This window comes from Sciurus vulgaris (genome assembly GCF_902686455.1).
Source record: "Sciurus vulgaris genome assembly, chromosome: 5".
NCBI lineage: Eukaryota > Metazoa > Chordata > Mammalia > Rodentia > Sciuridae > Sciurus > Sciurus vulgaris.
This window is the reverse complement of record NC_136465.1, coordinates 227,617-371,795: the sequence shown is the minus strand read 5'-3', so window position 1 is coordinate 371,795 and position 144,179 is coordinate 227,617. Positions and strand designations below refer to the sequence as shown.

Below are 144,179 nucleotides of genomic sequence, written 5' to 3'. Positions count from 1 at the left end.
GGAAAATTCTCCCACAGTTAGTCTTGGAAGAGGAAATGATACCATGGAACCCCATCTAAGAGGCCACTTATATGCCCTTTCTTCCCAGCATTCTCAGCTCCTTCTGGACAGCTGCACAGCCTGAGCAGTTAGCCAGAAGGTCACGTGGCTTCCCACGCCAACCTGAGCACAAAGCATCACTGAAAATAGGGAATCTGCTTGTTGTTTGAATACAACCAACTCCTCAAAGATGAACTTCCTCAGTAGACTGCAAATACTGACCAGGTATTTGACCAGGTGCTGACCCCATCCACCTGCTAATTCTCACACGCCTCCATGACAACCTATTTCTCCCAAGGTGTGGAAGCCTGGCCCGGGTTTCCAATGTTCCCTTAAATACTTCTCCCCAAGCTCCCAAAGCTCCCAGGTTTCTGGCTTTCTAGTTCCCTTAACCAGTGCGCTTCACACTATTTGTAGTCAAATACCCTCCCTGTGGAAGAATTCTGAATAACCAGTAAGACACTGCAGATGACTTGATTCCCAGTATGGCATGCTCACTGACATCCTAACTGAAGACTCTACTCTGTTCTTTCGAACGCATCCACTGGGCTCTGAATGGTCTCCACCTGATGGCTGTCCCACAAGTCTGCATGGACAAAGACCCTGGGACTAGGCAAGGTGGCAACTCTGGTCACCTCGATATAAAATCACGGACTAAGCTGTTAGGAATTCTATGCTCTTCTCCTTTGTGTTTTAATCCCACTCCATTTACCCCAAAGAATGTCATCCCAAACAAAACATTACATGCTTAAAAGTTCTTACTGTTGATCATTTTATTCTTCTCTGCAACAAAGATAGATAGGTGAACCAAATTTATATGTTGAGACAACCTGAGACCATTCCTAGTGTTTCACACACACATTCCATGTTTGTGCTAACGACCTGATGTCAGAACACAGACTCTGCCACCTGAGAGGACAGACTGCTGTTCTCCTGTGTCCTGGGCTAATATCGCTTCCTATTGAACTAAACCATGGCCCAGCACAACTTACAGGGCCACACGGTAGTTGCTAGATGCAAGCATAAAGCACTTTTCACACCCTGGGGATGAACGGAGTTCTGTTACAGTGGTCTGCTCAGGCCCCCAACTCCCTCCCAGTTGTGGGAAAACTCACGGAGCTTCATCATTGTAGATACCACCAACAGTTCATCCAGTGACCGTTTGCTTAGTTCCTTCTTCGGTTTAGTTGAAAACGAAGAACAGAGAGTATGTGCCCAGTCCTGGGGCCTCTACTCTCCCACGCAGCACCAGCATTCAATTCCAGTGGGCAGCTCCTTCCAGGTGTCCACGGCCGGACAGGGCAGTGCCCTCATGTCCACGGCCGGGCAGGGCGGTGCCCTCCTGTCCACGGCCGGCAGGGCCGTGCCCTCGTGTCCACGGCCGGGCAGGGCCGTGCCCTCCTGCTCACGGCCAGGCAGGGCGGTGCCATCAGATGCAAGGCAGGAGGAAGGCTCACCTCAGACACTCCTCAAGCATGAAATTATGGAAAAGAGGAGACCTGTGCCCGGTACGGGTTTCCCTTGGGCCTGTCCTCTATAATGCAGTCCTCAAACACCTGACGTGGGAATAATTCTCCCTCTACTGTGGCTACAGATGTGTCTGCTCTCAACTGTCAGTAAAACAAAATGCTCAAAAGATAAGCAAACACACAACGTGCCTATGCCCATGCCAGCTGAAATCATTATACACTGATTTTTCAGTGTTTCTTTGTCCACTGGTGCAATATTAAAACTCTTTAGTTTTTTTTGAGAGGGTAGGGGGAGTTAATACCAGGTAGAGACAGAAAAGACTATAATCTTATAAAATGTGTGGTTGTGATCATCTGGATAATGTTAAAAAATTATACTTCAAACTAAAAGTCACAATACAATAAAACTATACCTCATATTGAAGGTAGTTATGTCCATGTGCATTTACCTTCTCTTCTTTCTCAGACCCCATTAAGTGAAAGTCGAATAAGTTAAAGAGAAAGACATCCATGAAGATGAAAGGATTAGCTGGGGACCAATAAGTTCAACCAATTCACAGGAAATGCAAAATGGATGGACAAGAGGCAACCAAAGGTCACAAGAAAGAAGTGACCACGTTAAGCACCAGGACACCTGGCTGGGCCACTCCAGGTGGAGACACAGACTCAGGATGCAGGTGGAGAGCCCGAACTAAAGGAAACAATGTGCACGGTCAGATCTGGGCCAGTCAGCACTCACTAGGCCTCAGTTAGTGCCCTGTCAGTCCTCACGGCCGCCAAGGAAGTGCCTGGCTAGGCAGTGCCACCCTTCCAGAGCATTGCTGCGGAGGTTCCAGCATTCAGGTCCCCCAGAGACCTGAATTCTGGAGCGTATGAGTCTCCAGCAACACAGCCGCCATCTGTCCGTCTCACCACCTCAAGAAGCCCACGTGACAACATGGTACCACAGCCTAAGGAGCCAACAGGCCACCCAAGACAAAAGGACATTACGGGGATAAGAAGGGTTCTTGATTTAAAAAATACAAAAAGTGAATTGTCTGCACAGAAAAAAATCAGAGAAAATATCATAGCCTCTAAAAGATACTGCGAGGATAATAGGAACAGAACAAAATAGAGCTATTGGAAATTAAAAATAAAGCAGGTGAGATAGATTTTTAATAGAAGTGTTGGAAGATAATCTTGAGAAATTTTCCCCAAAGTATAACAAAATATAAAAGAACTCAAAGTATAAAACAGAAAGGCACATGGCTAAGAATCAATGTAGGAGAAAGTCCTACATCAGAATTAAAATTCAAGAAAGAAAAGAAACAGACAATAATAATAATAATAATAATAATAATAATAATAATGGTGAGAGTTTGCCACAGTGGAAAGCTGTGCACACAGTTACAAATGGAAGCCCCCACCAACCCCATGCTGTGACTGAGGGACTTCATGCCACGCACAAGCTCCTGAGTGTTCAGCACACAGAGATGAAGAAAGGCCAGAAGTGTCCAGAGAGGAGAAGAGGACTAGTGAGACTCACCAGCAACAGCACTGAGATAAAACATCTTAGAACTGGATACCCAGCCAGACTTTCTCACACACGAAGGGAGTTTCTGATAGGTGAGATCAGGAACGTAGCCTTTCACTCCCAATTCCCTAGGGAATACTAGAAAGCATCCATCCATAGCGTGAGGGAGAAATCAAGACAGAAAAATACCTGAGAAGCTGGGGTTCTGACCAGGAAAAAAACGGGGCCCAAAGAGAGCAGTGGTCCCAAGGAGACCTCCCGAGATCCGTCCACCTGGCAGGGAGGGAAAAAAACCAAGGGGTCTCATCTGATAAACACACATGATGCCCAGGGCCTGTGAAGCAACAGCAATAGGCAATGAAGAAACATGACAAAGCACCACTAGAAACTCCATGAAGAACAAGAAGCTACTTAAGAAATAAAACAAAGCACACCATCCATGCCATGAAGGATGTAAACATGCATCCACATTTCCAAGTTCCAGCCTACAGCAAAAGCACCAAAATCAGCTACGATTGCAAACAGAATCTAAATGGCATCAACCTTGACAAAGGGTGGGTGGCAGAAGTGAAATGAGAAGCTGAGCAAGTTCAGAGGTGCAAACATCTCTACTGCAAAACAGGCCATCCAAGGACCCTGTCCAGAGTTGATGGAACAAGGAATCAAAGGTGGAATTCGCTCGCTAAAGCCAATGAGCTAGCTTGAACTAAATGCAGAGTTCAGTTCTACAGAGGGAAGCGAAGACGTGGTCAGTGCCTGACATCTAAAGTAAATCCATCGGGAGACCACAGCTGCCTGCGAAGACCTCACATGGAAGCAGCTGCAGGGAGCCAGGCTGTGGAGCCACCTGAACCAGCCTGCAATGGTGGATACTGGTCCCTCTTTGTCCAGCTCCAGAGCAAACTCTCACATGAGCTGCAGACTCTGGGTGTGATGGCGTGTCACTGTGACCCATCCACTGTGAACACAGACCCTCTGGGGGACGCTGACATGGGAGAGGCTGTTTCAGCAGGGGGCATAGGGGAACTCTCTGTAGTTTCTGCTCACTTTTGCTGAGAGCCTAAAATTGCTTTTAAAGATAAAGTGTTCTGAAAAGTGTGACCCACCTTCCCTGAGGCAGGACAGGCAGAACAAGACACCATTGGTTGTGCTGTGGTTCCTTCTGCGCCGCTGGACCTTTTTTTTCCTTTTTTTAACCATGTACAAACAGTTAAAGCTCTATAACCATGTGTATTAATAATAAATCATTTTAAATTTTTATAGAAAACAAAAATGCAAAGGAATAAGAGGAAAATAAGAGCTGAGCTGTATCCTACACCCAGAGAAGAATGGTCATTATTACTGTCTCAGTGTTTGTGCAGAAAGTACAAATGGGGTTCAGCTGAGTGTTCTGAAGGGAACGGGCCCAAGGCACAGCAAGGACCCCGAGGCGGCACCCCTCCTCGGGTGGTTCCCAGCAGAGGAGCAGAGCACCTGAGCCCCATAACTCAGAACCCTCTGCCTGGGGCTTTGGGGCCTCATCTGTGAACCAGGTGGATAGAGAGCATTTCTGACAGTGCCAGGAACCGGAGAGGCCATCTAGGCAGCGTTTAGCAATATGCCTATACTCTCTCGGTGAGTGACACAGCATTTACAGGGAAGTCTGAAGATAACTCGTCACAGGGTAAGTAAACCAGAGACAATTTTTCTGAACAATTAAGACCAAAGAAATACCAAAGAAGAGAAGCCGATGTTCAGAACGGAATAACTACAGACACCATCTAATCCGATTCTGTCCGCTGGGAGCCAGAGCCCAGAAATGAGGCTGATTTTCACATGACCACAGCTCTATAGGGGAAGAGGTCATCTAAAAAGGAAATAGGAGTGTCAGTGTGTAAATTCAATCAGCCATCTGCAAAGTAATTGATGGGTGTGTGTTAGTAAAACAATCTCCACTTGGAAAACACAAGGTAACAACAATTGGGAGAAAAGCTGAGTGACTTTCAGACCTGGGAAGGACACTGAAGGACGTTCCTGAAGCTCAGAGGGACGTCGACGGAAGGGCCACACTGACATGTGACAGAACACAGGGCTGAAACGGTAAGATCTGGCTGAGGGCATGCTGGGAAGAGAGGGGTGCCAGGAAAACAGGCATGGAGAGACCACGCCAGCCTGCGGCCGCTGAGCCAGAAGAGCTGAGCCGCCTGGTCTGCAGTCCCTGAACTGGCAAAGTTCATGCACAGCATTTGGGAGTCCTGTCGTAAGGCAGAGGTGTCAAGACAAAAAACAAGTGAATCATGCAAGCGCACATCTTGTGAAATTCCTAAGAAAACCTGCATATAGGTTGAGCATCCCTAAGTTGAAAACACCTGACCTCATACAAAAAGTCCACACTAAAAACACTGAATAGATTATCTGTGAGCCAAGTGAGGAATAAGTGAAGCATAAATGAATTTTGTGTTTAGACATGGGTCCCATCCCCAAGATACCTCTTTATGTATATGCAAATATCTCAAGATCTTAGGGAAAAAAATCTGAAATTCAAAACCCTTCTCTCTCCAGCATTTCAGAACAGGGTGCACAGCTTGTAGTAATATTTCATACATGTCAGATAGGAAGATTCTTGGCTATTTCTGATTTCTAATAACAAGAATACTTAAGAATCAACAAAATAAAAGAGTCTGTGTGTCACAGAACTTGCTAAGAAAAATTAGAAAGTGAATGAACCTTGCTTTGTGGTGCACAAGGGATCTGTAAGATCACCTTATAAACAGTTCTTCTAGCTTGCAAAGCTTTCACCAAGTGTCTGCAAATCAGACTCACAAAGAAGTCAGTGCTGAGGAACAGAGTGGACCTTAGACGAGTGCAGCCCCTGCAGTAGGAGACCCATGCATCCTGGCCTCCCTGGCTCCCTACTGGTCAGTCTCCCTAGGCCTCAGGAAGCTCCATTTCATGTTAATCTTTGTAACAAACACATAGAAAGCTAGTGAAAGGACCATTGTTCCCATTTCACAGATGGAATACCTGAGGCCCAGAGGCCCTCAATGGCATAGCAAGTCTACCCACCTGCACTGGCCGAGTGGCCATGCACAAAACTGAGGGTGGCAAGGAAGCCTCCCTGGAAGCAGCAGGTCTCTCTCTGCACACTCTGTGAACGCACCGAGGACAGCTCAGCCTTTGACTGCTCAGCACCTTCACTGCAGAGCACCAGGATCTGGATACGGCTTCTGAACAACTCCACCACCACCCAAATTCTGCTAGAATCATGAACCCAAAATAGGAAAATGAAAGACACAACCTTTAAGTCGGAGCCATCTGAGCCTGGATATGGAACTGTGTGGCTCCGAACCGCCTCCCTGCCTGTGGACTGCCTGGCAGTGACTCAGCACCACTTCCCAACTGCCGGAAGAGCCACAGCACAGAGAGAGAACACTCATGGGTCCCTAGGAAAGGACCAGAGGTGGCAAGCTGCCATTCCCAGGAGTCGAGTATCCTACAGTCACTTAGACAGGGGTGTAGCCCAGACTCCAGCACAGCACCCCTAAAACAAGGTGGAAGAAATCCAATCTCATGTAACCGCATTGTTGCCAACACATGATGGGAAGTATTGTCCAAAGAAATCTCAGTGACACGTTTCTTAGTATGTTTTCATATGTCTAGTTAACCATTATACAAGAGGATTCCTCACCTAAGATAGTTCATATGAGCTGTAATAAGCTGCATACCTAATTGCTAAAGGGAACCAAAAGGTAAAGGAATTGTTAGAGTTGGAGGGAGGAAAGAATTTATAGAATAATTTCAGGGGAGAAAAGGGCTCCAAGTTAGACAGGAAAGGGACATAGGTCAGCAAAGAAACACAGCACACAGCGTGGGTTGACACAGAAGATCCCAGGGTTGGCACAGTCCATGCAAAGGCCCAGGAGCAGGAATAGTAAAACAGGCCCAGAGAACTACACAGAGCATCTCTTTACAGCAAACATCCCATAAAGGCTCCTAATGAAACCCAGCAAAGAGGACATTTGCAGAAAGCCTTGAGAGCCAGAAATGAGAAATCTGGATGTGACAAAAGGCAACAGAAAACAGCATGCAGAGAAGTGACATGATAAAAATGGCTTCGGAAAGATGATCCCAGCAGCTGTGTGTAGGATGGTTTCAAGCCGAGAGAGACTGGAGGCGGGGAGATCTGCTAAAAGAATGTTCTCCTAATTCAAGCCCAGTGTGGGGAGGCGTGGTTGCACAGAACCCTGGGGGGAGGAACAAGGAATTCTGGGGCCCATCCTCAGTTTCCCCACCTGTAACATATGAGGCTTGACCAGACAGTAGTTCAGCTCCACAACTTACGAGTCAACAGACTTCTTTCTGCTCTGAGATTCTGGTAAGCTGGAAGCAAATCCAAGTCAGAGAAAATAAAAGTGAACCCATATTCCACACCAAACAAGTCCTGCTTTGGCAAATGAAAGTCCATGCACTTCTGTTACATCTTAAATCTTCTTAAATATCTGATTGCAGCCACAGTCACTAAAAACAGATCGGAGAACATTCCCAAGTCACAGGCCAACGGTGTCCCACCTAGTAGCCTAGCAACCGCGCCCCTCCCCGGGCTTGGGCCAGAGCCGTGGAGCAACCGCTGCTCCTCCTCCCCATCTGAGTGTGCCACGTCTGGTCCACTTCCGGAGAGCATGAGTGCGTCACCGGTTCCCACCTCTTACCCACCAGCACCACCCACTGCAGACACGGGCTCCTTCAGGGGCCCTGGATGCCCTCAACCATCAGTCTTTGCACACCCATGAGCATGACAATCCAAACACACCATCAGGGTTTGCATGAAAGGCATCAGCACACAGAGGAAGACAGATGACACCTGCAAAGACCAGGCTCCAAGACTGTGCTCTGGGTGCATCCCCACTCACCCACCTGGTACCACGTTAAAACATCATTAGCAGGACCTCAAGCCTCCCTGGTCTGGTACCTGTCTATCCTAGCCAAATAACGACTAAAGCACAGTAATGAACCTGATGTCCCCAAGCCTAGCGGGAGCACACATGCATGAACTCCAGCACGCCACCCACGTGGGGCAGATGCCCAGTCGCCTCACCGTCCTACCACCTCCTCATTCCCCACAGTCTGCAGTAGGTGCAAGGGGCAGGCCTGGGTGGGTGGTGCCTCCTACCATCCACTCACAGATCCAGAACCATGACTCCCCATAGGAAGCTCTCCCATAACCAGCAAGGTAAGATGTCTGAACAGACAGCTGTCAAGCATCCTACCAGAGTTACACACACACACAGAATCCTGCCACCTGCTCCTGTCACATGGCTGCCTCGAGGTTCCTCAGATTCCCCAAGACTCGGCATCTTATGACCCAAGCCGAATGTCTCCACTGTCCTTAGGCCTGAGACATCTCCCAATCACCTGATCCCAATTCTTGTCTATCTGTTTTATCTCACTGCAACTTGCTTCTCCTGATGCTCCTGGCTACTTGCACAATCCTCCCTGTAGCCAAACTTGCTTCAAAGCTGTCTCAGAGCTGAGTCATTTTGCCTATGAAAAAAAGCATTTTTAGCAATTTAATTGTATACTTATTATTTATCTCTCTATATAAACTCCCAACACAGGAATAAAGTGCCTTTCTTTCTTACCAAAATATACCCAAAGTCAAGCACGCTGTTCAGCACTTTGGAAAGTCATAAATACATATTTTGGAGGAATGAATGACAAATTCTGAATGTATGTCCTCTTCGGCATCCACAAAAACACGAAAAAAGTGTCTTCTAAAGGACCAAGTCATCAGCATGTTTTCAGAGATTCACCAGACGTCGTCCACACCTCTATAGGTTGTCAGGACGATTTCCCACGTGGACTGAAAATGCAGATGCTGGACACAGCAGCCACCTTCTCACCCCCTCTGTGGCCCTGGACACCTGACTAATAGCCACTGCTTTCGGAGGGGACAGAGAGGTTGATACTGCAAACACTGTTTCTAACCGAAGTTCAATCCACCTTGTGCAGAGCCGCCAGTGCGGAGGGAGGTAGTGGCACCTGCACAGTCCAGGCTCCGAGCTCTTCAGGGTGCGCCTCCCACTTGCCTGCAGCAACATCCCGCTCCACAGCCTAGGGCCACACTGGGCATCTCAGTGCAGCCACACAGGCCACAAGCCCAGACAGGATGCTGGGCCTGGCCTAGAGCAGGCTGCAATCATGCCCTGCTCTCTCTACAGATTTTTTAAAACTTTGTCAAGCAAAATGAAGATTATTTATCTCATTTTATTATCCTGGCTTATCTTAGTGAAGGCCACAGAGTGCTCAGAGACTAGACGGTGCTCCAACTGGTACACTGGCATGCCTTCCATACCGATGGCCTACGAACAAATGAATCTTAAAAACGCAGAGAAATGTCTAGGCTGGTCCGCTGGCTGTTTGCTCCCCCTGGTTTGTCTTCTCACCTCATTCCCCTTTCCTGGCTCCCGATTCCTTCGGGACCCACACTGCCTTACCTGCAACATCCCATTTCTCATGGGACTGTCCAAAGTTTCATGACCTCCAGCCAACCTCCTTCTGTTCTTTTATACAAGCAAATGTCCACCAGGCACAGTTACTTAAACAGCCTTTATTCCTCCCAGTGATCAAAGGCCCCACTTCCCTATAGAAACTTAAGTACAGGAACCGTGGCCACATTAGCCAGAAACACCGCAAAGGAATGGGACTTACCAACTTCTCCTGAACTTGGTATTTCTCTAAAGATAGTTTTAAAGTTCATGTTCTAAGATACAGAGTTGCAAATCCTCAGAAAATAAGCACTGAACTTTCCCCTGCAGAAATAACTATCTACACTACATTGTTTCACCTAATGGAATCTTGGGGTTTATGTCCACCCAGGAAGGTGACCTAATTTTTCAATGCTTCTGTCTTCATGTTTGCAGAAGAGAGATGGTAATACTTGATCTAAATATGCCAAGTTAAAAGACATTCTCGTCTCCTTCTGGATCACCATGCGAGCTGCTTCCCTCCACAACCTTTTTCTGCCATGATGTTCAGCCTCACCTCGAGCCCTGAGGGATGGAGTTGACCTTCTATGGACTAAGACCTCTGAAACTGTGAGCCCTCAAACTCTTCCTCCTCTACGGTTGTACTGGTCAGATTCTTTTAGTCATAGCAGCAAAAAAGCTGACTAAAACACTTAACACAACCAATCTTACCCTACTGATGAAAGACAAAGCCAAGATTGATTTTCTGATCTCAAAGCCGGAGGATTTCTACTGTCCCACTAGAAACTTCTCTATTCGTGTTGCCTTGATTTTCTGCCTGTGCCTCTTCTGTCCCTGAACTTGATTATCAAGGTCTGCTGTAGATCTCACCGCCAGCACTCACAGCTACCAGCACGAATCCCCCTATTTCACTTACAAGTTCCTTAGGAACAGAACATTTGACCCATCTTTGTCACCAGCACCTGGCCTAGTGCCCACCAGCGTGGCAGATGCTAAATAAATGCTAACGGGAGGCACTTTGAAGATACGGTTTTCTGGTCTGGTAAAGATGGCCTCTGACTCTGACGGGATTACTTACACCCCATTAAACCCATTATATGTTGAAAGAATCACCTAAGTCCAAAATGCATCTACTCCCGTGCACCTGATCGGCCGAGCATCACAGCCCAGCACCATGCAGGCCGCAGAGCACCAGCCGTTCATCCTGACCATGAGTGGCCTGCGGCACAGGCGGCTGGACCAAGAGAAGACCGGAATTCCGAGAGGTTTCTGTTGGCGGTCTTGACTTTGCAACAGGACGCAGCTTCGAGTGCCGTCGGGACTGTGCGTTTGTGCTGAGAAGTCAGTGCTGGGTCAGGAGGGCTGCTGCCCTGCATGGCTCCCCTCTGCCTCTTCTCCAGCCTGACTGCGTGCCTCTGCTTTGCGGAGGGGTCACCGTGATGTAGACGGATGAGGCTTTCGTGGCATTGCTCTGCTTGGGCTTCGAGGTGCTTCTGATGGAGCCTGTGGAGCAGCTGCTGAGTTCGGGCCGCAGCTGCCTCGCCCTCTGCTCTCCTGAGGTGCTGCCACACACACTCTGTCTTTGCTCTGCTGTGCCTCGCACGCCCCTCACTGTAGCTGCTGTGCTCCTTCCTCTCAGCACTGGTGTCTGGTTGTTTCCTGCGGTCTGAGCTCCAGTTCACTGGTCTCTTCAGAACTCTCTAACCTGCTGTTAAGCCCTGCTAGAGTTTGTCTGGAACATCCACCAAAGGCCAGGCTGCTGAGTCTTGTCCCTAGTGAGATGCGACTGGGTGGTGGTGGACCCTTGGGGAGGGGGTGCTCGTGGGAGGTTTGGGTAACTGGTGGTGTGCTGTGGGCCCAGCCCCTTCCTCTCCTCTTCCTCTCCTTCACACCCCAGCCTGGGAACTCGGTTCCACTGAGTTCCCCACCAGGGGTCCAAAAGCAATGAGTCCAACTGGCTGTGGACAGACACCTCCAAAACAGTGGCCTGAAACGACCCTCTTGTCTTCATAAGTTGATCATCTCAGGTGTTTGTAACAGTAACAGAAAGTGGATCCACACAAACCCCATTATTAAGTTCTTAATTCTGGTTATACTTTTCATTTCTAGAATTTCCATTTCCATTCTGCTGAATTTTATTCAGGATTTCTTCAGAGTGTTTTCTATAACACATCAATCAGCATTATTTTCAATACCATTATAATGGGAAAATAAAAAAAAAGTCATTCTCTTTGCTTATAATTCCCCTGTTCTTCTAAAGAAGTATAAGCGAATCATAGTACAGTGACCATGATTTTTGCCATGTTTCTAAAAGTAACAAATGGGAATCTACTTAGTTGATGGAAGAATAATAAGACATTTAAAAAGAAAGCTTTACTGACACTGGAGAGGTGCATCCTCTCTTGGGAGGACTGAGAACTCAGAGGCCCCACTTCTCCAGTCTCTGTGTACAGCAGGAGATTCACCATCTGCCTGACCATGTAGCATCCAGCTGCGAGTGATCCTTTGTGAGCACAAGCCTGAGCTTCAAATTGTCCCATTTCAACACTTACTGGCCACCACTTGTATCTCCCCATCTATAAATTCCAAGAGATCCAGACCTCCTCCTTGGCAGCACCCTTCGCATTTAGCACAAAGCCAGGAGGACAAGCTCCTCTGTGCTGCCGTCCCACACAGGAACGCCCAGCCCATGCCCACCTTCCTGAGCACACGTGCTCCCACAGGTGGCTCTGGGCTTTGGCTCCTGCCACCCTCCACTTAGTGTGTACCACTTAATCATCCATGTTGGTGTTTCCCACTTGGCATGAAACCTGCAGGACACAGACCAAGTCTGATCAGCTCTTTTAAGCACTCATATGACCCAGAGATGAGTATAAAGTGAAGGTGCTCACTGCCCAGTAGTCCATGAACTGCAATGAGGAGTCGGAAATGACCTGAGGCTCGGCTCTTCCTCTTTGCTCTACAATAGAGCAACCACACAGAGATCTGTCCATGCGGACCTCAGAATTTCCATGTGACAGAAGTGAACAGTGATGGAGTAGGGTGATTCATGCTGGGAGGAAAGAATGGGAGTCCCATATGCACCCACCTCCAAGCAACAGGGAAATAAAAACTGGTGAGCAAGCACCTGGGATTTACCCCAGCACCATGTATGAATATCTAGAAGTTATCCTTCTATGCTAATAGTAGATGACTATTTCTTTAAAAAATAATAATAATAAGCCTGCAAAAAAGTATTGACAGTGCAGAAATCTTAAAACTCACTGTAAAGACCAAAAAACAGACAGGAACTAAGAGGGGACTTACCCTGTATAACCTCACAACACACCTTCTGTAATGTCCCAAGAGAAGGGCCCATGAGGTCTGGTACAGAGAGTCAGGAGATGGCCACAGCTAGCATGGCAAACCACATGGGAACATGTTTTCAGCTGGCAGGGGCTGCATGAGATCAGTGTGTCTACTGACACCTCCGTGACAACAGAGAGACCAGAAGAAACTTCCAGCCCACGACCACTCAGCCAGGGCACCTTCCTGCTGCAAAGAGCTGGCCCCGGCACAGACATTCCAGTGAGATCTATTTCTGGACTGGACATTTTTCAGACACTAAATTTAGCCAGCTTGAATTCTTTTTTAAAAAAATGCTATCCACTAAGCATTTTGAAATAGGAAGTCTACATTTCATTATACGGAGGGAACGCAGTGTTCTCTGATCAGCTGGAAACACGGGAGGAGGGGCCCCCTGGGTACCTACTCCCGCATGGCAGATGGGCTGGCTGGAGTGAAGGGGACAGCTGCAGGCAAGAAAGTGGCCTCGAGCTCCAGTCACCCTGAAAATCAAGCACCAGAAGTGTGTGGCCATTCATTATTTTAAAATAATAACCCCCTTGACAGTTTTTTTAAAAGTAATGTTCCAATTTGCCCCTTCATTACCATTTCTTAGTGATGTGGACCATACTTAAATGCTTATTGATCAAAATACTGGCTGTGTCATGACGTGTCTGCTTACATCTTTACTCCTCCTTATGAACACGTGAAACACATTCATACTTTGAGGATCCTAACCCTTCTTTTAAGGGCAGGAGTGGCTGCTCCCAGGCTGGCCATGCCTTGCAGGTTCATCGAGGCGGGTTCAGAAAATGCTCGAGCTCCTCGACAGCTCTCTGGCTCCCTTCTTCTGTTGCCCTTCACTTCCGTTTCCTTGCACTTTTACAAATCCTTCCTTGTGCCACACCCAGCTCATGCTTGCCTTCTACTGTGACTGGTGCAGCAACAGAGAACGAGCGCTCACCTGGTGCGGGTGGAACCTCCAGGCTAAAGCAGCTGGGCAGACATTTCAGGTTCTTAAAAATGTCCACTGGCATAGACACAGTGGTCCCAAGAGGAGCCCACATCTGATTCCTGTGACCTGTAAACGTGGCCTTATCTGGAAAGGGTTTCATGGATGTGACACACTAAGGACCTTCAGATGAGGAGATGGTCCTGCAGTTCCAAGGAGGGCCCTACATGTTATCTCAAGTGTCCCTGGGAGGCAGTCTTAAACGGTGGAAGAGGGCAGACCCCGTGAGAAGCCATGCAATGCCCAGAGCACCAGCAGTGGTAAAGCAGAAGGATCTCCCAGGGGCCTCTGGAGAGAGTGGAGCTCTGAGACACCTTGATCTTGAACATTCGACCACTAGATCTGTGAGGTGATATGTTTCTGTCCTTTTAAGCTTCTTTACTGTAGTAATTCATCATAGCAACCCTAATAAACTAAACATACACATTAACCAATAATACTGCTCCTAGGAATTTACTGGAGAAAAATAGTCCATATTTTTAGGAAATATCAGAGTAATAGCTGAAATTTTTAAAAGCAACTTCAACATTGATCAGTAGGGAAATAGTTGACTCATTGCTTATAAAAATATTAAATATCAATTAAAAACAAATTAGAATAATTTGAATATATGAGTAAATTCTTAGTAAAGAATATAAAAAAAAAAAACAGCATAGCTCCCAATTTTGGTTTTAAAAACAAGAAGGTCACAGTACAGTGTCCACACCTGTGACCCCAGGTGTTCTGGAGGTTAAGGGGAGGATTGGACATCCTGGGCAAGTTACTGAGATCCTGTCTCACAGTGAAATTTTAGAAAGGACTGGGGATGCGAGTTGATATAAAGCACTCTAAGTTCAACCCTCAGTTCTAAACAAACAAACAAAAAGAAAAAGGATACTGGAAGGAAGTATACCCCCCAAAAATAAAAGATTTATTTGGGTCATGGAATTTTCGATGCCTGTTAATATCTTAATTTATGCTTCTCTATAATTTTTAAATACTGGGCTGATTACATGGCAAAGGAGAAGAAAGTGGAGGAGGAGATGATTTACAAAAGTAGCTCAACTGGTCTCCAATTTCACCTCCAGATAAGGGAGAGGACAGAGTACATCACGGGAAAGAAGAGTTTAAAAATGCTGGGGATATATCTCAGTTGGTAGAGCAAGCACAAAGCCCTGGGTTCAATCTTCAGCACCACAAAAAAAGAAGAGTTAAAATAAAGATGAATAGCATAACGAAAGTTAATAGGAAGAAAAGATCTGGTAGCAAGGAAATGCATTATCAAGCTGTACAATAAAATATTGGCCTCTGGGTTTTGCCTTTCTTGTTCCCAGAGAAAACTGAATGAATTTCAAAGAACCACCTATACGTATTACAGAAGCATGAAGAAACAGAGCCAAGACTCACAGGCAGAACCAAAAGAATGAACTGTGCATGCTGCAGATAATTAATATTTTGAATAGTAAATAGTGATGCTGTTAACGAATTTGTAACACCAAAGATCTGGATTTTATCCACTACGGATGCAAGTATTTTCTCTTTAAAAAATACTAGAATATATTATAAGATGATACAAAGTAGGCTATCTCTCACCTCTATGGCTTGGACTACAGTGCTTTGCTAGGAGGAAGAGAAGACAGGAAAGAGACTTCTCCACCCCAGTACAGGACTCACGTAACTGCATTGCCATTGTGTTGACTGACCCACACCCTCCCTCTGCCTGCATGCCTGGTACTTCTCAACTGAAATAGAGCAGCTGGCTGAGCGATGGAACTCCACGGAGTGGCCTCATGGAAGGAACGAGGCAGACACGGAGTGGCTGCAGCCCTTTCACCCTGCTGTTGAGCTGCCAGGGTTGCAACCTTCCTGTATCTGTTCTTCAGCTTCTCCCTTGGTTCTGTGCACTAGCTCCAGTCCTTCCAAAGTGTTCACCTCACCTACATTAGCCAGTGACACAGCTGCTGAATCCGACCAAAAGTGAGCACACAAATGACTGACGAGTCAAGAATTTTTCCAACAAGTTTGATGGATTTTCAGAGGAGATTTCTGCTTCCTGTTTACAATATTTTTGCAATCCTTTTATTGGATGAACATTCAAAGAAATCTTGTAAGACTTCATTAAGTTACAAAAGTACCACATGCCCTAGGTAATCCAGAACATGAGAACAGCAACAGAGATATTGCTTGTGAACAAGCAGCTAGACCACTCCTCCTCTCCGACAGAGTGGTCAGCTGTTCTCCAGTTTTAACTCTGTTGCATGGCCATAGGGGACAGCTCAGTCCAGAAGACATATTAAGATTAACCTAATCCCCACACGTTGGTTACCCCACTCGTCAGTAGCTGGTGCACACATGCCAAGATGTGAGGCAAAGTCTTCCAGAGGACTTCTAAAGTCCCTTCATTATGAAGATCAGCTGATAGCCAAATCTTCTTCCTCCTCTTCCTGGGCCTGTGAGGGTCCACACCACCGCAGGTAGGTATGCGTCACACTGACAGAGGCAGATACAGTATGAGCAGAAGACTGAGTCTACAAACCTTCCACACATCACCTCCATGCTCCCTTCTGCTGGTTGAGGATGCACAGAGTGACCACAGAACCCTCCCCTGACAATGGCAGAACCACCAACCACGAGGGTCTGGGGACAGAACAACCATGCTGGGGAAAGCCACCACAAGCCAAGGAAAACCACTCTGGAGTTGTACAAGCCAGAAGCCCACTCATATCAGGTTCCACACAGATACATTTTGGAGGCTGATAAACCCTGCTGAGGGAACAAGTCTCCTCTGATGACTGCTGCCACACCTTCCAGAGGGGGTGTCGAAGGAGTGACAACCACAGAGCAGAGAGGTAGGGAACCTGGCCCAGACACCATCCTGCAGAGACCCTCTACTACTGGAGCTAACAGATATTCCTGTTTAAGTCATGTCTGTGGGACTTCCTACATGTGAGACCAAAGACATTCTGAAACAAACAGGAAAATACAAATCACTATGGCTCAGCATCCGAGGCTCGGGAAACACGGACTGGATGCCTACCGCCCAGCACGTCTCAGGGCTTGAGATAAAGCAGTGACCAAAACGGACAAACACCTCTGCCCTCGTAAAGCTTCTGTCTCCACCAGCAACATTCACAGTGGTGATCACAAATTCCAGCTCAAAAGCAGCACACCACGTGGAGGTCTGCAGCTCTGGTCAGACCACATCACTGACTTCAGACCCCCGACCTCACTCCTCCCTCAGTCTTTTGTGCAACAAGCAGAACAGCAGTCCTGATCTCACAGAGCTGTGAGAGAGTAAGTCAACATGGGTACCTTGATTAACAGTTAGCAAAGTGCCTGACACACAGAAGCACCAGGCAGTGCTACTCATTAGTAGGCAAATATTAAGAATAAACAAGTAAATCACACAGTGCACAAGAAGGTAGCAAGGGAAATGACCCAGAGCATGAAGGTCACCTGCCTCCCTGAGAAGCACCACACGGGACAGAGGTAGAGGGAGTTGAAGGAGGAGGGAGCCGTGATTCACAGACTCCTCCAGGCTGTGGCAGCCTGTGCAAAGGCTCTGACTTGGGACACAGTGAGCAGCACAGGGAACAGGACGCTGAAGGGACACAGTGGAGCATCAGGGAGAAAGGAGCTGATGGCTGGCCAGGTCAGGCCATGCAAGGCAGCACAGACCACCGTGTGCAGCTGTCCTGACCAGTGAAGACAGGCTGGGACTGGGCTGATGGGGCCTCTCACACTAGGCACTGAGGACCCTTCAGTCTTCCCTCTGCCTCCAAATTCAGGGGCCCCGTGGGCATGGAAGGATGCTGTGCATGCTGTCTTGCAATCACTTCCCAGGACAGGAACACCCTGTAGCATTAATATTTAATGTTCATCTTTTTAATGGATGTGTTTTTTACAGTATGGATATATCATAATAAATCTATCCAATCTCCTGTTGTTACCATTTTCTAATCGTATGCTATGAAACAAAGTTAGAGTGAACACTGCTTGGCTAACTTTCCATAAATTCATAGTTATTTCCTTAGGATAAGCTCCCAGACATGAACATGCTAGGACTAGTTACATGCAAAGAAAGTCTTATTTATTTTTCACTTTATTATTTATTTATATTTGTTTTGCTACGCAAGGGAACAAACCAAGTGCTATGACACTAAGCCACATCCCCAGCCCCAAAAGAAAATTATAATTCACAAACGTCCTTTCATGTTATAGGAATTAAAATAAATTTCTTTGTGTTATTTATGAAAAAAAAGATGTATGCCTTTATTTTTAACTCCAAAATTCATGAGATTCACCTGAACAAATAGAGCCCTGTTTTGAACTAGTGTGGATTCAAAGGCTAGACCAGGTGACTGCAATCTTTATGACGCTGATCTAAGTTTTCATGTGGAAATTTTTTGAAAATTTTATTAGCCCATTATAATCATACATAATATTGGGATCATACACATACAAGGAATAAGTTTTCTTTTGAGTTCTGTGGTGCTCAGGAAAACATCACTTGAGAAGCAGGCAAATAGATTAATTGAATACTAAGAAACACTGTTTGACTACTTTAAAGAGCTATATGGTTTCTCTTTCACAACAAAAATAAAGCTTGGAATCTAATTCTATTGATAACCTAGAACACTTCGTTTTAGACCCAGAAATGTCATATACTGAAATGGCCACAACAAAAGTTTGAAACTACAACTTTCCACTACTTATGCAAATTTCCTTATTATCTATAATGCAGATTCTATGCTAAGTGTTTGACAGTCAGAAAACAGATGTTCATATTTGGAAAATATCATAAAACGAAATTTTTTTAAAGAACCAAAGGTTTCATATTAAGAGCAAATAGAAAAACATGCAGACCCATCAATGTGTTTTCAGTTTCCTGTCTTGATCATACACACACCCAACTGAGATGCAACGGATAAGACACACAGATGAGGAACTGGGTACTGTGAGAAGGTCTTCTGTGGTTATAGATTTAGTCATCCACCTGGATGTTTACTGAGCAATATGGTCCACAGCACTACTACAGGTGTGGGGACAGGACACCAGTCTTGGCCCCTTCCCTGCCACCTCTACCGCACTGAGGACAGTGCCAGACCCTGCCCTGCCTCAGGAACCCAGCACAACTTCCACAGACCGTGCTCTCCAAGAGTGCAGGGAAGGGCTGAGAGGATGACCTCATCTGGCACCAGGCCTGGGAGACACGCCACGAAGAAGGAGCCGTCAGCAAGGTCTGGAGGAACAAACGTGAAGGGAAGACAGACGAGAAGAAGCAGCTAACTGGGGGTGAAGGCGCAGAGCCTCCTGGTGTGCAGCCCCGTCAGAGCAGAGGGAGCAGCGTGACAGGGCAGAGTGCAGGGCACTGGAACACCACGAGGGAGGGGCAGAGCGACACGCCTGGAAAGAGGATACCAGCCAGGGCAGGGGAGACCCTGACGGGGGCCCAGGAGACGCAGCTCCTCCACTCTGCTCACGCCCTGACCCACTCAGGACGGGAACGGACCTCTTGAACCAGGAGCTGAGCACAATCAGGACAAGAGGAAGCTGCCCTTCAAAGGGGAGCTGGAAGAGAAGGCAGCAGAGGTGTCCTCTATGGCAGCTGCAGAGACTGACCCAGTCCAGTCCTGTGGGGTCCAAGGAGGTTTGCTGAAATGGCTTCTAAGTTCTCCCTGAGCAAAGGGGGACTTGTGGAATGGGAGAGAAAAGAAGACGGGGAAGTGATAATGGGCCAGAGACAATGCAGAGTCCCTGATTTACAATGCTTTGAAAGTAAACCCACCCAACCAACCCATTTTTCTCTTTTCGTACAGCATTCAATGATTACATGAAATCTTCAACCCTGCGTTATAAAATCACGGACAAGGCAGGCGGGGTGGGGCTGTGACGTTCAGCAGGAGAGATGTATGAAGCACGTACGTGCCTTAGGTACTTTCACTTAATGATGAGTTTTCAGGAGGTCAGTCCAGCAGATCTTGGAGTTATGGGGGACTCCCTCCACGTGCTGTCACCTTCAAAAGGTTTAGCCTTCGGCTAAAACAGGTTTGCTGGGCATTTACAGACTGAGACGTTTGGGAAGATACAGAAAATTCAAGAAATTTGAGTGGTCTGCAAGATTTGCAGCATGAACTCATGTGTCTTCAACAATAACTACAACAGATCATGGATGGTACAAAGACACAGAGACTGGGCTCCTGGACTCACAGGTTGCCACCTGGTCACAGAGGTAATGTGTAAATACTGTAAAAAGATTGCCATACCTCCTGCAGGTTATGTATGTGTTTGACTTTTGGTTTCCTTCAAAGTCTACCAAAAGATACAATCATGAAAACGACTTCTCTGTGCTACATGTTACATAAGGTCAACTCTTGTATATCAGATCTACTATGAAAAAGTATTTTATGATCTAGGAGTAGGAAAAATTTTCCTTCACCAAAAATGAGTCTGCAATGTCCACCCTGATAAGGTAATCAAGTGAGAGTGTGTGTGTGTGTGTGTGTGTGTGTGTGTGTGTTTGTTTTGTTTTGCTTTGTTGTTGTTGTTGACTTGACTCCCAAGGAGCTGAGCTCAAAGTCAAATGTGATGCCCAAAGAATGTGTTTACCTTCATGGTCATTACACTTGCTGGCTCTATTTCTATTTCATTAACATTTCTGCCCATGTTCTTTGTGGTCGAGCTCAGTCAAAAAACTCAAGGAAAAGGAACAGCCAAACAATATGTAAAAGCCAACTAAACATAATAATCACTAAAGCTGTATGGGAACTTAGCGGCTTGATAACATCCAACAAATGTGTCTCAAACTGAGACCTGGCTTTACTGCTGCATGTTTAAATTAGTCCAGTAATGAGTATCTACACCATCCTCAAGGTCTATGGTCATACTTCACTCAAGGCACACAGCCACCTAGCAAGTCAACATTGCACACGTCCCACCGTGTGTGCAGAGGAAACTGAAGTACATTTAAGGGCAAAGGGGTTCTCAGTGCCACTCAGTAGCCCAGGGAGGTTGATAGAAGAACCTGCCTCTTAGTCACTGCCTTGTGCAGATAAGACAGAAAGCTGCTCACCAGCATTGTCGAAATAGCTAGACAAATGTTCACTAAACACAATAGGATTTTTTTTTTTTAATTGCCTGGCTTAACATATGTACTTTATGGGTCTGAGGGGGTAATTCCCACTTTTTCCTTTATAACTGATTCTGGAACCTGTTATCTAGCCTCCCTCTTGTGTGCAGAGTATGGGATATTTTTGTTGTTCTTCTTGTTGTTTTTGTTACCAGGGGGTAACAAAACCTCTGAGACACATCCTCAGCCCAATTTTATATTTTATTTAGAGACAGGGTCTCATTGAGTTGCTTAGGGTCTTGCAGAGTTGCTGAGGCTAGACTTGAATTTATGATCCTCCTGCCTCAGTCTCCTGAGCCACTGGATTTACAGGTGTGGGCCACTGCACCTGGCTTGGGATATAATTTTTAAAGCAATGACCAATTACTTTCACAAGGTTACTTTTTAAAAAATGTTTTTTAGATGTCAATAGGCCTTTATTACTTTATTTATATGTGGTGCTAAGAAACTAACCCAGTGCCTCACACATGTGAGGCAAGTGCTCTACCACTGAGCATAGGGTGGTGATGGTTCTGGGTGTAATTTGGCTTGGGGTTGCCAAGACTGCCATCAGGGCCAGGTTGCCACCACCACTTGTGGACATAGTCCATTTCTCTTAAAGACAAGTGATGGCCCAGTGTTGGTTGTGTTATGGCAAGTGAAAGTGCGTGCTGATCACGGTATCTCCAGGTCTCCCATCTTTTCAGCCCTGTTTCCTGACATTTTTCTTTCCTTAAAAGACACATAAAATTCTAAACTTGAGTGGAGTGTCCTGTTCTCTGATGATCTAATTACTCAAAAGAGGGACTGAGACTGCAAGAGGTTGGCATGCCAGAGCCACACCCTGAGTTGGGGGTCCTGGGATAAATTCATACTGCACAAATACACCAAACTCATTGTAATTGGCCAGTAAACCTAACTCTGGAACACCAGGAAAGAAAGACACAATATTCAAGAACTGTTACCTAATACCAGTATAAAAAACCATCAGTGGCACCCCAATGGGAGTGGACCCTTTGTGGAGGATGGAGGACAGCCAAAGGAAGCCGCAATTGTTCTCTTGGAGCTAAGAGGAAGGATGGTGAGAGGAAACCCGGGGCTGCTGGTGGGAGAAGCCTTCTCATGGGCAGATGAAGTCAAACTACAGAACAATGCCAGGAAAAAAGAAAACCAGTGGTTCACATATGAATGCCAGCTACCTTTGCAAAGGAGGTTTACATGGAATCCAAATCTGCTGTCTGTCTCTGCTCTGAACACCTAGAGGAGGAGCTGACCACAAGAAGCTGCAGATCTACACTGGAGTCTGCACAGCTATAACTCCATGCTCAGTTGGGTCAGATGCTTGACCTCCTGAAAACCAGTCTTTTGTCATGAGACATGTGAATTACCATGCTCAGCTTTATACACACAAACACCTAGAAACAAGATATATTAAATTGGTGATGAGCCAGGAATGCTTACATGATGAATAACAACTACTAGGTAAACTGTGGTTAAGAATACTTTTAACTGCATAGAATATTTTGCTCTTAACTTCCTGTGTGGTAGGCTGTAATTCTTTTATAGCAACATACTGTGATGCTTTGAATATGACTCCCATCTGGCCAAATGATGAATCATGGTGATTTTATTGTGGCCAATGAATGACCATGGCAATATCCATTCCAAGGGTCCATAGATAATATACTTAATTAACTTCCTGATAAAATCTATAATCAAAGTGCACCTCATTCTACTCTCTGGGTAACTGAGAAGTTTTCCTCAAATATAATTGTAAAAGAATTATGCCATTTCTTTTATTTCAACATTATGGGAGATAATGTGTTAAAAGAGGAAATAAATTCTCTAACACTTAAAAATAGATTCCTTTTGAGTTTCAGAATTGATCAAGTTTCAGGTACACAGAATTCAATGTTATTTAGATTTTGTGAAGTACATTATTTGTCTTTAATATTCAATTTGGAATTTCTGCCAATTTCAAAAATGAAGTGGACAAAAATTGGAAAAGCAGGGAATTGCCATAGAAGGACATACATGTCATGGGGGAGAAATAACATAATGAAATCTGAAATACATAAAAACAAAAATATTATTATTAACCCATCCAAATCACAGGTAACCTGAGGTAAACCAAAACAAAAGTAAATAAATGTGCTTCTTTCTACCTGAAGCAGCACCACTTTGGATAACTGAATAGTAAATGCAAAGTTCTTCAAAAGGAAAGGGAACAATGCTTAGTAATGTGAAGTAGACCTAAAATATGCTTCTTTGATGGGAAAAAAATTCTTGCTTTGAGAAAAATTAATTTCATCGATTTGGATTATTCAACATGGTACTCTGCTTACTAAGCTTACCCTTTAACCTAAAATGCAACATACAGATTCACATGATGCCTCAAGAACAGAAGTTACTGCACCTGTCCTGACTTCTTAACCAAGAACCCAGGAGGCAGCTGATGCAGGAGACCCAAAGGCGCAGGGAGGGAGGGTTCACAGACACAAGGTGCCAATGCCGTGACAGGTTATCTTCCAGAACAGATCCCACATTTCTGGGGAAATACCTTGAAGTAGTGATATGGTTAGGGCGAGGACTACTCCTATTTTCTCCCATTAGGCCCACCATTCTCCCAGTCCCATGTGCTTGAGCAGAGCTTTCCCTATGGCCTCCCAGCGGTGTAGCCAGATGTAGGGTGTAAAACATTCTAATTTGTTCTCTTCCAAGTAATGAAAAGTCACACCATGTAAAAGGAAACAGTACATGCACTCTACAATTACCATGGGAGCCAACTCTGTGAGTCACCCAGCTGCCTGCACAAGATGATTTGGCTACTGGAAAATCCTGATTAATGACATTTTTTTTATATAACACCAAAGTAACAATTTGACCTGCCAAAATTTACCATCTTTTCATCATTTCAACTTTTTCCCCCCTATGCTCTATTACCTTCCACAGAGAACAGGAAGGGAATAAGAACAGAATGATGTTGAAGTGCTTTCCAGGTGGGGGTCTGCGAGGTCTACCTAGTGACCTGTGAAGAATCCTCCTGAAAGGGTACCCGAACTCCCCCGGGCCACCTGGAGACACTGGGTTGGCTTCTAATTACAAATGTGATTGATTCACCTTCTGCAAAGAGTCTTCAGTAAAGCACAGATCACTGGGTTCGTGGCTCCAGTCAGGAGGTTACAGGACGTGCGCTGGTCGCCTGGAGCGAGCCCGAGGCCCCACGCCGTCGGAGCACCCTCCGGTCTCAGAGCCCCAGACACCAGGGGAGCAGCTGCGCGGTGTGCCTCGCCACCCACAGCCCGCACCCACAGCCCGGGCCGGCGGAGTCAGCCAACTCGCAGGAGGGATTTGTTGCCCATCGCTTTATTTTTAATCAATACAAGACCGCCGCTAGTGATAAGTCATGCAATTCGGATTCCAACCTTGGCCAGAATCGCCATTCGTTTTAGAGAAGCGACACGCGGATGGCGGGCACAATGTTTGCTAAGAAGTGCGGAAGAGCAAGGCAGGAGACGCTTCGAGTTTCGGTTGCGAAGCACCCAACAGCCGCCGCACTGGGTTCTGCCTCTGCGACCCTCAGCCCTAGCGAAGGCGCTCCGCCTGCGGCCCCTCCCCACCTCTTGTACCCTCCCCGAGAGCCCCCGCTCAGGTCCCGGTCCCGCTCGCTCCAAGGACTCACAGCACAGTCGCGCAAGGAGGACGGCGAGGAGGGAGGGCGGCCCCCACCCCGCCGGGCCCCACCTGGCCAGTGCCAGGCAGAAGAGCGGTGCCTGCCGCCCCCCACCCCCTCGCCGCGCAGGCTGTAATAATTACATCCTCATTATTTCTGCTGCGAACGTTAGCAAAGAAGCCCGAGAACAGCAACAGCCGCTGCCGGGGGAGGCTTAGTTACAAAACCCTGCGCTGGGTAGCGCCTCGCTTAGCAACCGCCCCTAAAAAAGCCCCCGTGCTCCTGCTCGCACTTGGAGAGCAGGCGGCGGCCACCCCCTCCCGGCGAGCAGCCCCTGGTCGCGCTCTTCGCGGCAGCCGCTGCAACCCGCTCAAGTAGCCCCTCCCAGCCTCCGCGACCACCGCGCGCCACCCAGCTGCCCAACACCTTTCATTCATTCCCAGCCTGGGGTGGCGTTCCCACCTGGGCTTGGGGGAGGGTGGATGCAAGCCGCTGGCTGCTGGCCCCGTTCCCCCACAGCTGTCCCCAGAGCCCGGCGTGCAGCCCCTTGCCCGCAGGCGCTCTCAGGTTGCGTTCCTCCCGGCGGGTACGCCGGAAATTTCACGAATTTCACACCTCCGCCGCACCCGGCTCCTCGCTGGCTCCAGCGACACCGGCCAAGGCCGCGACGCCGAAGCCCAGCGAGGAGCTCAGCGGAGAATCCCCGAACACAGGTTGCCCCTGGTGTCCCCCGCGTTCGGGCAGCTTGTCCCCTAGCCGCCCCCGCCCCCATCTAGCCATTCTCAGAGGGCTCCCGCAGGTTGGTCGCAACGCACCGCCCCTACTTGCCCTGACGGGTCTCGCTGTCCTGCGCCGGCGTCCCGATTCCCACCTCCCCAGGCCCCAGGCGATTCGCACCTTCCTCAGCGCGGACATCCTCAGGCACTCCTAGTTCAGCAGGTGCGGGGCGACATGACTAGGTGGCCACCCCTCAAGCCAGGCGGCTCGTGCGGCACCGCCGCCGGCTCCTAGGCTCTTAGGTCTGTGGGTCCGCCGTCGGTCCGTGGTCCTCCAGTCCTTCGCCTTCGCCACCGCAGCCGCCGCGCGCTCCGACCGCGCTCCAGCCCCGCGCACTGTCGGTCCTCAAGGCCGGCGCCTGCGCACTCGGAGCCCGGGGAGGCACCGGCGCACTGGGGGGCGGCCGGCGCGCGGCTCCATCTGGGGAAGGGCCGGGCGCCCGCGCGCCTCGGGGGAGCGCCCAGGCCGCGGCGCGGCGGCTACCCTGCAGCCTAGTCTCCTGGCGCGCATGGCCCGGGAGCGCGCGCACAGCTCGACTGCAAGGGTGGCTGCACCGCCGGACCCAACTGTTGCGCCGGGAGCGGCGGGTCACCCGGGGACGATGAGGGCGCGGGGCGCGCACTCAGGGCGCTTGAAAGTAAGCCTGGGAACCTACCTACACACGTCCCTCGATACCTGGGAAGGTTCAGCCAGTTCTTGACCGAGATTAGGGACCCGCCTGCGCGGTCGTAAGAACTGGTATGCAGTGTGAAGTCTTCACCACCACCACAGGGCTCCTTGGCTGAGAGAGCCAGTGCAGGACAAGACACGTCCTCTAGTGTTTTCAAGGTACTCACCTGCGAGAGCATGCCGTGGCTGTGGTCACTGTGAAACGGAACTTCCCACTATCCGCCGGCCACTGTGCCCGGTCAGTGTTCCTAGGAAAGAGGGATCCACCCCTGGCGCACCAGAACCGCACGAACAGCGCTCCTTTATTAATAAACGTGGTCCAGGAGCGATAAGCGTCATCACTTCGCCTGCTGTGCTTGATAAGGCTGAAGACAGATGGCAGGATTCGGGGGGAAAGAATTCATCCCCTTGGAAGTTGTGCTGACGACCCGCAGCAGCCTGGCAAATTCAGCAACCGCGACCACATAGGGATAGACTCTGGTTAGATGCATGAGATGCCCTTTCGAATGTTTGCACAGAACAGAAAAAGAGACACTCACTAACCACCTGGATCTTCCAGTCTAGGTATGGAGTCCTGTTAAAAGTCACAGGAGTAATGTGTAATCATGAATACAACTGATAATCTGGAGGAAAGATAAAGATTGTTGCTAGTGAATGAAAAGTGCGGTTAATAGTTTGTGATGTCAGGGAAGAACTCTTAGAGCAAGTAATAAGTTAAATCTTCCTCTAGGTTCTCCCCCAAGGAGGTCTTAGGACAAGGACTTGAGTACAGGTACTATATTTGAGAGATGGATCCCCAGAAACTAGGCAGAAAGTAGAGACAGGGAAGAAAAGAAAGCTAATGGAAGATGCATTAGCAGGTTGGTCATTTCTACAGACAACTAGGCTAAATCCCGCCAGGAATTCTTTAAGGCACAGCGTGGAATGTACCTCAGAATGGGAAGGTGGGATATGTTTTCAGATGAGTTCCATCCTCCAACGATTAAAGGTTACTCTCTCCACCCCCCACAGCCCCATAGCATCAAAGAAAACTACCAGCAAGGTTCTAAGTAAAAGCAAGTAGATGGGGTGAAGCCAGAAATTGGCACCTGTCAGAACTTTAAGGAAGGGATTTAGGCAAGAAAAGAGTGGGTGTGAAAGGGTTCCTGCAGAAGAGTAGGCCTGAAGACCCAGGGAGACAGGATTTGGTGCTTTTTCTTCTAAATGACCAGTTAGAATAACCAGAACTAAGTGAGTAGGGAAAGAGTAGCATTTTTATAGGACATTCTAAGGTCTTAGAATTGTGTCATATACACAGTGAGATTTAATGTAGGATTTTGAGCAGAGCAATTTTGCAGAAAAAAAGAATTTTATTTCTCTTTCCAATTTGTATACCTTTTATTTCCTTTTCTTGTCTTATTATATTAGCTAGACTTTCTAGTATGGTATTAAAAAGCAGTGGTGAGAGGGAACATTCTAGTTCTTGATCTTAGTGGTAAACCTTCTAGTCTTTTATTACACTGTAAAGTTTTTATAGATGTTCTTTATCCAGTTGAAGAAGCTACTTTCTCTTTGCTGTTAGTGTTTTTGTTTTTGTCTTAATCATGAACAGGCATTACAGTATTTCAAAATTTTTCTCTATACCTGTTAAGATTGTGGGATTTTTCTTTTGTGCCCTGTTGCCATGTGGATTACAGTGCACTTCTGAATGGCAGTGGAATTTTTAAAAGATCTTTTGGCTGCAGTGGGTAAAGAAAGTGATGGGGTGGGAATGAGAAAACAAGAGTAAGACCAGGGAGATGGATTTTTAAATGCCTGCAGAAATCCCAGTGAGAGATGATGAAAACACAAACAGGGCAGTGGAAGTGGAGGAATGTTCAAGGATAACGTTTGAGATTTTTCTGGATGGGTCATGTGGGAAGAGAGAAGTGAGGAAGCAATGATGTCTTCTGAAGCTGGTGGCAGCTGGGTTGATGGTGCTTCTGGGAACAGTGTTACAGGACGACCAATAAGTGTGTACTGGAATTGGTGACATGGAGGTCCTTGGGGACTGCAGCTGGAGCAGGTTCAGTGAGGGGATGAGGGAAAAGATGGGCTGGGCCACAAAGTCAATCGAAGAGGTCAAAGGACCCTGGCTCTGTGGTCAAGTCTTTCAAGAAGTCTGGGTATGAAAGAGATTGAAGAAGCAGAGCTGGAGGACACTACATGGTTCCTGGGAAGATCTCGCTGAAACGCAGGAAGTCCAGAAGAGGCTGAATGCTGGTGAGAATGACTGGAGTGAGGAACAAGAATCCGAGGGTGACCTGAGGAGGGGCACCATCCCAGCAGTATTCCATCTCCCCTCAGCACTCATTTTCAGTATCAACCTGATCGGGCCAAACTGGCGCACAAACTTTGGGTTAAAAACCCCTCTAGCCACCAACCACTTTCCTGGCCCTGCTAGAGGGTAGTCTGCATCCCGCGTCTTCAATGTTTCCCCCACAGTTCTCTTTATGAAGATCCATCAAGTTTTTGCCTCTACCGTTCTGATAAATCACTGCAGTCAGTCATCAATGGCTTGCCCTTGACAAATCCAACTGTACACGGCCAGGTCTCATCTTGACCTATCGGCATCATTTGGGGAAAATGGGTTCTTCTTTGACTTGACTTTGTGATAACTCCCTGTTCTTCCCTCTCCTCTGCTCACCCCCTCTTTGGGGCTGCAGCTAGGACCTCCTCATCTCCCCACTTTCCAAAGGTTTGGGCCTGGGGGCTGTCTGCCGCGGTGCTGCTCGTGACCACGAGGGTGTAGGCATCCTGCGCGCATCTGGAATTTCACCTGTCTGAAGCTGCACACCATCACCCAACAAAGATCCCCCAAGGGTTTCACCTCATCTGGGCAACTCCAGCTTTCCAGCTTCCAGGAGGAAAATTTCGGGGTCATTCTAGACTTCTCTTTTTCTGTCACAGCCCACCTGATCGGTCAGGAAACCTCCTTTATTTTGCATCAAACACATCCACAACCCACCTCTTCCCACAACCTCCAAGGACCACTCGGAAGCAAGCCAATGGCCTCTTTCTTACTGCATTTAACTCGAAGTAGCCTCCGAACGCCTCCCACAGAAACCCACTCTCAGCAGCGCTAACCGCCTCCAGACCCTACACTGCCCACTTCTCTCGGCCGTCGCTCCCTGGAAAGCCCAAGGCTGACTCGAGCCGCCCGCGGCTCCGGGGCAGCCGAGCTCGTGGCGACTCGCCGCGCGGCTTTCACCTTCCCTATCAAGGCGCCTCCTCCGGCCTTGCTTTCCCCGGAGCACTCGTGGCGGGGCAGCGCAGGGTCCCGGCCGCGGTCCGAGGGAGTCCGCCCGCCATGCAGAACGTGCGGTCCACACTCGAGAATCTGTCGAGCAGGTGTCGACGAAGAACCGGGTCGTCGCTCGAGTGCAGAGCAGCCGGGAAGGGCTGGCGGACTCTGCAGAGGCGGCGCTGCAGCGGAGCGCGGGTCGGGCGACCCGGGCCCGGCTCCCGCAGGCCTGGGAGGCTGACCCTCCAGCCCACACCTCCCGGCGCTCGCGCCCCGAGCGGCGCCCAAGTGCCAACCTCCGCGGGCGCGCACCCGCCCGGGCCGAGACCGCGCCTCCTCCGCCCTCCGCGCAGGCTCCGCGGCCAGGCAGTGGGGGCGGGGCCTCAGGTCGGGCACGCCCGGACCCTGGAACGAGCCAATCCGAAGACGGAACGCGGATGGCGGACGTACCAGGCAGGCAGCTCGGGCCTGGATTGGACAATCCGCTGGCGTGGACGGGCCTAGGCTGGCGGACTCCGGAAGCGCCGGCGCGCGTCGGGCCCCTGGGTGGGCAGCGGGGTCGCAGCCGGTTAGGCCATGTCAGCTCGCCGGAGGCACGGTAGGCGGGCGAAGGGAAGGGGCGGTGCGGGGAAGGGGCGGTGCGGGGAAGGGGCGCCGGGACGGGGGGAAGGTGGAGCGGGGAAGGGGCGCCGGGACTGGGGGAAGGTGGTGCGGGGAAGGGGCGCCGGGACGGGGGGAAGGTGGAGCGGGGAAGGGGCGCCGGGACGAGAGGAAGGGGCGCCGGGACGAGAGGAAGGGGCGCCGGGACTGGGGGAAGGTGGTGCGGGGAAGGGGCGCCGGGACGTGGGGAAGGTGGAGCGGGGAAGGGGCGCCGAGACCGGGGAAGGTGGAGCGGGGAAGGGGCGCCGGGACGATGGGAAGGTGGTGCGGGGAAGGGGCGCCGGGACGGGGGGAAGGTGGAGCGGGGAAGGGGCGCCGGGACGGGGGGAAGGTGGTGCGGGGAAGGGGCGCCGGGACGGGGGGAAGGTGGAGCGGGGAAGGGGCGCCGAGACCGGGGAAGGTGGAGCGGGGAAGGGGCGCCGGGACGGGGGGAAGGTGGAGCGGGGAAGGGGCGCCGGGACCGGGGGAAGGTGGTGCGGGGAAGGGGCGCCGGGACGGGGGGAAGGTGGTGCGGGGAAGGGGCGCCGGGACGGGGGGAAGGTGGTGCGGGGAAGGGGCGCCGGGACGGGGGGAAGGTGGAGCGGGGAAGGGGCGCCGGGACCGGGGGAAGGTGGTGCGGGGAAGGGGCGCCGGGACGGGGGGAAGGTGGTGCGCGGAAGGGGCGCCGGGACGGGGGGAAGGTGGTGCGGGGAAGGGGCGTGGGCGGAAGGGAGCTGGCGGGGAGGGACGTGGCGGAGCGGAGGGCGCGGGTGGCGGCCGTGCGCCTCTGAGCACTGGAGAGACCCCCGATGCGGGAGGGGAGCGCCCGTCCCGGGACCACCCGGAGAAGCCAAGCGCTCGGGAGGCTGAGCCTCCCCTCGGGTGGAGGAGTTGGCGGTGCGCTCTTTGCGCTCAGAGTTTCTCCAGGGCTCCGGGAAGAGAGGTTGGTTGTGACGAACTTTTCCCTCTGTGTGGACCTCGGTTTTGCCTTTGAACGCTAGTGGCTATTTGCTTGGAGCCACCATTCTCTCTTCCTGTTCAGAAAACACCAGGACTTCCCCTTCTCTTGGGTTCCAGTGAGTTCTGACTTTCACCTACTCGGCTGGCTACAAAAACCAGATCATCTCACATATTAAAAATGACTTAACAGTCTCTGAACAATCAGATGTTAGGCTCCAAAACAGACATTAACATACTTTAATGAGTATCCAAACTATTTTTACAGCTCTCCACTGGGAGAGGTTGAACTGTGCTCCGTTGATTGAATGTTAAGGTTTGCGGAACAGACCTAGAAGCTGTCTCCTGCCTTCTGGGTTGATTCCACACCCCAATCTTCTTGCATTCCTACTTATATTTGTGACATTCTAAATATAAAATTAAATGCTGTTTTCTACACAATATTATATCATTTGTAGTACTCCTAGTCAACTTTAAAAACCTTTCTGAAATCCCTAAATTAAAATGAGTTTGATTATTTAATCAGTTCTTAAATCTTTTCTCTTGAAATAGCCTTCTTTTCTTAGTGAATAAGTGACACAAGCATCAGGTAAATCATATTAAAGAACATTGTGATTTGGAAGGATGGATTAATAAATCCTGAAATTATAAAATGTAAGTGAAAAACAATATTATTTTTCTGCATCACAAGAAGATCACTGAAGAGCTCTTCTGCTGGGAAACACTTAACCTATGAGAAACACTTTTGGGAGATCTGAAGTGAAATAAAATTTCTGTGCACTTATAATTTGTTGAAGCCTGAAACCAGAGCTGATCTCTTCAGCAGTCCCCTCTTGTGTGGCTTGTGGTGAGTGTTACAGTTAGGAAAGTGTATGACTGATGGAGGAGACTAGGCTGGGATTTTCATTGACATCTCTCACTGTCCAGCTGCTCTTCAAGAACCTTGCATCCCTGAGGTGGGAGAGGTGGGGGAGGCTTTGTGTGTTTATGGGAGGAAATGAGCAAGGGTACTGCACAGCCCAAGTGGTCTTCATTGAGTGGAAGGTAGCACAGCTCTGAGCCAGTGTTGTTTATTCAGCCAGCCAGCATCTCTGAGTGTATCAGCTGCCTCAGACAACAGACCACAAAGGGATCAAAAAAAAAAAAAAATCCCATTCCTCTTTATGCTGAGACTGGTGCAGTACAAGGCTATGCCCTGGTTTATGGTAGGGGTCTGAGGGAGCCAGACTGTTCTCTCAGTGGGCGTGGGAATGGGCCATGAAAGCTTGAAATGATTAAGGGATGAGTCATTCTGAAGCATGGATTCTAAGGTTTTGTTTTTGTTTTTGTTTTCCTGAAAGTACATTACTTTGGCTAGGAAATGTAATAGAACAATTTCTCCTATTACATTTTAAAGCAGAACTCTGCAGGATTAATGGGAAGGATGTCAAAAAAAATTTTAGATGTATTCTATTTTATGCTGGAAAAATGTCCAAACAGTGGTGGAGGGATGTTTCTTGAGCCTCTGAGCGTTACCATGCAGTTTTAACAATGAATGAACCTCAACTGAAGAGAATCACATGACGAGTACCATGTCTGAGATATGGTTGGAAGTGACTACGATTCTCCTTGGTGAGATTGGGTGAATGTTCAACATAGAACTCAGTGCTAACTCTGGTAGGGCTGTGGCAGATGGTCAGAGTCACAGTGGACAGGGAAAGGTTTGACGACTGCAGCTCTCCTAAGGGCCATGTGCTCCTCAAGGAAGGATCCCAGCTGCAGTCATCTTTTGATCCTACCTCAAAAGCTGCTCAGTTAAGTGGGAATGAATGACTTGTGTCTGTTGCCTGCCCAGTTGAGCATTCCTGCCCCTTCCCTACCAGATGACTCCCCCGTGCCTGTCTGGGCACATTTAGTTACTAGGAGTAGAATATGTCATGAAGTAACTTGTAGAAATCTACCTGTTTTACTTCTCTTTGATGGCAGGGTACAGGGTGACCCTGATGGGGCAAAGCTTTTGTTCTGGTCAAGTTAGTAGCTTCTGTGTAGTTAAATGGATTGTCACTCAGTTGCCTGCAGAAAAAACCCAGCAGTGTTTATGTCACTGTGATTTCTTTGCTTGGTATGATGTCTTACTTTCATCCTGGGAACAGGAATTGTTTCCCTTCCAGAGATCTGTAAGGATTGAGAATATGCTTAGGAAGTGTTTCCTGTAGGAAGGAAGGAGCTTTATGCAAACAGGGAGTTTAGAGAATGCTGGCAAAATGAGATGCTGTGTTGGAGCCTAGTCGTGGAGACACTCTGGTCTGTGGGTAGACAGTATTGTGGTTCTGAGTAGACTAGGGAAAGTGCTGAGTCCCTGAAAGATAACCCTAAAAGTGGGCAAATAAATGTGGGAAGAGACTGCAGCAGCTATGGGAAGGCTAGCTAGTGTGTGGTGAGGTGTTTACGTGGGAATGGTGACAGCTGGAGGAGAGAGAGGATGGGGGATGGATGTAGAAGGATCTCCCAGAAGAGGCTGCGAGTGGTGATGAGCAAGCTGCTAAGACTTGGAGCAGATTTTCAGGGGCAGCTGCAGACAATTTCTAGGTAGAGCAGAGTCAAAGTTGGGTTTGGTTGGAGACTGTAGAAGTAGAAGCTTGAGAAAAGGGGGTGAAGTGCCATGAGGATTTCTTTCTCTGGCGACCTGTTTCTCAGGAACTCAAGGCCAAGCTCATAGTGGGAAATGGGCCCTGAGTTCAATCCACTTGATCCAGGGCCTCAGAGCTAATTCCCAGTAATTATGGGACACCTCATCTGTAAAACAGACAATAACAGTGGTAAGTTGTGAGGAGTCAGTCAAGTAATGTCCATCACGTGTGGGTCTGTAGAGGCATCCAGCTGATTACTGTCACTGATTCTGTTTCCTAAGGCATGGGAGGAGACAAGGCACTGGGGTCTGCTTTGCCTGTAAGGAAAGAACAGTGCAGATAATGAGAGAAGTATTAAACAGGTGATGCCTGTGTTACTATGCTTAAGGTGAGGGAGATGCTTGTGTTTGAGAGACGAGAGCCGGTGCCCAGAAAGTACAAGGTCCTGCATTAAAGACATAAAGGAGTGTGATTCCATAAAATATGATGGGTTTGAGGATGCAGACAGTAGGCAGCTGTAGCTCGTATCGTCCTCTGGAAAACATGGCAAGGCAGGGTAGGTGCAGAGGTGACAGCTCTTTCCGAGTATTTGTCTTCTGCCATAGCTTTCTCATCTGTTGAGCCATAGAACCTACCTGTGAGAATGAGGTGGGTCTTCTTGGTATAGAACACTTTTGTCTGTTACAAATCCTTTGCTTTGAAGTTAGGCTCTGTCTAATGGAAAAAACAATGTTAATAAAACTGGGGAAAAAATCAATGGAGTGAAAATTATAGTTTGCCCATCTTTGAATTATAATAAAGACAACTTTCTGAATTACTTTCTGGCTGGCATTTTTTAGCCTAACCTGTTTTGGTGAGAAAATAGCAATGATAACACAAGTGGTTTGCCTAGGGTTCCATTTTGGTCTGTAGCAGTACCACAACCAGAACGTGCTGCTTGCTCCTCTCTTAAGGCACTTTACCATCCGTAATGAAAGTAATTGCAGCCTCACACAAATTTAAAATGCTTACGAACAGTTCATAAGACAATAAGAATTACTGAAAAACTATAAGGAAAAGCTTTGGGCAAAATTTGCTTAGAATTGTTTTTTTGTTGTTGTTGTTGTTTTAAATACTACAGTTTTGGTAGAAAACAATATCTAGTGTATTTCTACTACTTACATGAGGATACCATGTCAGATTGGTCATGATTGAAGATTCTAAAAATGTTCTTGAGTTATTTGCAGTACTATTTTTTAATTATTATTTCAGAAAACTTGCCAACTCTTGCTTAATTCTTAACTAATTTTTCCATTTATAATTGTATCATGAAACTCATTAAGTATTTATCATTCATCAAATTAATGTACTTCACTTAATTCTTATAAAGTGACACAATGCTATTTTCAGTTTATTCCTTTATTCTGCCTCATTATAAGGATAAAATTGAAAAAAAAGTGAATGTCATTTTTACTATAATCAATGAGAAGGCAGGCATGTATTTAATCAGCATTTAAATAATTTTTGCTGAAAAGAGAGAGTTCAAAATATCAGATTTTCAAGAAATTCAATAACCCCAAGAAAATTTAAAGTGCCTTCTCAAACAAAATAAATGTCCGGATGAAAAAGGGAGTAACTGAACTTGGCATTTACTGAGATGAGAACTTTTCATAGTTTAAACTGATAAAAACTAATTTTGGTTTGTTTTTGTTTTATGGTTTTAGTGGTAATGTTTTGGGAGATTTTCTTTAATACAACACGGTAAGGTGAGGAGGGAATAACATCAAACTGGCCACAATGAAAGTTCTTATTAATGATCATTTCTGTTCTTATATTCAGCAGCAAATTTTCATTCAAATATAATTTTTAAAAACCTGTTTACTCTTGTTCTAAAATCTAATTAAAATCTATTAAGTGAAAACTCTTATAAAGGTATGTCATAAACCTGTTCTGTGTTTTTCTCTCAAAACAAAATATGAAAAAGTAGCATTTTATTTATTTTTTGCAGTACCAGGGATTGAACTCAGGTATGCTCTACCTCTGAGCTACAACATCCCCACCCCTCTTTATTTTTATTTTTTTTAACAAGACAAAGTCTCTATTAAGTTGCCTAAGCTTACCTCAAACCTACAGTCTTCCTACTTCACCCTCCCAAGTAGAAGTCACATTTTAAGTTAACATGTTATAGTATGGTCTCTTTTATCTTAATGTAATTTTTGTAGGCATGTCCAATCAATTGTATAATTTCCCATAAATGTTCGCTTTTTTTTTTTTTTTTTTTTTTTTTTTTATACCAGGGATTGAATTCAGAAGCACTTGATCACTGAGCCACATCCCCAGTCGTATGTTACTTAGAGACAGGGTCTCACTGAGTTGCTTAGTGCCTTGCTTTTGCTGAGGCTGACTTTGAACTCTTGATCTTCCTGCCTCAGCCTCCGGAGCCACTGGGATTGCAGGCATGCACCACTGTCCCCCTCAAACATTCACTTTTTGAAAGTCGTTCTTTTTGAACTAATTTCTTTCCTCAAATCCCCAAATTAATTGTACTTTTTTTTTTTTTCCATGAAAGCCTCACTTTTCCACTAGGAATGAGAAATGTTTTGAAAGTTTCTGTTAGAGAATCACAAGTGAACGACATTCCTAATGTCTTCCACCACCAGAGTTTTCTAGGTGTCCAGTATCAGTAAAATGAAATGTATAAATATTATTTTAACTGAAGTATATTATGTTCACAGTTAACAAGGAGAAAATGTTACTTTTGCAATCTAAAATTTTTAAAAATATTTTTTATGTGGTGCTGAGAATCAAACCCAGTGCCTCAAGCACGCTACCACTGAGCTACAACCCCAGCCCCTAAATTTTTTTAAGAAAATAAAAATATTCATGACATTAATAGGGGATAGTATTTGTGGTCTCAAAGATCATGGATGCTTTCAATATTTTTCATTTTACTTTCCTTCTTAAGAAAGGAATATTATAGAAGAAATATTTTTTCCATGAGAGCCTGTCAAATGGAGTGTACACCCATTTTCCCACGATCAGTGAAATCTGTCATTTGTGCAACATGGATGGAAGTCAAGGACATTTGTAAAGTGAAATAAGGCATATACAGAAACACAGATACTCCATATTCTCACTCATCTGTGAAATCTCAGAGAAATGGAAGTAGAATAGTGATCATTGAGACCAGGGAGAGGGAGACAGAAAGAGCTGGATAATGGGTCCCAAAATGCATTTAGGTTCTAGCATTCTACTGATAGCACGGTGAGGTGACTATAGTTAGCAGCAATCTGTACTTTAGAAAAAGAACCAGAGAACCGAAGCGCGAAGGCTTCAAACACACAGAAATGACGTGAGGATGGAGACGCTGATTATCCTGATTTTATTATCACATATTATGTACATGCATTGAGTTATCACACTGTGCCCCGTAAACATGCAACTACTATGTGTCAGTTAAGAAGAAAAAATATTACTTAAATTAAAAAAAAAATACCTGGGATAAGAAGATTTCCAGAAACAATGTGGCACTTCCTCATTGGATTTTTTGCTTTCTGTCTTGGAAGAGCTTTTTAGACAAAATAGAAAAAAAAAAAATTCCTTGAAATGCTGCCATTAACACCTTTGTTGGAATGGAACAAAATCTTTTATGTACCCAATTGTCTGATTTTAAACCAAGTACCTGCACTGAAGAGTTCAAATAAATAGGTTTACTATCAACAACCAAACTTCCATTTCTTTCTGAGGTTACAGTTTTTCCTAAGTGTCTGATTTCCAAAGAATGCTTTACTGGAAGATTTTTATTTGGCTTCTCTCTTTAAATTGAAATAGCAAGTGTAGACAGCAGTCCTTTCTGAAAATGGTAATAAATTAACTGAGTTCTCGTATGGAAAGGAGACTTAATTTCTCTGGTATTGCAACATATTAATTTTAGCTTGGATGTTTTTCTTCACATCTACCTTTTGTTGTGTCCATCATTTCTCAATTCTGATTGCCTGTCCTGCTTGGTTTATATTTATTTTCCTGCAGGCTTTTTTTTTCCTATTGGCATTAAACACCCATTCCCTGTTTTGTTTTCTGGTGATTGCTTTGTGACAGACACTAGAGTTTCAAGTTAAAACCTGCTTCCACTGCTGGAAGAAGAGCATACTGATGAGGTGTGAGGAAAAGGAGAAGGGGACTGACCTGAAGTGTTAGGGTGCCTATTATGATCAGTAGGCAATTTTCATTTGGTCCACGTGATAGCACATAGCTCAAGTCTTTGGGGGCCTGCAGCAAAAGCTTGCCTCCCAGAACCTGATCTCCCAGCTCTATTTTTATGGAATTTTTTTATTTAACACACACACACTCACACACACACTCACACACACACATAAACAACAAAAACAAAAACAACAGTAACATCAGGTCAAAAGGAATATTTCAACAAGCCAAAAATGACAAATACTTTCTAAAAGAAAAATTATACTTAAAATACAGTGTCCCAGTATCCTGAAAGAAAAAAAAGTTTGTGTTTTGCTTTTAATATTAATCAAAAAGTGAACTGGCCACTTGAAGACATTTTGTTTGCTCTCAAAGTTTGTATTTATAGGAAACAGTTAAGCAGTTTACAGGGTATTTATTCATAACTGGAGGTTGGAAGAACACAGTGAGGGTTAGGTGGCTGTAAAATATTTTTTGTTTTAAAATAGATGATTATTTCTTTTAAATTAATGACATGAACACTGTTAGTGACAAAATAGCAATCTTTTTTTCTTATGATGCATAGATGTTATTTGGCTGATCAAGGTGCTGTGGTTTCATCTTCCCTTATGAATATATGAGGACTGTTTACTTACTACGTTAACTATTACAGGAGAAGGGAGAGAAATAGGGTGGAGGATCAAATGCTTTTCCCCCTACCTAGAGGTCAGGTTTTCAAATATTAGGTCTAGTGCTACTATATTCCACAAAATCTTATTCCCTGTCTTAATATCTACTCTGCTATCTCAAATGCTGAGATAAAATGAAATTCATCAATGAATCTGCCAGCAATATTGGTAGAAAGTAATTTATGAGATTTTAATTTTAAACTTTGCTTCTTTAAGTAATTAAAAAAATTAAAATCATTTTCAAAAGTACTTTTTGCTTTATATTATAGCAGGTGAAAGCATTTAGATGTGTTTATCAGTCAATTTATTTTTAGCTATCTAGATACTGGGATTAAATTGGGTTAAAATTTATTAGTTAATATTCTTATTAAAGACAAAAGCCCTACTTTGATAACAAGATGTCCATTTGATCATATTTGCTTGTGCTTATTTACAGTACACTTTATGAATAATGCATGGATCAGATGACATATCTGCCAGTATTAAATATGAAAGTCATGCTTCACTCCTACTGAAAAGGAATTGTTTAGTAAATGCTCAATTCTTTTGTAATAATGTTCATAACAAGTAGAATGGACAGGGATGAACTTCACAAACTCACTGCATTCATGGAACAGGTCTGCACAGGGCTACAGGGAAGTGACTAGATGCCAGAGAGGTCCTCCTATGTAACTTGTAAGGGAAAGATGTGCTGTGCTCATGAGGTGGTTAAACACTGGAAATCACATCAAGACTCTTAAACAAATTTAGCATAGGATAATGAAATATTTTTTTTGACACTGCTCAATTTTAATTTAAAAAGGAAAATTGTCCTTATTTGATTGAACTATAAGAAGATATTTTGATCCTTATGAATTAACACATCTGAATTTATAGGACATTCTTTCCCACCCTCCACTAACAACTTGGAATTTAGACTTCAAGGACTAGAACTTTCATGCTTAAAATGTACTTGTATTATCTAAACACTTGAGTTGTTGCAAGCTCGTCATGGTTACCTGTTTCGTTGCTCTGTCAGTTTTGCCGTCCTACAGAGGGTAGCAGCGTGTGGATGTGTCTTTTAGGCACTTCAGCATTTTACTCTTGGTAACACCTGTGCTGTCTGTGTCTGCTACTCAGATTTCATATTTGTCTTCAAGGATGGCCAAGATATTCCTCTGACTCTATTGACTGATTTGTGCAAAATGATCTTTTTCTTTTTTTGAGGTGGGATCTAGCTAAACTGCCGAGGCTGGCATCGACCTTGCGATCCTCCTGCTCAGCCTCCTGAGCCTTTGGGATTACAGGCGTGCGCCACCGTTTCCAGCTCGTTGGCCAGGCGTGATTAGATTTGTGATCAGAAGGATGAAAGTAGTAGCAGTGAGCATCTGAAAAATCCCAGGCCTGCTGGCTAAATACCATGCTCCTTGTAGAAGGGGCTGGTTCCCAGATGGGGGATAGAGAGAATGCAGGATGAACTGTGGCATCTTGTGGGGCAGAAAAAAGTCTGTCTGTTTGCAGGAGGGCACTGGGTCCACACTGAAGGAACTGGTAGCCAGCACTGGGTGATTTGAGCAACAAAATATGCAATGATGATACAAGATTTTAACTCTCAGAATAACTGAAACATTCAAGAGTCCAAAAGTGAATAAATAATTAAAAAGTAATGATCCAATAAACAAATGAGAAAGTGGGAGCAGCTTCCTACAGAAGAAATCCGTTTAATACAGAAGAAACAAGGGAAAAAGAAAGGCACCATTGGATGCCACAGCTAATCCCTTCGTGGGCTGCAGACAGGACCCACAAATGGTGCTAACTTAGTGAAGGGAATGGAGAAAGGAAGGTAGTCTGTTTTAGTCAGCTTTTTCACTGCTGTGACCAAAAGACCTGACAAAAACAAATTTAAAGAGAAAAAGTTTATTTTGGGCCTCACAATTTCAAAAGTCTTAGTCCATAGATGGCTGACTCCATTGCTCTGGGCAGAAGGTGAGGCAGAATATCATGACAGAAGAGTGTGGTGGAGGAAAGCAACTCAGGACATCACACCAGGAAACAGGGAGAGTTCTTACCACATTGAAATGTAAACCCCAAAAGCTCACCCCCAGTGACCTCTTCCTCTAGCCACACCCTGCCTGCCTACAGTTACCATTCAGTTAATCCCATGAGTGGATTAGCACTGATTATGTTAAGACCTATAACCCAATCCTTTCATGTCTAAGCTTTTGCACAACTTGTCTCATACAAGAGCTTTTGGAAGACACCTCCCGTCCAAACCATACTATAGTCTCACCAAGAAGCACCAAGATGCTTGCTCATTATAAAGGGAAAAACAGTAACTTTGCAGAAAGAAATCTAGCAGATATCCCACACCTGGTGAACAAGGTTAACATAGCAGAGATGAGACAGGGCAGTGTCTGAAACCCTCCATTGGAAAGAACTCTCTGTCTGTGATGGTATTACCTGAAGTTAATAACCTCAATCTCATCATAAGAAGACACCAGACAAACGCAAATTAGGAAGATCCTACAAAATAATTGATGGCACTCTTCAAAAAAGTATTAAGGTCATGAAGAGGAAGGAAAGTGGGAGGAACTGATTCCAATTTGATATGAAAGTGAGGAGATGAGGTGTAGGATCCACAACAGGCAGACCTTAGGGGTCTCTTGGCATGTCCTAGATCATCCAGATCCAGACCTGTTCTTGTCTTTGAGGAAGGAACCACCTGTCCTGAACCTCTAGACAGATACAGCTACCTGCAGCAATCATGCAGGTGAAAATGGCAGGCATAAAATAAGCTGAGAATCTAAAGGCCTTGGATCCCATGGTCTTTGCAAGCTGTGCTAGCAAATTGTTGCTTGACTTTTAGGTTCTGTAGGACCTATGGTTGAGATTACAACACATCTGTCCTGAGAGAATTGCCTGTATTATAGAAGGCAGTGATTGTGATTGCCTATAGGGATATTTCATATTAATTTTACTTGGCAAATTTCTGCCAACTCTCAGTCTGTAAGTATAGACTGGTTTTAAGATTGTCATGAATTTTACTTTTAAAATTTTTTATGATGTTGATACATGTTTATTTAATATTTTAATTTGGAATATTTAGTAGTTTTATTGGAAAACTGCCATAAATTAGGCTGCAAATATAATTTATTTTGGGTAATAAATTGAATTCAATGAAAATACTCTCTACTCTTTGTTCTATAGTGTTTTCTTGTGGTTTTTGTTTGTCAGTCCAGAAATCTGTGTCAAAAAGCCTTGGTAGACAAATCAGGTCAGATGTTGCATGTTTTCGTCCTTATACTGTTGTGTTTTAGTTTTTTAAGCATCAGCTTTCTTGTTGAAGCAGAATTTTGGTTCAGTGTTTCCCAGTGGTGATCTGTTTGTCCATGGAGGCTTGAACTATACTTGTTCTTTGAAATTGTTATCTGTTTTTATATTGCATCCTTCTGCTCTAGGCAGCTGCTCAGCCACAGGTGTTGCTTGGCATTGCTGGGCCATTGTATTTTCATAATTTCAGGCATGCATAGACACATATATTGTGCATATGCAGGAAGTTGTCGCATAGATACGATTTCAGCTAGATGTCTTTATTAACTGGTGCCGTTCTGGCAAGTCTTTTAAGCTCTAAGCTTCCCTGTCCTCCTCCTTTGTAAACCCAATGCCTTTTTACAGTTTTATCTTAGAATTTGTTCTAGTTCATGAAAATTCTTATTCATTGATAGTCTGTAAATTAAGTATACTTTGATTTTTATTTTCTCTAGAAATTACCACTGTCATTATTTGGAATAGGACATTTTCTTCTTTGCCACTTAAAGGAAATATACATGACAGTTTTATTACGTGGAGTTCTGAACTTTCCTTTTGATTATACTTTTGAGCACTATAGTATATTTTTTAAACTATTGCACAGACCTCCTGCCTCTTCCTTATGACTCTTCAGCTTGAGTGATCACATTTCAGTGGGTTGTTAAGCATGCAGCCTTTCTGCACTGGACTCTGCTCAACCTCAATAGAGTGTATGGGGAATCACACTTTGGCAAGTTTCTATATGCTAATGATGATTTCTTATAATATTTTTTAAAAGTGATTGGGCATGGTGGCACACACCTGTAATCCCAGCAGCTTGGGAGGCTGAGGCAGGAGGATAGCAAGTTCAAAGCCAGCCTCAGCAAAAGCAAGGCACTAAGCAATTCAGACACTGTCTCTAAATAAAATACAAAATAGGGCTGGGGATGTGGCCCAGGGGTTAAGTGCCCCTGAGTTCAATCCCGAGTACCAAAAAAAAAAAAAAAAACCAAGTATGGGCAATCTCTTGTTGCCAAGACCTCCTCATCAGTTCTGGGTTCTTAAGTGATCATTATCATTAAATTCACATTTTCCACCTAACCGGAGGTTTTTTCACTTCAACTGAAAGGAACCCTCTTACTCATCAGGATCCACTGAGCTATAGATCATCAGCCATTCTGTTCATGATGTTAGTACTCACCTGTTCCCCTCACTCAGCAGTTGGTTTTAATAGATGATACAAAAACCCACCAAAGTTCTTGTTATCACGGTGCAAAGAGCCTTTTTGTATTCTTCACAGCTGACACACATGTTGAAGGAGTTAGCTCTAACATGTTATCTGAGAAGATGGTGAAATCAGGAAGGATTGATGTGTTCAAGGAGAGTGTTCTTGTGTAGAACCAAGGAACCCTCTACTTGACCTGTAAGCCTCTCGTTCTCTCTTAGGACTTCACCTCGCACCTCCTCACCTATCCACTCTGCTGTGCACATGGACACACCACGTGAGGCACTCCGGCTTCTGCCATAGAATCGGTGGTGATTCTGAAGCTACTTTTTTTGTTGTTTGTTTGTTTCTGAATTTAATGAGGTTAAAAAAGAGCTCCTTTTATTAACCTTTCTCTCTTACCTTTTCCAGTATACTGTTTTGAAGTCATACCTGTTTATGAGCCACAATTAAGTCAAGATGTAAATATTTATTCATTAGGACAATTCCATCCCACCTCCAATTAAGGCAGAATGTAAGCTAAAATAAAGTGAAGAATTTTCACATACATGGTAGAACCATGTGAACTTTATGAAATCATTCCTTGATTAACCTGCTCAATTCAAAGAAGTGAAACACATGGTGGGAGAGCGTGATGCACAAAGAACCCATCTGGTGTCCTCAGGTGGTCTGCTTCACACCTGACTCTAGAAACTGTGTGAATTTCACGTGAGCTAACCAGTCTAGAAGGTACCTAGTTCCCAGAGCCAAAGCCCACTTCGCCATGGTTCAGGGGCTGCACTGTAGGAGAATTCAGCAGAAGATGGAAGTTAATGGAAGAGCAGTGTAACCCTGTGTGCATTTCACCTGGAGTACGCCTGGCCTCCCTGATGCCTGTGAGATGTGCCCTGCAGGGGGACAGCAGGCAGCAAAATGGATATCTTCTGAGGGGCAGGGCATGGGGGTCATCTCCAGGGCATGTCTGGGTGGTGGCTTGAGATTCTGTGTCTAGGTGTTCCCTGGTGTCCAGCGATCAGTGTGGGGAGCCAGTTGCTTGACTCTCGGGTGGTGAGGATTTCTTTTTATTTCAAATGAAAGCCATTTCATAGTAAAGCGTTCATTTATTTTATTAATTGCTTGCCTTTATAGTGTTTGTTGAAAAGGTGTTGAAGAGACTTTTTCCTAATGTTCCAAGTGGTGAAGAAAAGGAGACACCCCAGATTTTCCCTTTGGAAAAACCACCCAGGAAGACAACGTCTGAGAAGGTGAAACGCAAGCATATTCATCATTTGACAGGTGAGGTTGTTTGTAAACAAGGATGGATTAGATACTCAGGTTTTCCCCAGTGATCTGTACTTACACTGGAAAATGTATCCTCTTAGCCCGGGGCTTCTCTTTAGTGACCAAGCTTTGCAAAAGTCTTGACAGCAGAGGTCAATGGGACAGATGTCATTCTACACACACTTTGGTGAGTTGAGAATCAACTTGTAAAGGGAAGCCAGTTTTAGTACTCCCTAGCCATACACTAAGCTATAATATATTGAATTCATTTGGATGTTCTTTTCTGGATGAAGAGATTGGACTGTAGAAGGTTTGGGCTCAACCAGAATAAGAACAGTAGCCTCTACCTCTGTCACCTATCCCCAGTCATTGTACTGATCCTAGATGGTCTTGGTATCATTTAGCTTCTGCCCATTTAGAGACAGTGCTTGATGTTCCTTGCACATTGGTCTTCAGCAGATGTTTGTCCCACTGACAGCCCTATCTAAGGTCACTTGGTCAGTAGGAGTGCCTACAATGGGAGTCCTACCAACTTTAGTTTCCTAGCAATGTAACAAATGTTAACAAAATGGGAAACTATGAGATAAAAATGAATAGACCACATGATGTACAGACACACATGGGTAGAGCTGCTTTCTTTCCCATAAATGCATAGATGTCAGCCCAAACCAAACTTGGGTTCCTGAGTTTCCATTTTTTTTTAAATTGTTTTTTGGTGAGAAATTTTTTTTAATGTTAGTCATTAAGAGTTTTATTTTTAGATACAGTCTATGCACAGGTAAATGACGGTTTTGCACTTATATGAAAATGTTAATGATTATTCCATTAAATTTCAGGTACTTAAGATAGGACGACATTAAAAATTCAAATAAATATTTCTTTTTTTTTTTTTTAACTGTTAGAAAAGTATAATTTTCAGTATCATGAATCTCAGAAATATAAACAAAAACACTAAATGTTTTTCATTCTAGATAAGAATGTTTTCTCCCTCACCCCTAGAAAAGACAACTTATGATATGAGATTAAAATAAAACATAACTAGTAGTCACCCCAACAATGTCTACATAAAGATCCACATAGCACAAAAATTTCTCATTCATAATCACAGTTAAATTACTCTTTCCTTATTCAGTTACATAATAGTCTTAAAACAATCTCCCTTTAGAAAACTATACTAGTTAAAGCCTATTTACTCTTTATGAAGTTATTAATTTCATTTAATGAAATTAAATATTGGCCACATAAGTTTAATTGGCACACTTCAGAATAAGACAAAATAAGCCATTCTTTAAAAAAAATTATAAGATCATCTGTTTTCAAAGACTAATCCCAGATACTTAATTCATTAAAGCAGTATTTTTTTTTAACATCAGCAGTCAAGATTTTGAAATGATCACTAAGTCCTCAGCTGAAGATTATCAGTGCTATACGAAGTGTAAACTTGTTTTGAAGATTTGTGTTCACTTTATGATACAATTTGTACTAAGAGTTTTTAAAAAGATAACCTACATACATACAGTTAATTTACCCCAGAGAACTTCTTAGAAATATTGTATAAACATTTAAGAACCATAACAGAATCCACTGTGGTTCGAACTTCAACAAAGGTTTTCTTGAAACCTAGTACAAAGGTTACTGGCTCAAGACCATTTCTAAAGTGATATCAGTATGAGCTTTGATTGCAAGACTCTACCCTTTAAAAAAAAGAGCACACTTGGTTATACATGGCTTTTAACCTTGAGCTACCATTATGCTACAAATCCCCCTCACCCAATCTAAAGTCAGTCATGTGGAGATATGTACATTCTCTGAGCACTGTTTAGAGTCCTTGGTTTTCCAGCTTTGATGAAGATCTCTAAGGCGTTCAGAAGTCCGTGTGCTTACATTCAGAGCAGGATGAACTTTACAAATTCCACTTTCCTCCATTAGTGACAGGCCACAGATCCCAAAGTATGCATGCAAAGCATCTGGATGACTGTCTGGCCATTTGGCAAATCCTCCTACAAGGCGATCTTGAGTTGATAAGATGTAATTTCTATTTTTCTCGAAGTTAGTGTATTGAAAATTTTCAGAAGCTTTAGAGTTGCTCCTACCCAAAAAGAATCCAACGCATTTTTATACATACGTGATGAATCTTCAGAAAGAGAAGTTAGGAAAACTACCCCATTCACAATAGCCTCGAAAAAAATAAAATACTTGGGAATCAATCTCACAAAAGAGGTGAAAGACCTCTACAATGAGAACTACAGAACACTAAAGAAAGAAATTAAAGAAAACCTTAGAAGATGGAAAGATCTTCCATGTTCTTGGATAGGCAGAATTAATATTGTCAAAATGGCCATACTACCTAAAGTGCTATACAGATTCAATGCAATTCCAATTAAAATCCCAATGACGTACCTTACAGAAATAGAGCAAACAATTATGAAATTCATCTGGAAGAATAAGAAACCCAGAATAGCTAAAGCAATCCTTAGCAGGAAGAGTGAAACAGGGGGTATTGCAATACCAGATCTTCAACTCTACTACAAAGCAATAGTAACAAAAATGGCATGGTATTGGTACCAAAATAGAAAGGTAGATCAATGGTACAGAATAGAGGACACGGACACAAACCCAAATAAATACAATTTTCTCATACTAGACAAAGGTGCCAAAAATATGCAATGGAGAAAAGATAGCCTCTTCAACAAATGGTGCTGGGAGAATTGGAAATCCATATGCAACAGAATGAAACTAAACCCATATCTCTCACCATGCACAAAACTAAACTCAAAATGGATTAAGGACCTCGGAATCAGACCAGAGACCCTGCAGATTATAGAAGAAAAAGTAGGTCCAAATCTTCACCTTGTTGGTCTAGGACCAGACTTCCTTAACAGGACTCCCATAGCACAAGAAATAAAAGCTAGAATCAATAACTGGGATAGATTCAAACTAAAAAGCTTTCTCTCAGCAAAGGAAACTATCAGCAATGCGAAGAAAGAGCCTACAGAATGGGAGAATATCTTTGCCAATCATACTTCAGATAGAGCACTAATCTCCAGAATCTATAAAGAACTCAAAAAACTTTAGTCCAAGAATTCAAATAATCCAGTCAACAAATGGGCTAAGGAAATGAATAGGCACTTCACAGAAGAAGATCTACAAGCAATCAACAAACATATGGAAAAATGTTCAACATCTCTAGTAATAAGAGAAATGCAAATCAAAACCACCCTAAGATTCCATCTCACCCCAATTAGAATGGCGATTATCAAGAATACGAGCAACAACAGGTGTTGGCGAGGATGTGGGGAAAAGGTACACTCATACATTGCTGGTGGGGCTGCAAATTAGTGCAGCCACTCTGGAAAGCAGTGTGGAGATTCCTTAGAAAACTTGGAATGGACCCGCCATTTGACCCAGCTATCCCACTCCTTGGCCTATACCCAAAGGACTTAAAATCAGCATACTACAGAGACACAGCCACATCAATGTTCATAGCTGCTCAATTCACCATAGCCAGACTGTGGAACCAACCTAGATGCCCTTCAATTGATGAGTGGATAAAGAAACTGTGGTATATATATACAATGGAATATTACTCAGCCATAAAGAATGATAAAATTATGGCATTTGCAGGCAAATGGATGAAATTGGAGAATATCATGCTAAGTGAGATAAGCCAATCTCAAAAAGCCAAAGGACGAATGATATCGCTAATAAGTGGAGGATGACACATAATGGGGGGGAGGGAAGGGTTAGTGTTAGGGTTAGAGTTAGGGTTAGGGAGGGGGGCAAGTATGGAGGAAGGAAGTACTGTATAGAGGGTAAAGAGGGGTGAGAGTGGTGGGGGGAAGGGAAAAAATAACAGAATGAATCAAACAACATTACTCTATGTAAATTTATGATTACACAAATGGTACGCCTTTACGCCATGTACAAACAGAGAAACAACATGTATCCCATTTGTTTACAATAAAAAAAAAAAAAAAGAATATCAGGTGTCCACAGGTTTATTAGGTCTTCCATGATAACCATTTTGTTGTCTCATTATGCACCATCTCTTTATTCTGTTCAATTCTTTCTCTGAAAAAACTTCTTCTAGTTTTCCCATTAGACATAGTGATGCAATGCCACAAAAAGTAGATCCTCCATGAGATTCAAGTCCAGCTCCCTGTGCAAGCCCATTGTCATAGGACATGCTTCTTCTAATATAGGTGATGGCCTTTTTCATATCCATACCTGACCAGTTATTCAGCATATAGCAAATACAGGAAGCACAATACACAGATCGCATGTCATTTTCACTGCCTTCGGGTACAGCACAAAAACTCCCATCTTCCAGCTGAAGGGCTCTTAAGCCTGCTAAGCAAGCTTCTTTATTTACTCTGCTTAAGTCATCTCCAAGAATAACTAAGCATGAAAGGCCAGTGCAGGTCATTGCTGTGTGGCCACTATCATAAGGATGAGCTGTTCCAGGATTCATTGATGGATCGAAAGGATACCCAGGTATGAAGAGCCTCGGAAACCACGCGATTTAGCTTTGATCTCGCTGTCTTCTGTGGGAAGGACCTGAAGGGAGTGAATCCATCTATTGTATCATCTTTGTTCACCACATCTGAGGAGTCCAACATGTCCAACCCGGGGAGCGCAAAAAATGCCGCGGTTAACCTGCTGGTCTCCAGCGAGGAGTAGCGCTCGGCAGGACCTGAAGGCAGCGCGGGGAGAACCGCACGCGCCTGTCCCGCAGGAAATCCAGCCGCTGCCTTCACCGCTCCAGGGGCCGCTCATCCCCCGCGGCTGCCGTGCTGCTCCGGCCAAGTAAGTATTTCTGTTTTATGAAAAGTGAGCTTAGGGTGTAGGGAACATTAGGGTAATACCAATTTTGGGGTGGGGCTATGTTTCAGGTTAGTGTACAAAAATCTTTATTAAGAGAAATGAATATTTATAAGAATAAATGCAGAAAAATATGTAGAAAACATGAGTGTACATTTTTACCATATTCGTTTAATATAAGTCATAAGAGTAATTTTTTTCACCTCTGAGTCAGTTGCACAGGTAGATCACATATATACATCTATAAGAATATCTTAATAATTACTGAGTTTCCATTTTTAAGATGGATTCCCTATCTCTTTAGTAATAGTTTCTCATTAGGTATTTGTAATCTACATGATTCTGTTTCTGAAAGCTGTTTGATCGGTTAGTTCAGTTAAATAACCTTGAGAAAAGAAATTCAATTTGATTTCAGTATTTATCTCATATAATACTCAGTTGAATCTCAACAGGCAGGCCCAGCAATCCCAGAGTCAGCCTCTCGCCCCACAGGTCAGATCCCCAACTTCCTTGGAATACGTTTTGCCAAGAAATAACATTATCCTTTGTGATTAGATTTCCACGTAAGCTCAGTAAGCCTATTTAACTTATAATATAATGAATGCCTGTGGTACCATTCTGCTTTTGGGTACCAGTTGATGTAAAGACAGATGAGAAGGTTGAATGTCCATTGTCACTGTTGAGAATTTAGTTGTTATTCTGATTCTGGATTCCATCAATGAAGCATTCCCCACTCCTAAGACTGTTTTGGGTTTTTCTTTTGGCCTTAGTACAGAGGAATTTGACACAAAGGTTATAAATCTGGGTATGTTCTTATCCCAGATATTCAGTGGCCCTTTTAGATTAGAAGCGTGTTGTTGTATTGTTTCCTTGATAATTTCCTCTCCTTCATTTTCTATCTTTTCTAGTATAATATTCTAGAAAAGTGTATACCTGATATTCAGATGTTGTAACTGCCACAAATCACACCTTTTTCTTATGTCTTTTATTTTTTTATGGCTTGGTCATTTTCATCTATTGTCTGGGAGATTTTTCTCAGCCTTCGTCTTTTACCCTTCCTGCTTTGTGTTTTATCTCTGTCATCCCATTTCAGTGTTTTGGAGCTGAGTAGGAGGAGAGGACTAGAGTTGCCAACATTCATTATGGATAGAGTCAGTTTCCCCATTTACATCATGGTGTTTACATATGGCACCTCAATTGTGCCTAGGGTTCAGTTACCCAAGGACCTAATGTCTACTCTCTGCAGAAACTCTTTCTCCGTCTGGCACTGGGGAAGCTGTCAGGAGCTTGTGGGGAGGGAGTGTTCTCAGCAGCCCTCCTGCTGAGGTGAAGACCCAATCCTCCCCTCCTTCCTAACTCCCTGGGATACCTCCAGAGTATATCTCCTTATATTTGATGTGCTCCTCTGCCACACTTTCTGGCTTCCAATCCATATTGCTTTTATCTGGTCTTGCACATGCCCTATGAGGGTCCAGATCCTTTACCTTCCCTTCAGTAGGGCCACAGGAAGAGGTATAGTAAATGTATCTGTTCCTCTTGTACCTTGATTTTTATCCTTTCCATATGTAATTATTAGACTTAATAATTTCATTCATGTCCACTTGCTGCATTCGCAGAACTCCTTCCCTACATGTTTTCAAGAGGCCAGGATGCCTGAGAGTCAGAGCTAGCAGCGAGGCCACGGTCGTCTCTGTCTCTGGCTCTGAGGGCAGCCAGTTCACAGGTAGCTATCTCTCACTGACCTGCTGCCTCACCCAGTTGGCATGGGCAGTTCCAATCTGTGACTGTGCAGCCTCTCCCCTCTTTCAGTTTGATTCCAGGGCCAGGTCACCAATGGGCAGGATGCCACACATGACCAACAAGAGCAATAAGAATGAGTCTTCAACTATCATGCTAAATAAAATAAGCCAATCCCCCCAAAAAAGGCCAGATGTTCTCTCTGATATGTGGATGCTAACACAAAATAAAGGGGCGAGGGGTGGAAATAGAAGTTCATTGGATTGGACAAAGGGGAATGAAGTTCCCTTCATTAGGAAAGACAGAATGAATCGGACATAACTTTGCTACACTAGTATATGAATACGTGATTAGTGTAACTCCACATCATGTCCAACCACAAGAATGGGAGGTTATACTCCATGTATGAATGTCAAAATACATTCTACTATCATGCATAACTATAAAGAACAAAGAAAAAAAAGAATGAAACTCTAGGCTTACATTCCCAAATTCCAACTTCTTACCCAGTCTGTGTAAGGGGCCACTTCAATGAGTCTTGGCATTTTTTCGTTTATACCATTGTAACTGCCTTCCAGTCAAGATCTGAGCCGTGTCTATCTACACATCCTGCCTTCCGGTCAGTTCTCCTCTCCCCGTCTCCAAACCATTATTGTAATCAGTCACCAAAGATTTGTGTTTGCATTTCATGTTAATGGAATAATGCAATATTTTCTGGTCTCTGTCTGGATTCTGTCAATTACCATGTACAGTTTATTTGTTGTTTTGCATTTCATTATATCATAATAATAAATTGAGTTCCATTGTTTTGCTCTCCCACAATTTATTCATTTTTCTTCTGATGGACTTCTGAATTGTTTGTAGTTCCGTACTGTTAAGAATAAGCTACTATGAATATCCTTGTTCTGGTTGAGCACCTCTACTCCAAAAATCTGGAATCCAAAATGCTTACATCTGAAATGTTTTGACTTCAAATATGAAACTACAAGTAGAAAATGCCACACCTTGAGGGCTAGGTTGTGGCTCAGTGGTAGAGCACTTGCCTAGCATGTGTGAGGCGCTGGGTTCAATTCTCAGCACCACATGTAAATAAATGAATAAAATAAAGGTCTGTCAACACCTAAACCAGATTAGAAAAAAGGAAAATGCCACACCTGATGTTATAAGACAGTTCACAGTTAAAATGCAGGCTGACTAAAAATATTGTACAAAATTACCATCAGACTATGTGTATCAGGATTATATGAAACATAAATGAATTTTGTGTTTAGATTCATGTCTCCTCCCCCCCAAGATGTCTGATTAAATCTATGCAAATATTCCACAATCTAAAAAAAAAAAAATCTTAAATCCAAAACACTTCTGCTACCAAATATCTCAGATAAGACAAACTCAATCTGTACACTTTTTTCCAGTGGTCATGTTTTTCTACCCTTGGAAAAAAGACAGGAGTAGAATTATGTGGTCATGAAGTAGATGTATGCTTGAACTTTCTATGAAATTGCCAAGAGTTCTCTGAAATGATTGTACTACTTGACATTCCCACCAGCAGTGCACGAAAGTTCCGTCATCCTTGCCAGGATAAACTAGAATCTAACACAGTGCTCTCTCACTGAGCTATCTCCCCAGCTCTTGTGAATCTTATATATTCCAGCCATTCTAACACATGGGAAGTGATACCTTTTTTAATTTTCATTTTCCAATTGATTACTGCTTTTTGTTACCTTTTTATTTGTGCTATTGTCTGTTTATATTTCTTAATGTCTTTTCATCTTTTGCCCATTTAAAAGATCAGATTGTCTTTTTATTTTTTTATTTTTTTTTACAGAAATTCAGCAACAAAACACATATCTTTTTTTTTTTTTATTGTAAACCAATTGGATACATTTTGATTCTTTGTACATGGAGTAAAGGCATACCATTCGTGTAATCATAAATTTACACAGGGCAATGTTGTTTGATTCATTCTGCCATTTATTCCCCCTTCCCCCCCACCGCAACCACCCCTCTTTTCCCTCTATACACTCCTTCCTTCCTCCATTCTTCCCCCCCTCCCTAACCCTAAACCTAACCCTAACCCTAACGCTAACCCCTGCCACCCCCCATTATATGTCATCATCCACTTATCAGTGAGATCATTCGTCCTTTGGTTTTTTGAGATTGGCTTATCTCACTTAGCATGATATTCTCCAATTTCATCCATTTGCCTGCAAATGCCATAATTTTATCATTCTTTATAGCTGAATAATATTCCATTGTATATATATACCACAGTTTCTTTATCCATTCATCAATTGAAGGGCATCTAGGTTGGTTCCACAATCTGGCTATGGTGAATTGAGCAGCTATGAATATTGATGTGGCTGTATCTCTGTAGTATGCTGCTTTTAAGTCCTTTGGGTATAGGCCAAGGAGTGGGATAGCTGGGTCAAATGGTGGTTCCATTCCAAGCTTTCTGAGGAGTCTCCACACTGCTTTCCAGAGTGGCTGCACTAATTTGCAACCCCACCAGCAATGTATGAGTGTACCTTTTTCCCCACATCCTCTCCAACACCTATTGTTGCTTGTGTTCTTGATAATCGCCATTCTAATTGGGGTGAGATGGAATCTTAGTGTAGTTTTGATTTCCATTTCTCTTATTACTAAAGATGGTGAACATTTTTTTATTTCTCTGTTGATTGCTTGTAGATCTTCTTCTGTGAACTGTCTGTTGATTTCCTTAGCCCATTTGTTGATTGGGTTATTTCTATTCTTGGTGTAGAGCTTTTTGAGTTCTTTATATATTCTGGAAATTAGTGCTCTATCTGAAGTATGAGTGGCAAAGATTTTCTCCCACTTCGTAGACTCTCTCTTCACATTGCTGATAGTTTCCTTTGGTGAGAGAAAGCTTTTTAGTTTGAATCTATCCCAGTTGTTGATTCTTGCTTTTATTTCTTGTGCTATGGGTGTCCTGTTAAGGAAGTCTGATTCTAAGCCGACATGTTGAAGATTTGGACCTACTTTTTCTTCCATAAGATGCAGGGTCTCTGGTCTGATTCCGATGTCCTTGCTCCATTGTGAGTTGAGTTTTGTGCAGGGTGAGAGATAGGGGTTTAGTTTCATTTTGTTGCATATGGTTTTCCAGTTTTCCCAGCACCATTTGTTGAAGAGGCTATCTTTTCTCCATTGTATGCTTTTGGCACCTTTGTCTAGTATGAGAAAATTGTATTTATTTGGGTTTGTGTCCGTGTCCTCTCTTCTGTACCATTGATCTACCTGTGTATTTTGGTACCAATACCATGCCGTTTTCGTTACTATTGCTTTGTAGTAGAGTTGAAGATCTGGTATTGCGATGCCCGCTGCTTCGCTCTTTCTGCTGAGGATTGCTTTAGCTATTTTGAGTTTCTTATTCTTCCAGATGAATTTCATAATTGCTTGCTCTATTTCTGTAAGGTACATCATTGGGATTTTAATTGGAATTGCATTGAATCTGTATAGCACTTTAGGTAGTATGGCCATTTTGACAATATTATTTCTGCCTATCCAAGAACATGGGAGATCTTTCCATCTTCTAAGGTTTTCTTTAATTTCTTTCTTTAGTGTTCTGTAGTTCTCATTGTAGAGGTCTTTCACCTCTTTTGTGAGATTGATTCCCAAGTATTTTATTTTTTTGGATGCTATTATGAATGGGGTAGTTTTCCTAACTTCTCTTTCTGAAGATTCATCACTTATGTATAAAAATGCGTTGGATTTATGGGCATTGATCTTGTAACCTGCTACTTTACTGAATTCACTTATGAGTTCTAAGAGTTTTATGGTGGAATTTCCAGGTTTCTCTAAATATATAATCATGTCATCAGCGAACAGGGATAGTCTGAGTTCCTCTTTTCCTATTCGTATCCCTTTAATTTCTTTGGTCTGTCTAATTGCTCTGGCTAGAGTTTTGAGGACGATGTTGAATAGAAGTGGTGAAAGAGGGCATCCCTGCCTTGTTCCAGTTTTTAGGGGGAATGCTTTCAGTTTTTCACCATTTAGAATGATATTAGCCATGGGCTTAGCATAAATGGCCTTTACAATGTTAAGGAATGTTCCCACTATCTCTATTTTTTCTAGTGTTTTGAGCATGAAGGGGTGTTGTATTTTATCGAATGCTTTTTCTGCATCTATTGAAATAATCGTGTGATTCTTAACTTTAAGTCTGCTGATATGGTGAATGACATTTATTGATTTCTGGATGTTGACCCAACCTTGCATCCCTGGGATAAAACCCACTTGATCATGGTGCACTATCTTTTTAATATATTTTTGGATGCGATTCACTAAAATTTTGTTGAGAATTTTTGTGTCGATGTTCATTAAGGATATTGGTCTGAAGTTTTCTTTCCTCGATGTGTCTCTGTCTGGTTTAGGTATCAGGGTGATACTGGCTTCATAGAATGAGTTTGGGAGGGTTCCCTCCTCTTCTATTTTATGGAATACTTTGAGAAGTATTGGAATGAGCTCTTCTTTAAAGGTTTTGTAGAACTCGGCTGAGAATCCATCTGGTCCCGGACTTTTCTTTGTTGGTAGGCTTTTGATGACCTCTTCTATTTCATTGCTTGAAATTGATTTATTTAAGTTGTGTATGCCTCCTGGTTCAGTTTAGATAATTCATATGTCTCTAGAAACCTGCTGATGTCTTCGAGGTTTTCTATTTCGTTGGAGTATAGATTTTCAAAATAGCTTCTAATTATGTTTTGTATTTCACTCGTGTCTTTTGTGATATTTCCTTGTTCATTCTGAATTTTAGTAATTTGAGTTTTCTCCCTCTTTCTCTTTGTTAGTGTGGCTAAGTGTTTATCAATTTTGTTTATTTTTTCAAAGAACCAACTATTTATTTTGTTGATTTTTCTGATTGTTTCTTTTGTTTCAATTTCGTTGATTTCGGCTCTGATTTTAACTATTTCCTTTCTTCTGCTTTTTGGTGTTGGTGTGCTCTTCTTTTTCTAGGGCTGTGAGCTGTAGTTAAGTCGTTTATTTGTTGATTTTTACTTCTTTTTTTGAATGCGCCCCATGAAATAAATCTTCCTCTAAGTACTGCTTTCATAGTGTCCCAGAGATTTTGATATGATGTGTCTTTGTTCTCGTTTACTTCTAAGAATTTTTTTATTTCCCTCCTGATGTTTTCTGTTATCCATTCATCATATAATAGCATATTATTTAATCTCCAGGTATTGGAGAAATTTCTGTTTTTTATTCTTTCATTTATTTCTAATTTCAATCCATTATGATCTGATCTCTATCTTCTTGTATTTGCTAACAGTAGCTTTGTGGCATAAAATATGGTCTATTTTAGAGAAGGATCCATGTGCTGCTGAGAAGAAAGTGTATTCGCTCTTTGTTGGATGGTATATTCTATATATGTCCGTTAATTCCAAATTGTTGATTGTGTTATTGAGATCTATGGTTTCTTGATTCAATTTTTGTTTGGAAGATCTATCCAGTGGTGAGAGAGGTGTGTTAAAATCACCTACTATTATTGTGTTGTGGTCTATTTGATTTCTGGAATTGAGGATTTGTTTGACGTACATGGATGAGCCAATGTTCGGGGCATAGATATTTATAATCGTTATGTCTTGCTGATTTATGCTTCCCTTAAGCAGTATGAAATGTCCTTCTTTATCCCTTCTGACTAGTTTTGGCTTGAAGTCCACATTATGTGAAATGAGGATGGATACTCCAGCTTTTTTGCTGTGTCCATGTGCATGGTATGTTTTTTCCCATCCTTTCACCTTTAGTCTATGGATATCTCTTTCTATGAGATGAGTCTCTTGCAGGCAGCATATTGTTAGATTTCTTTTTAATCCAATCTGCCAGTCTATGTCTTTTGATTGATGAGTTCAGGCCATTAACATTCAGGGTTATTATTGTGATATGATTTGTATCCCCAGTCATTTGACTCATTTTTGTTTTTTGACATAATTTGGTTTCTTCTTTATTTGGCTATTGCTTTAGGCTAGTTCCTCCTGTTACTGATTTGCATCATTGTTTTTCATCTCTTCCTCATGGACTATTTTGCTGAGAATGTTCTGTAATGCTGGCTTTCTTTTTGTAAATTCCTTTAGCTTTTATCTATCATGGAAGGATCTTATTTTGTCGTCAAATCTGAAAAGTTTTGCTGGGTATAGGATTCTTGGCTGGCATCCGTTTTCTTTCAGGGCTTGGTAAATGTTGTTCCAGGCCCTTCTATCTTTCAGGGTCTGGATTGAAAAATCTGCTGATATTCTTATTGGTTTCCCCCTGAATGTAATTTGATTCTTTTCTCTAGCGGCCTTTAAAATTCTGTCTTTATTTTATATGTTAGGTATTTTCATAATAATGTGCCTTGGTGTGGGTCTGTGTAATTTTGTATATTTGGAGTCCTATAAGCCTCTTGTACGTGGTTTTCCATTTCATTCTTCAGATTTGGGAAATTTTCTGATATTATTTCATTGAATAGATTGTTCATTCCTTTGGTTTGTTTCTCTAAGCCTTCCTCAATCCCAATAATTCTTAAATTTGGCCTTTTCATGATATTCTATAACTCTTATAGATCCTGTTCATGATTTCTTACCATCTTCTCTGTGTGGTCAACTTTGTTTTCAAGATTAAATATTTTGTCTTCAGTGTCTGAGGTTCTGTCTTCCAGGTGTTCTATTGTATTGGATGTGTTTTCTATGGAGTTTTTAACTTGGTTTATTGTTTCCTTCATTTCAAGGATTTCTGTTTGTTTGTTTGTTTTCAGTATCTCTAACTCTTTATTGAAATGATCTTTTGCTTTCTGTATTTAACTGTTGATTGGTGGGATCATTTAATGCCTGCATTTGCTCTTTCATCTCCTCCTTCAATGCCTGCATTTGCTCTTTCATCTCCTCGTTTGCTTCCATGATTGTTTTAATCATGTACGTTCTGAACTCCCTTTCTGACATTTCTTCTGCTGTCATTGAGTTTTATTGATATAGTATCTAGGTTTGTTTGGGACATTTTCTTCCCTTGTTTTATCATATTGGTCAGATACCAGTGGGACTCTGAGATATTGCAGATTTCCTCTTTGGCTTATAGTGTCCCTGTAGATTTCCAGTATATCACCTCCCAGCCTTCAGTAGCCTGAAGTCTTGGAGGAACTTGATAATGCAGTGCTTCTAAAGAAAGCTGCCCCTAGCCCGCTACTGGGTCCAGGGCTGGGGGCTGGCTCTGTGCGGAAAGGCTCTCACTGGGTGGCCTGCTCCCAGAAGCTGGCTGTGGAAGGAGCCTGCTGCCGGAGGGAGCAGGGCTCCTCGGGGAAGACTCTAGCTCTCCTGCCCTGCTCTGAGAAGCTGCCCCTGTCCGGGCCTGCTGCCCGGGCTGAGCTTCACCCAGTGGGAGAGACTCACCCCGTAGCTCTATGTTGGTCCGAGTCTCTCAATGCCTCCCCTTCTTGAATCCTGGGTTCTGGAGTGACGGGAGATGCAGTCACCCTCTAGTCCGCCATCTTGGATCCTCCAAAACAGATATCTCACAGTTCTGGAGGCTGGAAAGTGGAAGATCAAGTTGCTGGCAGGTTAGGTTTCCGGTGAGAGGCACAGTCTCCTTCTGATGTGGTGCTTTATTGCTGGGTCCTTTGGAGGCGAGGAATGATGTGCCCTCACACAGCAGAAGGATGTCCAGGCAAGAGAGCTGAGGCTGTGTGAAGACTCTTTCATTCAAGAGCGTCTTTTTATTATTAATTTTAGTAAGTCTTTACACATCTTGAATACAAGTCCTTTGCCATATATAATTATTATGAATATTATTTTTTCCAGTGTTGCTTACTCATTTTTAATCAACATTTTGAAGAGCAAAAAGTGTTAATTTTTATAAAGTTTCATTTATCAATTGTTTTCATTTATCATCTGTGCTTTTTGCATCCCCTCTAAGAAATTTTTTTGTCCACCTCCAGGAAATGGAGATAGTCTTCTGTTTCTTTCCAAGAACATTTATCACTCAGGTTTCCCATTTCAAATCAGTTCTGGAGTCTGCAGGTAGATAGACTTGTGACTTTTTCTTTTTCCCCCCATAGTAATATCCAGTTTTTCCAGTGCTTTTAAAATAACAACAACTTCCTCGGAGTAAATATATGAGATTATCTTCATGAAATTCAAGCATCTGTCCCAAAATTGAAGGACATGAGTTCACATGTATGTATTTTAAAAAATCAGACTATCAAGTTGCACAGAGAAACTCTTACAAATTATCTGGGCATCATGGTGTAAGCCTGTAATCCCAGCAACTTGGAAGGCTGAGACAAGGAGGATCATAAGTTCAAAGATAGCCTTAGCAACTTAGACCCTATCTTAAAATTTAATAACAGGGGAGAGGGGGTTTAGCTCAGTGGTCAGGGTCCCCAGGTTGAGTCCACAGTACCCACCCCCCCCAAAAAAAAAGAAACTCTTAAAACTTTGTTTGCATTTGCATTATCATAGATTACTTTGGAGAGATTTAACTGCATCCATTATATTGCATACAGTATTGTTGACTCTTGCACTTAACTCTCAGGATTTATGACTGGAGGTCGCCCTGGCCTCCACAGCATGACTGGACATTTAAGGAATATTTGCTATATTTCACTGGGCCTTTCTAACTGTTTTGCTGGAAAGGTTTTTATATTTTATCATCTGCCATCTCACCAGAAATGGAAACCTCTAATGGAGGAATATTTAACCCTGACTGATTAGCTGGTTAATTGAGCAAATGATAGTCTGCAATAGGCTCGGTAGCAGCGAGTCCCATGGCCTGTCTTACTCTCTCAATATTCAGTAGATATGAGGTGTCCCCCAAAAGCCCATGAGTGAGACCATGCAAGAATTTTCAAAGATGAGATTATATTTTAAGAGGTGTAACCTTATCGGTGTATTAATCCAGTGATATGGATTCCCTGGGTGGTAACTGTAGACAGGTACAATGTGGCTGGAGGAGAGGGTCACTGGAGGCAAGTGTTGGGGATTTATATTTTGTACCTGGTGAGTGGAGCCTTCTTTCTCTGCTTCCTCTCTGTCGTGTCCTGAGTTGCTTTTCTCCTCTACACCCTTCTGCCATGATGATCCACCTCACCTGGGGCCCAGTACTAAGATGTCTGGAACCATGAGCCAGAATAAACTTTTTCTCCTCTAATCGTTCTTGTCAGGTCAACTAACTTAAAACAAGCAGCAAACAAGGATTACATTTTGTCTTTAAGAACAAACACTTCAAACTTTGAGTGTTTAGATATTTGTGCTTTCTAGGAAATATTATTATGAAGAGGGAAGTGCCTTTGAAATGGTTTGGCTCTGCAGTTGTGTGTGGTGGCATTGTGTGACAAAGCTGGTAGATAAGAATTCGAAACTCAAGTGGGAATATTTTGTGAGATGATAAAATTCTGGATATGGCACCATTTGCCATATTAGTCATTCCATTTTAAACGTTCACTATTTCAGTAAAGAGTGGCTCAGAAATCCATACTGCTTGGCATATATTATTCCACTGCTAAGCACTTTGAATTAACAATTACAAGGTGGTGAAACATTTTACTGCACATGAGGTAACTGTAATGAAATTGTAGTGTGAAAGCTGGGTAAGTGAAGATTGATCATGAGTTTGTGGGTTGTGTATGTGCACATGTACACCTGCAGGGATGTGTGCACTTGCACATGTGCGTGTGTGTACATGTACACATTTGCATTTGTGTATGTGCTGAGAAGTTGGACACCAGCATTCATTCAAATCTAATGAAAATCAGAAGGAAAATGAAAGCAATTCTCCTTCTCCACTGAAAGCCTATTTTGATGAATTCCGTGGAAAGGTGGAGAGGTCACTGTGATGTAGTGTGCCCTGGGGCAGAAGTGCTTGACTGTTGTAAGAGGATCTTGTTTGAAGGCTGGAGACGTCCCTTCATGCATTCTTGGCACAGTTTTGGAGGGATTTATACCTCAATTTTATCTCTGCAGAAGAAATTGCTGTGTTCTGTGGTCACATATTTCTATAAATCTAAGTGCTTGAAATATAAGGATACCAAGAAAGAAGAAATGTTGCTAGGACATGCATGTTGGGCCTAATGTCTCCGGTGCCATCCACCAGACTGAATTCCCTACAGTAGCATCTCCACTTATCCCACACAGATATGAAATATTGTTTGTCATTTTCCCTCTGGGAATAATTAACTTAAAATATTTCATATTAAGATAATTGTAGTTATATTGTAGAGTACAATTAAATGTGCAGTGTTTGAGCTAAATTTTAGAACTAATACAGATATATTGTGCTTGGAACTTGTGGTTCTCTGTACAGGATGCCTCCTTACAGAACCTCCCCATAATTAAAAACATGCAGCAAAGGAGCCCTCAAATGCTACTTTTGCCTCACAAGTTGACACAATTTTCCATAAGTACATATATATACTTGTCATTGAGAACTCAGAAAAATGAATTTCTTATCAGTTCCTAGTAGAAATGTCAGTTAGTACAGCCTTCTGGAGGGTAGCTTCATAGCATTATTAAAATATTAGAGTCTGTATCTTTGATCCAATAATTCCTCTCCACATGTTAAATTGACTTGTATCCACAACCTCCAAATGTTGGAGTACCCCAAAACTCACTCCTCAGATTTCTTCTCTCAACCATATCCTCTTACCCGGGAACTTAAAGGGCTTTGTGCCTCCTATATACGTGCATACCTGGGGCTCCTGAACTCGACTCTGCAAGCTCTCTGCAAACTCAGGGATTTTTGTGCTGGAGTAATCTGTAAAGCAGCATTCAAAGGCTGCTTTCCCACTTCGCATCTCAGGGACACGCTGTCCTCTTCCACTTGCTCAAGCCCAAACCAGCAGTCCCCTTCTCCGTGTGTGCGCATGCATTCTATCTCTGACCACCTGCCTTAGCCCTTACCTAACCTTCTGCACCTCTCTCTCTCTCTCTCTCTCTCTCTCTCTCTCTCTATCTCTCTCTCTCTCTCTAGCATCTACTGCCATCAGCATATCCCAAATTGACCCCTTGTCACAGAAAGCCTGTGTTGCTGACCGCCATATTTCCCTACCTCACAGAGGTCCAGCTGTTTGAATTGCTGGGAGCATGTGCCTTGGCAGACCCAGACTTCTATAGGGATGAGCGGAGATGCCGGAGAGGGGTCAGGAGACTAAATGGCAAAGATGGGACAGGCTGCTGTCTGATTCCCTCCCCAACTCTCCGGTTTGCATTAAAATCACTCAACTCTCAGGTGTGGGGTGATGATGATATGTAGCTGGATTGGCAAGGAACATAAGGGAAACAACTGGCTGGCACTACAAGGAACCAGAACAAGGCAGATGCCAGAAAGTGTTGCCTCTGGGTTTACAGATTTATAGGAGGCTTTGGGAAACCACAGTCCTTGTCATTTGAAATCTGAGCCAATTTTATTAATTCTCCAGGAGGCAGAATTGTCTTTTTTGTTATTGTTACTAGGGATCAAACCTAGGGCACTCTACCACTGAGCTATATCCCCAGTCCTTTTTATTTTTTATTTTTGAATGAGGCCTAAGTTGGCACCTCAAACTTGTGATCCTCCTGCCTCAACCTCCCAAATAGCTGGGCTTATAGGGATGTACCATCTTGTGCTAGGTTACTTTTATTTGAGCTGAAAATTAGAAATATAAATCCCCAATAGTTGAAGATGGCTAAATGAACGGTACTGCACTCATAAAATGAAATCCTATTCACCCATTAAAGCCAAAGTGTTAAAGATGTGTGTGGATATTGCCTGTGTCCTTAATACAGGAGAAAGATGAATTACAACCATATGAACAATTTAGTTTAAAATATTCAGTATAGGGGAAAATGAAGTAGACTTTTTAATAGTTGCTATCTTATTGATGGAACTATGGGAAACTTTTATTTTCTTCCTTAGTAAATGACCAGGCTTACTGTAACATTTTCAATGTTTATTGTTGTTATTATTATCTTTTAAGATACTAAAACTGGAAAACCCAGAACTGCTTTTGTTAAAATTGGTTTGAAAAATCCCTGCTAATACTTGTGACCATTACTAAGAAGTGGAGAAACCAAGTGTGGTATGTTCATTTAACAGAATGTTACAAGCTCTTTAAAGCAATGAATTAGTTCAACAAACCTCACTATTAAGGACAATTTGAATGGAAAAATAACTGCAGAATACGTGGACTGTAAGAGCTTCATTTTCCTATAAACACACATGCACAGGACCATACTACTCAGCCTTTAGGAATTCTGACCAGAATTGGGTGTAGCCAGAATCACTTCAGGAAGCTCCAACACCTTTGCATAGTGAGTCTGTCCCCTGGGGTTGGTGTTCCTCCCCTGCTGTTAGATTAAGTCCGGTCACCTAGCTCTAAAAATCACAATATCTGCTCATTTGTCTGTCCTCCCTCTGTTCCTTCAGAAGATTATTTCTGTGGAATGGAGGTCTTGTCTATCATAGTCTTTATAACATCCCTGGTCTCCCCCTTAGAAAGGTGTGACTTCCAAGTGTGTTCAACAGACTACCCCTGAGCTTGTCCCGGACCTAGGTAAAGCCAGGAACCATAGCACCCAGGTGAGGTACCCTCTGAGCTCGCTGTAGCACCCAGATGTGGTACCCTCTGAGCTCGCTGTAGCACCGTAGCACCCAGGTGAGGTACCCTCTGAGCTCGCTGTAGCACCGTAGCACCCAGGTGAGGTACCCTCTGAGCTCGCTGTAGCACCGTAGCACCCAGGTGAGGTACCCTCTGAGCTCGCTGTAGCACTGTAGCACCCAGGTGAGGTACCCTCTGAGCTCGCTGTAGCACCATAGCACCCAGGTGAGGTACCCTCTGAGCTCGCTGTAGCACCCAGGTGAGGTACCCTCTGAGCTCGCTGTAGCACTGTAGCACCCAGGTGAGGTACCCTCTGAGCTCGCTGTAGCACCGTAGCACCCAGGTGAGGTACCCTCTGAGCTCGCTGTAGCACCGTAGCACACAGGTGAGCTACCCTCTGAGCTCGCTGTAGCACCGTAGCACCCAGGTGAGCTACCCTCTGAGCTCGCTGTAGCACCCAGGTGAGCTACCCTCTGAGCTCGCTGTAGCACCGTCGCACCCAGGTGAGCTACCCTCTGAGCTCACTGTAGCACCGTAGCACCCAGGTGAGCTACCCTCTGAGCTCGCTGTAGCACCCAGGTGAGCTACCCTCTGAGCTCGCTGTAGCACCCAGGTGAGGTACCCTCTGAGCTCGCTGTAGCACCGCCAGCAGTTAGAGCCCCAGTGTCCCTCTCCCCTGTGCTGCTACTGCTCCTGTCTTATCAGTACCCTATCTGGTAGCCGTCCTAATGCTGAGCCACATACCAGGGTAAGCCACATCATCCAGTCAGAGCTGTTCTTTAGGGGAGAGATGATTATTCCAGAAATGGAGAAGCTGAGGCTCACACTAGCAGAGCGGCTGGGGTAAACCCTGCCCTAACACAGGAGTGACATTATAGCTTGTACTCATCTTGTATGCAAGGAAGGTTTTGCCTTGTGAAAACGATGCGGCAAGGTTCTGGATTTATAAATTCTGATCAGTTGACTAGAACAATTGATTCCTGGGGACCAGGGGGCCTCAGATCCATCACAGTAATACGAAAGTAACACTGAGAATAACCAATCAGGCAATGATTTATTTAGTAAGCATATTGGGTGATGATTGCAGATTGTGGAATAGCAATGGACACATCCTGCCAAGATTAAGCTCACATTCTACTGGGAGTACATGATAAAAATCTGTGAATAACCACAGAATATGAAAAAATACAATAAAGCTGTGCACAGCACGTGGTTGACTGCAGATGTTTCCAGAGTGTCTGCTAAGAGGAATTTGTAAAGAGATGTCATAGTGCAGGAGGCAGTTACAGAGACACAATTTGAATAAAGCAACCACAGTGGAGAACATCAAGGTACTCAACCCATGGGGACCTAGTGAGAACTGTTCTTAACAGAGGCACCAGGTTGCACAGATTTATTGTTAGGGAGAGTGTGGTATACTGTATCAATGAAGGACGTGCAGTGAGACATGGAGCAAGAGAATGAGCAAGACTGATCACCTGGGTCAGGGGACAGTGAGACCCTGACTTATAGTTCGTTGTTAGGTGACAAACCACTAAGGTCTTCCCTTTGCTCAGGATGGTTAATCATTGACAATAGCCTATGCCCACATTTAGCTATTTAAGTTGAAAATTGAAGATTAAAATTTTTGACAACTTCTGGTCCTGGAATGATGGCTAGGTCATTGGACATTCAGATACAGAGCGTTTCTATCAGGCAGCATACTCTGCTAGACTCTAGTCTATAGAACACAATGGGGCTTGGGAAGCAGTGGGTTGTAGATTACTTTACAATTTGTTGGGGCCCCTGCTATCTGAGAAAAAATGAATTGAGCTACACTATCTAAAGGTCCTTCAGCCAAACTCCACAGGGATCCAGAATCTAAGTTTGATTAGGAAAACATAAAGGTACTGGAAGAAACTATTGGAGAATTCCTTCGCCATAGAGTTTCACACACAACCTAAGGGCATAAAAATAAAGATTGTTAAGTATACTTTTTAAAATTCAAAATTGTATGTTGCCACAAGTTCCATGGAGGCAGAAAACAATGAACTAGAAAAATATGTCAGTATTAGTACTGACAAAGAGTTCATTTCCTTAATATATAAAGAGCTCATGTGTTAATAAGAAAATGACTCCTAGTTCAGAAGAACACTGGACAAAGCAGGGACAGAGGCAATTTAGAGACAGATATACAAATCTCTCAGCACTGAAAAAAAGATACTCTACCTCTGATTATAATAGAAACAAATCTAGAGTGTGCTGGAATCCCATTTTCATCTGTCCCTGTTGTCATGGATCAGAACATTTGTTCATGCCCTGGGTCAGGAGCGGGCAGGTGAGCTGACCTGACTATCTGAAGCCTGAACATGCACCATGGACGTTTTCAGCTCCAAATGCACACACCTGGGATCCAGCAGTTTTACTTTAGCCAGTTTTCTTGTGGAGTAAGTCATGTGCAGGTTATTCATTGTACTGTTGTTCAGAATAAAGAGGGATTTGGAAAGTAAATTTCCACTGGTAGAAAGATGGTGAAATGCTTTTTGGCACACTTGTCCTCTGGAAGCATATCCAGTCACCAAAAGGGATCTGAGCCTCGTCATAACTTATAGAAGGTTTATGAGGCAGTGAGACAGTTTACTTCTGGGAAGAAAGGAATGGTATATGTTTGTTTGTTTGTTTCAGTTAACTCTGATAGCTGCGAGAATCCACAGTACTCAGAAGCATTTGATGCCTTCGGGAGGGGGTCACCCCAGAGCAGAGGCAGAAGGGAGACTTAGCAGACTTGTGTTTTCCCCCTGAACTGAACTGTTGTACTATCAAGTAAATGTCAGGAATAAAATCTTACAAAGGGACCAAGGAAAGATATTATCATATCTACAAAGCAGACATTTTACCACCCACAGACCCTCACAAAGAAAACAGTCCAGTGTGTTTCAGTAAAAACAAAAGTGAACCTAGATCAGGAGGTAGGGGTGATAGGGAAAAGAAGAGAGGTCAGAAACTGGTGAAAGGTCTGGTAATGTAATTGACTGTTGACCATGGTAAGGAAGTAATTATTTTTGTGTGTTTTGTAAAACTTGGAAACCACTGTGACTAAGAGGAGAGCCTTATGGGATTTGGAGAAGAATGGCCAGTTGGTGAGGAGTCACCAGAGCTCTCTCTGGGGAGATGGGCTTGACCTTGACCAGGGCAAGTTGGAAGGCTCTGTGTCTGACGAAAGTTCTGGTGGGTAAACTGTGGTGGGTAGACATCTGTGTAACTCTTCTCATTTTTTTTTATTTTTAAATTTTTTAGTTGTAGATGTACACAATACCTTTATTTTATTTATTTTTTATGTGGTGTTGAGGACTGAACCCAGTGCCTTACATGTGCTAGGCAAGCGCTCTACCACTGAGCCACAACCCCAGCCTCCTCACTTTATTAATTTTAGTGGTAAGTCAAGAGCACGGGTCATTGTAGAGAAGATAACAAAGATGGCTTTCATGTGGTACCAAGGACATAAAGATGCCTGGCCCAGCACGTCATCTGGGTGGAGGTGAAAATTGTAAGCTGCCAAAAGTGAGAGGGGAGGTATGGGTTCCATGGTATCCAGCACTCCTGTTTGCTTGGTGGACAGGGGGAAAGGAACTATGTTCTGTGAACATAGGCAGAGGAGGGTTTCCACTAAACCGAAACTGGAAAGAAGGGGTGGTGGTGGGTTGGGAATAGTGGAAGAGGAAAAATCAGTGGGTCGTGTTCCAAGTAAGCTGTGGGATTAAGTCAGGCCAAGTGGCAGTATCGCAGATGACCTATTGAGCTGCTCAGAGTGTATCCCTTCTTACACTTAGGGAATCAGCCTCACCAGCTCTCTTGTGTATTTTCCTAGGGATACGGCGCTGTTGACTTTCATCAAGCAGAGAATTCACCCCCTTGCCTTCTCCATGTCTCCATCACTCCCCTGGAAGATTAGCAGTCCCCAAAAACTGAGCTCAGTTGTTAAATGCTGCACATATCTGTTTATGGAGTGGAATGGCTAACATTTGGAAGGGTGAAAGTCATTATAACAAATCATTTTTCCCAAAAAAGAATATAGAAAATTAGAACTAGATGTTACTATAGATTACCTGGTCACATTTGCAAACATAGGAGCAGACCAGGACCTTGGGTAACAGTTGCCTACCTTTCCTGGATGCCTCAGATGATGACAGTGTTGTAATTTGCAGCTTAAAAACCTAACTTACAAAGTCAGCATGTGGCTTCCCAGAAGACTCTGTCTCCCTAGCATGTTGTAGTTCAAATTCTTTTTCTTAGATTCATTGTAATTTTCCATTGCATGAATCATCTACTGCTTCACTTCCATGATACCTCCCATATTCATCCCAATAATTAAGTGAACAATGACATTTCTAAGTTCTATTTAACTTTCTTATTAAGACAGATTTTGCTGATTAAAAGGTTCCAAAAATATTCTGTGAAAAACGATCAAATGTTGATGTTATCCAGTAGAGATAGTATACTTGGAAGCATGTCTCCATCTGCCCTTGATTCTAGCAGAGAATGACATAGTAATTAATCAACGGTGATGAATCAGATTAACTAGAATTCTGGCAATTTAGCTTCAAGAGTGTGAAATACATTGATGGAAGACATATTTGAAAATGTTTCAAAGTTTTTACTTTTAATATTTTATACTTAAATATCTTGAAACAAAAAAAATCTTGAAACCATATATTCTATTGTATGTCTCAGTGATTTTGCTTAATCTTTGTTATTGTTTGTTTTAAAATAAAATGCTCATTGTCCTGTGAAACACTAATTGGGATATCCATGCATGTTTGCCACTCATAAGAGAGTCACTTTGCCATATTTTAGATGAAAATGTGAGCATTAAGAAGATTGATACAGTTGGTTCTTCAACATTGAAGAGTGTGAGAGAAAGCAGCCCTCTTACAGTTACCTTTCTAGATGGTACATATAAAAAGCCAGCAAAAGACTGATATCCTTCAAACCAACAATTTCATTTCTAGGAATTTATCTGAAGAAACTAAATGGCCAGATGTGCAAAAGAGCATGCAGCAGGAATAGTCATAGCAACCGTGCAAGATGGGCCTCAGTCTACCTCCATGTGCAGAATAAGAGAAGAGTTAAATTATAATCTATATAAATGTGTAATACATACAGCATGATCCCATGATGATACATATGTGACTGTGTGTTTTTGTGTTTATGTATTTATGCAAGTGTGTATCTGTGTGGGGGTGTTTGTGTGTCTGGGTATCTATGTCTATCTATATGCATCTGTGCACATGTCTATCTGTGTGAGTGCACATACGTGTCTGTGCATGCTTGTCTATGTCTGTGGGTGTATACAGATAGTGTATATGTGTTATCAGAACATATGGAGAAAAAGTTTAGAATAACTGCACCAAAATGTTGAAAGTTTCATTACATGATAACAAATGGTATGTTTTGTGGACTATTTATATTTTCTGTTTCATATTCATGAATTAGTTTTATTTTTTTATCTTATGAAAACTCGGAAGTTTATAAGTAACTTAATGTGTCTTTAGATGATCACAGAGGTTCCTTTCTCCTGGCTACATACATAACTGACTCACTTTTCTGGTAAAATTCCTGGTTTATTAAAATCAGTGTTTATGACAATGGTTAGATTTTATTGAGTTATTTGATATTTTATCTCCATTGAATTTTTTTGGAGAAACAATTCTCATGTTTTCAGGACAAATAAATGTGTTGTTACATCATGTATTATTTACCAGTGCACATTAGTTCTCTTTCTTCTTTACAGATGGTGACATTAAGAGACAGTCTGAACAACGGCGCTATACAGTTAGTTTGCCTCCTGAGGGGTATGTTCCCTGTTTGCCAGAGCCCAGCAGCTGCACGGATTCTGACAATGCCTTCAGTGGTGCAGATGCAGAAGGTAAAATATTGGGGGGTAAGAAAGGGGAACATCTTTGCAGACAAATCTTTATATTCTAGTATCACAAATTAATTATCTAAATTGATAATTAGAGGAATATGGGTAAACATATCATTGTATAACCAACCACATGGTGTACTGAAACATATTTTACAACTATTAAAATGATTATAGGCCAGGCACAGTAGCACAGGCCTATAATCCCAGCAGCTCAGGCAGAAATATCACAAGTTCAAAACCAGCCTCAACAACTTAGCAAGCCCCTGTCTCAAAATAAAATATAAAATAATGACTGGGGATATGGCTCAGTAGTTAAGCATCTCTGGATTCAATCCCCAGTATAAAAAAAAGAAGATTATAAAAGAACTGGTATTTGGGGGCTGGGGTTGTAGCTCAAGTGGTAGAGTGCTTACCTCGCATTTATGAGGAACTGGGTTCGATCCTCAGCACCTCATATAAGTAAATAAAAATCCATTGACAATGAAAAATTCTTAAAAAATAAAAAAAACTGGTAATAATAGAAAAAATACTTAGAATGGAGGAATTTGGAAGTCTAGTATTACATCAAAATGTTAACAGTATTTGTCTTGATTGATAGACTTTTTTTCTTATTTTCCAAGCTTTTCAAAATTTCTGAAAAGTTTATTATCAAGGAATTAAATTATATTGTATCTCTTTTGGAAAAAGATTCATCTATTATAATTACATTTGTTGCATTGTTGTTAATAATGAAAGAAATTCAAGTGTCCACGTATTTAATGGAATTCACTGTTGGAATTAAGGGATGATATTGCATTTTACGTTTGTACTTTAAAATTGAAATGGTGGGCTGGAGTTGTGTCTCAGTCATAGAGCACTTGCCTGGCATGTGTAAGGCACTGGGTTCAATTCTCAGCACCATATATAAATAAAATTTTTTTTAAGTGAAATGGTATTTTTCCCATTTAAACATTTGAAAACTTAAGAGGAATTTAGAGTCTTCAGTTAAAAAAATTTTCCCTAGATGACTTTAGCAAGTATAAACTAAGAAAGTCTACGCTAAACCTTGATTAATTAAGAAAATGCAGTTTTCTAGTACATTAATCTTTCTGGCTTCCTAAAGGATCAGAGACCATAAAACCAGAAGTGAGATAACTAAGGTATATGCATACATTTTTTTTCAAACTTTGTTGAAAAATCTTTGAAATACAATTATTAGGTAATTTCTTTAACTAGAAAGTTTAACTGTGTTCTTATGGACATAAATTACTCTGGTGAGTAAATTCATTATGTACTTAATGTGAATGAGAAAATATGTTGGGTTCAGTCACATGCTGTTGTATGCAGTTGGTTCTTATCCACACATTTTTGTGTGCAATTATTTCACTCATGTCTTTGTCTACATCTACCTGGCGATGTATGCAGCTGGCTCATATGCTGTTGAATATTGTTAGCACTCCTGTGCTATTGTACACAGTTGGCTCTCATCCTTGTGCCATTGTATATAGTTGGCTTCCATTTGTATGCTGGGGTGTACATTTAGCTCTCACTTACTTGCTACTGCATACATTTAATTATGCTGTTGTCCACAATTGTCTCATTTGCATGCTGTTGTACAGCGGACTCTCACTTACCTGCTTTCATATATAGTTGGTTTTCATACACTTGTACACAGTTGGCTCTCAGTCATGCCCTGTTGTATGCAGTTGATTTACTTATTGCTTTTGTACATAGTTGGCTTTCACTTGTGCTCTGCTGTATGCAGGTGGCCATGTGCTGATGTCCCTGTAGGCAGCCTGTGTAAGGGATTCTGGTTGAGAAAGCCTCTCTTTGCTGTGAACAAACAGCACCTCCCAACTGGTTGTTGGGACTAAGCTAGGACAGACTTCTGGAAAATGGAATGATGTTAGTACTAAGTAGAAAAATATTTCTCTTACATAAACTGTTTCTTCATGATCAGGTGTCCTGGTCCCTCAAGTAATTACTTTCTTCCCATGATCTATCTAGCCTATTGCCACCTCCTCCAGGCAGGTTTCTGGGAACAGTTATGGGCTGGTGAGAATTGCTCTAAAAAGAACAGAAGAGGATTGAGTAATTAGGATTCATTACATTTAAATAGTAGTGGCACCCAGGCACATTTAATGGTAACATTATTGAATTTTTGAATCTATTATTACAAGTAACATTTTTAGAAGTTGTTATTCAAAACATCTCTTTTAATTCTTTTTCTCCTCTGTTTCCTGGTCCCTGGGAGCTATAAATATAGGATTTTCTGTTTTCAGAAGGAATGGTGGGTGATGGTCACTGCCAGAGGGTAGGTGGGACCAAGGGCAAGAGGGCTTAGCAGCAGGCCCAGCACCTGTCAGTTACTTCCTTAGATGGGACCTTTTGCACCTGCCGGACCTGAATCCCAACTTTGTGTTTGCCCTCACCATCCAGCACCGTCCTCAGAAGGCCTTTTGGAGCATGAATGGTTGCTGTCTGCTGTATGGAATAGCTCCTACAAGAGGGCCTGTTAGTTAATTTAACAAGTCAGCATGAACTGAAGCCATTAACACAGTTTTTCAGAACAGTTTTAAACAACTTATTAATTAAAGTTGGGCTGGGAAGTTGATATTTTGAATGCTTATAACTCATCTCCAAATGTTTTGATTTGCTTTTTCTTATTATGTGTTTATTTATATGTTTTTAAATTGTAAACCCCATGAAGTAGGCCACTTAAGAACATTTGAAAAGACAAGATTCAAGCAAAGGTATGAATCAGCACTATTTACTTGTGTTACCCATGTCCTCCAAAATGAAAGAATATTCACAGAATCCTGTGCTGTGCTGCATCAGGCTAGGGCAGGGTGCCAAGGGAGGCCTGCTGCCTTCCTGGAGCCTTGAGGCCTTGAGGGGACTTAATAGGAGCCTGCAGCAGGAAGAGTGAGGGCCCAGCATGTCTAGTTCTCTCTGACCACCTCCAAGGGTCATGTGGGAATAAGACGGAAACATCAAAGGGGAGAGAAAGAAGATGTTCTGCATTTCTTCAGTTAAAATTTTAAGCAAAGAGAACATGAGGACTAAGGGTGGAAAAGAAAATGTCAGATTGTCCCTACTTTTCAAAGAAAGGCTTCCAGTTGTTGATTTTATTTGAATTGCCAAATCAACTAATCATCTGGATGGTAACTTCTTAAGACTATGAAAGATAAGACCTGGCTTATGTTTGCCTTTGCTGCTACCATTTCTGGCCCCTGCCAATTTCCCCACGTGTTTGCGCTCAGGATTCTGCCCAAACCTGTTCTGTAAGTACCAGTCCATGGGCAGCTTAGAATGATTGTCCTCAAGACCCCTACCACCCAGGTGCAGCATTGAATCTGTCCTTCACGTTCACATCTGGATTCCTCATGGCTGCTCCTCCGTTGCCTCCGGGAAGCCTTCTTTGAACCCTTAGTCTGAGCCTCTCATGGTAACATCTGCCATAGGCCTGCATTTGGATCTATCAGTCCTGAGCTCCACGAGTCTGCACTGTGTCCTTTGTCCCACTGTCTCTGGTTCCTGGCCTAGTGCCTTGTGAAAAGTCAGAATTCAGTACTTATTAGCTGTATTAAACTTGTTCCAGGGCTTGAGTATATTACAGGACTGTGCTCAGAAGCCAGAACAGGACCCAGATGTCAGTAATTCATTCCACTCTGCCTCCTGTTTTTCAAAGACTCCAGATTTTTTCAGTTATCATTTGTTAGATGGGAAGAATTATAGGAAAGGGAAGTGGCATTGTTAAACCTGAATTCCAGTCTTAAAATGCATAATTTTATGCAAACGTGATTTGTTCTGAGAACTCTCCCCACCTAGGACTGTGGGTTAAATTGCAGCAGAACTGTAGGTAAATGAAGGTTCCTGCTCTTTCCTCTCCCACAGGGCACAATCTCTCTTCATGTTTCAGGTTCTCCAGAAGCCTGTGAACCCTTGGCTACTAGTTCCAGAACAATCCTCTCTACAGATTATACCAACAGAAAGCCTTCCTTTTAGCAGATTTTCTGTGGGAAGTGCACACCAACCTTCTTTAGCATGTTAACTCATTTATTTGGCAGGAACACTGCTTTGCTCATTGTCTTGGGACATCCATAGGATGCTGCCCTACATGAAGTTATATAATCTATTGCAGTGACATTAAAATTCCTCTGGGGTGGTACTGTTTGTCCTCAGAATGCACTGAATCACATCATCTCTGGGTGAATCACCTTACAGGATTTGGGGACTCTGGATGATGTCTAGTAGATACACTAGGTAGAAGCTACAGAGTAGAAAGTGCCCTGTTCTTACTACACTCCAGAAGCATGTCCCTGAGCTGCTTGATTTCTAGAAGGAAGTATCTCTTATCCCCACCATTCCTAAACGGTTACACCAGCCAGAAAAGTGCACGTGGGTGAACTGTCAAGTTTTCGTCCAAAGTTCAACTCTGTGTTGGTGAAAAAGGAGCAGGGCTGCCAGTATTTGAGAGTTCAGTTCAAGGAAAATGCGAATCATTAAATTCATTAGGTTTTGGAAATGTATTCTTTGTATCAAGTCAGAGCACAGGAAAGCCATATACCTGGTTTTTATTACTGTATCTTTCCATAAAAAAAATTATCTTGGAGTTTCATTTTTCTATTCATCTTTTATTGTAGATTAATTAAAGACATGGAGAGCATTTATTGTTTGTTTTTCTTTGCTAATTATAAAACTATCTATTAAGATCTTATTACTTAACTGAGTACAGTGGCGTGCACCTGTAATCCCCGCAGATCAGGAGGCTGAGGCAGGAGAATCTCAAGTTCAAAGTCATCTTCAGCAAAAAGCAAGGTGCTAAGCAACTCAGTGAGATCTAAATAAAATAAAAAATCAAGCTGGGACTGTGGCTCGGTGATCAAGTGCCCCTGAATTCAATCCCTGCTACCCCCCAAAAAAGGAGATCTGATTACTGAGCATTGTACAATCACTAATATTTACATAAAAATTCAGAACAATGTTTGGATTTTATGAACTGGTATACTGCTACTTATTGGATATGAGACATGTTAGTTGTTGATTCCCTTTATTCTTTGGCTGCCAGGAAGCTCAACCTTTAGCCTTTCATTGTTTTCATTCATTTGCAGTTGTTTTCCTGGACCTCTGTTTTCAATGATTCTGCCATTGAATCATGTAACTCATTCTTTTTAGATTAATTTCTTAAGACATTAAGTTTTCTGAGCTACATCTTTCCTCTTTTGGAAGTATACAGAATTATTGGTGTTCAATAATAGTTCTCTTTATTAAATGCCTTTTAGATGTTTGTTAGGCCCTAGTGATATGAAGATGGCAAGCAGGAACCTTGCCTTCCAGATGGTCATACTGGTTGGGGTGGTTCATAATGGAAGCCATCATGGTAGAAGCTGGTGAGCTGTCCGAAGAAGAGGTGATACTGAGGGAACAGGAGGAGGGAGCCCATGAGCTCAGCCTGAAGAAGGCAGAGCAGAGCCTGGAATGCTGACTCCACGTACAAGTCAGCCAGCTGGTGGAAGCAGGACCACACAGAGGACTCACAAGCAAAGGTGTCGAGAAAACCTGTGTTGGTAGAGTGACAAGCTGTGTGTGCTCCACATGGAGGAGGCTAGGTTTGTCCTTTGCCCATTGTGAGTCCAAGGAGCAGCAGGAACTTATCTGTGGCCCAGACCTTTTCACTCTGGGAAATGAATGAGGAGCTCAGTACGTGATAGAGGAAACACAGAACTGCTTTGAAGGGGTTTCCAATGTAGGGGCTGTTAGTCTTGGTGACATTTTGCTAGTACAAGATGAGGGAAAGCCAGGCACGGTGTAGCACACCTACAACCCCCATGGCTGGGGAGACAGAGTTCAGAGCCAGCCTCAGCAACTCTGCAAGGCCCTGAGCAACTCTGCAAGGCAAAGTTATTTAGAAACTCTGTTTCTAAATAAAATATGGAAAGGGCTAGGGATGTGGCTCAGTGGGTACAAGCCCTGATACCAAAATGAATAAGATGAGGGAGAGTTTGGGTGACACCAGGGCATCTGGCTTTTAAGCAGAGAAGACATGGCAGCAGCTGTTGTGGGTGTCTCCTTATGTGGGTGGTAGGCAAGTGGTTCTGGTCTTGAGGCGAAAGTCCCTGTGGGACGTGGTGGTGTTTGGTCTTGAAGCAAGCCCCCACAGAGAACATCGTATCTGTGTGTTTCCAAGTCTGTGCATGGTCCTACCTGGCCTGGAATCTGACACAAAGCAAGACACAGGAGAAAGAATATCTTTAAAAACTAGAGGAGAAGCTGTTGAAAGTCTTTAGTCAACTCTCTGGAGCTCCAGTCATTAAGCAATTCGCATTCCACATGGGGAATGCTTTGTCTGTATTTAGTTACGGCAGGTTGGCCTCCTATACTCTAACTAGACTTGAGCTCCCTCCTCAAGATCTCCATTGAGTTTGAAAACCTGTGTCTTTCCCCTCCAACTTTATCGAGTATAGTCATACCGTGTTTCCTCCCCAGACTCCAAACTACTATGTCAGACTGTGAGGTGCTCATACCCAGTGCAGCTCTGAGCCACGGCAACTCCCATCTCTGCGTCTGCTTTCAATGGCAACGGTTAGGCATGTCCTTGTGTCTGAACACACATTGGAACATCGTCAGAAACAGATGGGTATGTTTGTTCCCACACCCCAATCTTGACATGCCTCATCAAGACCATCAGAATGTATATCTTTCTGTACTTAAACTATCACAGTGAATCAAGTCAAGGAGAGGAATTTTGAAAACAGAACTAGATACTGCATTTCCACTGCATGAGTTCTGTATTTCATAACACTGGTTTTCTGTTGGTGTGAAACTGTTATGTGTCATTCCAATAACTGATGCATTTTATTTTGTAACTGAAATAACTTCACATTTCCTCTGTAGATTTCTTGCCTTCTCCAACGAAGTCTAATTTTAAGCTCTGTGGACCTCCATTATTTCATCGCTTCTCTCAGTATGAACATTCTGTGTTCAGTCAACCTTGTGTCACATTCATTTTATGACAAATTTGCCTTTCACATTTGTATCTTTATGGCTCGATTACTGTTTCTATGCTTCTTCCTTTGCCCCATGTTTGTTAAACACATGATAGCTAGACTGAGAATTCAGCTTTGCAACAGATAGCAACAAGCCTTGATGCCCTTCCGTCTCCTTAGAAACAGAACTGTAACTACGATCTTTAATTTCGACGATAGCTTCCCAGTGGACCCTCAGCAGGTGTGGGCCTGGTGCCTTGCATGCACATTGCTGAGAACATTGGTACCCTGAGCTGGCAGCATTTGGAGCACATCCACGTGGTTCGCAGGCCCCCATCAGGACCACCACTTCAATATCCTTTTCCCCAATCAAAGTGAATACTTGTATTAGCTATTTCTTCCTTTCCCTTTACCAATTTCACATGTCCTTCCATTCACTGATTGACAAGCGTGTGTCATTTGAAAGAAAGTAAACTGAGGCATATTTGTTGGGGCGGCCAGCTTGATGACCAGCCTGGTGGGGAATGCCACAGGGGTGAGCTTACTCACTGGACCTGTTCACAGCAGTGGCTGCAGAGGCTGATCTCATAATGTAAAGGGCACAAGCCCTGCCTACGGCTGATGCCAGAACAAGCCCTGGAACTTCTCCAGAAATCCCACATTTACAAATTACACAGAAATGGAAACTTCAGTTTTTGTTTTGTTTTGAACTGAAAATTAAGCAAGTATTTAGGAAAGAGGGCCCTTCCTTTTATATATTCTGACCTTTGAGTGTAGGGGGGTTTCATTGTTGTTTTCCCTACAATAGAGAATATTTTGTTTTTCTTTACTACAAAAATGTTAATCAAAGAAAAGTCAAGCACTGCAGAGTTTACACAGAAAGTGAAATATCACCTCGGGGCTCGAGAAAGACGTTCTCATGTGCATCTTATTGAAGTCTCAACCCATGCATATTACATGCAGGTTTCACGTGGATCATGCCATATTGTGTGTGCTGTCTTACAGACTGCTTTTAATGTATTATGGAGGGCTTTCCTTTTCAGTGTATATAGATACATCATTTTTCCAAGAAGGATTATTTTAAGAGTAACTTGGTTTATAACTAGTTTTCCCTCCGCCATTGATCAACCTCCATAAGTTTCTATAGTGCTCTGCTGGCACCTTTGTATGTAAACACCACTGTACAGTCATCAGTGTATATACATCATTACATTGTGCAATGTGGCTGATTGCTCCTGAAGACAAATTCTTAGAAGTGGAAGTAGGTCACCAGATTTTAAGTTATTAGAGTCTTTTAAACAGCCATCCCAATTTATATTCCTAAAATGTGAATTCACCTTTTAGCCAATTGTTCAGATAGCGTGTCCCTTCTATTTTCATGTGAAAAAATTGTCCCAGGGAAATTCTAGTTCTAACACCTATAAACTGACAGCTTTTCCATGAAGAAACTTAAAACTTCTTTATGGCAAAAGACACTATAAACAAAGTCGAAAAACAAACAAAACAAAATATTTGCATATTACATGGTAGATAAAGCTAATTTCCTCAAAATAGAGACATTATTATAAATCAGTAAGAAAAATCATCACCCCTATAGAATGAACCAAACTGAAACGGCATTGCCTGATAGAACTAATAAGAACAATTTTGTGGGCTGCAGCTGTGGCTCAGTGGTAGAGCACTTGCCTAGCATGTGTGAGGCACTGGGTTCAATCCTCAGCACCACATAAAAATAAATAGATAAAATAAAGGTATTGTATCCATCTACAGCCAAAAAATTAGCAGTTGTGATAAACATATAAAGCATCATTATGTGGTACCTTATTTTTATATATTTCATACAAAACATTTGACCCATTTGAGATATATTTTGTGGGGAGAACATGACACAGATCCTCCTTACTTATTTATTTATGTATGTATGTATGTATCTTGGTACCCAGGATTGAACCCAGGGGCACTTAACCACTGAGCTACATCTCTAGCCCTATTTCGTATTTTATGTAGAGACAGTCTCACTGAGTTGCTCAGCACCTCGCTGTTGCTGAAGCTGGCTTAGTCCTCCTGTCTCAGCCTCCTGAGCCACTGGGATTACGGGCATGTGCCACCACACCCAGCTATGATCCTCTTTAAAAAAGAAGAAGAAGAAGAAGGAGGAGAAGAAGAAGGAGGAGGAGGAAACAGAACGAAATATCATTCACCTAAATCCAGCACCTTCTGCTACATTACCTATTGATTCTCTTCAGTGAATCTAGAAAACATCTTTATAGTACATGGATTCTCCTTCTCCTTGTGTCTTGTTCTTGACTCTCTGCATCTTTCTCTTGCTTTGCTCCAGCTGCCCTCTTGGCATCTGGGGGTGAATGGTCCCCCCTGGCAGTGATCTGCTCAGGCAGTCAAAGGCAGTGTCACATCCCAGCTGGTGGCATTCAGGTGCCACAGAGCCAGAACTGTGCCAGGGTGAGGCATGTGCCCCATAGGAACCAGGGTGCCACCTGCCTGCCTGCTGAAGTTAGAACTCCCAAGTTGTCTTCTCACTCTCTTAACTGTTTTTCTCGTAAGAGCTCCATTATCTTTAGAATTGCCCTCTTCACCAGCCTATACATCGGTTAGTTATTACTGTCTTAAGTAACTGTCTACATTTTTGTTTGGCACTTTCCAATAGTAACTCTCTGTATTTCCTGATGGTGCCCACCCTTCTTATTATCATAACAGATTTATGAACCTCATGGACTCCGACGTGGGCGACTGAAGAGCCTGCGTTACCTAGACACTGTGTCTATAATGTCAGCAGCAGCCAAACAACTCCCTGAGTTACTCAGCCTAGTGCCTACCTCAAGGCCTGTCACCAGGGAGGGCTTCCACTTCTTCTGTCATAATGGACACAGCAGAATAAATTAAGCTTTTTTTCCTCCTGCAAGGCTGGTCTACTTGCCATAGTTCCTCCAGTATCTACATCCCCATGCCTGTGAGATGCACCTGCCTGTCAGCACTTCCTGTAAGCTCTACCCCAAAGAGTGTGCCAGATGCCCATGTGAGGACATACAGCCAGGCTTGCTCTCCTTGCTCTGGAACACACTCCTTGCTTTGGCGTATCAGCTACCACCCTTCAGAGTTGGGAAAGATGAGAATAAGCCATTCCTAGTTTTTTTATTCTACTTCTGAAAATATTGCAAGGAACCTGTTCAGATTCCCTAAAAGCCCTGCATACCTTGTGTTCCCTTGTGCCCATCAGCCTTTTCTCCCTGGGGCAGCACATCTTTCCTTCCATTCTGTTTCATAGTTTTAGGTGGCTTTTTCCACCCCCCAGCACTATATCTAACACCTAAATAATTTAATAACAGCATACATCCATAATGACATACATACATACATCTCACTCTCAGGTTCTGGCTATCCTGCCTCCCAGCAGTATTCTTGTGGTAGGAATGGTCAGCATCCCTGGTGCTGCCATGGCAGAGGAGGCAGGATGGCCAGTCAGCTCAACCTTTAGCAGAGCAAGCACAGCAGGCCCAACTGAGACAGGGCAAAGGGAAGAGGGTCCAGGTCCTACACCTACAGATCTCAGGACACTGAGGCAGAACTGACTATGACCCCCTTGCCCTTGCTATGGCCTCCTGACCTGGGTCTTCTCGCTGCGAGGCCCAGCACACCCATTCAGTGCCAGTAGGCCTGTGGTGAGGCTCATCATCTCTGCTTCTCTCTTCAGGTTTCTTCTGCTATCATTCCTGTGAATTCAGCACCAGGCCCCTGGGCACCTGGTCAGCTCGCACCACCCCGTGCCTCCCTTGGGCTCCCAGGACCCTGCCTCTCAGTTACTGCCATGCTAGTCCTTTTTGCCCTAGCTCTGCACTGCTCAGTGAAGCCTTTGGGGTTTTCTTCACCATCATCTGATCTCAGCAGAGAGTCTAGTTTGTCCTTCTAGACTCGCTGCCCAGACTGCAGCCTTCTTGGAAGAACTCCCCGCAACGCACACCTCAGCCAACCAGCAGCATGTGACTGCTGCCCACCCTATGCCTCCTGCTTCCCCAGCCTTTGCTCAGCATCCACTATGGAGAAACCTCAGCCTTCCCAAATCAACTCCTCTTACCCATCTTCCCCACAAAGATGTGTCTTCTCCCCTCTTTATGTGCTATTTGTATGATCCTTCTTCAGACCTCAGTTTCCCTATCTACCTCATGGAGTCAGTAATCCTGGACTTACAAACATGTTTGTTGTGCCAATCAAATGGCTGTACTGCAAAACTTGCATAAATGTAAGAGTGGCCAACTTTCCCTTCCCTGAGGTGCCCTGGCGCACAGTGCCTGCTAGAGCATATCTTAAGTCAGCATTTGCTAAACTAAGTTGAATGATTATTCGTACAATAGCATTTAAGTACTCTTCCTGATTCATAATCACAAGCGTGTTTGACTGCATGACATGGTCTTTGTGCTCAGATTAAACCACAAAGGCATTGGATCCAAGTCATTTGTATGAAAGTTGTTGTGGTTATTATTCCAATAGCAAGCACCAGCTGAAATAGGTATCAGTTTCCAAGCTGTTGAAAGCATGAACTAAATGCTCAGTTCCCATATGCATTCCGTAAGAGTCAGACACCTATACTTTAAATGTGTTTTGACAGCATCAGGCTTTCATTCTAGGCAGAGAGTTTCCAGATATCATCGATGCTGTCTTGGCTGCTGTTCAGCTTGTATCTTCGCTAACACACCAGAGCTTGAGACGTGGCTCTGAACATTCTGAAGTGACTGCTGCAATGACTAATAAGGGACAGCCAGGTCCCGTAGAGCCCTGGACTGGCTCAGGCCGTGCTCCTACGTTCACACTTGCTCAGGGTGTGGCAGTCAGAGACAGCAGTTTTTCATTCTTGTTGTACTAGCGTGTTAAAGTGAGACAGAACATTGAACTCCACCAAAGCCTGTCCTTCCTTGTTGTTAGGTGAGATGGCTGTGATGGACTGCAGATGGAAACATCCCCCATTTAATCACTCACCTCCACAGCCTCACACCTGTCAACAAGGCAAAATAAAAGACTAGACCTGTTTCATGTGGTCGTGTGTTTATGTCTTCAGCATCTCATTGGCACACACATGGTACCCATATTCTCCCTTGTCTCAGTGAAGCTAACTAGTACAGCATTAGGTGTTGTTTGATTAAAGGCTATGCGGACTGGGGAGAGGAGTATGGGGATCCTCAAAAACTAGGAATGGAATCCCCATATGATCCAGATATATTTTTTGTCCAAGAGAATTAAAATCAGCATACTATAATGATACAACCACTTCAGGGTTTATAGCAGCACAGTTCACAATAGCCAAATTTTGGAATCAGCCCAGATGCCTGTCAACAGATGAGTAGATAAAGAAAATGTGGTATATATACACAATGGAGTTGTATTTAGCCATTTGAAGAATGAAATTATGACATTTGCTGGTAAACAGATGGAACTGGAGAACATCATGCTAAGTGAAATATGCCAGATAAGAAAATCAAGGGTCAAATGTTTTCTCTCATATATGGAAGCTAAAAAGCAAAATAAGGAAAAAAGCAAGAGTAAGTCATAGGATATCATATAGAGGAAAGATCCATGGAGCTGGGCATGGTAGCTAGCACCTGTAATCCCAGGTCTTAGGAGGCTGAGGCAAGAGAATCACAAGTTCAAAGTGAGTCTCAGCAAAAGCAAGGAACTTAGCAACTCAGTGAGACCCTATCTCTAAATAAAATGAAAAATAGGGCTGTGGATGTGGCTCAGTGGTCTAGTGCCCCTGAGTTCAATCCCTGGTACCCCCCCCCAAAAAAAAAAAAAAAAAAAAAACAGAGGAGAGGAAGGAGATTGAGGGAGAGGGAGGAGGGATGGGAAAGGGGAGGAAATGCAGAATGAATTTAACAAAATCACAATACGTGCATATATAAATATACCACGGGGAATTTCACCTCTGTGTGTGGAAAGCATCAATAAGAATAGAAAATGAATGAGCAAGGGGAGGATCAATGGACTGGAATGGGGGCATGGGGGAGAGATGGGGAAGGGAAGGAGGAGCAAGGACTGAAATAGAGTGGGTCAGATTCTATATGTATGTGTGATCTTGTCAGGATGAACCCAACTACTGTGTGCAACTGTAATGCTCTATTAAAAGAAGACTGGGTATTAATACTGGGAATTAACAAATGGAATGATATCCAATTAAAAAGCTTCTGCACAGTGAAGGAAACAATGTGAAGAGAGAACCTATAGAATGGGAAAAAAATCTTTAGTAGCAGACAGAGGATTAATATCTAGACTGTATAAAGAACTTAAAAAACTTAACACCAAAAAAAAAAAAAAAAGCCCAGTTAATAAACATGCAATGAACTAAACAGACACATTGTGGAAGAAAATACAAATGACCAACAAATATGTGAAAAAATTGTTCAGCATTTTTAGAAATTAGGAAAATTCAAATCAAAACTACACTGAGCCAGACTCAGTGACTCACGCCTGTGATCCCAGTGGCTCAGGAGGCTGAGGCAGGAGGATAGCGAGTTCAAAGCCGCCTCGGCAACAGGGAGGCACTAAGCAACTCAGTGAGACTCTGTCTCTAAATAAAATACAAAAATGGGACTGAGGATGTGGCTCAGTTTTTAAGTGCCCCTGAGTTAAATCCCTGGTATAACGCCCCCCAAAAAAATTATACTGAGATTTCCTCTCACTCCAGGTAGAATGGCAGCTATCAAGAATACAAACAACAATAAATGCACTATTTGTGGATTGTGTATTAGTCCAACCACTATGGAAATCAGTATGGAAGTTCCTCAAAGAAGCAGAAATGGAACCACCATGTAACCCGACTATATCGCTCCTTGGTATTTATCCTAAAGAATCAAAGTGAACATATGATAGTGATACATGCATACCCATGTTTATAGCAACACAATTCACATGGCCAAATCTACGAAATGAGCCCAGGTGTCCGTTAGTGGATAAATGGATAAAGAAAATGTGGTATATCTTCACAATGGAGTTTTATTCTGCCATAAGAATGAAATTGGGGCTGGGTGGGCTGTAACTCAGTGGCAGAGTGCTTGCCTAGCACGTGTCAGGCACTGGATTTGATCCTTAGCACCACATTTAAAAAATAAAATAAAGTTATAATGTCCATCTACAACTACAAAAAAAATTTTAAAGAATGAAATTATTTAATTTGTAGGAAAATGAATGGAACTTGGGAACATTATGTTAAAGGAAATAAGCCAAACTCAGGAAGTCAAGGGCCATAAGTTTTCTCTCATATGTGGAAGCTAGAGAAGAAAAAGGAAAATAAAGGTTGGGAAAGATCTCATGAAAATACAAGTGAGATCAGTAGAGTAGGTGAAAGGGACCAGGTAGAGGGAAGACAGGAAAGAGGGAAAATACTGGGGACACATGCACTGGTGAAATTTTATTATTAAATTGTGTGCATGTACAAATATATAGCAACAGATTCCATCATTATGAAGAATTATAATGCACCAATAAAAAATACCTGAGAAAAACAAATTGCAAACAAGTACATATGCATGTTGTATGTAAATATAGAAATATCATACTGAATTTTATTTTTAAAAATTTTTTAAAAATATTTTTTAGTTGTAAATAGACACAATGCCTTTATTTTATTTATTTATTTTTATGTGGTGTTGAGGATCAAACCCAGTGCCTCACACATGCTAGGCAGGTGCTCTGCCACTGAGCCACAACCCAGCCCCTGAATTCTATTATTAATAGAATTAATGTACAATTAATAAAAATGGTCACAAACAATAGATTGTGTGGGTACAGGATGTCAGATGTTAATTTTGAAATAACTTATCAGTGGACTCTGATAACAAACATACTTTTTTAAACCTGCTGAGACAAGGAGGAAGGAAGGAGAAAGGGTTAGAATCAAAAAGGACACATTTGTTCTGATTGCTGCCTGTTTTCTTAAATCATAGTTACCTATTCTAAAGCAGGAAAATGGAGAAGTATTGTTAGCACATACTCATAAGATATTTAGATTAGAGTAACATTCATACCATTTCTAGATCTCACTGGAGTGATCTATGAGTATTTTTATTTGATGCTGGTTAACGTGTATTCAACTTGTAGAGGTTCCACAATAAGAAAATTGTGAGAAGTCAGGAGGTTATTTTTAAAATAATATGCAAATTGCCTAAAGCTAAAGAGAGACTTAGGTATGGAAAAATGATCGCAGTGATAATCCTAATTTTGAAGGAAGAAAGATCTGTAGGATGTTAGAAAATGCCAGCATAGTCCAGAGGGGAAAACGGAGGTCTTAAGGAAAGAATGAGAACTAATCTGGGTTTCTCAGGGCCCATTACATTCTCCACGGCAGAACTTTAAAACCCCTGAATAAAGTGAGATTTAAGTTTATCTTCAATTCAGAAGTCATGGGTCCAAGTCAAATGAGAACACGCCTGCAGCACTTCTCAGTGTCAGCCCTTCACACACAAGGCTTCATTGGTTGTGTGGTCATCGAGCCTGGTCATCCACAGAACTGCTAGTCATCTGAGCAAACAAAGCCCTTTGACAAAGAGGCCTGTCCTGTGGCTACTGACAGCAGGAGTCTGGGAGTCCGCAGAGTGAAATGGGAGAACGTACCAGAATCCAGATGTTTTCCCATCTCACTTACCTATCAGCCATCTGGATCTTCTTTTTCTGATCTGCATAACAAGGGTTTTGAGCTGAGAGAGAGAGAGAAAAAAGTAAAAGAACAAGGAGAGAGACAACAGAAGGGTGAGGAGCTGAGCAGAAGCACATGACAGGCACAAACAAGGCAGCAGGCCAGACAGGAGGGACCTGGTGAAACTTGGAGCCCCGAGGACAGAACCCATGAAGGTCTCTTTCCCGATCGTGTCTCCAGCTCCTAGCAAGTACTAGGGGCAAGAGAGTGCCCACTGAAGAATGGCTGCCTCAGCAAATCGCCTTCTGCAGACTTAAAGTAAGTGGTTCTGTGGTCTGGGAGCACCGTCTGAGGGCAGTTTCCCTCAACCAGATTCACATTTTGTTGAACAGGACTTACGTTGTTCCCTCAGGCCTACCTGATTCTCACATGTTATAGGGATGTTGACTGGTTGCATGTGATTTCCCGTGCAATTTATATAAAACCTTTATCTCTGTCTGTTCCTTGTTCTTATAATTATTCATGAAATATGAGAGGAAAGTTTTTCTGACATGGGAAAAGTTTATATGGTTATTATATCAACATGGACACAGTATAGAAATAGGACTGTGGTAGAAGGATTCACATAAAACTGCTGAATCCTGAAACAGGGAAGCAGTATGAGTCTGTGAGTTTTCTGTGTAAATTCCATTACATTTACATTTTCAGTCAGTCCTTAAATCTCAGGTAATCACAGTCTACTCAGAAACACCAGTGAGTTAGACAAGTTGATAAATCCCTTCCCCTTGCAGAGCACTGACAATATTCTGATGACTTTGTACTCCACTTCCACCAGGTGGTTCTCTTGCCCACCTTGGTCCGTGACTCCTGGGTTCCTAGTAATCCTGGGACTCTGCATTGTTTGGGGTTGTAGAAGCCACTGCTGTGTGACATAGATCAATTCCTTCACTGCTCAAGGACTCTCGGTAGAATCATGGGGACCCAGTATTCCTATCTAAATTAATCTCATGAGCCTAGTGAGAGAGTGATTGCTGAGCTGTAATTTCAGTGGGTCACAGGTAGCTACTACTTTGAGCTCCAAAAGACAATTGGCTTGTATTTATGAAGAAGATAAACAAGCAGTTTTTGCTTTTGACTTTCAGAGTGCAAGGGATTATCCTGTCGCCATGTCTATTTCTTTGGAATCTAAATCCAAGCTATTTACCTTATAGGAATATGCTCTTTAGAGAAATACTTTCTAAGCCACTGTTTTAGATATGAGAAGGTACCAATCATAAATTTAGAACAGTTAGATTTTCGTACAGTAAACCGTGTCTGACATCTGTATGAAAATCAAAAAGTGGAACATGAGAGTCCAACACAAGCACGAAATATTAAAACAGTCTTTCTTCAGACTAATTAGTCAGGTCTTTTCCCCAGAACAAGACAAAAAAATGCAGTCTGTCAGCCTAACATCTAACACTGGGAGCATTGGGGCCCACTTTATGCCTAATTATTGATGACGATATAAAGGCACCATAAAATCCAGCCACACCCTTACAGAAATGGGTTCCTCTTGGAATTGTTCTGGAGAGTTGAGAGCACAGGCCCTGAACAATTGTAGTCCTGAGAGCTTGGTTGCCATCACTCTTGAGTACGCCAGGTTCCTGGGACCATGGCCTCCTCTGCTCCAGGACTGCACAGAGACCCAGCATGGCACCCAGGCACCTTTACCCAGAGGCTCTCCTGGTCGGACTCTGACTGGACTCGACGCTACGGTTTGCATTTTTTTTGTTCTAATAAGTTATACATGACAGGATGCATTTTGATGATCATACATAAATGGAGTATGACTTCTCAGTCTTCTGGTCCTGCGTGTTGTGGAATCACACCGGTTGTGTAGCCATACATGTGCACAGGATGATAATATCCAGTTAATTCTCTTACCCTTCCTACTCACATTCCCCCTCCCCTCCCTTCACTCCCCTTTACCTAATCCAAAGTACCTCTATTTTTCTCTCTCCCCCACCTTATTGTGAATTAGCACCCACATATCAGAGAAAACATTCAGCCTTTGGTTTTGGGGGATTGTTTTATTTCGCTTACCATGATATTCTCTAGCTCCATCCATTTACCAACAGATGCCATCATTTCATTCTTCTTCAAGACTGAATAATATTCCATTGTGTATATATACACCACATTTTCTTGATCCATTCATCTATTGAAAGGCATCTAGGTTGGTTCCATAGTTTGACTATTGTGAATTGAGCTACTATTAAACATTGATGTGTGTCACTGTGTCACTGTAGTATGCTGATTTTAAGTTCTTTGGGTATAAACCAAGGAGTGGGATCAAATGGTGGTTCCATTCCAAGGTTTCTGAGGAATCTCCATACCACTTTCTGTATGGTTGCAGTCCCACCAACAATGTATGAGTGTACCTGTTTCCCCACATTCATGCCAACATTTTATTTTTACTTGTGTTATTGATAATTGCCATTCTGATTGGAGTGAGATGAAATCTTAGTTTTGATTTGCATTTCTCTAATTGCTAGAGATGTTAAACATTTTTTCATATATTCGTTGATTTTTTTTTGTGAAGTGTCTGAGAGGAACTAATCTTTTTAAAAATAAATGTATATTTGACTACATACATATTAAGTATTCATAAAATAAATATTTAGCTTATCAACAGATATGTACATTTTCACTTACGAGAACAAAATCAATCTTTCCTGTGATGGTTTCTAATTACTACCAGGCATTTTAAATCATGAAAATCATGAAAAAGTCAGTGTCTAGACTGTGTTTTAACCCAATTCCTTTTTTCATAATATTAAGATTCCATTTATTTTTTCAATATCTTTGGGAACTGAAAGCTAAATTGTACCTGGTAACTGGAGCCTGTTGTAATGTAACATGCTACATCTATGGGAATTAGAATATTCTAAAGACTAGCTATTTTGGGTATCTATTCCTACTTCAGCATTTCATCAGCATGTAAGTGCTGAATAATATCTAAGAGAATCTTGACAAATTTAGATTATTTTTAAAATCAGCATGTTTGACAGGTATGTTTTAGGAATGGTGACTTTTCAAACTGTGTGCTTCTCAGATTGTAGTCAGACCTCTGTATGAATTACCATTCCTGCTTTTCATGTGTGCATTTTCCTACGGCTTTGATTTTCTTGGTGTGAAGAATTGAATCGTAAACTTAGACACACTGTGAGCCAGAGTTTGGAGTGAGTCACTTGAGAAGGGAGCCAGGAGATGTAAGTCAGTGTTAGGCTGCTTCACAAGGTCACCTATGTCTGAGGGCTGGGTCTAGTAGGAGGAAGAACTAGGAAGGGGCTTCAAAGCTGTTTAGATAAAGCTACAGTTGTCCTTTTTCTCTGACTCTGGTGTCTGCAGTGACCTTCCTGGCATCTAAAAAGCTGAGCCTGCTTTACTTTTCTTTCCTTCATGACTTCTTGAGCCCATTGGCAAAACTTAAGAAGCTGGGAGAGGAGGGTAGTTCAGTGGTAGAGTGCTTGCCTAGCAGGTGCAAGACGCTGGGTTCAACCCCAGCATGGATGGGATGGGAGTGGGGAGAGTTAAAACAAGCACTCGGGAAGCTGCAGGGCAGTCAGGAGTGTCTGCCCTACAGAGTGGGTGGAGCCAAGGGACTCTAGGGCCAGAACCTGGACCTCTGTTTGGAGCTGCATGACTCAACCTACTCAGGGCTCTACCAGGAGCATGCAGCACAACCCATGGAGCTGAGGCCTTGGTCACCGCATCCCAAACTGGTGCTAGAACCTACATACACTGGAGCCAAACATCTCCCTGTTATACACCCCTGTTCCAACATGATGAAAGCGCCCTAACCACCCTGTCTACCCATCTCTCACTCTCAAGAAGACTCCGCACGGTATCACCCTTGATGTTGTCCAGTGTGGATAGTAAATTACCCAAGTACTCGTGTTCTTCCCCATGGGCAGGCAGGAGAGCAATGGAACGATTATCAGTGAGTGGAGCTGGGGGAGGCAGGGATCAGGTGTGTGGAAGAGGGGCAGGCGGAGGAGATGGTGCCCACGTCGATGGAGAAGCTGATCAGGAGCGAGGCTGGTGGGATGATGGCGACCTGTGGGGAAGGGTTGGGAGGGTTACAGACAGCTGGACGCAGCTGGACTGAGAAAGGATAAAGCTGAAGTCTTGACAAGGCAGAGGAGCTCACACTCGTAAAAACAACTTGAGTTTATCTCTAGGTCATTGGGCATCAAACTTTTTCTTTTTGCTTTTTTCCCCTCCCTTCCACGTGTCTATCCATCCATCCTCCAGAGTCCAACTGGGAAATCACTGAGAACTGATAGAGAACAACTTAGAAATTCAACAAGGCAGTACTTTACAAACCAGTGCAGGTGTGGTAGCACACACCTGTAATCCCGGTGATGGGCAGGTGAGGCAGGATGATCACAAGTTCAAGGTCAGCCTGGGTAACCCAGCAAGAACCTGTCTTAAACGTTTTTACAAAAGGGCTGGGGATATAGCTCAGTGGTAGAGCACCCCTGACTTCACTGCCCAGTACGCAAAAAAAGATGTACTCCAAGCTGGCAAGTTGAGGATGAGCATGAGGATTGTAACAGTGGTTCACTTTCTGCTTTGAATATGATTCTTGCTGCTTTGGCATTGCAACTAAATTTTAAAATGGACACGTTTCTTTCTTTTCCTCTTCCTCTCTCCCTGCTCCTCCCTGATCTCTCCCCCTCCCTAATCTCAGGGGCAGCAGGATCACCTTTCTTCCCCACCCTAGGCAGAGTTATCTGTCCCTGAGCCACACCCACCATAGGAACCAAGTAATCCAGACTTCAGGCATGGTACCAGAAGATCCCAGAAAGGACTGTCTCCCAAATTAACAAGTGAATTACAACTCCAACAGAGAACACGTGGAATGCAGCCTTTGAATCACCTCTTTTAAAGCCCCCTGTTCCTGCTGACGGGCAAAATCACAGCCTCTGGGACAGGAGTTCCCTGTTTCTCCTTTGCTTGCAAAGCAATAAACCTCTTTCCTTTTTCTCAACACCACGTCCTCATTGTTGGATTGACATGGGGGACAAGGACCAAGCTTCCAGCAATACTGGGTGGGATGGAGGGTCACTCTTTCTGTGTAGGGTCATCTCCTCATCTTTCATGGTCAGGATATGTAGCATGTTGTCTATTCTCATTTTCTGGACCATCCCTATGGCCTCCAAGTCAGTATTTACTCATCAAGAAGTGAATAGCATTGTATCACTGAGGTAAGCATTTCTTTAAGAATGGAAATTTAATTAATTTATGTAAATCATAAAATGGTATCTTTCATTTCTATTTATTTTATCCTCTCTACTGCACTGTTTTTGAACAGACTTTGGTGTTTAATCAAATGTTGTTGCCTTTCTGTACTCACTTGCTCTTGCTCAGTACAAGTGTTCTTATCACTTTGTCCTCGTAGAAGGAGAAATACCACGTCTTAGCTTAGAAATAGACTCATTGGACTTTAACCTACAGATTACAGTGGAGTCACTTTTGCTTGCATTCTTTTATCCTGGAAGCTGAGTATTTCTGAGATGTTACTTTTGAAGAGCAGTGTGTGTAATTTACTATTTGAGTGTGAGTTCTAAGTTCTAGGATCTGAACTCTCCAATGATTTTACTCTTTTTAAAAGAGTATTAAAATAATAATAAGAGTAAAATAATAGAAATTTCTAAAAATAATTTTTTAAATAATAAAAATAAACAAATGCTGTTTTCCTTTTCAAAAGCACCCACACACATTTATTTATATGAGAAATTTTGGTAAACATTGTTCTTAGAGCACTTTTGCCTTGTCCACTTTTTGAAGTCTGTTTTATAGTCTTTTTAAAATAAATAATTAGTATAATCATTCTCAATAGGACAACAGTTTATAATACAGTCTGACCACTTAAAAAGAGAAAGGAGCCGCAAAGGATGAAGTTGGCAGTGAGCTTGGTGGCCCAGAGGAGCTTGCCCAGCCAGAGGAGGAGCCTGGAGCGCATCCCAGGCCCTGCTTCCAGCTGATCTCCTTAGTGGGTGTAAAGGCTCTGCTCTGATCCCCACTGGGCTTCCTTTGGCGTTATGAAACACTTATGGATTCTTTAACCAAATTAATGAAGTAAATTATGTTTTTCTTTAAAAAAGGGTTGGACCCGAGGCCGCAGGGTTCTTGGGTTACAGCAAAGGGCTGCTGTGGCCCGGCATTGGGGACTCGGCTGGCTTGCAGGGTGGGCAGGTGGCCTTCAAGCTGCTGCTCCCAGAGGAAAGCTGAGCAGCTTGTGAGCGGGTCGCATCAGCCACAGGCTGGGCTGCAGGGAGGACTGACCTCACGGAAAAAAAGACACCCACAAAAAATTTTTTTGACTTTTTTAAACTGAACCTGGGGAATTAAAATTACATAGACCATCTCAAGGGTCAACTATTCAGAGATGTTTAGACTCAGGATTGATTTTCCAATTGCACTTAGCAGGTCCCTGACACCAATTCCCACACTTGGAGATGAAATGGAAAAATACCGTATTCAAAAATCTGCTGGGGCAGTAACTCAGTGGCAGAGTGCTTGCCTAGCATGCATGAGGCACTGGGTTCGATCTTTAGCACTGCATAAAAAAATAATAAATAAAATAAAGACATGCTGCCCATCTACAACTACAAAAAAAAAAAAAATTTGCTGGTGATTGAAGGAAAGCAATGACATATACTGCTTTTGTGCTGGACCATAATTCTTCATCATGATTTTATGAGTAGTTTTGGCTTTATGCTGAGTTTGAGGTAGCAGTAGGTTTCATAGATACGGTTGCTAAGTATATCGGGAGAAAACTGGGAACTCTCATTCAAAAATAGCAGTGGAATTAGTCACCATTCCCACCACATGATGTGTGATCTGACAGTGTCACAAAGCTGGAGGGTTCTTCTATGTCAGATGAGAGAGATGAGATGTTAAAATATGTGTTTCATGTATTTAAGCATGATGTGCCTGCTTAGTCAACGTGATGGAAGTTAGGGTGCACACAATGACTTGTGTCATATAGGCAGAGGAAGAGCACTGTGCATTGTGACCACAAGTTTGTCCCTCAGCACTTGGCCAGGTGGCTCCCTTTTGAGGTTATTGAGAGAACTTAGGTGGATTGTGAGACCTGCTTTGAAGAAGTTAACATGGGAGACAAACTAGACATATTCTTTCTAATTTCAGAAGGGAAATTAGTACAAACACAGTAGAAATGATAGGAAAACAGGTTTTTGTCCAATCTACTAATATCTGACTTTTATACAATATTTCACAAATTTCATGTACATTACTTAATTTTTTTTTTTTTTTTTTTTTTTTTTTTTTTTTTTTTTTTTTTTTTTTTTTGGTGATGCTGGGGATTGAACCCAGGGCCTTATGCTTGTGAGGCAAGCACTCTACCAACTAAGCTATATCCCCAGTCCTACAATTATCACTTAATCTTGATTTCTCACAAGAATCTGTCATGGGGTAGGATGTGGCTCAGGAAAATTGAACAAGAACTTCCTAAAAATGAGTTTTCTGAAACTCAAACCACTGCAAAGTGCAGTAGCAAATTTTGCAGAGGCAGACCTGCCCAAGCAGGGCCTGGAGAGGCATGAGTGGCCTTCACAGGATATGGTTTGGACTGGCTCCATGTACTTGATGACCTTCAAGGGTGCAGAGATGCACAGGATTTCAAATCACGTTTTCTTCATTTCCACATATGCTCTTGATTGTTGGTGCCTAAATCTATAAACCATCCCGACGCCAGTTACTCATCTGAGACCATCCTATGGGAGCAGTGAATGATATATCCCCATTTTTCTTCCTTACTGGTGTTTCTTGGTGCCACTGGGTGCCATCTTGATCACTGTACCCACCCCATCCACTGGTGTGTCCCTCCGTCCTCTCCACTCCCGGCATCCGTATCAGGTGACATGTTGCTCCCACCAGCACAAGGGACTGAGGTTCTTTCCTTCTTTCCCATTCAGTAGTGTCACAGTGGCAGCTTGCAGTCAGCCATACTGGAAATATTTATGAGGAATATTGGCAAATGGTATATCTCAGGGCTTTTCTACCAAAAAAGCTGACTCTTAATCATTCATCAGCACAGCATTGGCCAATTTCACTTACGTACCAAATCCTGCTACCTGAAGCCCAGACTCAGTCTTCTTTTCAAATATGAGCTGTTGTTGAATCAGATAGGCAAGTTTCCATTATTTATAATTTATTCTTGTACACAAGTAACTCCCAGAAGGTACTAAAGTAAAATGAAAACACCAGCAAAATAGGATTTTATTGAACCATAAAGAAGGAAATTATGTCATTTTCAGGAAAACAGATGGAACTTGAGAGCATTGTGTTAAGTGAAATAAGCCAGACCCAGAAAGTGAAGGGTACTGTATTTTCTCTCATGTAGAGAGAAAAGGGACTGGGGGGTGGGAGGCAGGGAGAATTTCATTAAAATGGAAAGGAGACCCATAGAGTAGAGGAAGGGGGGAAGAAGAAGAAAAGGTACTAGAGACTGAAACTGACATATTATGTTCATTTACAAATATACAAAAATGAATTCCACTGTTATGTATGATTATAATGTATCAATCAATAATTTAAAAGGGCCAAAATAAGTTTGGAAAACTCCAATTCAAATTTAATTAAACTCTTATGTGGGGGGGTCCTAAAAAGGGTTCTAGATTGAATTACTTTTTATCTTTCTTAGATAGGGAGTTGAGAAGATGACCAAAGCAGAAAAGAGCTTTAAAATAGACTGCTTGTTTTCTAATTTTTCCAAATAAAAGTTGAATGAATTTTTTAAAAATGTAAACAGTTTAAAAATTCATAAATTTTTTTCCCAAGGCCATAAGAATGAAATTTTTATACCCAATAAAACATCAACTCTTCTATCCCTAAAAACATTCTAGATGTCATAATCGTAACAGCTGTGTATGTCTATATGTGCCTTTGTTTTAGGGGGGCAATATGTAGACTGCTCAGTCCCGGGATCTTTGGTAACATAATTACTGTGAGGAAAGGTTGAGAATCAGAAGTAAATAGTTTAGATTCCTTTTCTACTAAAATTACAAAATCCCAATGGAGCATTGATTTGACCTAATAGTGTTGTGTTGTGTTTCGTTGTTTTTTGGTACTAGGGATTAAACCCAGGGGCTCTCCCCCACTGAACTACATTCTAGTCCTTTTTACTTTTTATTTTGAAACAGGGTCTCCCTGAACTGCCCAGGCTATCGTTGAATTTGCATTCTCCTGCCTTAGCCTTAAGTCACCAGTATTACGGGTGTGCACCACCAGGCCAGCTAACCTAGTGTGTTGGTTATGTTCAAGTATACTGAGAATTGTTGTATGTGAATTTTTTTAAACAGATCAGGATCATCATGGTCAATCAAAAAGGAGAAGAATTAGAAAGCATAAATCAAAGAAAAATTTTAAAAATCCTAATAATGTTCATATAGAACTAGCAGAATTAGAGAAACAGCAGAATCTATTACAAGAATTACAGCCACAGCCCACAGATGGCCTCATAATGAGCAAAAATAAGAAAAGGAAGCTAAAAAAGAAGCAGCAAATTAGAAGGAGGAAAGCAGCTGGCTTAGTAACCAAGGCCTCTGGAGTCAGCTTCATGTACCAGCCTGAGGAGAGCAGCAGTGAGCAGGGAGACCTGAGGCATACTGCTGAAGGAGTTCAAGACAGCAAGGAGGCCACCTCAGTAGAGGCCAGCGGGGAAGAGGATGCAGCCACCACCCAGGAAGATACTGAGATTAACAGTCGAAAAGCAGAGGGCATCCTGAACTTTCTGAAGTCAACACAAGAAATTTATTTTTATGATGGTATGCTTTTTCCTGCTTTCCTTTGAATAAAAAAAAAAAAAATAGTAAAATATTTAAACATTTCCAATGTAAAATGCATTAAAATATTCAAAGTAAATAATTAGTTTCAAGGGGAAACTCAGAACATTTGCATTCTTTCCATCAGAGAGCAGAACTAGCACATTACTGTGCTGTGCTGTTTCTCCTCGTGGTCTGAAGAGAATCACACAGAGCAGCAGCACAGCCAGTGCAGGGGCTGAGTCCAGACGTGGGTGGGCTCATGCTCTTCACTCCTCCAGAATCAGGTTTTGGAAGCATTGACATTAACTAGTGTTTTTCTAAATAAAGATAAATCCAGTTCGGAGATTTTGATTTTCTGTTTGTTCGTAAGCTATTAGAAAAGTAAAAGAAGCACAGCTCTCTCCTTAGGACACATTTGTCTGCTCTTTCAAATGTAAATTACTCATTTATTTTCAATAAACTTTTTTTTTTGAGGTTCTGGGGATTGAACCCAGAACCCAGGGCCTTGTGCTGGTGAGGCCAGCACTCTACCAGCCGAGCGATCTCCCAGCCCGATGAACATTTTTGGGTAAACATTTGTATTGATAGCGTATTTAAACAATGATGAAAAATACCATTAAATAGAAGAGTTTTAACCAGGAAGCTGGTTGCAGATGACATTCACCCTTTCCTCTTCAGCCTGTTTGTCAGTAGTTTACTAGTTAATATGCTGCAAAGTTAGAAGTAGGATTCTAGAGATCTCAGTAGGTTTTTCATTCTGTATATGATAGAGGAGCTCGTGGCAGACCAGTAGTTGGGTCAAGAAGAAGAAGTAGAAAAGCCAGGTTAAAATTTTAAAAATCCGTTGAAATAGTACAAAAACTTCTGAGTAAACCAACTCTAAGAAGACACAATCCCGGATACCACCTGGGGAGGTGAGCCAACATCCATGACCACCTTTCCTTCAGGTAGTTGCCACTTCTTGGGTGTCGGGCACTGGGTGAGGGTTTGGGAGAAGGATCCAGTGTAGCCCTAAGAGGCAGACAAACCAGTAGAGTGTTTGTCAAAGTAGAGAGTTCAGCAACTAGTGAGAAAAGAGGTCAGAGAATAGAACCCAACACTGATAGTTTCCCTGAAAACCTTTCCCAAATTCTGAAGCTGGAGGTGGAAGGTAAGAAGCCAGTGACAGAGGACCTCTGGGTAATCTCGAGAATTTGAGCATACGAGAGCTCACTCCATGCTTGAGTGTGGCTCCACAGGCTGTCCCTCAGAGCCAGGCAGAGCAGACGTGCATCCTATCCTGTCGTAGGTCCCATCTTTGATGGGTCATACTGACCCACCCCTCTCTCTTTGCATAGCAAAGGCTGAGCCCTTTCTGGGGGAAAATATTATCCAAGACCTCTGTGATTTTTCACTGAGCATTTACCAGCATGCCAAGAGACAGGACCATATAACGAAAAAAAACACACCTAGAGAGTAGTAGAGAGGGTGATAGTGATGCTGTCAGAAGACCAAAAATAACTTTAATTAAGATGTTCAAGTAAAAAGATGGAAAACATGGAACAATAACAACACAATCAAATGGAAATTCTAGACCTGAGAAATATAACAACTGAAATTCATAATTAAAAGGTGAGTTTAAACAACAGATTAGATTCAGCATAAAAGAGAATTAGCAACTGGAGGGAGAGGTCAAAGAAAGTCCCCAGGATGAAGGTGTCAGGATGGAAAACATAAAAAAAGACTAACCCACGTGGACATAATGAGGTCTGACACCCACGTAGCTGGAGTCCAAGGTAGAGAAGGAAGGACCAAGCAGGAGCTGTATCTAGAGAGGGTAGTGGGATTTTCCAAAATGATAAAAGACACAGAGAATGAGGAGATTCTTTGGACTCAAACAACACTACACCTGAGCACATTGTAGTCCAACTGCTGAATCTCAGTGATAGAATCTCAGAAATAACCAGAGGAAGGACACATCATCCTCATAAGAAGAACACCTGAACCAACTGTGTACCTTCAGCAGAAAAAAGAGAAGCTAGAGCCTGTGCAGGGCTGGGAGACAGCTCAGGTGGTAGAGTGCTTGCCTCACAAGCCCAAGGCTCTGGGTTCCATCCCCAGCACCAAAAAAAAAAGAAAGAAAAAGAAAAGAAAAAAAGTAGAATGAAATAGATTCTGTGCAAATGGTTTTCCTTGGTTAACATAAATGGTCAGTGGTCTTGCTCTGTTTTTTAAAGACATGGCATGGCCGTGGAGAACTTAGTTTCATTGCCTGGTGTTCATGACAGAGTTTCATTTCGTACTTGGAAGGTGTTTTTAAAAATCAGACGTAAAAACAGATCCAGGTTTCCATTATTCTTAAAACAGTGGCCTTGTCTTAACTTTGTTCATTTGTCAGAGTTCTCTGATTCTCTATATTCTAGGAATATAGCTTCCTATATTCCAGAGTCTCATCCTAGGTGTAATGTATGTTGGAGGCTTCTTTAAGAGATAAAAATTTGTCTTGAGTTTATAGAAACAAAACTAAAACTGTGTTTCTTAGCGATGCTGACTTCCTCCAGGTGTTTCCCGAGCCGCAGATTCTGCTGTCTCCACAGAGAGTGTTAAAGAGCTGCTCACCTGTCTTGAGTCTAACAGCATGCCTCCCTCAGATGTGCTCATTCTGGATCACATGAGAACGCTGCTGCTTCTGCACGACCCTGAGCGATTGAGGCGCGCTCTGGAAGCGTTCCCAGAACACTGCCTGATGCCCCCTGGTGAGTACTGCACTGTTTTATTCATTATACTGCTCCAGCACACTTGTCGAGGTTTTCCTCTGAAAACCCACAAAACAGCAACAGATCAGAAGATACAACAACTCAGGTATGGTTTGGAAGAATAGAATCCCATGGAGAAATAGACTTTCCGTACCTCTGCTTGACGTGAAAGTATTTCTCATACGCAGAAACATACATCCGTCTACTTTTGCAGACTTGTAAGCTATCAATTCTTAGATCCTGTTTTTCTAAGGTTAAATAAAAGTGGAAGAATTCATTTCTTCCCTTTTTCCTTCTCCTCTTCTGTATTTGAAGGAGGTAAATTTTTCTATCCACCAAAGACCTTGGTCCCTTATTTCGCCCCAACAGTGAGAAAGGGTGTTGGGTTATTTGGTGATTTTTTTCCTTTGTCTGCTTCTCCAGTGTTTTTTGGGGACCCACTGCATGCAGACTATCATGTGCCTGGACCAACTATGCTCACGTCTCCCCCGTGCTATGTGTGGGGACGTAGGCCATGGGGGGTATATTTAAACCATAGAAATCTCCAGATAGAGCAGCACATACCCCCACACACCCCGTGCTGGGAGGCTCTGGGCAATCACTCAAGTGAATGAGTAAGAGGAGCTGCAGGTTGCTGTGAGGGTTAGGGGGCACGATGACGCCAGCTTCCATGATCAGAGACAGCGGAAATCAAGACTCACATCCTGTAGGCCAGCCAGCGAGTCAAGCTACGGAACCGTGGAGCAATCACAGGAGGGCAGTCACGCAAGTAGCAGGGACAGTACCCGTCGGCCGAGGGGCAGAAGAGGTCACTCTAGGTTGGAATAGCAGTAGAGCCACCTCTTGTGTATGAGTTCCTTCTTTGTAGAGGAACAGAGTCTCTCGCACCCTCCTGTGTGGGGTCATAGGTCATAGGGGTCAACACTGAAGAAGGCAGATAAAGGCTCTGCTCCTAGGGACTTGTATCCTAGTGGGAAAGACAAAATGAGTCAGATAGTTAAATAAAATTCCTAGCAGTTCTCATAGGTAAGAGGCTGATATGAAGAAGGAAGACACAGAGCAGGAGGCAGATATTCTTGTAGCCAAGGGTAGACTGAGCCTGGAGTAGCCCCACGTGTTAGAAGCAAACAGGAGCCATGGGTCAGGAATGGTGAGGAGGCCCACCCAGGACACAGGGTGGAGCAGAAGACAAGGGGGAGGTGACCAGCCTTGGGCTCAGGGTAATGTGTCAGTCTTTATTCAGAGAGAAACAGGAAGTTTCTAGAAGACTTAGTGTCAGGTCTCTGGGCTGCTGGAATGAGGGAGCAGGAGCCAAAACCAGGGGTGAGGGATGCTGTGATAATGGCCCTGGTGAGAGCTGACCACAACATGGGCCAGAGTGAAGTAGCTCCAAGGACAGGTGTGGCCAATGTCCAGACAAATCATGTAGGGAGAGCCAGTGGGATCTGCTGACTGACTGGGTATGGGATGTGGGAGGACAGGTGGGTGTTTTGGCCTTAGCCTATGGGAAAAACAGGTAGCAACAAAGAAGTAGCAGGTTTCGTATGAGGTAGCCCTGTCAGGAGACCCAGATAGGGACATCCAGGTGAGGGTGGTGCTCACCTGGACAGAGCAGAGGAGCCTCAGTGGCAAAGACGTCCTTAGTGAGGGATGAGGCAGTCAGAAGAGACAGGGCGCAAAGATGACCTGCCAGGGGAGTTGGCTGCAAGGGAAAACAGGAATGAGACTCTTTAAAAGGAGGCAGGTGGGAAGAACAGCAGGCTGTGACTGCCCGTGGACCCACGCGCACAGAAGGAAGGAGGCCAAGAGGAGTGCGCCTTGGGAGTGGGATCCTGTGTGAAGCACCAGAACTTGGCATGTTCATGTAAGACCAAGGCCCTTGACTCACGGGCCAGCCCTCCTGTGATTTTGGTTGACTGTCAGGCCTGCTCTTAAGTCTTTAACATATGTAACATTCAACAACCAAAAATTTCTGTTGTAAAGTTGTATCTCATATATAAATGGGCAGTTTTATTGAGTTAAACTAATATGAAATTTTTATGAGATGAAAATAAACAACTTAAAATTTGAAATTTCCATTCTTTAAATCTGTTTCTTATACTCAAGACTCTTGTGCAGCATCCTGAAATGCATGGAGTCTGGGCGGCTGCTGGGGAGTCAGAGAATCTCCAATATTAAAATCACTGGGCAGGTTTTTGTCCACGACACGTTTTCTTTAAGCAGCTGACGAAACTACTATCTCTGTTTGGTGGAGTCCCCTTGAGCAGGTGGTAGGAGGAACTTAGTTTTTCTATTTTGAGCTGTTTTGTAAAATAAAATTTTATAAATGATCAAACTTTGTTTTCAAAAATCAGATTTGTCTGATGCTGATTTGGCCTCTACAACTCTTTAGAATTAAGTTTTCTTTCTCATAAAACTAGTTCATGAAATCTAATGAGTATCTTATCTGTAGGGATAACATTTAACTCAGGTACGAAATGTTTTCTGCCTGTCATGTGTCCTACTTCACTCATTTCTAAGCCCAGTTCATGTGCTTTTGCAGCACTGGGACAGGCCAGTGCTCAGTGACAGAACGATCTCAAGCTTGCATGTAACACTGTCACAGGTACACTTTCAAGTCAGAGCTGCCGTTAGCTGAGCTGCTGTCACAGGCAGGCACTGAGACACACTGAAGGAGTTTCTGCATTCGATCCTCCTTTAGTCCTCAGTGTGGAAGTGAGGTTTTGCCACCCGGACTGTGAGGAAAGGAGGCCTGCTCAGGCACCTTGCTCTTGGTCAGAAGAGCTTCAGCCTTGGGAGGATCTTGAAGTGGCTCCTGTAAAGTGGTCAGGTTGACTCTCTCTCCTCACAGCACCAGGTCTTGGGATCCAATCTGGTTTGTAAGTGAAGCATCCACGTCAGCAGTAGTGGACAACTCCAAGGGCAACCCAGGCCCTGACTAGCCCCAGGGAGTAGCTCCTTGTACCTGTACCCTCGGGGTTTGTGCAGCCTCTGTGGCTGGTGACTTTAGAAGTGGTAAAAGTATCATGAACTAGATTCTAGAGTCTCTGCAAATTGTGAAGCCTGATATTCAAAGAAAGTCTTCATCAGAGCTACAGCTCTCCCGGGAAGCAATGGAAGGACCCGCAGGTGATTTCTTGCTTGGTCTCCTTGACCATTTGCTCTAGCTATCCTGGTACATAATATCAGGCTTCATGAAAGTGAATTCTGTACAGACCATCTTGTCTCCCTTAGGATTCTACTTCTAATTTTCTCTTACTTGTTCACTTTTGATATGAACTTCTATCTCCTTGTGATTTCAATTTGCATATGGTTTTATTTCACACTGGATTCTAACCCTCTAATACTGTGATAGCATGAAGTTTAGGTCCAATAGAACTTGAGGGCCCCAGTAGAACACAGACATTCAGAACCAATTCTGTGTTTGTTGCATAATGTGTGATTTATAGGTTGTGCACCAAGGTTGCATTTAATCAGATTATTTCAGGATATATTTTAGGCCTAAAGGCTAATAACTACACAGTAATAATTAATGATTTATCTTTTTGCTTCAGCTCTATTTTATACTTTGTTTTGTTTTGTTTTTTGCCTTTCAGACCATGCCAGAGTAATCTCCGCTTTCTTTAATTACTGGATCACACACATCTTTCCTGAGAAAGACATTGAATGAAATCAGTGTACCACTTTAAGAAGAGCTAGTATTTAACCAGAAATGAAAATACAATACAAAATGGGCTAAGAGTTAATTCTTATATACAAAGAAGATTAAACTCTTGGTATTTTCTTTGTAACTCAAGTCCTGAGAACTCCAAAGACATTTTTGCCATATTATTTATTCCTATGCTTGTATAGAATGGGTAAGATGACATTTGAGACTTTAAATGAGAAATTGGGATAAAATTGAAATTTCTTATTTGCAGTTACATATGTCTTGAGTTACTTCATAAAACTTGATTGTCTTTCTAGTTCCTATAAAAATTGAAAATGAGCATATTATTAAATAAACTATATAGATTGAAGTTCTATTTTTCAAAAGTTTCACATCACTTTGTATCTGAAAATCTTGGTTTTAGGAATGACTTGTAGGTATTAAAAAACTGGTTTGAGTAGTTTGATCATAGAGGATTATTCTTTTTTTCTTTCTTCTCTAAGTTGAGAGTTAAGAACCTGTTTTTCCTGTTTTATCTTTCTTCTTGTAACAGGAAGAGTAACCAGTTTCAGTTGCTGAGTTTAGACCATCGGGCGATGGTGTGACATTTTACCAGGCCTCGGCTCTGTCCACAGAGACCACAGTTTTCTGTGGTAACGTACGCATGGCATGCATGTCACCTTGGTCACTTCTAGGTGATGATCTAGTCCCTTGAGTCCCTTTGCCAGGTCGCGCATCATCAGCACTCTCTCCTGTTTATGGCTAGAACATTCCTCGGTGTCTGTACACAGGCTGTGTCTTACAGATCCACTTATCTTTTTTTTTTTTTTTTTTTACATTTTTATTATATTTTCTTTTTTATTGTAAACAAATGGGATACATGTTGATTCTCTGTACGTGGAGTAAAGGCATACCATTTGTGTGATCATGAATTTACATAGGGTAGTGGTGTTTGATTCATTCTGTTACTTTTTTCCCTTCCTTCCCACCCCTCTTTTCCCTCTATACAGTCCTTCCTTCCTCCATTCTTGCCACCCTCTCTAACCCTCACCCTAAACCTAACCCTAACCCTAACACTAACCCCTCCAACCCCCCATTAGGTGTCATCATCCGCTTATCAGCAAGATCATTTGTCCTTTAGTTTTTTGAGATTGGCTTATCTCACTTAGCATGATATTCTCCAATTTCATCCATTTGCCTACAAATGCCATAATTTTATCATTCTTTATGGCAGAGTAATATTCCATTGTATATATATACACCACAGTTTCTTTATCCATTCATCAACTGAAGGGCATCTAGGTTGGTTCCACAGTCTGGCTATGGTGAATTGAGCAGCTATGAATATTGATGTGGCTGTATCTCTGTAGTATGCTGCTTTTAAGTCCTTTGAGTATAGGCCAAGGAGTGGGATAGCTGGGTCAAATGGTAGGTCCATTCCAAGTGTTCTAAGGAATCTCCACACTGCTTTCCAGAGTGGCTGCACTAATTTGCAGTCCCACCAGCAATGTATGAGTGTACCTTTTTCCCCACATCCTCTCCAACACTTGTTGCTTGTGTTCTTGATAATCACCATTCTAATTGGAATGAGATGAAATCTTAGGGTAGTTTTGATTTGCATTTCTCTTATTACTAGAGATGTTGAACATTTTTTCATATATCTGCTGATTGCTTGTAGATCTTCTTCTGTGAAGTGTCTGTTCATTTCCTTAGCCCATTTGTTGATTGGGTTATTTCTATTCTTGGTGTAGAGTTTTTTGAGTTCTTTATAGATTCTGGAAATTAGTGCTCTATCTGAAGTATGAGTGGCAACGATTTTCTCCCACTCTGTAGGCGCTCTCTTCACATTGCTGATAGTTTCCTTTGCTGAGAGAAAGCTATTTAGTTTGAATCTATCCCAGTTGTTGATTCTTGCTTTTATTTCTTGTGCTATGGGAGTCCTGTTAAGGAAGTCTGATCCTAAGCCAACATGTTGAAAAAAATATGGAACGCTTCACGAATTTGCATGTCATCCTTGTGCAGGGGCCGTGCTAATCTTCTCTGTATCGTTCCAATTTTAGCATATGTGCTGCCGAAGCGAGCACTCCATTTATCTTTTGATGGACACTTAGGTTGTCTCCTCCTTTAGCCTATTATGAAAAATGCTGCTAAGAACATTCATATATAAGATTCTATATGAACATTTATTTTCATTTTTTTAAATTTATTTTTATTGTAAACAAATAGTATACATGTTGTTTCTGTTTGTACATGGAGTAATAGCACACCATTTGTGTAATCATACATTTACATAGAGTAATGATGTTTGATTCATTCTGTTATTTTTCCCTTCCCCCACCCCTCCCACCCCTCTTTTCCCTCTATACAGTCCCTCCTTCCTCCATTCTTGTCCCCCTCCCACCCCCAATCATGTGTCATCATCCGCTTATCAGTGAGATCATTCATCTTTTGGATTTTTGAGATTGGCTTATCTTACTATTTTCATTCTTTTGGGAGTAAAATTGTGGATCAGATGGTAGCTCTGTTTTTAATGTTTTGAGGAATTGCCAGACTTTTCCACATCAAGTGCACCATTTTCATTCCTGCGGCAGTGTAAAAGGGGGTCAAGTTCTCCACGTGCTTCCCAACACTGGTGACTTTTCAGTTCCTTGATGATCACCATCCTAATGAATGCGAAGTAGTATCTCATGGTGGTTTTGATTTTCATGCCCCTGATGACGAAGGATGTTGAACGTCTTTTTCCTGTGCTATTGGCCATCCGTATATCTTCTTTGGAGAAATGTCTGTTCAAGCCATTGTGCATTGTGATTTGGGTTGTTTGGCCTCTGCTGTTGCATTATAGGAGTTCTTTATATATTCTGGATAGTAATCTTTTATCAGATGTATATTTTGGAAATACTTTCTTCTGTTTCTATAGCTTACCTTTTCACTATCTTGGTATTATCCTTTGATGTACTAAAGTTTTTAATTTCCATGAAGTCCAACTTAACTATTCTCCTTTTTGCCTATGATTCTGTTGTTATATCTAAGAAATCACAGCTAAACTCAGTGTCATAAAGATTTTATTTTTTTAAAGTTTTATAATTTTAATTCTTATGTGTAGCTCTAATCCATTTTGTTAATTTTTGTATATAGACAGTAAGGATCCAACTTCATTCTTGCATGTGGACATGCACCTTCCCATTGTTGAAGAGACTATCCCCCAGTGAATGCTGTCAGCACTCTTATAAAAATCAACTGATGATATTTGTGGGGGGTTATTTCTGGTCTCTTTGCTCATCCCATTGGTCTATATGTCTGTCTTTGTGCCAATATAATACTGTCTTTTTAAAAATATTTTTATTAGTTTTTGATGGATCTTTATTGTATTTACTTATTTATATGTGGTGTTGAGAATCAAACCAAGTGCCTCGCACATGCTAGGCAAGTGCTCTGCCACTGAACCACAACCCCAGCCCACAATGCCATCTTGATTACTGTATATGTCTAGTAAGTTCTGAAATCTTGAAGTTTAAATCCTCCAACTTATCTTTTTCAAGATTATTTTGCTCTTCAGGATTCCTTAAGATTCCATATAGATTTAGACTGGGTGTTTTTGGTTTCTGATGGAGACATCCGTCTCTCCTCAAAAGTGAATCTAGGTTGATGTTCTCCACCTCTTCTCTGAGGGCATGGTATCTTCAGGCTGTCTTTGTGATCGACTCAGACCTGACCCCATGGTAAATTTTCCCTCTTCTGCTGGTGGTAATCTGTAGGTTGCATGTATCCTGAAAACATAGCTTGAGGTCTGAGTACTGAGTAAATTCAAGGAGTAGCCATGGTTCTTTAGTAGCTGCTGAATCCATCACCACCCAGGAGGCCAAACCTCAGAGCTGATATGTGGACAGAGAAGAAAGGAAGCCTGGGATCACCCCTTCCTTCACCACCACCAGGGTCCCCAAAGAATGTCCCTTTGGAAGCAGATGGAAATAGAGTATCTTTTCTGGTTCTGGAGATGGGTCACCTTGCAACAAGTGGCCAGCCTGCACCCAGCTTAGCAGAGACTGATAAGGAGCCACACCCAGGTCGTGCCAAGACAGGCCCTCCAGAGTTACAGCGGCAGCCACAGTGTGTCGGCAGCAGGCTCTCATGGCGAAGGCAGGATGTGACCCCACCCATGTGGGTTCAGGTTAAGGCCCACAGAGAAGCAAGAAGCAGGGCATCACTGTTTACTTGTTTCTTCTTTTTTTTTTTTTTTTGGTATTGGGAATTGAACCCAGGGGCGCTTGACCACTGAGCTGCTTACCCAGCCCTTTTCTTAAAAGATTTTTTTATTTCAACACAGGCTCTTACTAAGTTGCTTAGAGTCTTGCTCAGTTGAGGCTGCTCCAAACCTGTGATCCCCCTGACTTGGCATGCTGAGCTGCGGGATCACGGGCGTCACCACCACGACTGACTTTTCTTCCTGTCATGATGTCCTTGAAGAGACATCGTCACCATGATCTTCTGCAGTGTCCTCCCATCCCCTGCCTCTCTTCCTCTTTCCCTCACTGAGAAGTCAGTCTGAGGTATTGTTGTGATCAGAGCCCCCTCTGCATTCAGATAAGGATCTGGATGAGGAATCTGTGCTGCCGGGCACTGGTCCTTGCATGTATTTCAGCTCCAGCACTAATGCAGGTTTCCTTCCTCCAGGAGCTTCTGGTGGCCTTGTAGACCTGGGTTCTCCAGACACCAGGCTGTAGTCCTCCTATTTAAAGAGCCTCTTCATTAATTATGTGTGTTTGTCAAAATGAAAATAAATATTGACAGACTCATAATCTTTCTATTAATTCTGAACATCCAATTTGCGTCTTTTAAGTATGAAATATTTACATCTTCTCCATACCCATTGAGTTAATGCACAGTTGATGGGGGGTGCTCAAATTTGTGGGCCCTTTATTTAATTTCACAGAATTCCCATGGACTCTCCTTCCTTCTGAAAAACCACTTTATGACAACGCATACATTCTCCTGACCCTAAAACTCAGGGGAATGTGGACCCCATAGAACAGGTGGAATGACAATCAGGGTTCGTTAATTTTGTATACTATTCTAATTCCAAAAAGAACAGTGCTTCTTCTAGAAAACAAAGCAAATAAATCTTGTCTCTAATATGTCAGTATAAACACAATAATCTGCTTATCCCACTGTGATCAAAATCAGATAGTAATTAGATCAATTTATCCTGTATAGTGGTGCAAAATATGCATGCAACCATGTAATTTGTTTTCTGTAAACTTTATCAGTTAAGACAAAGAAAAGGAAGATCTCAAGGAATGTGAGGAATTTTATTAGATTGCTAATAATAAATTATAACTGTGGCAAAAAGAAAAAACCTTCAGTATTTTCCAACCCTGTCAATGTTTGATTGAATCCTGTGATCTTATTGATGTTTGTGCAACTTGATGTGGTGAGAGCAAGCACAAGTGTGTCCCTCACTGTCCCAGAGCAGGCCAGTGCTAAGCTGCGTGCACCCAGCTTGGTCCACTTTGAGTTCGGTTCTGTCCACCTCTTACATGTAGCCAGACCATCTCTGGAGAGTATCTTCTTGTTCCTAGCACTGCATTCTTTTGAGAACTTGATGAATGAATCTGACTCTTTCCAAAGTAAGAAATACACACATAACCACCCAAATGTCCTATATGCTTTAAAGAGGTGATGCATTCCCCAAACAGATTCAGCAGTGTATTTCATGCTGCTGCTTAACAAGTTACCAAAGCATAATGCTTAAGACAGTACCGTTCACCACCTCAGAGCATCCCTGCTTCATGATCTAGGCATGGCTAGGTTGGCTGGTCTGCTGGGGACATTATGGGGCTGTTGGAAGATTCCATGCCAGTGACGGCAGGACTGAGGTTCTGTTTCCTCTCTGGCTGTCAGCCAGAGACATTCTTGGTAATCTGAGGCCACCAAGTTCTAGCCACATGGGCCCCACCTGTCTGGTAGCTGACCTTAAGGACAGCAGAGGAATACCTCTGTCTAAACCTCTATAAAGTGCTCACCTGATGTGATGAGGGAGCAGCTCTGAGGCTGTGGTTCTGAGTAAGGTCCTTGGGCTCAGCCCAGCCCTACTGGACTCTGGAGGGTAATACCCAGAGTTCATCCCAGGCCATGTTGGCTGCCAATGGCCACCCTGGGATGAAGGCTGTCAGGCCCTAAAGAGTTTGTACTTGATGTAGAATCACACAGGTCGTGTAGTCATATATGTACATAGGGTAATGACGCCTGATTCATTCTACTATCCTTTCCCCATATTTCCTCCCCTCCCTTCAGTCCCCTCTACCTAATGTAAAGCAACTCTGTTCTTCCCTAGCCACCCCCCTTATTGTGAATTAGCTAGCATTCACATATTAGAGAAAACACTTAGCCTTTGGTTTTGGGGGGGATTGACTTATTTCGCTTAGCGTGATATTTTCCAGCTCCATCCATTTACCGGCAAATGCCATCATTTCATTCTTTAAGGCTGAGTAGGGGGACCAAGATGGCGGACTAGAGGGGGACTGCGTCTCCTGTCGCTCCAGAACTGAAGATTCAGGAAGGGGAGGTATTGAGGCTCGGACCAACTCAGAGCCACTGGGTGAGTCCCTCCCACTGGGTGAAGCTCAGCCCAGGCAGCAAGCCCGGACAGTGGGCAGCTTCTCGGACCAAGGCAGGGCAGTGAGAGACTTCCTCGAGCAGCCCTGCTCCCTCCGGCAGCAGGCCGGATCCACAACCAGCTTCTCAGAGCAGGCCCGCCCAGTGAGAGGCTTTCCAAGCACAGCCAGCTCCCACCCCCCAGACCCAGCAGTAGGCCAGGGGCAGCTTTCTTCGGGAGCACTGTATTATCAAGTTCCTCCAAGACTTCAGGCTGCTGAAGGCTAGGAGGTGATATACTGGAAATCTCCAGGGACACTATAAGCCAATAGAGGAAATCTGCAATATCTCAGAGTCCCACTGATTTCTGACCAATATGAGAAAACAAGGGAAGAAAATGTCCCAAACAAACCTAGGTGCTATATCAATAAAACCCAATGACAGCATGGCAGAATGCTGAGTAATATTTTTTTGTGTGTATATACCACATTTTCTTTATCCATTTATCTGCTGAAGGACAACTAGGTTGGTTCCATAGGTTAGCTGTGTGTTGAACTGCTATAAACATTGCTGTGGCTGCCTCACTCTAGTATGCTGATTTTAAGTCCTTTGGGTATAAATTGAGGAGTGGGATAACTGGGTCAAATGATGGTTCCATTCTGAGGAATCTCCACAATGGCTGCACCAATCTGCAGTCCCACCAGCAATGTATGAGTGTACCTATTTCCCCACATCCTTGCTAACATTTATCGTTGCTTGTATTCTTGATAATTGCCATTCTGACAGGAGTGAGATGAAATCTTAGTTTTGATTTGCATTTCTCTAATTGCTAGAGATACTGAACATTTTTTCATATATTTGTTGATCAATTGTATCTCTTCTTCTGTGAAGTGTCTGCTCAGTACCTTAGCCCATTTATTGATTGCATTATTTGGGGGGGTTTTGGGAGTTAAGTTTTTTGAGTTCTTTAGCTCTATCTGAGGTACATGTGGTAAAGGTTTTCTTCCATTCTGTAGGGTCTCTCTTCACATTGTTGATTGTTTCCTTTGCTGAAAAAAGGTTTTTAGTTTGAATCTGTTCGATTTATTGATTCTTGATTTTACTTCTTGTACTTTAGGAGTCTTGTTAAGAAAATCAGATCCTAGACCAACATGGTGAAGATTTGGACCTACTTTTTCTTCTATTAGGCCCAGGGTCTCTGTTCTAGTGCCTAAGTCTTTGATCCACTTTGAATTGAGTTCCGTGCAGGGTGAGAGATAATGGTCAATTTCATTTTGTTACATGTGGATCTCCAGTTTTCCTCACACCATTTGTTGAATAAGCTATCTTTCCTCCAGTGAATGTTTTTGGTGCCTTTGTAAAATATCTGAGACTGGGAACTTCATGATGAATAGAAGTCTATTTATTTCCCAGTATTAAAGTCTAAAAATCCAGGAATGGACAACCCCATTGGTGCAGCCTGTTGTGAGACCCTCCTGGCTGCACCATCTCATGGTGGATGGTAGTAGTTCTCATGGGTGGTGTGCCTTTGTACATTGGGGAGGCTGTTTGGGGGACCAACTGGCATTTAGAGGCAGGGGAAGGATGGTTCAACTTGGTAGTTGCCCTTGATACCACCAGACCTTCAGGTGCTCATGAACTGTTTAGGCAGAACACCTGTTTGTGACGGGCTTGAGCCCAGCACCAGCTGGCGTACACAGAGACAGGCAGCTCCACAATTGTTGTGGGTGCTGGTGTTCGGGGCAGTCTGCTGGGCATCACAGTACTTCCTTCTGTATAGTACCCCCAAATCCAGGAGAGCTATCCCAAGATCCAGTGGAGTCCAAGAATAGTACTAAATCCAATGTAAGCTCTTTCATTCCTTCATGCCCTGCAACATTTCCACATAGTGCCAAGATTAATCTGTCCTCCCATGTTTCCTGCCCTGGGGCTTCTCTTATATCCTCTACTTAGTGCCATTCTGAAGTAAAATGAGACTTATTTGAACACAAGCACCGTGATACTATGACTCTTCTGTGGGTAGAGTATGCAGTTTGGATGTGATAGACAAAGGGATGATTCATGTTCTGGGAAGAATGGTGCTCTGTGAAGGGGCCATGGGGATCAGGGAACAAGGAGACCAGGAGCAGCTAAATAACTAGAAAGGATGAGTGGTCTCACAAAGAAGTGAGGTGCTGGGTTCCATGGCCTGCGCCATGGACCTGGGGCCCAAGGATTCATTCTTCTCAGCCCTGGAGGCACAGTCCAAAGTCAAGGTATGGGAGAGACTGGTCTCTCTGTGGCCTCTCTCCTTGGCTTGTGGACAGTACCTTCTTCCCAGGTTCCCCGTCATGCCCCTTCCTCCTGTAGGGTGCCACTCAGATGGATTAGGGTTCTCCCTCTTGACCTGGTTGAATCATCATTATCTCTTGGAAAACCCAATCCAAATACTCCCCTTGGGGCATGGGGGCGGTGGTCAGGGTGTCAATACATGGATCTGGGAAACACAATTCAGTCCAAAGCACTTGCAGAGAATAAAACGGAAGAGACAAACATCAAAGAATGAGGCCTCAGAAGATGGAGGAAGTTCTGGGAAGAGAGGTCTGGTCAAGGAAAGAGGCTATGAAGAAGCCCCACACCAGGTCTGGTCAGTGGTGCCTCTTTCCACCCTGTGGTCTCACTGTACCTTTCTGGGGACACTCCACCAATAGCACAGCCAGTTACCTTCTCAGGGTCAGGTGGAGGCCAGGCACAGTCTGGCTGTGATGAGAGCCCTGTCCTATGAGCCCCGAGCACCTGAGCAACCTTCCTTCCGTCACTGGCTTCCTGACGCCCAGCCACGTGTGTCTGAAGACTCATCCATGGGAAATGGCGGCTCTTTGTGCATTAGCAGCCACCAGGTGGAAGAGTAGACGTGGGCAAAGCACAGGACACACTTGGTGTCTTCATGAGGTCCACTATCCGTGGCTGGTAACGGCTGTACTCACTGTGCCGTCAGCAATGACAGTGCCTCTCATTTGTGTCTTGCTGCCTCCTACAGCTGTACCATGACTTAATGGGCTGCTCCCAGTTCAGTAACAGAGGGAATTCTGCCAGACGGTCTTTTTCTTTCCAAGGATTCCCTTGTCCTTTATTTGCATGAGTGTTTTGTTGTTGTTGTTGTTGTTGTGTTTTGTTTTAGAATCTGTCAGCAGTTTTCTGTGGATTCCAGGGGAGCATCACATTGTGAACATGTGTTGGAATTTGGGATGCCCCCCTCCTGCCCCAGTTCTGTTCCTAGTGTCCATCTGACTGCTTTTCTCTTAAGCAATTACCCTCCCCTGTGTTCGAGGGAACTGTCCATGACTGAGACCTCCATGTGCTTCTCTGGCTATGTTGTCCTAAGACAATGACTGGACCCATCAGACCACACATGGGAGGTCCAAGGAGGGCTTGCACCCAGTCTCCGTGAGGATCTGGGAGGCAGACTTCCTGGGCAACTGCTTCCTCGTTGCCACCAGGCTCAGATGTCCTTCATTGCAACTGCTGTGACCCCTCTCAGGACCCAGGCTTTGTGTTCCCGTGGTACTGGCTGCTGTTACCAACAAGATGGTAGGACCCGACTTGCCCCCACATCACCCATCACCCCCCCCACACACCCAGTCTCCCTTTAGTGTCCAGTGAAAGGCAGGCTGCGTTTATTAAGCTCTTGCCGTGTACTCAGCCCTTTGGCAACTAGGAGATGCTCAGGATGCCCAAGATTGTGGGTGATCCTGGACTGTGGATTCTTCATGAACTTTGCTTTCACATTCTACTTTCTTTAAGGATTGTTAGAAAAATATACCGAGTGCAGAAAAGCTTTCACTCGGACTTAAAGTGTTGATGTCTTTGTTTCTTTGTGACCTTACTATCAATGAAAGGAGAAAACTGCCATGAAAGATAAACATTTGAGGTATAAAATAAACAAAATGTGTGACTTGACCAAAATACGTACCCTGAAGACCACACGTGTGTAGACACTTGCCTCTTGGACGGTGAGGATCCTGGACACAAAGGAGCCCCTTAGCTCTGCATTTCTTTCAGAAGCTCCCTCACTTAGGCCCAGGAGCTCTGTACCTGCTTTTTCCTTTTGTTTTCTTAAGCACTGCTTCTGTTCTTTACATCCCCTAGACCTGGCCTCACCCCCCAGTGCTGCTGTCAGCGCCCAGGCCTGCTCTCACTCCCAAGTCTGTGCTCACTACCCAAGGCTGCCCTCACCCTCCCGAGGTATTTTATCTGATGGCAGCAAAGCTTCCTCCTGAAGCTTTTATCTTCTTTTGTTGCCAGAATGTACCCCTTCTCCTCATTTCTTTCTTTTCCCTTTTGCCTAGCCATTTCCCTCGGCTCTACTGGGTCATGTAATCTGCCTTTCTCTGTGGACTTCCCTCCCTAGGGCCTCTAGGGCTCAGAATCCCTTTGAACATCAGCTCAAGTTGGTGCTCTGGTCTCTGCCCTGCAGCCAGGTGAGGTAACCCAGGTGTTTTGAAATTAAGCTTCCCAGTCTTCCACCCCCATGGCTCCTGCCTGAGTTCCTGGCCAGGGGTCCAAGGCTAGTTCAGCATTTTACCCCAGGTTCCCACCCAGCATGTGGCAGTCACTTGACCATGTGTCCATCATAAACTCATAATATGCAACCTGAGTTGACAGGAGAGGCTTCCAGCACCCAAGTCCACGTGCAGATGTGACAGCTGGGAATCAGCACCTGTGTGGAAAGCGTGATCCACTGACTGCTAACAATCGTCCAGCAGCTAAGAGCGACTCCACTCACTGTTTGTTACATCACAGAATTCTGGCTTTCCTCTGCCTAACAGAAAGACCTCACTAAAATTTTCTTTGTCAAATAGAAGACTTTCTGCTCCCAGATGAGCCCTTCACTGAGACTCAGTGAAGGTGCTCCTGAAACCTTGGTCCATGTCCCTGCTGCCAATCCAGTAACGACGACAAAGTTTTGAGAAAATGGAAAAAGAAGTTTTATTGCTTTACTAGCAAAGGAGAAACACAGGGGACTCCTGTCCCAGAGGCTGTGATTCTGCCCATCAGAGGGAACAGGACGTTTTTAAAGTCACCATTCAAAGGCTACATTCCACATGTTCTGCAACTGGATTTGTAATTCACTTTTTGATTTAGCAGGTGGTCATTACTGAGTCTTCAGTGCCATCCCCAGGTCTGAATTACTTGGTGGGTGTGTACTCAAGAACTCATAACTCCACCTCGGATGAGGTAGAAAGGTAATCCTGTTTCCCCGGGATTAGGGAGGAGGACGGAGAGAGGAAGAGAAAGAAACATCCATTTTAAAAATAAGTCACAGTGGCAGAGCATCAAGGGCTGTCTGTATTCAAAGCGTAAAGTGAACCACTGTTCACAGAGACCCAGGTGCACATGTCCAAGGACCCTTGACTCCCTCACCCCATGCCCACCTCCTCCTACCTCCAGCCCTCCTAAGTGCCCAGCCCAGAAAGATATCTTTCCACCTTCTTATTCTTTTAGAAAGAAAACCATCATAATCGTCTTGTTGCTTTTCTGTCTCAGTTCTGTGGACGCTGACCCCTCTGAAGGACACTCCTGTCTTGAAACACCAGCTCCATTATTGCTGAGAGTGATCAAGAGGAATGTCGAAGCACACCAGCACAGCCTCTGCTAGTGCCAGGAGGGGCCAACGGGAATGTCAGAAATGGAGCATTCAGATACATTAAGTGAGGACAGTGACTGTCAGCTATCATTTTAGTTAGCTGTATGCCTTGTGACCAATATACCTGATAAGAATAACTCAGAGAAGGAAAAGTTTATTTTGGCTCATAATTTCAGAGGTTCATGTTATGGGGCGCAACTTAAGAACAGACCGATCTCCACTGAAAGGTCCAAATTTGAGAGTCTATTAAGATGGCCAGCTGACTGTCTCACAAAATGCCCCAAAAAATGGCTATTGGGAGAACAGCCCTGACCGTAGGATTGTAGGGGTTCTTATACCAAAAATTACATTAATCCTAAGTGTGTGTTTCTATGATTCAGAATTACACCTTAACATCATGAGATCATCGACAGAGGGGGAAGTGGGTCAAAACGACCCTTACCTAGGTACAAACTAAAGAATGGTTACCAACATCCACACAGTCACTGTTCACATGGTACATTGTTTAGGAGCAACAGGGATCAAAAGAGAGCAATTTTTTACTACATAGGAGTTGCCATTGTATATTATTAAACATGTCACACCAAGGAACTGATGATGGGCACAGAGGCGGGTGTTCCCATGGGAGAAGCTTACTTCCTACATAACATGGAGTCTCAGAGCAAAATGGAGTCTGTTTTTCCTTAGAGTTGGCCTGTAACATTCTCATGGAGCCAGATCTGTCAGCCCATCACAGTTCAGTTCATGGTTAGCCACCTTCATGGCTCTGGGCCTGAGGTGTGGTAGGGGAGAAGGACATCATGAGGAAGGGCACGGCAGAGGAGAACTGCTCCGACATGAGAATCGGGAAACAGTTCTGCTTACCAGGGATGGAGTGTAGACCCCAAAGGCACGCCCCCAGGGACCCACCTTCTACAGACCTACCTGACACTGTTACCACCCAGTTAATCCATATCACTGGATTAATCCACTGGTTTTGTGAAGGCTCTCATAATCCAATCATTTCACCTCTGATCGCTCTTCCAACGTCTCACACGTGAGCCTTTGGGGGATACCTTATATCTAAATCATACCGACTACTTACCTTTTTTATATACCAAAACCCAGTGAGGAGATACTTTGACAGGCATAAGCTGTGGCCGATGACAATGGGGAAAATAGGAAACAAGCTCAGAGCTTGGAAGCCGTGGTGCCGAGCAGACCAGAGCAGCAGAGCCAAGAGCCCCATGATGACCTCAGAACAGTCTCTGCTGTGGACAGACTGTCGTGCACCCCACACCCAGGCGATTCCAGGCGGACGGAAGCCCTTCCCCCAGTGAGACGGCCTTAGAAGGTGGGGCTTAGGGTGCTGGTTAGGTCTGGGCAGAGTGATGGACGTAGGACCGTGGGATTGGACATAGGAGACAAGAGCTGTCTCCCCTTACACCTTGTGAATATAAGTAGGATGGTGCCACCTGCGACCTAGAAATGCCCTCGACAGAAGCCAACTGTGTTGACACCTGATCTTGGGCTTCAGCCCTCAGACCTCTGAGAAATGAGTGAATGCCAGTCTAGGGCATTTGTTACTGAGCTCTAGAGGATTGAGACAACCAGAAGCTCAAACTCGGCAACACCATATTCTCTAGAAGAAAGATGGACAACAAGGCTAAATGACCATCAGAAGCATTCTGTTCCCTGGACCCTTCCCAAGCTCTGTGCAGCCCAGGACTTTGCCTTCTTTCCCAACAAAAGATGAAGCTTTGTTCTCGCTGAAGACATCACAGAGCTTCCCTGGGAGGGCCCACTACTGACAGCGGGAGTATCAGGTACACTCTCCCTCTTCCCTTGCCTGGCCAAGAGATCATCCCTGCCTGGGTTTCCCAGCCAGGTCCCCATCTCTGACAGCCTGGTCTCTTCAAGTTGCTCTCATCACAACCTCATGCTTTACTGCTTGACATTCACCTGTCAATCATACCACGCTCCATGAAGTCAAGGAGTGTTCTGCCTGAAATGGTATCCTTTCTAGTCTTGGTACTATAGCCCAGCATTTGACACACAGTAGGACCTGGTAAATACTTGTTGAGTAAGTGAAGGCCTGGGCTTCAGCACAAGTCATGTGGAAGGTGGAAGGGCAAGGGGCTTACGTGATATTGTAGACCAGAAATGAGATAAGATAATCCAGAGCCAAAGGTAGCAAACTAGGATGGGACTCAAAACAGCTCCTGGTGTGGGGGGGGATGTCCAGGAAAGTTTAGGAAGATGTTGATAAGGATGTTGGTATGTACACCTCTGAACAAAGGGCAGACAAATGAAGGCATCTGGAGAAGATTTGAGAGCGACTGTAGTCAACTTAAGTTTAGGTCTAGCCTGTAATACAATTCCATTTTTAGGTACAAAGTCAGGGAAATTCTTATGCAGGTCCTTAAGTCTCTGAGTAGGGAAAAATTCACTTTAGCATCTTTTGTGGATGTCAGAAACAGATGCTACCTGGTGTCCCTCCCAGGGAAAGTGGGTGCGTCTGTGGTTTGGCATTGGGAACTGTGGGAAGCAGCACTTCAGACAGGCAAGAAGCATTGGAGAGGATTCCTAAAACAGCATGCTTGGAGGAAAGTAAGAAGCATGTTAGGATGTATCACATAGAACATTTTCACGAATTAAAATTTTACACACAAAAAACAATAATAGAACTTTTACATGAACATATTTAAATAAAAAGATGCAGTTCACCATGCATGACTGTAGCAAAGGGGGAGAAAGGGAGTAGGGAATAAATGAATGAATATCATTAGAGCAAGCGAGAGCAAAGGCCATGCAGAGACAAGGGTGGTGACAAATGGTAACATAAGCTGCACAAGTAACTCATCAAGAGGATACCAGGCAATAAGGGAAAACTGCCCACCTACCTATCCAATCTACAAGCCAGCCATCCCCCTAGACATCCAACCAGTATCTACCCACCCACCCAACCAATCATACTATCCAGACATGCAACCAGCTGCTCTGCTACTGCAATTTATGTTCTCTTTCTCTTCCTCTCTCCCTGCTCCTCCCTAATCTCTCCCCCTCCCTAATCTCAGGGGCAGCAGGATCACCTTTCTTCCCCACCCTAGGCAGAGTTATCTGTCCCTGAGCCACACCCACCATAGGAACCAAGTAATCCAGACTTCAGGCATGGTACCAGAAGATCCCAGAAAGGACTGTCTCCCAAATTAACAAGTGAATTACAACTCCAACAGAGAACACGTGGAATGCAGCCTTTGAATCACCTCTTTTAAAGCCCCCTGTTCCTGCTGACGGGCAGAATCTCGGCCTTTGGGACAGGAGTTCCCTGTGTTTCTCCTTTGCTAGCAAAGCAACAGACCTTCTTTTTTCTTTTTTCTCAAAACCATGTTATTGGATTGACATCGGGGACAAGGACCTAGCTTTCAGCAATAGCTAGGGGAGGTCTGATTAGATCACCTCCTCCTCAGGACCAACTTGCCTTCAGACACCTCGGCGTCTGCCTCTTGACCTCTAGGACCATGAGGCCTGAGTGTCTGCTGTTGCAGCCGCCCTGCCAGGTGCTGTGACAGCAGCGGAGCTGTCAGCCCTCTCTTCATGGGCTGCAGACGCAGCCTTGGTGCTTCTGGCTTCTCTGGGGTCTGCTTCTCAGAGATTGAGCGAGTACCCCTGGGTTTGTCATCTTCTTGCAGGGAACAAACTGTCATGGCCTCCCTGGACTCCTGACAGGAGGAGGACCCTCCTCCTTAGAAGGACTGAAGGTACAGTGTTGATGGAGTGGCTGGTGGAGAATTGTTTTCTTCTTGTTTAAGACCACTAACTCAAAAGCCATGGTAGAAATTTAGATTTTAAAAAGTAACAGGAATTGTGTTTTTATCCCACATATAAAATTGCAGAACACTCAGCTTGACTCTTGCATTGGTCAGGGTTCTCCAGAGAAGCAGGACCCATAGTCTGTATCCACAGAGAAAAACATGTTTATAAGGAACTGGCTCATGTGATTGTGGAGGCTGGCAGCAAGCTAGGGACCAGGGGAGCTGACGTGCAGTCAAGTCCAAAGGCAGCCACTGGGAAGGAAGTCTCTCTTGCTTGGGGAAGTCAGGCTTTGTTCTTGTCAGGCCTTCAGCTGATTGATTGAAACCTACCCATAGATGGGAGGCAGTCTGCTTCATTCAACATCTACTGATTTAGAAGTTAATCTCATCCAAAAACACTCCTCACAGAACCATCCAGAATAATGTCTGAACAAATATATGGGCACCCTATTGCCCTGTCAGATTGACCCATAAATTCACCATCATGCTGCATTTCCAAGAAATGGTGGAGAGCTAAGCATTCATTCAGTAAAGATGCACAGTATTGTCAGCTAAGGGACGGGAGAGTGGAAGGCAGAAAGTAAGAGAAAGGGAAGAATCACGTGGGGAAGGCAGAGGGCAGAGAAGAGGGAGATGGACAGGCACTGAGTCCCTTCCAGGGTCTGTCTCACGGGAGAACTCTAGGGCAGATGATGTGGATCAGTTCCACTCTGCAGTGTTGACCTGTTGCCTGGGTCTGCCGCAGGATAGCCGTGGTTCACTTTCTCGAAGGCTACATTCCCTTGAAGGGAATGGCCAGAATGGTTGCTCGAGCTGTAGTTGTTTTTGGCGAGTGGGGGTCAACCAAGATCCAGTGGTATGTTTTGAGCAAGTGGAGGTCAACAAAATCCAGATGAAATGAAGATGTTCCCTTTAAACACCTTTCATACCTGTTACCAGAAAGTAGATTTTTAGAAAGCTATGACCTGGTTATGTACTATCACTTCATGGACCTCTGCACAAGGAATGGGGTCCTGAATTTAGTCTCCGGTGACTCTTTGTGAGCTGGGGACTGTGAAAAGCTTGAATGTCAGTTCCTGGCCTCCTACCATGAGAGAGAGCCATATGCCTGCCTGCTTCTGGGGTGTTGGTGGGTAATGGGTTGTGCAAGTAGTGATGCTGCGTGTGAGGCGTGCTCAGGATGTCTGAGAGCGCACCTGGGGGTGGGGCGGCCTGCAGTTGACTGAGCAAAGGGGCTCTGCCCCAGCCTTCCACAGCTGCCCTCTGCCCCTCGTGCTTTGTTGTCAGCCTTGCCCTGGCAGGGTTGCGATGCCACGGTGAATGCCTGAGCAGAAACAATTTAGTTTGATGCAACCCTATCTGTCTTTGTTTTCTTGTTTCCTGCCCTTTTGGGGTCAGAGCCAAATATCATCACCTATACTGAAGTCTTGAAGTGTTCCCCCTGTTTTTTTCTAGTAGTTTCCATACATTTAGAACTTTGATCCCTTTTGAGACAGTTCTCAATGTGAAAGATGCCTTATTCATACTGACCCTGACGCCTTGACACTGCTGGAGAAGTCAGGACCCTGAATGGTGTGACTGCAGGTGCTGTTTTCCTTACTGGTCTTCAGCCCTCAGCATGGACGGTGCAGCACCTCCGCCATCGGAAGCCTCCACAAAAGATCCCCAAGTCCACAGGTCCCTTCTTTTCCCATTCCTCCTCCCGCCCCCCCAACTACCTTCCTCTGCTCCACTGATCTCCTATTTTCATGTGGTGTCCCCCACTCTTTTTCTTATTTTGGTCCAGCTTCCACATATGAGAAAAAACAGTCAGTTCTTGACTTTCTGAGTCTGGCTTCTTTAACTTAGTGATGTTCTCCAGTTTCGTCCACGCACCAGCCAATACCATCACTTCATTCTTATTTATGGTAGAGTAAAATTCCATTGTGTGTATGTAATTTCACCTTTACGTATAGTATAAATCATCAATTTAAACAAACTATGATAGGAGAACCAGTAGAATATAGGATGAGGAAGGGGGGAAGGGAGGAGGGAAGCGAATGGAAAGTACTGGAAACTGAAGTGGAGCAATTTACATTTCATGCTTGTATGAAACAACCAACACATTAAAGAGACATACCAATCATACATTAATCAATTGTTTAAGGAATTAATATCTAGAATAAATAAAGAACTCAAAAAACTTAACAAAAACAAGTAATCCAACTTAAAAATGGGGACAAATGATCTCAATACACACTTATCTAAATATATACAAATAGCCAACAAATGAGTTTAAAATGTTCAATATCATTAGCCATCAGGGAATGTACATCAAATAAGACTCTCTAGAATGTGTCTTAGCCAGCTTGCCTGGTGCCTGAGCATGTTGAAAAAACTCCCTTGGCCCCCTTGTGCAAGAAGTGTGCCCACTGGTCTCTTTTTTTTTTATTGTAAACAAATGGGATACATGTTGTTTCTCTGTTTGTACGTGGAGTAAAGGCGTACCATTTGTGTAATCATAAATTTACATAGGGCAATGTTGTTTGATTCATTCTGTTATTTTATTTCCTTCCCCCCACCTTCCCACCCCTCTTTTCCCTCTATACAGTCCTTCCTTCCTCCATTCTTGCCACCTTCTCTAACCCTCACCCTAAACCTAACCCTAACACTAACCCCTACCACCCCCCATTATATGTCCTCCGCTTATCAGCAAGATCATTCATCCTTTAGTTTTTTGAGATTGGCTTATCTCACTTAGCATGATATTTTCCAATTTCATCTATTTGCCTGCAAGTGCCATAATTTTATCATTCTTTATGGCAGAGTAATATTCCATTGTATATATATGCCACAGTTTCTTTATCCATTCATCAATTGAAGGGCATCTAGGTTGGTTCCACAGTCTGGCTATGGTGAATTGAGCAGCTATGAACATTGATGTGGCTGTATCTCTGTAGTATGCTGATTTTAAGTCCTTTGGGTATAGGCCGAGGAGTGGGATAGCTGAGTCAAATGGTAGGTCCATTCCAAGTTTTCTAAGGAATCTCCACACTGCTTTCCAGAGTGGCTGCACTAATTTGCAGCCCCACCAGCAATGTATGAGTGTACCTTTTTCCCCACATCCTCGCCAACACCTATTGTTGCTTATGTTCTTGATAATCACCATTCTAATTGGGGTGAGATGGAATCTTAGTGTAGTTTTGATTTGCATTTCTCTTATTACTAGAGATGTTGAACATTTTTTCATATATCTGTTGATTGCTTGTAGATCTTCTTCTGTGAAGTGTCTGTTCATTTCCTTAGCCCATTTGTTGATTGGGTTATTTCTATTCTTGGTGTAGAGTTTTTTGAGTTCTTTATAGATTCTGGAGGTTAGTGCTCTATCTGAAGTATGAGTGGCAAAGATATTCTCCCACTCTGTAGGCTCTCTCTTCACATTACTGATAGTTTCCTTTGCTGAGAGAAAGCTTTTTAGTTTCAATCTATCCCAGTGGTTGATTCTAGGTTTTATTTCTTGGGCTATGGGAGTCCTGTTAAGGAAGTCTGATCCTAAGCCAAGAAGGTGAAGATTTGGACCTACTTTTTCTTCTATAAGATGCAGGGTCTCTGGTCTGATTTCAAGGTCCTTGATCCGTTGTGAGTTGAGTTTTGTGCAGGGTGAGAGATAGGGGTTTAGTTTCATTCTGTTGCATATGGTTTTCCAGTTTTCCCAGCACCATTTGCTAAAGAGGCTATCTTTTCTCCATTGCATATTTTTGGCACCTTTGACTAGTATTAGAAAATTGTATTTATTTGGGTTTGTGTCCGTGTCCTCTATTCTGTACCATTGATCTACCTGTCTATTTTGGTACCAATACCACGCCATTTTTGTTACTATTGCTTTGTAGTAGAGTTGAAGATCTGGTATTGTGATACCCTCTGCTTCGCTCTTTCTGCTAAGGATTGCTTTAGCTATTCTGGGTTTTTATTCTTCCAGATGAATTTCATAATTGCTTGCTCTATTTCTGTGAGGTACATCGTTGGGATTTTAATTGGAATTGCATTGAATCTGTATAGCACTTTAGGTAGTATGGCCATTTTGACAATATTAATCCTGCCTATCCAAGAACATGGGAGATCTTTCCATCTTCTAAGGTTTTCTTTAATTTCTTTCTTTAGTGTTCTGTAGTTCTCATTGTAGAGGTCTTTCACCTCTTTTATGAAATTGATTCCCAAGTGTTTTATTTTTTTCGATGTTATTGTGAATGAGGTAGTTTTCCTAACTTCTCTTTCTGAAGATTCATCACTTATGTATAAAAATGCATTGGATTTATGAGCATTGATCTTGTAACGAGGAGGACATACACAACTTAAATAAATCAATTTCAAGCAATGAAATAGAAGAGGTCATCAAAAGCCTACCAACAAAGAAAAGTCCAGGAGCAGATGGGTTCTCAGCCGAGTTCTACAAAACTTTTAAGAAGAGCTCATTCCAATACTTCTCAAAGTATTCCATGAAATAGAAGAGGAGGGAACCCTCCCAAACTCATTCTATGAAGCCAATATCACCCTGATACCTAAACCAGACAGAGACACATTGAGGAAAGAAAATTTCAGACCAATATCCTTAATGAACATCGATGCAAAACTTCTCAACAAAATTTTAGCAAATTGCATCCAAAAATATATTAAAAAGATAGTGCACCACGATCAAGTGGGTTTTATCCCAGGGATGCAAGGTTGGTTCAGCATCCGGAAATCAATAAATGTCATTCACCATATCAATAGACTAAATTTAAGAATCACATGATTATTTCAATAGATGCAGAAAAAGCATTCGATAAAATACAACACCCCTTCATGCTCAAAACACTAGAAAAAATAGGGATAGTGGTAACATTCCTTAACATTGTAAAGGCCATTTATGCTAAGCCCATGGCCAATATCACTCTAAATGGTGAAAAACTGAAAGCATTCCCCCTAAAAACTGGAACAAGGCAGGGATGCCCTCTTTCACCACTTCTATTCAACATCGTCCTTGAAACTCTAGCCAGAGCAATTAGACCAAAGAAATTAAAGGGATATGAATTAGAAAAAGAAGAACTCAAACTATCCCTGTTCGCTGATGACATGATTATATATTTAGAGGAACCAGGAAATTCCACCAGAAAACTTTTAGAACCCACTGGTCTCTTAAGGGAATTTTTGATTTTACTTTCTTGAGACTGAGACAGGTGTGGTCTTGGAAGCTCCCGAGATGCCCTGAGGCCACCTTTCTCCTTGTGTCTAGGCACAGTCTTCAGCATTTCTTTAGTGGCAGTAATGTCTTTAACAACTGCAACTTCCTTAGCCCATTTTACTCTCACCTTTCAAGCCCAAGTTTTTCAAATCTTTCTGCTGTTTTCTGTTCCTGATCATCACAAAGTCCATTGCTTTTAAAATCAGCCTCATAGAAAGTCTCAGGACAGTAGCAAAATGTGACAACTTCTCAGCCAGAACATAGCACTCATGGCCCCAGTCTGATCACCAGCAGTCCTCCTTTCCTCTAGACCTCCTGAGCCCTGTCTTCACTGTCCACAGTCCTATTGGCATTCTGGTCTTTTGAGCTCCCACCAGACGTGGTCTCAAGCATTTCCAGCTTGCACTGCTGCACACCTCAAAATTCCTCCAGCAAGTTCCAAAAAACTCCGAAGTCTTCTGAACCACACGGTCAGGTTAGTTAGAGCAATGGTGCCACCCTCTGTACCAATTTCCATCTTAGTCAGCTTTTTCACTGCTGTGACTGAAAGACCTGACCAGCACGATTATATGGAAGGAAAAGTTTATTTGAGGGCCTCCTGGTTTCAGAATTCTCAGTTCATAGATGGCTGGCTCCATTCCTTGGGACTACAGGTGAGACAGAACGTCATGGCAGAAGAGTGTGGTGAAGGGAAACAGCTTACATCATGATCAGCAGGCAGAGAAAGAGACTCCACTCTCCAGATACAAAATAACATGCCCAGAGCCATGCCACCAGTGACCCACTGAAGCCAGAATTGAGGACAGGCAGTTAGCGTAGAATCTGAGTGAAGGCCATTGAGACTGGGAAGTCAGAGACCAGCCCTGGGAGACTGAACGTCAGTGTCTCCAGAGCCTTCTGATCACCAAGGTTACCCGCCTACACGACCCCTCCCAAAAAAGCTGCAGGCAGGGAGTTGCTGATTAATGCCTCCTGGGCCACCACCTGCCTGAATCCTCCCTGTGGCCCTTCCCCTGCCATCTGCTGCTCACCTTTGTTGCCATGTCACCAGCAACTCCTGGGCCTGTTCATGTAGGCAGGAAGGAGAGGGAAGCTGGGAGCGAACAGGAAAGCCAAGGAGAACCTGATCTATAACAGATGCAGGGCACCCTCACTTCCTGGGACTCTAGAACGTCAGCCATGGCCCCCTCTCCCTCCTGGGCCTGTTCATGTACGCAGGAAGGAGAGGGAAGCTGGGAGCGAACAGGAGAGCCAAGGAGAACCTGATCTATAAAAGATGCAGGGCACCCTCACTTCTTGGGACTCTAGAACGTCAGCCATGGCCCCCTCTCCCTCCTGGGCCTGTTCATGTAGGCAGGAAGGAGAGGGAAGCTGGGAGCGAACAGGAGAGCCAAGGAGAACCTGATCTATACCAGATGCAGGGCACCCTCACTTCCTGGGACTCTGGAACGTCAGCCATGGCCCCCTCTCCCTCCTGGGACAAGTCTGTTACTATCCTTAAATAAAACCTGCTTAATATGCGTGCCTTGGCTGCTTCTCTGGTTGTTATACTTCAGCATCTGAGGAAGCAGATCCCATCACCGATAAATGGTATCGATACCCCCTCTAGCCACACCCACCCACCTTCAGTCACCTCTCAGTTAATCCCTATCAGGAGGAGATTGATTCACTGATTGGGTTAAGGCTGTCATAAGCCAATCATTTTCTCCTGAAACTTCTTGCACTGTCTCACACACGAGCTTTTGGGGGATACCTCACATCTAAACTATAACAGAATGGCTATTGGCTTTTTTAGAAAAAAAAAATAACCACAGTGGTGAGGATGTGGATAAAAAGGAACCCTGTGCACTGTTAGTGAGAGTGTGAGTCAGCACAGCCTTTACGGAGAACAGTATGGAGGTTCCTCGAACTAAAGATCAATCTACCATGTAATGCAGCAGTCCCACTTCTAAGTATATACCCAAGGGAAATTAAATCAATATACTGAAGCGACACTTGTATACCCATGTTTATTGCAGCTATTCACAATAGCTAAAATATGAAATCTACCTAGTTCCCTCAATGGATGAGTGGTAGATATAAGAAAAATGTGGCTCAGCTCAGGTCCCAAGGCAGCTCAGACCCTTACATCCAGGGGAGCAAGCATTCTGGGAGCCCAGTCTGAGTCGTGGTCCAGCGACAGACCCAGAAAGCCACTCCCGGCCCGGGAACTCACATCAGAGATTTTACTAGGCGGATGTCTAGTCTGCTTGGGGCTGCAAAGAAAGGAAAAAAGAGAAAGAATGGCGCAGGAGCTTCTCCTAAATATTGGAAATCCACGGGCTAACAGGGGACCAATAACTGAGAAGGAGATTGCAGGCTGACTGATAAACCAACAGCTAGCTAGGATGTTCTCAGACTGACAAGCTAGGTCGTGAATTGGGAGGCGGGGAAATGGCTGCAGCATAAAGGGCGGGGGAGCAGCTTCATCCCATAGTAGAGAAAACGTGGCACATGTCACAGCAGAATATCATTCAGCACAAAGAATGAGAGCCTGTCGTGTTCAGCAGCATGGTCGGGACCGACCGGAGGGCATCACGTTAAGAGGAATTAGCCAGACACAGAAAGGCAAATGGCACATTGTCTTTCTCCTACGTGGACCTGGAGGTAGAGCGCCTACAGTGGGATAAGATCTTCACCACACACGCCTCAGATACAGCACTCATCTCCAGACATATAAAGAACCCAGAAAACGTGATACCAAATAAACAAAAACAGAAACCCAATCAATAATGGGCTAAGGAACTGAGCAGACACTTCACAGAAGAAGAAATACAGTTGATCAACAAATATAAGAAAAAATGCTCAACATCTCTAGCAATTAGAGAAATGCAAATGAAAACTACTCTAAGATTTCATCTCACCCAGTCAGAATGGCAATTATCAAGAATACAAGCAACAATAAATGTTGGCGAGGATGTGGGGAAAATGTGCACCCACACGTTGCTTGTGGGACTGCAGATTGGTGCAACCACTCTGGAAAACAGTATGGAGATTCCTCAGAAAACTTGGAATGGAGCCAACCACTTGACCCAGCTATTGCCACTCCTTGGTTTATGCCCAAAGGACTTTAAAATCAGCATACAGCAGTCACTCAGTCACATCAGTGTTCATAGCAGCTCAATTCACAGTAGCTAAACTATGGAACCAATCTAGGTGCCCTTCAACAGATAAATGGATAAAAAAAAAAAATGTGGTACATATGTGCATATATGTATGATGGAGTATTACTCAGCCTTAAAGAAGAATGCAGTTATGACATTTTCCAGTAAAGGGATGGAGCTGGAGAATATATGCTAAGCAAAATAAGCCAATCCCAAAAAGCCAAAAGTCAAATGTTTTCTCTGATATGTGGATGCTAATTCACAATGGTGGATGGGGTGGCTAGGGAAGAATAGAGGTACTTTATATTAGGTAGATGGGATTGAAGTGTGGGGAGGGGCATGGGGATAGAAAGAATAGTAGAATGAATCAGACATTATAACCGTGTACATTTATATGACTGGTGGGATTCTACATCATTATAACCAGAAGAATGAGAAATTTTTCTCGATTAGTTATGACATATCAAAGTACATTCTACTGTCAGGTATAACTAATTAAAACAAAATTTAAAAATTAAAAAATATTTTCAAAAATAAGAAGAACATAGAATTCAGTGTTTGCTTGTGATCATGCATCTTTGTTGCCAGTGCCATTGTCATGGTGAGTTTCTGTGAAATAGCCACAGGTCCAACATGGTAATGTCCCTAGACTTAGGGTCCTTCCAGCATAGGAGATCTGAGACCAGAGATGGCTGTAGTGATCCCCCACTCTCTCAGTGCAGCACATGTAAGCCACCACCCAGAACAAAGCACAGCCAGGAGCATGTGTGGACGGCTGCCAGAGCTTGCTGAGCCTCAGCTTCCATCCTGCAATGGGACTAGTCCCAGCCTTGCAGAACTCTGATGGGGACTGACTGAGTTACCTGCATGAACCTCTGAGGCTCTTGTTAGAGGAAGCTAAGTCTGCATGGAGCTTTGACATAGGAATGCCTGGTTTTCCCAGCAAGGCAGAGTGTTTAGAGTCTTGGACACAGACTTTTTGTGACCTCTGAGGAACCCTGGTTCAAGGCTTTCCTTTTTACTCTCAATAAGATGTATTTTTTAATCTTTGGAGAATTGCCCTGAATACATAAGCTTGCTGCAGTCAGGGGAAATATTCTAATTTTTCTTCTTTTAATTAGAACATTAGAAATGCTATATCAATTTTGTTCAAAGTCATTCTAGCTTGTAATATGGTAAAACTTATTCCTGTGAGCACGGACATCTCTTGGTTAAGTTTCATAATAGTTAATGAAAGTCTTAATTAAGCATCTGCTAAAAGTAAATGAGTTATGATGATTTTTTACAATGGCTGTCATTTTGGAACAGCTAATACCAAACTATTGGAGGAAAAATTTTAATAGTTTCTGCTTTAAGTAAACTATGTACATTTTCCCATTAAACTTCATATTGGAGTGACTGTGTGCTGGAGACAGGAAGTGTAAAAATGGCGGTGGCCTGATGCCAAGAAGTCTGGGTCAATGTCTCTCACCCATATGAACTCACCTCCTGGGAGTGGCATCCAACCGGGGCATGTGGTGATTTAAATAAGCACAAAGTTACATTTCATAGAAAAAGAACCAGTACAAGCCAAGTTAGAATTTGATAATGAATAGGGCCAAAACTATAATAAACCACCATGATCTGAACATTCTAAATATTTTGATCTACCAACCCTCAGGTTCTGCATTGTTCCATGGCTTGCCTGCCCCTGGAATTGGGACCTGAAGACAGAGGGTCAGAGAAAAAAGTGCCCTGAGATTCGTGGGAAACCTTCTGTGGCATCCACAGAAGAACACAGGTCTCAAGTTCCTAGCAGAAACCGGAGACTGGGAGTTGGGTCTCTTGTCAGGGGGTGTCCTGAGACCAGGGTGCCACCCTGGTTTTGTACCAGCATCGGGTGGACTTCCTGTCCAAGAGCTAGACCTGCCTCCTTCCTCTGAGGCTGAGGGTGGGTGAAAGCTGAACTCTTCTGCTCTGCTGGCAGGGCATTCGCCTCTGACTCAGGCCTTTGGCAAAGAATTGGTTCTCAGATAACACAGGAGAGACAGGGTAGATACTGGCCAGCAGGAAGACTCAGTCCAGGTTTCCTGCAACTCCATCAGCTCCTGCCTCACGGACAGCCAGTCATGTGCTGCCAGCCTCCTGACTAGGTGCTGCACTTGCTCAAATGTGGAACTGGGTGCTGGGTAACTGTCTGTCTTGGAGACAGGGCTCAACACTGTGTCCATACAGATGGACTTCCTCTTTCCCACCATGCTCCTGAAACTGAGCTCCTGGGACCAGGAGCCCAGAAGAATAGATACCCAGGCCCACATGATATTCCCTGCTGGCATCCAGCCACCAGAACATTCAGAGAGCACCAGTATTCATGACCAGCAGTCATCTCTAGTTCAAATACCTGTTAGATGCGGTTTTTGAAATCCCTCCTGGAAGGCTCCCAAAACATAACCATTTTGTGCTTGCTCTCAGATGGTACCGGAAGGGAGGCATGGGAGGCAAGCTCCCCTGGGTTCAGTACCCAATACTGCAAAATAAATAAGTAGGGAGGATAAAGGGAATGCATGTGTGTCACCATCATGATGGAGGATGCACTGATGGACACCCACCCACATCTGAAGTGACCACAGAGGCAGCAGCCCAAGGAGGAGCAGCTCAGGGTTTTTTGAAATAGCGAACACTGTTGGTAAAGTCTCAACAAACTTCATCAGTCAGTCCTGATTCATCAGACTGGACAGGGTGCAGAGGGCAATGGGAACGTAGTCTTCAAAGATCTGGGTAGGGGATGGGATTCCTAGGAGTGGGTCCATGAGGCAAGGTGGAGGTGTTTGGGATGAGCCTGGAAAAACCAGAGCAGAGTCAAAGGTAGTGTAATGGAGGGCAGGGACTCTCCAGGAGGAGGGCATTCGGGCCAAAGTGAGGAGGGATGAAATCTATAGCTCCCTGGACAGGATTAAAACCAGCTCAAATGTGACACCTTTCTTCTTGTAGAACTAACCAAACATCATTGAGCAACAGTTGAGTAATTTTTGGAAAAAGGTCTTGTAGATGTGAAACAAGAGGGAACTTTTAAGAAATACTTCAGGGTACAAGCTATTAACCTTCACTAAGCTAATGAAGCCATCAGAGTTATAATTGTATGTAATGTAACTTTGCTTCACATCAGTTTTCTCAAGATTACTACTTCAGGGACATGCAGAATCCCTTCATTTTCATTTATAATTTTGATAAAGATGCTCTGCCAAGGTAGTTTATATTTAGCCACTCGGGCATCTGAGACAGCTGACTTTCTTTTAGGGGGTGAACATTGTTCCTCACAGCAGTAATTAGAGGCAGGTCCATGCCAAGCTGAAGATTTTTCCTTCTCAAGAATTAATTAAAGGAAATTTGAAAAATGAACCCATGGTCAGGTTCCAAAAAAATCACCCACCATTTTCCACCAGTGTGTCTATCTAAATGTGAAATTATGGAGTATAGTAAATGCTCAGTCCTCTGTTTTCACTTGTCAGAGGAAATGAGAAGATGTGTTGGCGTATTCGGAAATAGGGTCTGAGAGCCCTGGAAATGCTTATTTGGGTTTGTTCTCTTAAAGGCAAAGTCCAGGAAAACCCCATGCGAGGCTGAAAAAGTGAACTGAGTTCTGAAGTGCTTGTCACATTCCATATCTTCCTTCAAATCCATTGACCCTAGAAGTGCTTGTTTTGAAGTCTCAGTTGAAACAAAATAGGAATTTTTTTTTTTAAGAAAAATAACAATTTCTGGTATTTTAAAATGTGGACTGTTTCAGTCTTTTATTGGCTTCTGTCAAAATCACATTGGAACGATTTCAGTTCCAATTGCACCCAAAGTGAGAAAAACATCCAATTTAGTGCAGAAACCAGTGCTTATGACGTGGTATTGGGGAGCCCATCTGTCTGTAAGCTCATTCAGCAGCGCTGGAAAGTGGCTGCTCACACAGAGGCCTAGGATCTGGGTGGAGCCAGCCCCTGCGTTCAGTGGTCACCTGTCCTGCAGCCTTTCATCATGCTGCTGTGTCTTCACTATAAGAAGATGAAAGTGGATGTGTGTAATATGTACCAGCACCAAATTAAGACTGAATCAGCAGTTTAATGTAGCTGAGAATGAGTGGTATTGTTTTACACATATGAGATGAAGGTAAATGACCCTTTATAGCAAAATCTCATTAAAGCATTTTCCTTGACTTGGTAGTTTTTCCCAGATTGCAAGCAGGCAAACACTGAATAGAAAGAGGCACCACTTGTCCATCTAGGACATCTTTGTGTGTTTCTCTGCAGGACTGGAGGAAAGGGAAAGGCATCTGGTACCGCCTTTTAGACTTTCCTGGCAGCTTTTATGAGAGCAGACCATGGGGAAGTTAACATGGCTGCTCACTGAGGCTAAGGGAGCCTGCAGCTGGCCCATTGTAGTCTGCTTGTCACTGACTTCAGAGAGGACTCAGGATGAGAAAGTTTCTGACAAAATATAGATAATCATATCTTTGGTTCTTGAAGTAGTGTACTGCCCAAGAATCTCTTGTTTAGCCCACAGTTCTGCCGTGTGCTTCTGTCTGTCTCCGGACGTCGATGTGTTCTCTGTCAGCTGCTTCCTCTGTGGGATGGGGATGACAGAGCTGTCTCATCAAGCAACAGGGCTGGTGTTTGGCCAACCTCAGTGGTGCTTATTCTGTAATTCTTGAGAGCCTTAGTGAGAAATATCAGCTCAGTAATTCAGGAATTTAACTAGGGTCAGACAGCTAGAAAATATCAGAGTGGGATGCAAAAGTGTGGTTACTTCCAGCCTCAATACTCTTGATCACCATTGCTGGACATCTAACTGCTCTGCAATGTCATCCCTAATGACAGATTGGCCATTTGGTACCTTGTGGTACAACCAGAGGCTCTGAACAAAGTTCTTGGAGCAAAGTGCTCTTCGATTTATCACTCATTTATTTAGCTACCAGGTCTCCTAGGAACATATTTTATCCCTTAAGATGGAAATTTGCAGCCTGAAAGGAGTGAGCGCCCTATCCAAGGTCACAGAGGCACCACCTCATGGGAGTGAGCAGGGCAGACCCAGCTTCATGCTAGGTCTGAGCACTCTTGTCACAATGTTGCCCAAGATATACAGCCTGGTGCATCTGCCCTGCCCATTGTCTGGGTACAACAAGCAGAAAGGCCCAGGAACAGAACTTTGGGGACATTTTCAGCATATTGGTCTCAGATAGACAAACCGAGTACCATGAGGTAACTCATGTCGGATCATGTCCACAGTGTCAGAGAACAGAAGGGTGTGTATTCTTCAATTAGAATGGCTGAGGTATAGCCATCTTTGGATCTAGCAGGTGGTGCAAATAGTGCCTGGAAGGATGGCAATCATTGAAATGCAAACACACCCAGGAAAAAAGGACATTGTTAAAGTTGCCCCTCCTGGTGCAAGCTGCATGTCAGGTAGGACAGCTGAAGAGGAAGCGGGAGTCCAGGACTGACCTCTGAGAGGATGTCTACAGGACAGTGAGATGAGCAGAAGAGACCAGGCTGGACCACTCTGGCTTGCTTCTCGGGTAGTAACAAGCTTGCAGTGCATCAGGGTTCCTCAAGTTGGCGTCTGACACATCAAGAAGGATGAAATTGCTGTAGGTATAAGCAGGTTAGGTGAGCATGCTAAACATTCTTCTTAAGGAAACTACAATTAACAGAAGATGGATTTGACAGGAATTCAGTTACATGTGGTCAGTGTTATTAGGTGTTTGCAAAAAGATGTTCTTGGAAATTTCCATCCTAAGGCAATTTCATTACATGTAAACAAAGCCTTCGGACCCTAAGAAATCTGAAATAATGGTACAAGTAAAGCACAAGAAACACAACATAAGAACTGTCTACACCAGGTCTTGGGGCTGATTGGCAGCAGTGGCCTCTGCTCTTCCTCAGAAGAAGGTACCCTACCTCTTTAGTGGCGTTCACACAGCCTGACCGCTGCCACAGTCACAGAACATCTCACTTCAAGGCTCCTGAAAAAGGCTGCTATGTTGATCTCTGATTTTCTTCAGTCTACCAGTTCCTCACCAAATTCTGCTGCTCCAGAAACCCTGTTACTCAGAATGCCGTTTTTTGGTTTTTTTTTTAATATAGGTGCCCACACATCTGCCAAATCACAGCAGCAGCAGTGAGATGTGCCCTGCCTCCCACATAACACTAGGCAGTCAGGTCTGCTATTGAGGACACTGCACGCACGTTCAGCTATCCATACAGCCTCATGGCTCAGGGCTGGGTGCAAAACCCACTGCTCCACTGCTGAGTAGCCGCCAGCATGTTTCCATGGCAATAACTGCTGGCCGCTCAAGAAACCCCACTCTTCCTCTCACACACAGCAAGACCTCCCAGCCTCGCAGACTGTCCTAACCAATGGGATGAATGATTCTACCCATCAAGACCCCCCATACAGCTTCTCTGCACACTGCCCTTGGATATCGCTGTCTGCAGATTGCACAGAGCAGAGCCATAGACAGAAAGAGCCTGAACTCCTGAATTCCTGTGCTGGCCAGTGCCATCAGGAACAGAACACCTTCCCGCAACTGCTCTATGAGCAAGAAGTCATTCTCCATGTTTTCAGCTAATATGCACATTGTGATCTGCTTACTAAACTGGTTGATTGAGCTGAGGACCCAGGAACTCAGTACCAAGAAGTGGTGAGCTGCCTCAGCAAAACTTGAAATACACGTTGGAAACATCACACAGTGTTAGCAGAGAGAGATGGCCAGCTGGCAAGAACTAGTTCAGGAGGCAGCACGACATTTGATAAAGCTATACCCTGTGCTCACTTAGAAGGCAGATAAGGCCCACCAAGTCTGTGGCTCCACAGGGGCACACTGTGGGGCAACACTGAATGTTGAAGGCTGTTGCTGTCAGTACTTTCCAGGTTTTTCCGTAAAATGCAGAACTCAGGAAGGATTGGCTGGTCTTCAAGCAGAGTCTGGAGTTTAGGGTCCAAAGACTGAAGCTCTACAGGGTGGGAGAAGCCAGCAACTTTTGTACTCTAGGTAGTATGACTGAGACTGAAAGACTTCCTGACACGGGATTTGAGACCTGTCAGGGTACAAGGGATTGGTGCTCCAGGGTGTAGATCAGGTTCAGGACGTGACCTTCCCATCAAGCCTAGTGTCTCACCCATGTCCAGGTCTTCAACTGACAGAAAGAGGTAAGGAAGGATACAGAGAGCGACAAGGAAGCAATCCATTAAGACAGACAAAAAAGGACTCTGGTATAGTCTCCAGCAGCAGGAGCTCACTGAAAGAGAGCTCCAAAGCCCAGAATGCTTTTAGAGTCTGGATTAAACCCTAAACCAGAAATGGACTGTGATGGCCACAGACACTCCAAGGTGGATGTTTCCTGGTGCTAAGTACAGATGTCAGGGAGGATAGCAGACCTGCAGTGCTTAGGGTGACCCCACTGCTGAGGCAGGTGCTTCATGTTCCTGCCGGGAGGCTGTATTGCCACTGCAGATTGTACCCCTTTATTTGGACTGGGAGTTTTTATTGCAAAAATCCTATTGCTGCCACATGTTTTTTTATTTGATGGGATGGGTGCTGAGGGGAAGTAACATTTGTTTAGTTGTGGGTATTATCTCATGAAAAAATATATATATTTCTGGGTTTGATGCAGCCCAGAAAATATTATGCCGATGTCCTGAATTTTGAACTAAATGCAGTACTATAAAGGAACTTCAGTCTGTCTCCCTTGGAGAGGCTTGTGTGTTTTCTGTGGAGGAAGATAGATAAGGTATTCAGTGACCAGGATAGTAGATGGCTAAGAGTGCTCACTATTCCCCAAGTTGGAGTTCCCAGCTTCCAGGGGCACCCAGATGAACTCTGTTTCCCAGCCTCCTTCGTAGCCCTAGTGGTCATGTGTCCCAGGTCCTCAAGTAGGCTACAGGCAGACCTGGAGCCCTGGTCAGGATGGATCTGTGGAGTTTGGAGAGCAGGGCTGTGTTCAGAAGGTACACGTGTCCAGCCCAGGGCTGTGCATTCAGCATGGAGTGTGTCCATAGAATGCCCCTTCAGTGTTCTTAAATACTCTTCCTTTTCTATGTCAGGTGCAGGTGATGCCTGGACTTTTTGGTCGGGTGAGGGGTGCCTCTGACCAGAGTGCCAACCTCAGATTGTTTGTCACCAGAAAAAGGAATCAGCTCTTTGCTTTTGAAAGCTGGAGGGGAGAATTGGGAGTAGAGTAAGAACAACACCTGTGTGGTAAGTGCTGGAGAGCTATCAGCTGAATGCTTGAAAAGTGCTTGCTACTTCTCAAGGAGCTAAGTGTGCACGACGGCTGCTGACACCACTCCTCTGAGCTCAGAAGGGCTTGGTACTCATGATATTCAGGAAGGGTGTCCGGTTATCAGGGCAGCCACCATAACAAGGCAGTAACCAAGTATCACAAATAGGAACCTGTTTTCACTGTCCTGGAAGGTACAGATAGAGGTGTCGGTGTCGGTTTTCTCTGAGGCCGCCCACCTTGACTTGTGGATGCCATCTTCTCCCTGGGTCCCCATAGGGCCTTCTCCTGGTGTCTTTCTTCTTGGAAGGACACTAGTTTTATTGGATCAAAGATCACTCTGATGGCCTTGCTTTACCTTGATGACCTCTGCACAGACCCCATCTCCAAATAAAGCCACATTCTAGGGTATTGGGGTTAGGACTTCAACATGGCTCTTCAGGGTGGGACACAATTCAACCAATAAGAGTAAGAAAATAAGTTCTTGAACTTGAGGTTGGGGGACCTGGATGTTAGAAGACTTGCTATGAAGAAGGCAGAGCACAGGACTCTGTCAAGTGCTCACTCACTCTGCTGCTGCATTTGTCCTTTTATGCATTGCTCAACATCCCAGCACACAGGGGCTGCATTCCCTCCTTTTATAGTCCTAGAATTCAGGAGCCATGAAGCAGAGATTTAAGCTCAGGGCAGCCAAGTCAAAACCATAGACCCCAGATGATGGCCTTGGGGAGAGAGTTCCCTTTAGGTAAACAGAGGATGTATATACAGTGGTATCTGCCGTTTCCCTCTAGTCATAACATATAGGAGAGTATGGTTTATTATTCTGACTTTGAAAACATTGGCTATAATGGTTAATTTGAATTGTCAACCTGATTGGATTAAGAGATGGCATGATTAAGCGACTTCTGGGTGTGTCAATGAGAGCGTGTCTAGGAATGCTTGGACTGTGGGTGGGATAGTGAACTGGAGACCCTCCCTAAGTAGGGGCAGTGCCACCCAATAGGATGGCGGCTTGGATGAATAAAATCTGGAAGAACAAGGAAGTAGGTGCAAGATGCAAGTTTGGCTCTTCTTGATTAGATTCTTAATCACTGCTTCAAGCATCTGAGGATATCGGTCAGACTCTTGCCTCTTCACTCTTCCAAAGCAGACTCTGCCAGTGATTCTCCAGGTAGTTTCTGTTAGGGTAGCTGGCGCAAATATCCACAAGAGACACAGCTCTGAGTTCAAGCAAAGGTTTATTGACAGAGTCTGCCAGGCTGCCCCTCTGCAAGGTGTAGCAGCCTGCAGGAAAAACGTCTAAACTGTGTAGCCACGTACAATGGAGTAGTTAAAAAATAACCCATCTGGCCCTGTGACTGTTTCTTGACATCTTTGCTGTGGTTTTGGTAGTTAGGGACTCTTTCGGGGTGTGCCTACCTGGAAGGTCATGCCTGGGTGGGCAGGTACTGATTGGCCTAAAGACCTAACGGTTTCCAGAAGCCTTGGTCTCAGACGAGGGTAACACTGTTGATCCTTCTTGTTCTGGGGCTTCTGCCTCTTGGACTGCACAGCTGCTGGTTCTTCCAGCTCTCTAGCCTATAGATGGCCATTGTGGACTATCCAGCTTCTGGTCGTGTAAGCCAATCTAATAAATCCCCTTTTTATATCATACTTCCTGTTGATCCTGTTCCTCTAGAGAACCCTGACTAATACACTGGCAATCCTTCAACAGTTTGGTCTGAGGAAAGGGCTTAGCCTGGGCCAAGAGCCAGTGTTTCAAGGCTAAAGTAACATAGCTAATATTTCAGAAAGTATTCTCATAGAAACATCACATTTATTTGGGTATACGCTTTGTCAGTTTGAAGTTTACCTTTTAGAAATTGCACTGTACCTCTCATTGATATGAGCAGGGTAATGAGTATGTGCATGCTGGGTTTTCAAAATTCAGCCACATTCAATTTTGGGTCTGTTCTGTGATATTTATTCCAAGAGGCTTTACAACTATGATATCCTGTGTTTCTGCCCTCTTCGAGTCAGGATTGGGCCGGTGAATTTCTCTTTCTTGTGCACCAAACTCAGTGACTAGAAAGCCTGTTAAGGAGCTCTCTCAATTTGGCAAACTATTTTGAAAAGCCATCCCTAGTCCTGTCTGAATTCTGGAGGATGCTTACCCTAAGGTGAAAGGTGAGCACAGACTCGGGTTGTTTATTCTGCAGGCAGGGAGATGCGGGGTAGGTGGAGACTGGTATTCGCACAGTCTGTCCAGGGAAAGCTGTTTGGGGAGACGTCTCCCAGCTTCTACCCTGGCTTGCATCCGTTTGCATCTTTCACTGTCCTGGGAGACTTGCTGGATCTTCAGCCTGTGCCCTGGCCTCCAGTGTGGCAGGAGGCTAGCTCATGGTTTCTCCCTGGCTTCAAGTCATTCTTCCCAATCACAGGTGGCTGTCCAGTAACAAAAGTTTCTCAGAGGGGGCCCCCACCTGTGGCCCCAGTTCCAGCTGGGGACATGTGAGGTAGGTACCAGTACCTGCCATCCAGTGTAGCACACATGCACCTAAGCATCTGCATATCCTGTGTGATTGCTGACCCCTCCAAATAGTAACCTGGAGAAGCTGGACACTTGTCATAAGGGGGCTTGGTGGCCAGAACTGGAAGGGCACCTGGCTTATTCAGCACCCAGAGCCAGGTCCAACTGTCCATGCAGGAACCACATCAGGATAGGGAGGTGTGTGTGAAGCAATTGGGCAGCTGCTTTGAGAGCTGGGGCTGCAGCTGTGCCACTTGCTACCTGTGATCCTGGAAGCAGCAAGAGCTGTGGGAGGATGAACCAGCATCACAGGAAAAGCTGGCAGTTGACTGGGGCCGAAGCCTCAGTCACTATTGCTGACATGAAGGGGCACTCTTGAGCTGAGGAGCAGCATCTGGAGCAAAGCCCTAGCTGGTCCTGGTGCACTTCACTCTGCCTGCATTCCTACACCTTGAGAAATGCCCCGGTGTAGCTAGAATAAATTGCTGGCATGGAACAGATGCTTCTGTATGTTCCCTACATTATTTTGTTACTAAAAGCTTGGTCCTTGTGCCTGATGCCAATCCAATAATGAGGATACTGTTTTGAGAAAAAGGCAAAAGGTTTGTTGCTTTGCTTGCAAAGGAGAAGCACAGGGAACTCCTGTCCCAGAGGCTCTGATTCTGCCTGTCAGCAGGAATGGGGGCTTTCAAAGAGGTGATTCAAAGGCTGCATTCCACGTGTTCTCTGTTGGAGTTGTAATTCACTTGTTAATTTGGGAGACAGTCCTTTCTGGGATCTTCTGGTACCATGCCTGAAGTCTGGATTACTTGGTTCCTATGGTGGGTGTGGCTCAGGGACAGATAACTCTGCCTAGGGTGGGGAAGAAAGGTGATCCTGCTTCCCCTGAGATTAGGGAGGGGGAGAGATTAGGGAGGAGCAGGGAAAGAGGAAGAGAAAGAAACATGTCCATTTAAAAAAAAGTTGTGGTGGCAGGATCATATTCACAGCATAAAGTGGACCACAGTTAAAATTTGAAGCAGGTTGTAAATCAGGGCCAATGTTCCAAGAAGTGATGCTTGGTGGTGTTCACAGCATTGCTCTTCCTGTCCTTGAGGCAACTGGGCTTTTCCTGCGTGTTTCTGTTGTCTCCTCTCTTCTCTCTGCTCTTCTGTCATCTTGCACCTCAGAGATGAGGTGAAAGAATGGACATTTTTTAAGCTGTCCGAGGTCACCCTCCCAGTTATCTTAACTCCCTAAGGTCACCCTCCCAGTCATCTCAACTCCCTAAGGTCACCCTCCCAGGAATGGGAACAAAGCCCTTAAAGCTGTTCCAAGAAACAGCCCCAAACAGAGAATAAAAGGGTAAATTGAGCCAGATAGCCAGATAGTGATCAAACAGAATGATTACCAGAAACTATTGACCAGAATCTACGCCCTGTTGTAAAACATTGTGAAACATGTTGTATGTTATCAGCAAACCCAGAACCCCCTTTGAAATTTCCCGGCTGCTTTGTCCCCCTTTTCCCTTTCATGTGCGACCCCTCCCGATGTGTGGTTTCTGCCTTTATAAACCTACAAGATTTTCTGCTAGGGACTCGACTCCTTGAGTTGGGTCCCAGCGTGCTGGAATAAACACCTCTTGCGGTTTGCATCAAGTGACGCCTCCTGCGGTTGATTGGGGTTGCCGTCCATCCATGGAACAGAGTTGGGGTTTCCTTTTTGGGGGCCTTACAGAGGGCTGTCCTGGAAACCTTGGGGTCCCACACCCTGGCCCTTCCCTACTAGCATTTCTGTTAGTACACCAAAGATCGAATGTGTCCTGACTTATTTACAGCAAGCGCTTAATAGCGCCCCTACCCAGAATGGAGTGATGAAGTAACATTTAATCTCAGTGAGTGGCCATGGGGGACATTATTGTTCAGACTTCCTGTCATCTTTTACATCTCTACCCTTTTGGCTAAACCAACTATCAGGTGGGGTTGCAGTTTTGCAAGCCACGTCTAACCTGGTGGATTTGGAGGCACTTGTAAAAATGACATTAGCAAAGGGGCCCTGTAAGCAACTCTATTTTGCTTACTTGTGAAGGCAGTACTGACAAAACCCTCCCAAATATTCTGCTCAGAGTGACTCAGGACACTTGCTCCTCACCTACACCACACTGCACTGTGAACAGTTTCTACCTATTTGTGCCCCATGATGGATATCAGCTGTAGAGGAGCCACCTGGGCAGGCAAGCTGTGGACCCAGTAGTGAAGGCGTAACCATGTCCACTTCATGCTTTGAATATAATTCTTGCTGCCTTGGCACTACAACTTATGGTGCTGAAACAACTGGACTTGCACATGCTGGAAAGAGAGAGAGAGAGAGAGAGAGAGAGAGAGGGAGAGAGGGAGAGAGAGGGAGAGAGAGAGAGTTCGGCACAGACTTTATACCCTTCACAAATTAACTAAAAATGGGTGATAGATTTAGGGGTGAAATACAAAACTATGAAGCTAGTAGGAAGTTGCATGGGAGGATGTGTAGGTGACCTGGGGCATGGTGATCAGGTTTTCTATATGCAAAGGCACCAAAAGAACAGTTGCTAGCCAGGCATCATTAAAATTAAAAACTTCTGCTCTGTGAAAGACACTGACAAGAGATTGAAAGGTAAGCCATAGGCTGGCAAAAAGCCTTTGAAAAACATCTGTCTAATAAGAGACTTGTACACAAAATATACAAAGAACTCTTAAGAATCAATAATAGGAAAACAACTTGATTTAAAAATGGACAAAGGACCTTAACAGACACCTCACCAAAGAAGATTTACAGATGGCAAATAATCATGTGAAAAGATGCTCCACATCATGTTATCAGGGAATTGCAGATTGAAACAAAATGAAGCACCACTACACCAAAATGGCCAAAATCCAGAATACTTAAAGCACCAAATGCCAATGAGGATGCGGAGCAGCAGGAGCACTCACATTGCTGGTGAGTGAAAAGTGGCACAGCCACCTTGAACGATTTGGTGGTACCTTAGAGAGCTAAACATACTCTTACCAAACTATCCAAACGAATTAAAAACTATGCTCATGCATCATCGGTATGTGGATATTCATAGAAGCTTTATTCATAATAGCCAGAACTCCAAAACAACCATGATGTCCTTCAGTGGGTGAATGGATAAACTGTTACAGCCACACGATGCTAAAAGAAATGAGCTACTAAGCATGAAAATACATGGAGAAATTCTAAATGCATATTACTGTGTGAAAGAAGCCAATCTGAAGAGTCTACTGCATGACGTTTTGGCAAAGGCAGAACCAAGACAGTAAAGAGATGAGTGGTTTCCAGGGTTAGGGGCAGGGAGGCATGAGTAGGCAGAGCCCAGAGGGTCTTTGGGCAGTGCAACTACTATGCTATGGTATGGTAATGGGGGTTCACGTTATTTTACCTTTATCCAAACCCACAGAATGCACACAACCAAGAGGGACCCTCATATAAACCGGGACTTCAGTAATAATGATGTGTCAATACTTGCTCATCAGTTGCAACAGATGAACCACACCTAGGGGACACTAAGGATAGGAAACCAGAGGGGGAGGGGAGGCAGTTTCTACTTTCTGCTCAGTTTTTTTTTTTAATAAACCTAAACTGCTCTAAACAATAAAGTCTGTTATTTTTAATGAAATATTCAAAATCATTGCATACATAGAGTCTCATCTCAGTTATGTGTATAAATATTGGAAAATATACCAAACTGTTAATTATGGTTACCTCTGATATGGATTATTTTGATTTTCTCCTTTATATTTTACTGAACTTTCTTATTTTTCTGAAATAAGAATATGATTCTTTAATCATTTAAAAACAAAAGTTATTCATTTTGTTTTGTTTGATAAGATACAGTGTCTCAAGTGTAGTTATACTTCAGGGACATTAGAACAGAATTTCAAAGTTGCCACTGTCTTAGAATGTCCGAAGGCCACGTTCTCAGTTATTCCATACAACACCAGGACACAGCCCCCCGAAACTGATGCTGAAACAAGAACAGACGTCAGACAGGTTCACGTCTCTGGCTCAGAGCAGAGGCTGTCTTCATAAGATAATGAGAGAGTATGTTGTGATTGTTTGGACTCTGTGAATAAGACCCAAGGTGAAATTTGCAGACCCCTCCATCTGACGGGAATAGGTTTTGGGGGTGTTGGTCAGTAGAGACAGTGCCTGCACCATTCTGCCTGCTTGTGGGTCCCCTGCAGAAGCAGCATTCCATGCATTCTTCAGGAGTCAGAATTCTGTGGGTTAAATGGTTTGTTGTTGCTTTTAATTTTTTGGGTGGGGTGGGAGGGTTTTGGTCAAGTGCTATCTTGGGGGTTTTGCTTTTGGGTTCATTACATCTTTCAATTTCCCTAAGTGACTACATCTTCTCCAGGAGGCTTGACATGCAGGCAGAGTGAATGCCTCTCAGCCCTGCAAATGCTCTGTGATGTTGATGCCTGTGAAGCTGGGTGATCGTGCTGAGGGGGCTTCAGAGAGGAAGAAGGCTCGAGGCTTCTGGACGTGGTTCTAGGTGGGTGCAGCCAGTGAATGCAGGTGGCCTGGTAGTGCAGGTAAGATTGATCTGCCAGTCTGATTTCAGAATAGCCCCAGGCTGTGCCACAGACTGCTGGGTGGAGTAGGGGACAGAAGCCAGTGGAGGCTCCAGTACAGAATCCAAGTGGCCTGAGTCATCTGGGTCCTTGGGGTTGGAAACAACTGGAGCCCATTCAGGAAGTAGGCCTGGCTCCACCAAACCACTTGCTCTGTGGCTTCCTTTTTGGGAGTCTCAAGTACTGAGGAGGTTGACTGGTTCTGTGGTTTTCAGATTGCTTTCCTAGTCATAGAATCTTACGTTTACATGAAACTTAATTATACAGAAGACCAACTGAGAAGAAAGGTCAAAAGGAGCTCCTATTTTAGGTGGGCGTGATCCCCCGAGTCCTGGCACCCTGCAGCCTCCCAAGTAGTCTGGGCAAACTGTTTAAATCTCCTACTACTACCCTGGTACAAAGAGACATTGTATGAGAAGAAAACTATGGGCCATATCCCTCGTGAAAATAGACGCAAAAATTCTTAACAATATTAGCAAATAGAAGTCAATAATACATAAACACAATCACACTCCAATAAGCAAGTAAGATTTGTGCCACAATAAACACAGAAATTCATAGTATTTCTATATACCCGAGATGTAAACAGACACTGAAACTGAAACTAGAATACCATTTATAGTCACTAAAAAAGTAAGTCTGAGTATAACACGTCATGTAAAGGCCCAGTGTGCTGAAATAGCTGCACTTATGGAAGGAGCAGAGATATGTCTCAGTGATGGTTTGGAAGACTCAACGGAGTAAAGAGGTCAGTTCTTCCCAAACTAAGACACAAGTTTAACAAAATTCCTATCAAAATCCCAGCCATATTTTGAGTTATAGGTCAAATTATTCTAAGATTTATATGGAAAAGAAAGGAACTAGAAAAGCTAAAAACAATTTTGAAAAACATGAAGTGGAAGGAAACATTCGATCCACTCTCCAGACTTATTTTGTATCTGCAGGAGTCAGGAGAGTGTCCTATTTGTGGAGGGTTATGTATCCATAGATGAGTGAACCAGAAGAGAGCCAGAAATAAACCTACATGAATATGCCCAACTGACTTGGCAGTTCAATTCAAGGAGGAAGGACAGCCTTTCAGCCAATAACACCGGGACAACCTGCCATCCCTCAGAGAAAATGGACCTCAGCCTGAGCCTCACACATCTAACAAATCAACTCAGGGTGAGCCATGCATCTAAATGTAAAACACAAAACCCCAAGATGGCAGAAAAATAGAGCAGAAGATCTTCAGGATCTGGGATAAGGCAAAGAGCTGTCATACTTGAAAATAATAGCACAGAGGAAAACAACTGCAAATTGGACTTTACCAAAATTTTTAAATTTGCTCTGTGAAAGACTGCCAAGAAGATGAAAAGCCCAGGGTAGGGGATGAGAGCTCACACACTGCATACCCAACAAGACTGGCATCGTGAACATAGACTGCTCAGAATTCAACAGGGGAAAAACAGAAACAAAAACAAAGCCAACAATCCAATTAGAAAATGGGCACAAGATTGGAAGATGTGCCTCACCAAGCATTTACAAAAATGCCCACATCAGTAGTCCCAGGGGAATGCAAGTTAAAATCACGGTGTGAGTTACTACACCAGACCACAGTGTGGCTGCAGTGTAGAGCAACAACCACAGCTGGTGGGATGGGGGTAGCCAGAGGGTGCATTCCTGGCTGGTGAGTACAAGATAGTGAGTGCAGCCCCTCTAAATATTGGGTAGTTTTTTAAAAAACTAAACATGCAGCTTGCCTGTGTGTTGTTGAAGTTTTCTGAAGGAGCTGCCTGTTTGAAAGATCTGCAGACTCACCTCAGCAGAGTAGAACATGGTGATTGTGGAGAGATGGAATGTTATAGGGAGACGGAAGCACCTCAGGCTGTGTTAGGTCCTTTAATAGCCCTTTGTTTTCAACTTTTAAATCTGATCTGACATTCTCCCGAAAGTAGTGCTAAGCTGAGCAACTCTACCCTCCACCGACCCTTTCTGATGTTGTGCAGTATAGGGGATCACCTCTGTAGTGGTCTGCCTGGTCCTCCCACCATTGCATTTGCCAAATGTGCTGACTTGTGACTTTCTTGCTCTGTGACTGTGAAAGGTCACACAGCCCCGTTCACAGGAACATGTCATCCAGGGTAACGTGTGTCTGTGCTGCAGTCACAGCCACTATGACCCTGTGCGTCTGCACCTTGGTCACACAGGTCCACATCCACCCGCGACGACACACTGGTTTCTCATGTCACCGCTGAGGAGAATGGGGAGCACATGGAGAGGCTGTCTTGGTATCATTTTTCTTACGACTGCATATGAATCTACAAGGTTCTCAAAAGATGGTTTACCAAAATAAAAGCTGAATTACCAAATTCCTACTTTTGTAGCATCCTTTCATCTAGCTTAGAGAGAAACTCGACCTAATGAAAACATTACAGACACTCCACTGAAAGCACATTGAATATGCTTTTTTATGACGTGCTAGGGACTGAGCCCAGGACCTCGTACATTCTACCCCTGAGCTACATCACAGCCCGTTCTTCCTGATTTTATTTTGCAGCATTGTCAAAACCCACAGGGCATCACTGTAGAATTACTAGATGGTCTATCTGTCCTAGAAGAGACGCGTGTGGCCAGTCTGTGGAGGGTTGTCACTGGCCAGAGGACTCAGACTTGAAGCGACCTTCAGAGCTGTGTGAGCAGCACTGAGGGGCATTGGCATCAGGTCAGCAGAGCTGTCTTTCCCCAAACGAGGAAGCCCACATGGAGGCCGTCACAGCAGTGGTAAATGCTGAGGCCCGCAGCTGGCAGGGCCAGTGCCGGCGCCCTGCTCCTTGTGACCCTGACCTGCCCGACGCCCTGACTTGGGCCTTGTGTGAGGAAGTCTGACTGGGTGTGTCCAGGAGACATGGAGCCTCCAGGGCACTGCCCCAGAGTCGTCTCTCTGCAGAGGCCACCAGGTATGCCACGCAGAATGCTGCTCTGCTGTTATCTCCCGGAGCACCACCCACCCTCTCCTCCTCACTTTCCTTACACAGTACAATTTCTTTCTTTTTTTTTTTTTTTTAATTTATTTTTATTGTAAACAAATGGGATACGTGTTGTTTCACTTTGTACAGGAGTAACAGCATACCGTTTGTGTGATCATACATCTACACAGGGTAATGATGTTTGAGTCATTCCGTTACTTTTTTCCTTCCCCCCCACCCCTCTCACCTCTCTTTTCCCTCCATACAGTCCCTCCTTCCTCCATTCTTGTCCCCCTCCAACCCCCCATTACGTGTCATCATCCGCTTATCAGTGAGATCATTCCTCTTTTGGATTTTTGAGATTGGCTTATCTCACTTAGCATGATATTCTCCAATTTCATCCACTTGCCTGCAAATGCCATAATTTTATTATTCTTTATGGCTGAGTAATATTCCATTGTATATATATACCACAGTTTCTTTATCCATTCATCAACTGAAAAGCATCTAGGTTGGTTCCATAGTCTGGCCATTGTGAATTGAGCAGCTATGAACATTGATGTGGCTGTATCTC

At 43.7% G+C, this 144,179-nt stretch overlaps 2 protein-coding genes and 1 pseudogene across 7 annotated transcripts in view; 1 reads left to right on the top strand and 2 right to left on the bottom strand.

The window, feature by feature from the left end:
- Positions 1 to 25,755, bottom strand: part of DLGAP2 (DLG associated protein 2) — a 663,652-nt gene extending 637,897 nt beyond the window's left edge. The window contains exon 1 of the mRNA XM_079142912.1: positions 25,479 to 25,755. The gene's annotated coding sequence lies outside the window, so the exon portion shown is untranslated. The remainder of the gene's footprint in view (positions 1 to 25,478) is intronic.
- A 4,018-nt stretch (positions 25,756 to 29,773) lies between these two features.
- On the top strand, positions 29,774 to 113,206 carry ERICH1 (glutamate rich 1). 5 transcript variants are annotated; one of them, XM_079142917.1, is made up of 6 exons: positions 29,774 to 29,887; positions 43,965 to 44,111; positions 68,975 to 69,124; positions 94,093 to 94,557; positions 97,188 to 97,292; positions 113,059 to 113,206. In XM_079142917.1, exons 1-6 carry the CDS (start codon positions 29,866 to 29,868, stop codon positions 113,121 to 113,123), a joined length of 954 nt encoding a protein of 317 aa, XP_078999043.1. In that variant the 5' UTR covers positions 29,774 to 29,865; the 3' UTR covers positions 113,124 to 113,206. The 5 variants fall into 5 exon arrangements, with proteins under 5 accessions (XP_078999043.1, XP_078999040.1, XP_078999041.1 ...); XM_079142914.1 differs by having other exon boundaries at positions 97,098 to 97,292; XM_079142915.1 differs by lacking the exon at positions 113,059 to 113,206 and adding an exon at positions 100,889 to 101,317 and having other exon boundaries at positions 68,975 to 69,109; positions 97,098 to 97,292.
- Positions 48,075 to 61,422, bottom strand: LOC306661384 (geranylgeranyl transferase type-1 subunit beta-like; annotated as a pseudogene). Its single transcript has 2 exons — positions 61,318 to 61,422; positions 48,075 to 48,912 (listed from the first exon to the last, which is right to left on the bottom strand). The product of its transcript is annotated as a geranylgeranyl transferase type-1 subunit beta-like (transcript).
- Positions 113,207 to 144,179: the final 30,973 nt, after the last annotated feature.

Coding starts and splice junctions, on each gene's coding strand:
- ERICH1 (XM_079142913.1), top strand. CDS start 29,866: ATGTCAGCTCGCCGGAGGCACG. Junction 44,112..68,974: donor GCATATTCATCATTTGACAG/GTGAGGTTGTTT, acceptor TCTTCTTTACAG/ATGGTGACATTAAGAGACAG. Junction 69,125..94,092: donor AGAAGGTAAAATATTGGGGG/GTAAGAAAGGGG, acceptor TTTTTTAAACAG/ATCAGGATCATCATGGTCAA.